Source organism: Lepus europaeus, chromosome 8 (genome assembly GCF_033115175.1).
Source record: "Lepus europaeus isolate LE1 chromosome 8, mLepTim1.pri, whole genome shotgun sequence".
In the NCBI taxonomy this organism is placed as follows: domain Eukaryota; kingdom Metazoa; phylum Chordata; class Mammalia; order Lagomorpha; family Leporidae; genus Lepus; species Lepus europaeus.
In genome coordinates this window covers 114,507,719-114,651,897 of record NC_084834.1, presented here as the reverse complement: position 1 = coordinate 114,651,897, position 144,179 = coordinate 114,507,719, and positions in this window count along the sequence as shown.

Here is a 144,179-nt window from a genome sequence, read left to right as displayed (position 1 = left end):
CTCACAATTCTACTAATTCCTAGAGTAGTTATTATAGATATATTTTATTTCAACAACTATACATTTCTGACAGAAACTTAGGAATTGTTCCATTGTAGAAAAGAAAACCATCTTTAAATCAAATCAAATATGCATGGATCTTTGAAATGTCTGACCTTACTTAAACAAATGTTACCTTAACTGAACAATTGATTGCAAGGAGGACCAATTATGATAAAAATCACTAAGTCCAAAACAGAAGTCTTGTTTTTAGAAACGAACATGAGATGATTCCTTTGAATTTCAATGATATGCATGCCATTAGCAAAATGAAATGTCTCTACCACATAGGAGATTCAGAAATGTATATGTGAGAATTGATTAGGTGGTAATGAGGTTTTTGCTCTTTAACTTCATTATTATTATTCATTGGGTAAAAGAATCTTATATCACAGAGCATGCTCTTTTTCAAATCCCGTGAACCATTTTAAATAAATAGATGCTTTTGTTTTTACGGAGAAATGTAATAAATTTTTCTTGATTCAAATAGCTGCTTTATTTTGGCTAAGGTTCATTCAAGACCTAAATTAATCACTTTCCTGGATATCTTACCTTTTAACCTACGAGTGAATAAAGTATTTCTTTCTAATAAGGAAGTTATTTTTTAATATAAATTATTTATTTATGGTTTATCTTTTCTATTATGAAAACAGGGGCAAAAATTCTGATTTTCCCTGTAATATCATTTGCTGTATGTAAACTTGAACATGATCACACAAACACAAATTTAAAAGAATATTTAAATGAAGATTAAAATTTCATTTAGGTCTACCTAAACATTTGTGATTAATCACATATGCAGAATTGAGAAGGCAAATCCTCACATAAATCATTATTCACATTCTACACACAATTTAAGTAGTAATTAAATGGTTAAGCATTTTTTCTCCTGCAGTCCTAGTTTTAACAAACATTTATACAAATATGATAAACTGAATACACATTTTAATCTTTTGAAATATATTTTTGAAAGTAATTCCTTGCTCATAATAAATTACTTTATCATGATAAACCTTTTATTGTTAAAATGTTTAAATGTATTTGGTAAGTATTTATCTATGTATCTATCCATCTATATCTGAGATCCCATCTGTTGGTTCTCTCCCCAAATGCCCATGGTGGCCAAGCCTGGCCAGGCAGAAGTGGCAGGGTCTGGGAACTCAATCCACGTCTCATATGGGTGACAGGAATGCACCTGTTGAGCTGTCACCTGCCTTCTATGGTATGTGCTAACAGGAAGCTTGGACCGGAAGTGAGAGTTGGGAATCAAACCTGAGTACTCGAGTGTTAGACACAGGTATACCATGAAGACAGAGAAGGTGATTTTTAGCGGACTTGCACAGGAAATGTCTTGATATCCCTGTTTTTGGTTGATGTGAATGTTTTCTGAATATACTTTGCATTTATTGTCAAGATCAGCTGTAACAAAGTACCATAGACTGTGTGGCTTCAACAAGAGAAATTTATTGACTCACGGCTCTGGAGGCTGGATGTCAGCCACCACAGTGCTGGCAGGGATGGTTTCTTCCGAAGTCTCTCTCCCTGGACTGCAGATGGCTGTGTGCTCCCTGGGTCTTCACATGGTTTTCCTCTGTGTTTGTCTGTGACTCAGTCTCCACTTCTCATACGACACTAGTCGTATTGGATCCAGACCACCCTAATGACCTCATTTAACCTTAACTATCTCTTAAAAGCCTTATGGGCAAATACAGTCACATGCTGAGCTGCTAAGGCTTAGAATTTCAAAATATGAATTTTGGGGAGATAAAACACAGTTCATAAAGACCTCAAGCAAGAAATGAGCTTTTGCCAAAAAAAATTTTACTACATCTCTACTATCATCACAGTAGGGAAAACTATGATGATGATGATGACGACGACGATTATGCAACTAGGGAAGGAAGAACATATTTCATAATCAATGCAAAGAATAAGGAAGCTGACTTTGGAGAGTTGCAAGAATATCAAGTCATTCTTTCCCACTAAAGAAGCTGAAGCGACCATTTTTAACAGTCACACGAAGGAAACATATGAATAGCTCTGCTAACTAACACTGTAAGTACTAATATATTTATTGATCTATGTACCAGAATGTAAAAGTGTCCGCAGAAGACTAACGATAAAATGTCAGTTTGTATGTACTCTTCAATTCCAATGGGAGGTGCTAGACAGTAATGATAGACAGGAAAGTGAAGAGGTCAAAACTCAAGTTTGCAATCTCTTAGCTCAATATTCACCTCACCCTGAACGACTGAGTTTGAGACTTGGATCTCTTGAGAGAGAGGCTTGCGTTTATTTAGAAATGGATGGGAGGTTTTGCACTTTGTATTACTTCTAGTCAATTATGAGGTCTTGACTTATAGTATCTGCCATACAGGAGTCTAGTGACTGGCACCAATGTGTACCTATGTGTGCATTTCATTCACTATCAACTCACAAAAATGGTTAGAGGCACAAGGCCAGCTGAAAGCAACTGCTTTCCCGCTCCCTGTTCAACAGGACAGGCTGGGTGTTTCTTGTGACAAATCTCTGGGCCATATGCAAAAGCGAGAGCCGACCTTGAGTTAGGCAATTGCAAACAACCTGGGACGAGCGATAACCTTTTTCTCATGGGAAATGATACCCCCAAACCTTTGTGGAAAAATTCAGATTAAATCACAATAGGGAGAATGGTTTTAGCAGTACCAGCTAAGCACTATCATATTTTATGATAGAAACTGAAAATGGATCCAAAAATTTTCTAAATACCACACACACACCCTTAGCTGTATGCATGTTATTTTATACACAGGCATATTATTTTATTTTAAAAATATATTTTTCTTTTAAGATTATAATTAATTCAGTTTACACAATTCCTTTTGCCATTCTCATTTTTAAAGCCTTGATATAGGTGGAATTTCTCTATTAGAATGAAAATTTTGTATCTTAAGTGAACAAATCCAAATATACAATATGTATTAACAGAACAATGTCTCAATGAGATTTAATTCCACCCAGTGTCAGCATAGAAGTCAAATACATCCCATGGTTATGATTGTGTATTTAAGCTGGAAGCTTAATTATGAGTGATAGATGAGATTTTTTTCCCTGAAGCAAGTGTGTTTGTAAAAATATTGAAAGTGCTAAGGGAGGTAGAGAGTTATCTAAATTTTCATCTCTTTCGGAGGAGTAAGATAAATGTGCACTAAGGCCTAACTGATCTGGGTTGAACACACAAATAATTCACCATTGATAAAATTGATTGAGGACAGGGCTGGCGCCGTGGCTCAATAGGCTAATACTCCACCTTGCGGCGCCGGCACACCGGGTTCTAGTCCCGGTCGGGGCACCGATCCTGTCCCGGTTGCCCCTCTTCCAGGCCAGCTCTCTGCTGTGGCCCGGGAAGGCAGTGGAGGATGGCCCAGGTGCTTGGGCCCTGCACCCCATGGGAGACCAAGATAAACATGTGGCCTGCCGCCGTGGCCATTGGGGGGTAAACCAACGGAAAAAGGAAGACCTTTCTCTCTGTCTCTCTCTCTCGCACTGTCCACTCTGCCTGTCAAAAAAAAAAAAAAAAATTGCTTGAGGATTAGGACCAGTAGGAGTACATGAAATACTCTGGTAAGTGACATCTCTAGGCAATGAATAGTTCCTTTGATATTTGCTATTTTATAAACGACATAAAAACTACAAGTAAAGAAAGCAGGAACTAATAAACAGAGACAGTTGTAAGCATTTATAAGCTGCTTTAGAAAGTAGCGCTGGAGGTTCAAGGAGCTGAACTACATCTTGAGTACTACATATATGACAGAACTTTCTGCACCAGAGTTTCCATAGTTTTTAAAAAAGGAAGCATACTGGGAAAGTTTACTTCGGAGAACATTAAAAAGTGTCCTCTTTTCCATACCGTCAGATATTTTTCAGAAACAAAAACAACAACCAAAGCAATTAAGCACATTTACCACATCTCAACATTCCTTACACTTTCTGCATTGGGCGAGGGAAAATGATGAACAGGTAGATGCTCTACTGAGGCTGGGAATACATTGGAAGGCAGTAAGCAAAGATGAAAGCAGACCAACAGAGAGCAATGTTCCGGAAACACCGCATGCCACTGTCACATCTCCTACTTTATTGGAAAATTTGGGTGCTCTGATAAGCTCTGATAAAACTTCTCACATTATTTTGTGATGGCGGCAGCGGAGCAGCAGTCGTGTGATCGCGTGTTGACAGATTTCAGCAGCGCACAAAATAGCATCAACACGCGACGCCACTCGGCCTGTGGCACCACACTGCAATGTGGCAGACAACATGAATCATTCACAATTTCAGTTCCCTTTATTCTGACAAGTTTTCCTAATATACGCCATCAAAAGTAGTTGAAAACTTGTTAGTCTTCCTGCCCTGGTTTTAATGGAGCGGGTACATACCGTCAGCTGCCGCCTTTCCCTTTATTGAAAACCTGACAGAGCATTAAAAATGCGTCTGCCTTAAATGTTTGAGGCTGGCTATAAAACGTCAAGATGTGTGGTAATAAATGCAACAGTGATGATGTGCTGAGAGAAGAGGTATGCATAAAACTGTCAAAGGGCAGGGAAAAAAAAAAGGCTGTGCTGAATTGAAGTTAGAAAAATAATTCAGTTTAAAAGGCAAGAAACGGGAGGGAAAGGAGACTGGATTTAGGCATCCGGAAATGTGCCTTCTGTCCCTGCCTAGGAACTGGTGTCTGGGTGATGGTGGCGGCTTTGCACGGTCTCCCCAGACTTCGCTTTAGACGTTTAGTAAACGAGGAGGATGATTGAATTATCTCCAAAGTTCCCTCCCAAGCTGAAGTCTGATGATTCATTAGTGATTCACAATTGCTACAAAGAAAGCAAGAATGCACCTTCTTGCTTAATTGTCTTTAGGTGTGAATAAAATGACTTTCCTTTTCATCTTGTGGAAATTTTAATTGAAATACAAATGGCCATAGCTCTTTTATATCCATTTCTTTGCAGTTTATTTTTCTAACTGTGGGCTTGATCATTATTTGTCAAGATCAATTTCTACAAATAAAGCCTTTAGTACCACCCAAATCACCAGCCGACATTTATCATGTACTCGCTTGGCCAAGTAATCAATGAGTATGGAGTGCAGAGCAATTTCTTTGCTTAGACCTTAGCAATTTCTTTCCTTAGTAATATTTATGGAGCTTCTATGATCAGTGAAGAGCTGGTTTAGTTGTTTATAATATAAATGTAAACAAGACAAAGAAAAAATTTATTTTAAAGATCCTACTCTATAGTGGGGAATGATAAAAAAATAGGTAAGCAAATTAGTAAATAGATAATAGAATGAGACGGCTGTTTCACCTGGTGGGAAGTTTTCTGATGGAAGAAAAAAGAGCTAGACGTGGGACATGAAATTATTTTCATTTACTATAGTGCTATTGACTACTTGTGATCAACAGCTCTAGGCCTGGATAAACAGATAGCTGTCACTATATGGATCACAGAGAGCACTTAATCCCATGCTTGTGATCTCTGGGTTGCTTTTCCCGTACTAAACTATTTCCCACTTGTATCTAAAGTAGAAATATAAGATTTTCAGTTAAGCAAAAGAGGAATTATCTGGGGGAGGGGGTAAGTATAACCTATTCCTATGAAAGTCCTTAAAATTGGACTGGCCCTCCCCAGGGCAAAAACTCCTTGTGATTTTTTTCTTTTCTTTTTTGTTATTTTATTATAGTAAAATTCACATTGCATAATGGACACCCATGTTATGTATCACCCATATTCAACAGTTACCAAAAGCGCAAATTTGCATTGATGTTGAACTATTACTACTGATTTGAGGTTTTATGTTAACGTAATTCTTACTTTTTCTTTTTTTAACTAGAAACCTTTTATTTAAGGTTTATGAACTTCATGCATTTCGTATGTACAAATTCAGGAACAAGTAATTCTTCTCACCCTACACTCCCTTCCACCTGCACTCCCACTCTTCTTCTTCCTCCATCTCCTATTCCCATTCTTATGTTTTACGAAGATCTGTTTTCACTTGACTTTATACTCAGATTAACCCTCTACTAATTAAAGAGTTCAACATATAATATGAAGAAAAACTGTTCCTCAATAGTAGAGACTAGGGCTGTTCAAAATCATTGTATCTCAAAGAGTCAATTTTACTTCTGTAGATTACCTTTTAGGTGCTCTATTACCACAGAAAAGGGAGAACATATGGTATTTGCCTTTTTGGGACTGGCTTATTTCACTAAGTATAATGGTTTCCAGTTGCATCCATTTTGTTGCAAATGACAGGATCATGATGATCATGATGAAGTAAGCAGTTTTGTTAGAGAAACTTACTTCACAGGAGCTGTGGTCAGCTTCTAGGATCTGAGACTATAACAATATCCAGCAGGGAGCTGAAACCATCAGTCATATAGCTTCAAGGAAGTGAATTCTGGCGACAACTTAGTAGAGCTTGAGGGTAGACACTCTCCCAGGCAGCCTCCAGATCAAAACCTAGGAGGTTTGGGACCCTGAATGTAGTCCTGTGACTGGCAATCCACATTGGTTCTGAGATAATGCATGTGTATTGTTTTAAGCGGCCAAATTTGTACAGTACTTTACCTGTGAGGGATGCATCCCAAAGCTACCAGTAGATGTCTACAACTGTGGATAGCACCAATCCCTATAAAAAACTTAGACATTAAGAGTAGTAAGATAACAATAGTAATAGCTATTGACAAACCAGTTATAAAGTTATAACAGTTATAAACAGTATCAAAGTTAGGTGAAGGTAGTCTCTCTCTCTCTCTATCTCTTTCTCTCTCTCCCTAACTCTCTCTCTCTCTCTCTCTCTCATTATTTCTCTCAAAATATCTTATTGTGCCATATTTGGACACAAGCACTGAAATCCATCACAGTCAATCTGATAACCAAGGTCTTTACTAAGTAGCCAGTGGTGAATGGGGTATTTGGCATAGATATACTTGACAAAGGGATGATTCACATCCTGGGTGGTATGGAGTGAGAAGGCACTATTCAGAATGGCAATGGGAAACCTTAACCTTGATTTTGGAACTTTCCATTTAATAAATGTGGTGCCTGGTTGACTTGAGTCATAGAAACCTTAACTAGCAAAAGTAGAGGTAAGGGGTGCCTTCTGTAGACATTTGTTAAGCAGCAGGAGAAAGCAAATATAATCTAAAAATATTAATCAACTAATTTTGTGAATCATTTTCTATGTGCAGTGTCCTATGTTGAAGGTCATATGACACTCAGACATTTAAATCTTCTAGATTTTTTGCCCTCAAGAAAATTATGGCTGCAAAAACAGGATTGTGCTAACATCTTGGTGTCCTCTGGCTTGTTCTAGAATATTCTATTAACCTTTATTAGGCATTCTCAATTAATTGAAATAAGAAAGCCAGGGAGCAATCTTTATTTTCTAAATTCTGACAGTGATTGAGCTAAGAAAAATACTGTCAAATAAGAGGGTATTGGTTTGTATGTGAGTTGTCTTCTAGATCATATGAAAACCTAGTATCCCAAATGGACATTTTTATGATAGCTTCAAATTTGATTGTATTTAGAACTTAAATCTGGAAATAAATATCTCTTAAAATCTCTTTAATAATTAATAAGATTTTTAAAAATTTATTAGAGAGAAAGGGAGAAAGAGACATGTCTTTAATCTGCTGGTTCACTCCCCATATGGCTGCAACAGTGGGAGCTGAGCTGATCTGAAGTCAGGAGCCAGGACCTTTTTCTGAGTCTCCCACATGAGTGCAGGGGTCCAAACACTTGGGCCATCTTCCACTAATATTCTAGGCACACTAGCAGGGATCTTGATGGGAAGTGTAGCAACCAGGACCCAAACCACCACCCATATGGGATGCCAGCATCAGAGGCGGAGGCTTAACCTGCTATACTACAAAACCAGCACCAAATCTCCTTTAACTTAAAAATAGCTCATTATTTATTGTGGTGAGAAAGAAGCCCTGTGGCCAGTGTTTGGCACAGAAGGTTAAGCAGCCACCCCTGACACTCGCATCCTGTGTGGGCACTGGCTGGAATCCCAGCTGCCCCACTTCTGTTCCACATCCTGCTAGTGAGCATTGGAAAGCAGCAGAAGACAGCCTATGTACTTGGGCTTCTACCTCGATATGGGAGACTCAGATGGAATTCCTGGCTCCTGGCTTCTGCCTGGCCCAGCCCAGACAGTTGTGGCCATGTAGGAAGTGAACCAGTGGTTGGAAGATCTCTCTATCTCTCCCTCTCTCTCTGTAATCCTGCCTTTCAAATAAATAAAACTTAGAAAAAGCTTTATTATCTCCTGAATTTGAATAGCATTCATCCAAAATTGAGAGAATAAAAAGAGACAGTGTAAATTCAAGACTAATGTATATAAAGTTATATTAGTAGGAATGTTCTTTGGAGTTAATCAAGAAAGTGTTGAGGAAAAACGATTTCCAAATTCAATTGAAAAGCATAGACTATTTAATAAGTGCTTTCTTATCATGATCTACATTTGTGCTTCTTCACTGCTACAAGATTTTTAATATTGACTTTCATTCAAATTTGTCTACATGCTGTAAAAATCAATTAAGCCCTATAGGTCATTCTTGTGCTGTGGAACATATCAATTTAAATTCCAGAGGAAACCTTGAGGTTCTATATTGGAAGGATTTTAGGTCTTGTGTTTTGAAGAAAGAATTGCAGATGACATTTCCTTATATTTTATTAACCTCAAAATATATGATCCTTGTAGGAGAAACATGCTTTTGGCCTTTTCTTAAATTCATGCGCTACCTAGACAATATTGAAATTAGTATGAATGAATGTTTACAAATTAACCAAGTTAATGTTAAATATAGCAAGGAAGAAAATTATCAATGTTTTATTATTATTATTATTATGGTAGATTATCAGCAAGAGGTGAAAATTCTGAAGTGTGATGTGGAACTATAGAATCATAGAGCACTAAGTGCAATGTCTCAGAATAACTGAGCTGAGAGGGAATATGGAGCGAATAATGAATTTAAATCTTTCTCTCCTTTAAATCTTTAATTTTTCTTTCAACTCTTATCTTGTGTATTCTTTAAAAACAGACAAAAAGGAAACAATCACACAGTTTTCAGAGAATATCTCACTTTAGTGAAAAATATGCTTTAATCTTAACCTCACCGAGAAAACTCTCTCTTCCTCCAACTTCTTTGCTTGATTTGCATCAAAATTTCACAACAAATAAGAAACATGAGAAATACTTTACTCTAGAAAACAACGGTAGCTTTGAAGTCACACATAACTTTCTTTTGTGTATCTAGCCAATGTTAAAGCAAAAAAGTCATCTTACCAATTGTTAAGTTTAAAGTGTTAGTCCAACGAAGGCGCAGATGTGATCGGTCAAGGCAGAAAAGATATTTATTTTTAGAAAGGACAGCATGGTAAAGTAGGACATTAACATACCCTGACAGTGGGCAGGGAGTTTGAAGCAAGGCTTCATCTGCCTGGGCAGTGGACAGGAGTCCTTTTAAAATATTGCTAGAGGGAGGGGGTGGATTGGGATCAAGTATGTGGGCAGTCAGACATGCCAAAAAACATTTTCAATAACTATTGATCATGATAAAGAGGAGCAACAAGTGCCAAAAAGCAGCAAGCATTGTCCATAATCACTGACCATACTAAGCAAGAACAGAATGGGAAAGCTACCCACTTACAGTATCTCACTCTGGGGGTGTGGAATGCCCTGGCAGCATTTGTGTAAATGTGGTTGCTGAGGTAGTGCGCCTCACCAAGCCGGTGGCCTGGCAGACTCTGACATAGTAATACAGTATTACGAGAGGAAACTTTTGGTGTTATGCAAAAGGGGTCTTATGGAGAAGGAAAGCCAGGGAAGGGCAAAGATGGTCCCAATGGCTGCTTCCTGTTGAGAGGGGCATAGCTGGGCACGTGGTTTCCCTCTCCTCCAGTTCTGGGACTGAGGTTGTTGGGTCAGTGGCTGGTACTGGACATCCCTCAGTAACAGGATATTGATGACATGGGTTTGAGTGAGGTTCTGGACCGCTAAGTGAACAAAGCACTTCAGTAACTGAAGGAGGCATGGCCCTAGAGAAAGGAGAAGAAAAATAGTTGAGAGGCGAGTGAGAAGGGGAACAAGCCAAGGAGGCCAGGAAGAATTTTAAAAACAGCTTTCCCAAGGATCAGACCTCCGTCAAGTTTTGGATGTCCTCTCTGTCACCTTGTGTGCAGCGCCATGGACAAAGTCAAGTTGGTTCACATAAAAACAGCATTGTTCCTGCAGGAATAAACACCAATATGACCCACTGTTTCTTTTTCCACCGTCTGTCACTCTTTCTACAAGGACCTGTAGGGCTGCATTTCTTCCATGAATGGGATTTGTTTAAGAAGTGTGTAGTTTGCACAGTAACATTCTCAGAGAATTTTTTTTATTATTTACTTAATTAACTTATTTACTGTCGCCTTTTAAAATCGAAAAGCAGAGACGTAGCCAGAGACATAGATCTGTGTGCCGGTTCACTTCTCAGATGCCTGTACCAGGCCAGGGCTGGGCCACACTGAAGCCAGGAGCCCAGAATTCCACCTGGGTCTCCCACACTGGTGGTAGGGACTCATATAATTGAGGCGTCACTGCTGCCTCCCAGTAGTTGGATCATAAGTGGGGAGCTGGGACTCAAGCTAGGTTGTGAGAGTCTTAAGTGGTGACCTAACCGCTGAACCAAATGCCCACATTTTGGAAGGATTTTTGACTTAACAACACCAAGGGTTGCAGTCTATGTTGTAAAAAGAGTGATGGTTTGCCGGTGGGAAGGTGGTTATGGGGGAAGAACCGCTATAATCCAAAAGTTGTACTTTCCAAATTTATATTTATTCAATAAAAGTTTCTATTAAAAAAAAACACATACCCTTGAAGGATTTCATCCCCAAGCTGTTCTCCTGTACTAGCAGTGTCTAGTCCCTGCTAAGGTATCACACAATATGATAAAAGGTAAACACGGAGAACTGATGTAAGCATCCTTTCCCTTTCAGTTAATCTTCATTTTGAAGATCTCTTTCTTTTTCTGAATATGCAAGGAACGTGATCTTTCAGGTGCTACTTGCATTTCATCATCTTAAGAAATTTTTATACTTTATACCTTTATCTTTATTATGTGAAAGCTTCTCCATGGGTCCCTGAAGTGTTTTGGTAGTAAATCAATAAAGCACTTTATTTGAATCAAGAATTGTATTACAGTGTTGTCAAAAATGAATTGTTATTGCAAGTAGGGGCTCAGAGAAAATAATTAAGATGTGGAAATCTCTTAAGAAAATTTTGCAAACCAATTGTAGATGTAATCTCTTTATGCAAATGATGGACTTATACTCTATAGCACAAGTCATCCAATTAGATTACTAGGCACTTGACAAATGTGACTATTATACTCATGAAAGCGTAGTGTTTCCTTTCTCTGAAGTTGTTTTGTGATGACATGTTAGATTTGTTTAATAAACTTTGGTATGGATTATTTAAACAAGAAATATAGAAGAATGAATGATTCATCAGAGACAATTAAATCACAGGAGAGTGGTTCATTAGAGAGCACATCTCCAAAGCTTTGTGTTCTGTGAGGTCAAAACTAGTTACAGTGGTCAAGAAAAACTGCTTTGCCTTGGGTTGCATCTCCTTTCTTGTAATCACTGATTGACAAATTTATTTACTATAACTTATCTCTTCTTTTCTTTGCCTCATGCAAACTTTTATTTTTCTTTTCCTAAAGACTTATTGTATTTATTTGACAGAGTTACAGAGAGAGGGAGGGAGAGAGAGAGATAGTGAGCGAGAGAGAGAGATCTTTCATCCAATGGTTCATTCCCCAATGTCTGCAACGGCGGGAGTTGAGGCGAGCTGAAGTCAGGAGCCAGAAGCTTCTTCCGGGTCTCCTGCATGGGTGCAGGGGTCCAAGGAGTTGGGCCATCCTCTACTGCTTTCCCAGGCCATAGCAGGGAGCTGGATCCTAAGTAGAGCAGCCAGGACTTGAACTGACACCCACATAGGATGCTGGAGCTGCAGGCTGGGGCTTCAATCTGCTGCACCACAGTGCCAACCCCAGCAAACTTTTCTTAATTCAACCTTTCTAAATCAGAACTATGAACATTTCCATTTGATTTCATTGTTGTAATTTTACTATTTTATCAAACTGCAGGTGTTTCTAGTTTTTTTTGGGGGGGTTAGTTCCTGTGGTTTATAAAATATGACATCTTTTTTTTTATTAAACTTTTATTTAATGAATATAAATTTCCAAAGTACAGCTTATGGGTTACAATGGCTTCCCCCTCCCAAAACTTCCCTCCCACCCACAACCCTCCCCTTTCCCGCTCCCTCTCCCCTTCCAATCACATCATGATTCATTTTCAATTCTCTTTATATACAAAAGATCAGTTTAGTATATATTAGGTAACGATTTCAACAGTTTGCCCCCATATAGCAACACAAAGTGAAAAAAAAAATACTGTTGGAGTACTAGTTATAGCATTAAATAAGAGTGTACAGCACATTAAAGGCAGAGATCCTACATAATATTTTTTTAAAAGTAATTAATTTTCTATGCCATTTCCAATTTAACACCAGGTTTTTTTTTTTTTTTCATTTCCAATTATCTTTATATACAGAAGATCGATTCAGTATATAATTAGTAAAGCTCTCATCAGTTTGTACCCACGCAGAAACACAAAGTGTAAAAATACTGTTTCAGTACTAGTTATAGCATCACTGCACATTAGACAACACATTAAGGACAGATCCCACATGGGATGTAAGTACACAGTGACTCCTGTTGCTGACTTAACAATTTGACACTCCTGTTCATGGCGTCAGTAATCTCCCTAGGCTCTAGTCATGAGTTGGGTTATATGGTGGATCTCTTTTCAGATTTCTGAGGAATCTCCATACTGTCTTCCATGATGGTTGTACTAGCTTACATTCAGATTTCTAAGATCCTACTTTGATCCTCCTCCATCCTCCCCATTAGTGGCACCCTATCCTTTTAACTTGTTTCCATGAAGAAATTCATCATGAATTTCTTGACATGTGTCAAATATAGAAATTCACAAAATGGCTGTGTATTCAAACAAAGATGAGTTTTTAACTAAAAATGATTCAAAATGATCCAGACACAGAAAGACAAATACTGTGTGTCCTCTGTCATATGCAAACAGTAAAATAAGTCAATTTGAAGTAATTACTACAGGTTGGGAGAGGTAAGGGAACATAGAGGGGTAATGGGTACCAAATAACAGTTACATAGAAATATAATTTCCCAGTGTTACCATAGTGGTGTTACCACAGTTCACAAAAAACTATATTATCTGAGCAAGTAGAAGATAGGAGTTCCAAGGCTCCAATCACAAACCAAAGACAAAAAGGGAACATATTGATAACCATGATTTGGTCAGCACACATTGTATATATGCACTTAAATGTCACTGCACCCCATAAATATGCATAGTAATTATTCATAAAAAATTGTTATTGGGGTTGATGTAGTGTAATGGATAAAGCCACTATATGTGATGCTGGCATCCCAAATGGGCACTGTTTCGTGTATTGGCTGCTCTGCTTCCCATCCAGATCCTTTTGAGTGGCTTTGGAAAAGCAGTGGAAGATGGTCCAAGTATTTGGAACCCTACCACCTGTGTGGGAGACCCAGAGGTAGCTCGTGGCTCCTACTCCTGGTTTTGTTGTGGCCAACTAGGGAGTGAACCAATGGATAGAAGATATCTCTCTCCTTTTTTTTCTCTCCCTTTCTCTCTGTAACTCTTTCAAATAAATAAATAAAGTCTTTAAAATTTATTATTAATAACATCTCAAAAATGTTTTTAAAAGTAAATTAAAAAAATTTCAGGGGCTGGTGCTATGGTATATTAGGTTAAGTCTCTGTGGTGTCGGCATCCCATATGGGCAACAGTTCGTGTCTTGGGTGCTCCTCTTTCAATCTAGTTCCCTGCTTATGGCCTGGGGAAACAGTGGAAGATGGCCCAAGTGCTTGAACCTCTGCAACTATGTGGGAGACCCGGAAGAAGCTCCTGGCACCTGGCTCCTGGCTTCAGATTGGCTCAGCTCTGGCCATTGTGGCCATTTGGGGAGTGAACCAGCAGATGGAAGACCTCTCTCTCCATCTCTCCCTCTCTCTGTTTGTAACCCTACCTCTCAAATAAATGAACAAAATCTTTTTAAAAAAATTTCAAAGCTTGTTGTGTGGACAAGGGATGGTTGCCAATTAGATGAAAATAAACTGAAAATATGAGAAAGATGTGTGCAGTTAGGGGAAGATGATTTGGTTAGGACATTAGAAGAAAGCATTAAGAGTAAGTGATGCCTAATTGAAAGAATATTAAAGACAAGAGAAGTTATTGAAATGTGCTCTGGGTGACCAGTAAGTGAAGTGGATTCCCAGAAACCACTTAGAAGGAGCCTTTACTAATTATCATCAGGAAGAGAGTGTAGAACTAAGCAGAGGCTCCACCACTGAGGACTTTCTTTGTTCCAGACCCAGTGGGTACAAATGTAATAGGGCACAGCCTTTGCATTTCAATGACCGGTACATTTAAATTGTTAAAAGAAGTAAAGCTTCCTATGGTGCTTGTGAAAGGTGGTATGGCAGATTTTATTCTAGGATGGCATGGTGAAAGGTATAGGGACCATGTAAACAGGGTCATTCAGTAGGAGATGAGATTGGACTAAATGCAGACTCCAACCTTGACAAGTGTCGATTTATAATCAAGGAGCAGGATGGGGGAGTGTGGGTGGAAATTGCTAAAAGGAAACATCAAGGATACGGGTTTCCAGCTAAAACTTAGTGATAGGATGATTAATTGAGGTAGGACAGAATGGGGATACAGGGTGCTCAGACAAGGGATTTTGCAAGATTTTCTACAAACTGAACTGTGTAAAAATAGAGGGAAACCAAGTAAACAGATGACTCAGAGGAGCCTGAACACAGTTATGGTCAAAGGAGAAAGTGTAGATGGCCAATTGCAATGACAAAGTAAAGGGAGAGTTCTTCATGGTTAGGGGTCACACAGGATAAAAGCCCGTTACTGAGGATTAGAGAAGGAGAGGTAGATAGCATTATCATTTTTAGGTGAATTTACTGTTTGTGACTTTAAATGTATTTTGATGGTAAGGCAGACGTACCTCTAATTCTAAACTTGGGACCTTCTCTAAGACAGAGCAATAAACAAAATTCTCTCCAGAAAGGAACATGCTTATTTTGTATCTTTCTGACTTCAAAAATTAATTGCCTCTTAAAACATGGCATTGGATATGTCTCCTCACCAGAGTGGTAGACGGGGATGATTTAAGGGTCACTTCAAATCACAAAGACCTTTACAAATTAAGTTAATTCTCTGTTGCAATAGCCTTTCTTCATAGAAAAAGACTGTTTTACAGATGGCAGTTAAAATCGAGATGTAGTTAAAATAAATAAGTTAATGTAAAAAAATTTAGGATTATTAAATTTATATTAAGTTAGTGGTCTGATGTCTCAATGTCTTCTTCCCTGTTAATGGTGAAATTTTTTAGAGTTACTCCTTTGTTAGGGTGTGCACCTCTTGTATCATCCTCATCACCACTAATCACGTTATGATCATGAACGTATTGGGTGCTGTGGCACACACCTGTAGTTTCAGCTACTTGGGAGACTGTGGCTGAGGATCGCTTGAGTCCAGGAGTTCAGGGCTGTTATGTGCTATGCCAATCGGGTGTCTGCACTAAGTTTGGCATTGATGTGGTAACCACCAAGTTGCCTAAAGGGGGTGAACCAGCCCGGGTTGGAAATGGAGCCGGTCAAAATTCCCATGCTGATCATGAACGTTTTAAGCGTTTTTGCAACACTAGTCACTAGCATTCCATGCATCCTGAAATATGTCTGATAATCCTCTCCCTGTAGTGATTGTTTGCAAGATTTCTTATATACAGTGCCAGTCCAGGCTTTTTCTCTTCTGGTCTATGCATGAAAACACATAGGAGGAACGTAGAAATGGAACCAAATAAGACAGTAACATTTTGATATTTCCTTTAGAATTTTAGCTGGAAAAGTCAAAGATAAAATAATATTTGCTTATTTACTTCTGCTCTTTATTTTCTTTTTGAGTTTTCTTAGCTCTAATCATTTATTCTTTTTTTTTTTAAGAGAAAGTATTGTTTCTCATAGTGTCCATTTCACTTCAACAGGTTTCCTTTTTGGTGCTCGGTTAGTTGTCACCAATCAGGGAGAACATATGATATTTGTCCCTTTGGGACTCGCTTATTTCACTCAGCATGATGTTTTCAGATTCCTCCATTTTGTTGTAAATGACCGGATTTCATTGTTTTTTACTGCTGTATAGTATTCTACAGAGAACATGTGACTTGATCAGCCCTTGTCCTGACTGTTGATGTACAACTTAATACTTTATCCATTTTAGTATTTATTTTGTTCTACTTAATACTATTGGTTGAACTCTGTAATTAACACACAATTATTCTTAGGCATTTAAATTTAACTGAAAAGTGATCTCTGTTAAATATAAGAGTGGGAATAAGAGAGGGAGGAGATGTACAATTCGGGACAAGCTCAAGCTGACTTGCCCCAAATGGTAGAGTTAGAAACGTGCCAGGGGATTCCAATTCAATCCCATCAAGGTGGCATGTACCAATGCCATCTCACTAGTCCAAGTGATCAATTTCAGTTCACAATTGATCACACTGACAGGTCTAAGAGTCAAAGGGATCACACAAACAAGACTAGTGTCTGCTAATACTAACTGATAGAATCAAAAAGGGAGAAAAGGATCCAATATGGGAAGTGGGAGATACAGCAGATTCATAGAATGGCAGATGTCCTAAACATTACTCTGGCCTCAGAATCAGCCCTTAAAGCATTCGGATCCGGCTGAAAAGCCCATGAGAGTATTTCAGGCGTGGAAAGCCAAGACACTCGGGCAAAAACAAAGAAACAAACAAACAAACAACTAAATGAAAGATCTCTGCAAGTGAGATCCCAGTGGAAAGAAGAGGCCATCAAAGGAGGAGGTACCTTTCTCTGAAGGGAGGAGAGAACTTCCACTTTGACTATGATCTTGTCTAAATAAGGTCAGAGTTGTGGAACTCAAAGGGCTTCTATAGTCTTGGTAGCTCATGACAACAGCCTAGGGAGATTATTGACACCATAAACAAGAGTATCAAATTGTTAAGTCAACAACAGGAGTCACTGTGCACTTACTCCTCATGTAAGATGTCTGTCCTTAATGTGTTGTTTAATGTGAATTAATGCTATAACTAGTACTGAAACAGTATTTTACACTTTGTGTTTCTGTGTGGGTGCAGACTATTGAAATCTTTACTTAATATATATGAAATCGATCTTCTGTATATAAAGATAATTGAAAATGAATCATGATGTGAATGGAATGGGAGAGGGAGCGGGAGATGGGAGGGGTGGGTGATAAGGAAGTTACAGGGGGAAAAAGCCGTTGTAATCATAAGCTATACTTTGGAAATTTATATTTATTAAATAAAAGTTAAAAAAGAGAAAGTATCATATTTTATTAGTAATAATATAAACATTCGATACCAAAGAAATGAAGGTGATTTCAGAAGCTCAGAAATTTTAAGTACATGAAATGTGCATTTTTTTACCTTTTTATGCCATACTGGTTTAAATGCATTTCTCTATAACTACATCAATGTAGATCCTTTGGTATTACCTGAGCAGGCTATAGAAGCAGAAGCTGGTGGTGCTGCTGCAGCACTGTGGGAAGTTTTCTTCCACAGAGGCTGAGTGGAAAAGTTCTGTGAGAGAAATCAGTGGAATAAGGATGATCAGTTCAGGAAGAGATGGAAACCTTCTCTTCTCCCACTTACTACCTGTCACTTTGTTTTAAAATGGATATAGTATTAAGAATATTTAGTTTTCGTGGTTTTGAAAAATTATGATCTAGTGCTGCTCCATTTCTTCTTGCTTCTTATCTTGATGGCCATACTCGCTGCCTATGGTATCATGTTAGATGTCCTCTCAATGACTGGATAGGCTATTCCCAACTCTTCACTAGTTAATTCATTTGTTGATGCTTCATATCTGAGTGGCTTCTTTGACAGGGGGCAAAACAGGAACTAAAGTAGCTCTGGGTTAAAGGTGCTGGGTGACTGCCCCACCCTTTTGCTCTGATCTGCCAAGTGATGTGACCTTGTGTCATGCAGGCTCCTACCAGAGACTCAGGATGGACACAGTGCTGAGGCGAGCCTTCTGCATGCCCACTAAGCACGGACTGGCTACCCGTGACCCCTCTCCAAGTTCATGAATTGGAAGAATAAACATCATCAAAATGTCCATACTACCAGAAGCAATTTACAGATTCAAAATATGATCCCAATTAAAACACCAATGATATTCTTCCCAAATCTAAAAAAAAATGATGCTAAAATTCATAAGGAAACACAGGAGGCCCTGAAAAGCTAAATCTATTTTATACAACAAAAACAAAGATAGAGGCATCTTAATACAAGATTTCAAAACATACTATAGGACAGTTATAATCAAAACAGCCTGGTACTGGCACAAAAGCAAACTTGTAGACCAACAGAACAGAATAGAGACTCCAGAAATCACTCCCTGCATCTACAAACAGTGTGTCTTTGACAAAGGAGCCAAAATCAATCCCTGGAGCAACGAAAGCTCTTTAACAATTTGGTGCTGGGAAGACTGGATCTGCAGTTGCAAAAGTATGAAACTAGTCCCCAGCCTTACACCTTACACAAAAATCCACTCAAAATGGAACAAAGACCTAAATCTGCTACCCAATACCATCAAATTGCTAGAGAACATTGGAGAAACTCTGCAAGATGTTGGCATAGGCAATGCTTTTTGGAAAGACCCCAGAAAAACAGGCAATGAAAGCCAAATACAAACGGGATTACATCAATCTGAGAAGCTTCCGCACTGCAAAAGAAACACTCAGCAAAGTGAAGTCAACTGACAGAATGGAAGAAAATATTTGCAAACCATGTAACTGATAAAGCCTTAAAATCCAGAATATATAAAGAGCTCAAGAAATTCAACAACAACAAACCAAATAACGGAGGGCCAGCACTGTGGCTTAGCAAGGAAAGCTGCTGCCTGCAGTGCCAGTATTCCACATGGGCACCAGTTTGAGTGCAGGCTGCTCCATTTCTGATCCAGCTCTCTGCTATGGCCTGGGAAAACAGTAGAAGATGGCCCAAGTCCTTGGGCCTCTGCACCCAGGTGAGAGAGCTGGAAGAAGCTCCTGGCTCCTGGCTTTGGATTGACACAGCTCTGGCTGTTTTGGCCATCTGTGTAGTGAACCAGCTGATGGAAGATTTCTCTTTTTCACTCTGCCTCTGCCTCTCTGTAATTCTGCCTTTCAAATAAATAAATAAATCATAAAAAATTTTTAAAAAAGTTAGAAAATGGGCAAATGACTTGAACAGATATGTTTCAAGAGAAGAAATTAAAATGATCAATTGACACTTGAGACAATGCTCAGGATCTCTAGCCATTGGGAAATGCAAATCAAAGCCACAAGGAGGTTTTACCTCACTCCATTTAGAATGTCTCATACACAATAATCAACAAATCACAAATGCCAGAGAGGATGTGGGAAAAAGGTACCCTGGTCCACTGTTGGAGGGAATGTCAACTGGTGCAACCACTGTGCAAGACAGTATAGAGATACCTCAAAAATCTGATTAAATACCTACCATATGATTCAGCCATCCCACTCCTGTGAATTTACCCAAACCAAAAGAAATCTGCATATGAAAGAGTTATCTGTACCCTCATGTTCATTGAAACAAAATTCTCAATAGCAAAGATATGGAATCAACCCAGATGTACATCAACTGTTGACTGGATAGCGAAATTATGTTATATACACTTGTGGAGTACTACTCAGCTATAAAAAATAGTGAAATCCTGTCTTTTGCAGGATGGACGCAACTGGAAACCATTATTCTTTGTGAAATTATTTAGTCCCCCAAAGACAAATATATATTTTCCCTTATCTAAGGTAACTAATAGAGCACCTGAAATGCAATCTATTGGAGTGAAATGGACAGCCTTTGTCTCTTCCATGGAAGAACAGTGTTTTTTTGTTTTATTTTTTTTTCTTCATACTATTTGTTGAACTCTTTTTACTAGTGTAAAAAGTGTAAGGTTAACTATTGGATTGTTAAGTAAACTGAAAATAGATCTTTGTTAAAATTAAGAATGGGAATTTGAGAGAGAGAGAAGGAGGAGGGATGGAGTTGGGTGGGGGGCTAGGTGGGAAGAGGTATCACTATATTTCTAAGTCTGTATTTATGAAATAAATGAGACTTGTAAAACAAGTAAAATTTAATAAAAGTAGTTCTAGCTAGAATCTAGCAAAAGGAATGCTTTATAGGAAAGATTTATTGTATGGTTTTGTTATTCTAGCTTTTTCTTTCATTTTTTTTTTTTTGGACAAGCAGAGTGGACAGTGAGAGAGAGAGAGAGAGACAGAGAGAAAGGTCTTCCTTTGCCGTTGGTTCACCCTCCAATGGCCGCAGCGGCTGGTGTGCTGCGCTGATCCGATGGCAGGAGCCAGGTGCTTCTCCTGGTCTCCCATGGGGTGCAGGGCCCAAGCACTTGGGCCATCCTCACTGCACTCCCTGGCCACAGCAGAGAGCTGGCCTGGAAGAGGGGCAACCGGGACAGAATCCGTTGCCCCAACTGGGAATAGAACCTGGTGTGCCGGCGCCACAAGGCAGAGGATTAGCCTGTTGAGCCGTGGTGCCGGCCTCATGTTTTAAACTATAAAGTTTGAGTAGAAGGGGCTCTTTCATGTGTTCTAGCTTTAAGGATTTTGTATGTGCTTACCTGGAAGACTCAAAATGTTAAATCATTTACTTGATTTATTTGTTTTTTTAAGAAACATTCTTGAAAATTCCATTTTCCAAACAGATTAGCAGTGAAAATGTTAAACTTTTCGTGAGCCTTGTGATCATAGCACAACTTAGTTTAGGGAAATCACACAACCCTTTAAGTTCCTCTTCCTCTTCCTCCTTCTCCTCTTTCTCCTTCTTCTTATTTTGCCTCATAAATGGTTACCCAAACTGCTTGTACCCATGGACAAATAGGAACAAAATGCTTACTAACTGAACTTGAGTTGGGTACCTTCCTTCCGCATGCCTCTAAACATTGGCAATAACTCAGCCTGATCCCATAAACTTTTCTCAGAAATAATGTTAGCCCCAGGGTGAAACATTTTCTGATCTAAGAACCTCCTTTCATCTCATTTGCCTACCTTCCTTAGAGAAAAGCCCTCTTCTGTCTCCTTTGAAAGATTTCACAGATCTCACAGTTAGATTTCTCTCACTATTGCCACAGTCCCATTTCCATGCTTGTTATCGTTGTTTTTTAATAAACTCTCTCCTTATTGCTGTCTAGATTTTTTGTTTTTTGACATCTGTGGAAAGTTATTTAATGATAGCAATACATTCACTCAATGCTTTAAATATGGTAAATTAAATTAAGGCAACTAATAAATCTTTAGTAAATTATTAATAAAATAATTAATACATGAATTATAGTGCTAATTATTAACTTGTTATCCTAAAGTTTCAAATCTAGCTTTGTAATTAAAAAATCCCTAAATTAATTACAAGTTTCCATGGTTGTTGGGGGTGAGGGAGGAGTTTAGAGGAAAAGAGGAGTTAACAGGTCAAAAGTCGGTGTGGGAAACCAAAAAGTCTTCCACATTCCTGAATATGTATTAAAAGCATAACTCAGTATCCCTGGCAGCTGACCCCCAGGCACCACTGTTTCCTACCTTCCTAAGTCCTCTAAGGATAAAAAGAAATGTGAGAATTCTAGAAATCTCTTGGGTGGTGCAAAGCAATACAGTCCATGAAGCCTCATGTCTATGTAAAAACTTTCTAGACTACTAACCCCCGTGAATCCAGAGGAAACAAGGATTTCTCCTCATAAACTGTCTTTGTATGCCAAAATTTACTCCCTTTCTGTTACCCCACTCCTTTATCTGTATTTAATGTAAATTTGTTGCAAACAAATTTTGCTTCCCTTTCCCAAATTTTCTTATAAAAATGCTCTTGACTTTTAGGTCTAGCTGATATATTTTCAGCTGTTCTCCTAGGAACTGGTCCTTTTCTCAGTGGCATCTGTAATGGCTCAATAGACACTTTGATTGCAAGATACCCTGGTCTTGGGGTTTCAGTTTTAACAACCTGCTTTGTATTTAGCTACTTTTTATTGGTTAGTGGTCTTTTGAGTTTTTCTTTTCAAGTAATCAGTTTAGTTTCTCTCTCCTAACTTTCATTACTGACATAATGAGTGAGAAATAAAATATCTACTTAGTGTTCTTATCCTCAACTTCCCATAATAGTAGATTCAAGTCTTAACCTATCATAAATGAAACATAACCAGTTAATGTATCATATGCCCAATTTTTCAGTCTAGATGTCTTGGAGTCATCCCCAACACATCCCTTTTCTCTTCCCCTATATCAGTTCACCATCAGATTCTGTAAATTATACCTCCTAATATAGCCCAAATCTGTACACTTCTCCCAGTCTTGTCTCCAACCTGCCATTCTATATTACCCACAATGCTCTCAAGTAGTTCCCCATCTGGCATTGTTCCTCATTCAATTTACACCATAGGTAAACTTATTGTTTCAGAATACCAATTGGATTATACTAATTACCTAACTGAAATATTCTGATGATTTACCATTGTATTTTAGATAGAATCAAAGTTCACTCACTAGTGACTCTAGGCTACCATCAGGATCTGCCTGTTGACTACCTCTTTCCTCATATTACATTTATACTGAATTGTCCCATTTCTCTATTTTTTTCACATGCAAAATCACTTTAGAACTTTAGAGTAAATCATAGTATTATCTTTCTCGGGCATGAAAAATGCCACTGGGATTCACCAGAGTTTCACAAAATGCACATAACTCATCTAAGTGACAATAGTGGGCAGCTCAATTATATGTTGGCAAAGACAATGACACAATGTCTATTGTCTGGCTCTCAGATTGTGAAATGTTTTTGACTGTAAAATGCCATATGGTGGTAATGCACAATAACATATTAAAATAATTATGCTTTAAAACTGAACACCCAATATAATTATATGTTTGTGTTATTATTTACATTTTATGTGTTTAAGAGGAATGGGGTCCATTTGAGCCCTAGCATCCACTTAACTTTCAGGCATTTAAGAGGCAGTCAATAAAAATATGCCAAATAAACCTATATGTTTAACATTTCTGGGTACCTAATGATACGATTCAAGATAATGTTTTTTTAAAAGGAAAGGGAATGGTGGCTGTTTTTATCCCAGTATGGCTGTCTCTGCCTCTGTGGCCGACCTTGAATAACAGAGGTAATCTAAGCAGACCCTGTTGATCTGGGATTAGAGAACTGAGGAAAGAGAGTCTTTCAGTTTTAAGGGTGAGTATTTTGCCAAAATGAGAAGTATTCAGGCTTTGTGTACTCTGTCCAGTAGTGTATTTCACAGCCTCTATGCCTTTCCTTCAAGTACTAATTATACTTTTTCCTGGTACACTACTTAATGATATATGTCATATTGAAACTAATCTGAAAAGTGATAAGGCTTGGCAAGATTATCTTCACAGGCTGCTTTCAAATCTATTTGATTTTTTAAAACTGCTTTAACATGTTCCATTCCTCAATGAATGATTAGCCTAAGTGCTTTTATTATTGACTTTGTATCTGAAGTTTGACAGGGTGTCTCTAAAATACTTCCTTGAAACCGCTTCAATTTATGCGGTCATGCCTCTTCTTTGCTGATAACATTGTATAACCTAAGTCAACCTGCTAATAATTTACATATTACCACTCTCATTAATACCATTAAAAATTTGGTAAGTTCTAGGTATATCTACTAGAACATGATCTCTTCAAAAGTACAGAGATTTATGTCTTCTAAGCTGCCAAATATTGTAAGTGCTAAGAAAATATTTTTAAATGAATAAATAAATCAATATTTTTGCCAGTCATGTAGATCTACATTTATTTCAATGACCTTGACACCTTTTAAGTATGTCCATACCGTACTCCTTAATACTTCTCTAGTAGACTTGCTGCTATTTCCAGAGATTAAATCACTTTCTGAGCTTCATTCATCCAATCTCTTGAAATTTCTCTGGTGTCCCAAATTCTTAGAGCCTGTTAGTGTCAACACTACAAGCTTTCTTTACCCAACTTTGACCTTTGGAAAAGTGCTGGTCTAATTCAAAAAGTTTCTTTTATCCAGTCCATTTGAAAGCAGTATTTCCATAGAAATGGAACCTCCTTTTTTTTCTGTTTATTTACTCATCAGTAGATATTCATGACTTCTCTGTGGTCAAGTTTGTGGATTGGCTCTAGAGGTCAGTATCCATAGTGAGAGATTATACAAAGAGGCTTCAAAAAGTTCATGGGAAATGTATACTATAAAAAAATTATGCATGGATTTCAAGTTATTTCTTGCAACAAAATACACTTACTTTTTAAGTCCATTGTTCTATGAACTTTCTGAAGCCCCTTGGTATAATTAATAACTTGGACAAGATTAGAAGCCCTGTGCTCAAGGAAAAGTGGGAGTACCCTCAAAACTACTGGACAGACCACATAAATTGGCAAGTTAGTAGCAATGTGCTTTCTTTGGTCTTTAATGTACCTAATAAAAACATAAAGTGGGAAAATTACTTCTGCTATTAACTTAATATGCCAAATAATGCTCCACACTAGCATTATAAAGCTAAAGCTTCCTAATCTAATGCTCATACAGCATATCTTTGAGGTTTAAAGTCACAGTCTATAGACACTACAGGGAGGAAAAGGGCTCCCAGTGACAAATTATATGCTGCAATTATGCTCCTCTTTGAAAAGCCAAGGCATATATTTCAGAAGGAGTAGATGTAATTTTGATTCAAGACTCTGACTAGGGTAACTTTCTAGCAGAGGAACAAGAAAATGTTAGGGGCCAGCTTTCTGGCATGGTGGGTATCACAGCTGCCTGCAGTGCCAGCATCCCATATGGGTTCCAGTTCAAGTCCCAGCTGTTCCACTTCCAATCCAGCTCCCTGCTGATGTACTTGGTAAAGCCAAAGAAGACTGCCCAAATATTTGGGCCCCTGCACCCATGTGGGGACCTGGAAGAAGCTTCTGTCTCCTGGCATCTGCTTGGCCCAGCCCTGGGCATTGAGGCCATTTGGGGAATGAATGAGCACATGGGAGATCTCTCTCTCTCTCTGTTCTTCCTCTCTCTCTCTCTCTCTCCCTCTCTTTCTCTCTCTCTGTAACTCTGACTTTCAAATGAATAAGTAAAAATTTAAAAAGAAAAATAAAAGAAAAAGAACATGTTCGTGAGGTGATACTTTTTCTTTCGTAGGTGGTTGAACAGGGCTAAATGAGTGATTTGCAGAGCAAGAAGCAGTAGTAAGGAAGCTAAAAAAGCCACATGAAGAAACACAAAACTTCATGTACGATTTAGAGACTGGAGATCACTGCTGCACACATGGACATTATACATAAATATGGATCATTATGAATGTCACTTTCTATTTAAAGAGGTACAAATGGTAGACTGATTCTGCCATAGCTTCCTTCCCCTGTCTTGGAATAGGGTAGACATGGTGATATAATTAACCACCAGTTCTGTCAATAGATACCACACTCACATGCTGTGAATGCCACTCCTCTGCCAGGCTAACAGACACCATCCTGAGGGAAAACCAAGAAGAGTTCCTTTGCTTATTAGAGGATCTTTTCATTTGAAACCTCCCTTCAGATAATGGGAATTACAATGTAATATTTTTGGCATATTTTTGAGAACTTTTGTGTTTAATAAGTGCTATGGTTATGGGACTAGTTTTACATAGACCCAAGGAGAGCATTCAAAATGTTCCTGGAAAATGGAATAAAAAGATACTGGACATTTTGCATAAATTTTTTGAAGGCCCCCTCATACCTGTCCTAGCCATTGTTACAAAACTGTTTAAATACAATAATACCAATAATAATAATAATTTTATATTTTTTCTTAGCAGGCACTAAGCACTGTGTTTTTTAAAATTATTTATTTGAAAGGCAGAGTTACACAGAGAGAGGAGAGGCAGAGAGAGAGAGAGAGAGAGTGAGGTCTTCCATTTGATGGTTCACTCCTCAATTGGCCACAACAGCTGGAGCTGCACCTATCTGAAGCCAGGAGCCAGGAGCTTCTTCTGGGTCTCCCACATGGGTGCAGGGGCCCAAGGACCTGAGCCATCTTCTACTGCTTTCCCAGGCCACAGCAGACAGCTGGATGGGAAGTGGAGCAGCCGGGTCTCATCCCATATGGGATGCCGGCGCTTCAGGCCAGGGTGTTAACCCGCTGTGCCACAGTGCCAGCCCCTAAGCACTGTGGTTTTAAGTTATCATTTATAATTTAAAATATAAATAGGTTCAGTGTTCAATGAATTTAACTTTAAAGCCTAAAGGCGCTGTGCTTGTTCCAGGGAAAACCAGTTTGGAGAACAATTTCCTGGGATTTCAGAAAACTCCCCAGCTGGGAGTGCGTAGAGTAAGAAATTGAGGGTGAAAATGATGGTCTCTTTTGAGATTTTGTTAATTTTGGAATGAAATTAAATTTTGGATTTACCGGGATTTTTCATAAAGTAGAGAGGAAGTAATAACACTTTAATGTTAGATATTTAAATATTTGTGTCTTTTTGACGTATATTTCTTTCATTATTGACTGCCAAAACTCAAGTAAACTATTATCACTCCTTTCAACAAAATATGAACTTAGGATGGGGAATTTTCTTGGGAGCAATTTTAGTTTATTCTGTTCTATTTGTCTGTGGGGTAGTGTGAACTTGGAATTAATTTTGTGTAATATTTTGACTTAATCTAATATTTTCTTGAGGCAAAAGCTAAACCCACATCCAGCGGTCTCTGGATAATACTCAAACAGGCTGCACTTGGTCTAGGGCAACTGAATTATGAAGTGGGAACAGAACTAGCCTGAGAGAATAACGGTCTTCGCCCCCTGGGGGCATAGCTTTTAATTATTAAGGGTTAATTGTTAAGACCCCAGGTGCAGAGAAGACAATCTGGCAGTAATAGAGTGAAACTTATTTCCCTGAGAAATCATGTATTCCAGCCCTTAAGGAAGAACAGTATTGTGAAATCAACATCAACTTTAGCTTCCCTCCACCTCCCAGCTCTTTGCCTTGCTAATGGTCTAAACCAATTTGAGAACAGTTTTGATCCTCAGGATCACTGGCATTGAGCATGGAGACCTAGGCACTGATGTTTTAAGCATTGCAGGTTTTGGTATATCATGCTGCTGTTTCCATAAATTTTTGTAGATCTCAACTTAGTATATTATTAGTTTTCTCTCAATTTTTTTTTCTTTGCCAATTAATGTTATGTCAGTTGTGTGAATAAACTGGCATCAATGTTTTTAAATACAAAACTTTGGCTCAATTTTAATATCAAAAGATAGAACATTAAAACTCAAAATATTTAACTCTGGTGTACTTGTTGGAGCAACTTACACCTTCCACAATAGTGTGTTACTTGGAATGCTTTAAAGATTCCATCATTTATGGGATGCTTCAAGAAAATATGGTAGGATAATTTACCAAAAATGAATAAAACTTACTTAAGCTTAGAATAGAATTTAGAAATACAAACATCTAGGTTTTACCAGGGCAGTATCTAGATGCATATTTTTACTTATTTATAAGTAAAATACTTAAATATTTAGTATTAAGTATTATATTATTGATAAGAAAAACATAGAATAAATTTTAAAATACCATTTACTACAAAAGGAAAATAAGTGAACTTGGGGAATCTGGGTGATTTATACTGAAAATGATAATTCATTATAAAAAAAAATTATTCCTATTGTGCTAGTTTGGCTGTATGTTAATTTTATGCTTAGGTGTGAAAAACATTTAGTTTGCTCCAATTACTTCTCCCTTGTTAGATATTTAATTTTGCTCACCAATTAAACCCATATTATTGGGTATTAAAGTTATGCTAAATTCTTTTCACCTAACTTACTGGGAAATTGAAATGTATGTTAATGGTTTAATTGAAACTAAAAATTAGCGATTAATTACAATATATTGAAATATAGCATAAAATGTATGTATAACTGTATCTTAACTGAAGAATGTAATCTTCTTTAAATTTTGACTTTTTTGCATTTTAGAACATAAGTTATATGTCAGAATCATCAATAATAAATACTGATTGCAGTAAAAATTATTGTCATCAAATTAATTGGTTTATATAAAAATGCTAATTTTCTCCAGCATCTAATACTGTTGATGTCTTGCAATTCTCTCCATTCTTTTTTTTTAAAGATTTATTTCTATATTTGAAGAGCAGAGTTACAGAGCGAGTGAGCATGAGACAGAGGGAGAGAGCGATCTCCTATCGGCTGGTTCACTCCCCAAATGGTTACAAGGGCTGCAGCTGGGCCCTTCCAAAGCCAGGAGCCAGGGGCTTCCTCTGGGTCTCCCATGTGGGTGCAGGGGCCCAAGCATATTAAGTGGAGCAGACTGGACTTGAACTGGTGCATGATAGTACAGCAGGCAGAGGCTTAACTGGCTAATCCTCAGTGCTGACCTGTCTCCCTTACTTTGATATAGTTCTAAAATATCATCCTTGCTCTTCAACATCTTTATTATATGTCCAACTCAATTATTTTCTTCTGCCGTATCCACTTCTTCTATTTTTCTTGCTCTTAATTTCCCCCTTTTAGCTCTTGTACCTGCTGTTTCCTTCCTTCTTTCTTATCTTCCACACTTCCTTATCTACTTTTTTTCTATATCCCATCTCTGACTCTTTCTTTTCCTCCTGCTTTTGTTCTTTAAAAAAAAAATTTAGGGGTCAACATTATGGCATGACAGGTAAAACTGCTGCCTGCGATGTCAGCATAGCATATGGGTGCCGTTTCCTGTGCTATCTGCTCTACTTCCCAGCCAGCTCCTACTAATGGCCTGGAAAAAGCAGCAGAAGACAATACAAGTACTTGGGCCCCTGCTGTCCATGTGGGAGACCCGGAAGAATCTCTTATATCCTGGCTTTGACCTAGTCCAGCTCTGGTTATTGCAGCCATCTGGAGAATGAACCAGCAGATAGAAAATCAATCCCTCTCTCTTCTCTCTCTCTCTCTCTCTCTCACTGACAACTTTCAAGAGGGAGAGGGGAAAGAGATAGAGAGAATCCTTAACTGCTCGTTCATCCCCCAGATGGCCACAATGACCGGTGCTGGGCCAAGCCAAAGCCAGGAGCAATGAGCTTCATGGGGGTCAGCCATATGGGAGACAAGGGCCCAGCTACTTCTACCATGTTACACTGCTTCCCCAGGAGCATTACTAGCAGGGAGCTAGGTCAGAAATGGAGCACCCAAGATAGGAACCAGTGCCCATATGGGATGTCGGGGCTGCAGGTGGCCCCATACCAGCCCCTCTTTTTAGAAAATTTTAAAATCTTTTTCTACATTGAAATTTTTTAACCATTACTGTAGTTGTCCAACTTGAAAGTTGGAAAAAGTATGAGTTAATCATTTCCTTTTTAAAAAAGATTTATTTATTTATTTGAAAGAGTTACACAGACAGAGAAGGAGAGGCAGAGAGAGAAAGGTCTCCCATCCGCTGGTTCACTCCCCAATTGGCCACAATGGCCTGAGTTGCACCGATTTGAAGCCAGGAGCCAGGAGCTTCTTCCAGGTCTCCCACATGGGTGCAGGGGCCCAAGGACTTGGGCCATCTTCTACTGTTTTCCCAGGTCATAGCAGAGAGCTTGATCTGAAGTGGAGCAGTAGGGACTTGAACCAGAGCCCATGTGGGATACTGGCACTGCAGGCGACAGCTTTACCCACTATGCCACAACACCGGCCCCTAATCATTTCCTTTTAGTTAATCTATTCAGTGTATTTTTTATAACCATTATTTATTTTTCCTTTTAACTTATCAATTTTTAAAAGACTATTGATTTATAATGTTATGTGGAAAACATTAATTTATTTTTCCTGCAATAGTGAGGAAATTGCAGAAAATCTGAAGTGATCCTTTAAAAGCATGATCTCTGGGTTGAGTGGAATGTAAATCATTCAACTGAACTCTGAAGCTCAAAGTTGTCTAATTGCTTCCCATTGCATTTAGAGGGAAATCGAAATTTCTGCGTGTGACCTGCATAAGCTAGGGCCCGGTGATCAGTCTGGAAGCACCTCTCACAACTGTGCCTCCCTACCTCCCACCAGTTTCAAAGGCCTCCTTGCTTTCCTGAAGTCTGTTGTGAGATGCCATCAGCTGTCTTGTATTTGCTGTTCCTTCAGTTTGGTGTCTTTTTGGTTTGCTTTTCTCTTCATTTTCACCCCTGAAATATTACACAGAAAGGCTGCCATTTTTTCTGGGTGCCCTTTGCATGTGGTGGTGAGGAAAGATCAATAAGGAGACTCTCAGGAGTAGTGTGGCAGGATATTGTGGCAGCCTAATATCAATATATGCAAATACTGATAGTGAGTATAAATTGGCACAACCACTTTGAAGGCCTGATGTTGACTATCTGTGTGTTGCATGATGAGGCATTGTACTTTAGGTACTAGTGACAGATAATACAAGCTTTGTTCATAACAGCTTCCAAACTATTAACAGCCCACAATTCCTTCAACAGAAAGAATAACTAAATCTTGGTTTATTATCTAATGGCTCCTTGAAAGCAGGGGAAAAATGAAATATAATTTTATAAAACCATGTGGGTGAATCTCATAAATACAATGTCTTCATAAAAGAGGCTTGGTTAGAAGTCTCTTTGTTGTAGGATTCCAGTTCCATGAATCTCAAAAACAAGCGGAACGTTATTTATAATTTTAGGATACAAATCACACTGGAGCCCTATTGACTGCTGGGGCATGAGAAAGGCTGCTGAGATGCCACAATTGTTATATATCTTAATGTGCTTGGGAGCTACACGGTTCTATGCATGTGCAGAAATTCATTAAGTTGCGAACTTAAGATTTGTATACTTTGGGGCAGAAGTGACATTTTAAGAAGTGAATTTTAAGAAGATAATTTTGGCTTGAATCAATGTGATTTTGATTGGAGACGATACAGTTCAGGATCTGTTTTGGAGATAGGATCCACAGGATTTTACTGAAAAGGCAGTTAGTAAGATAAAGAGGGCCATTGAAAAGAATACCTTTGGTTTGAGAATGAACAATGTAATGATGCCATGGATTTTGTGTTTCTGTTTGGGTGCAAACTATTGAAATCTTTACTTAGTATATACTAAGTTGATCTTCTGTATATAAAGATAATTGAAAATGAATCTTGATGAAGAATGGGATGGGAGAGGGAGTAGGAGATGGGATGGTTGTGGGTGGGAGGGAGGTTATGGGGGAAAAGTTGCTGTAATTCAAAAGTTGTACTTTGCAGTTTGTAGTCTTTGCTACTACAATTGTAATGCAACAAATAGCTCTGTGGAATCAGTGGATTTTTTTTTTTAAGATTTATTTGAAAGGGAGAGAGAGAGAGAGCGAGCGAGCTGGAGAGATAGAAAGAGAGATCTTCCACCTGCTGGTTCACTCCCCAAATGGCTGCAATGGCCAGAGCTGGGTCGATCTGAAGCCTGGAGCCAGGGACTTTCTCAGGGTCCCCCACAGGGTGTAGGAGCCCAAGCACTTGGGCTATCTTCCTCTGCTTTTCCAGGAGCATTAGCAGGGAGCTGGATCAGAAGTGGAACAGCCAGGACTCGAACTGGTGCCCATATGGGATGCCTACTACACTACAGCACTGACCCCAAGTGTTTGCATTTTTTTTTTTTGTCAGCAAATGTTTTGGATAGATCCCTAGACATAAAATAGTAGAGTCAAAAGGTAATGCCTAAGAAATTCTCTAGATATTGCCGAATACTCTTCCACTAGGGTTGTTCCATTTTGCATTCATAAAAGCAAAATTTTAACATGCATTTCCTTACAGCCTTTCTAAGAGAGAGTAGATTGTCAATCTTTTGAAATCTTGCCTAACAGTTTAGAAATGCCATCTCAGTATCATTTTTAATTGTACTTATCTTTTTATAAACTAGGTTGTGTATACAGAAAAGATAATATATGTTCTTTGAAAACTAAGCAATGAGTTTTTTAAACTTTAAAATGTTTTATAGATTTACATAAGCATTAGTTTACCTAAAAAGCTATTTTTAATTGTTATTTCTTTTATTTATGAGAGGCAGAGAGCAAGAGAGAGAAGGGAGGAAGAGAGAGAGGGAGAGAGAATGAAGAATTTTCCTTTTATTGGTTCATTTTCCAAATGTCCCTAATGAAAGTGGGGGCTGGGAACTCATTCTAAGTCTCCTACGTGGGTGAAAGAGACCCAAGTACTCAAGCAACTACCTGCTGCATCCCAGGGTACACCTTAGTGAAATCCTGAACTCAGTAGTGGAGATAGTACTTGAACCCAGGTGCCGTGGCATGGGATTAGGGCATACCAAATAGCATGTTAACTGCTAGGTCAAATGTCTGCTTTAGAAAACTGTTTTTATTGCTTATAGTTTATTTGGAAATTAGATATGGAAAACATTAGGATACATAAAATGCTATTGAAATAACATTAATTAAGTACATTCTAATCTAGCCAATTTTGGTGTATCTGAAAAACATTTTTTTAGAATGCATTTTATCTCAAGACTGTAAGTGGAGAAATTTATAAAAAGTGGTTGTAGAGAGTCAATTAAATGTTGTCATGTCTTGGAAAAGATAGAGTTTAATATGTTTCTCACTCTTGATGTTGTAATATGGCCTGAATTCTCTTTAATTCAGCATATATAATATGTTCATTATCCAGTAAGAAGGGACTACTTTAAAATCTAGCATGTGAGAAAGCAAACACACACATACACACACAGATTCTTGCTTTCTCCAGTCAAGGATGAAAAGGTGAAGGTAAATGGAATGTTTAATATACTAAATAGACCTCAGAGTTAAGAAGGCAGGGCTAGAAGGGAGAAGATGAAAGATTAAAAGCTCTCTCTTCTAAAAGGAATAATTGCTTTCTTATTTCTTTGTATGTCTGAAAGACTTCTTGTTTTGTCATACCAACCACTTTGGAAATAACTTCTCTTCTTCCTCATTCTGTATTTGCTAAGCTGGACTAGCACTCACTCAGGAGGTCTTGACAAAGCCTGAAGTAGTCAGAGTGAGGTCAAATGGAAATCAGACCAGAATTGGCAATGTAGGAAAATTCCATTCGCTTGATAAGAAATAGTCTGGTTAATTTCAGAGCAGTAGACCTCAGAAAATGGGTCTGGGCTTGGGAAAAGGAGGTAAAGCATATGGCTTGGTCTACTTTAATTGATTAATGTATGAAACTTTTTTATTTGAAAAATGTATTCGAGAGAGAGAGAGAGAGATACAGAGTAACCATCTGCTGGGATGCTCAAATGCCTGCAATGACCAGGGCACAGGCTAGAGCCAGGAGCTGGAAACAGTCTAGGCCTCCCACATGGGAGGCAGGGATCCAAATATTTGAGCCATCACCTTGGCCCCGCTGAGGTCTGCATTCACAGAAAGCTGGAATCAGAAGCAAAGCGAGGAATTGAACCCACATACTCCAATGTGGTATGCGGGCTAGACTAAATGCTTACCCCTGCCCTATTTTATTTTATACAAATCGGCAGGACAAAAGGAATCTTTGAGAGTTACAGGGTGACGAGATACCAGGGCTTATATTGCAAGGGTTAGAGAAGGATCCAGCATACAGAAAACAGGGAATGGGAGAGTCCTTCCTGCTCCAGCAACATCCATCTTCCTCCACTGTGTGTTTAAAACCCTGATTTCTTACAGCTTTCCGTGAATGATGACCTGGTCCCTCATCACGCAATGTTGGAAGACAAGTCTTCCTTCAACATCCTCTGAGAACCAAGTTCTGATGAGCAAAATGTTTCAGATGGTCTGTCCCTTTGCCTTTGCTTCCCGCTTGCCTAAAAGCCATACTCTTGATTATACGCCGGGACCAAAGTACTACCTGGGGCAACTCTCTTGAGGACTTGAAAATGTGTCAAGTTGCTACCTTAGAGCTTGAGTTTCTCAATCGTCATTTTTCAATGGAAACAGAGTCCCTTTAAGGTGTCTGTTGCATGCTAGATTATACTCCAGCCTCTTAGAAGATAGAAAGACTAGGGCCCTATGTGGAAGAAGATAATAACCTACTCAAACAGGCACTAGTACACAGTGGTTAGATGTGTGAATTCTGGAGCTACATCCTTAAATCTGGATGACTTTGGGCAACTCATTTAAGCTTCCTTCATTATATTACTTTATAATTGTTGGTATTAACTGACCCAAGGATTGTAGTGTGCTTAGAGCATCACCTGGTGCATAGTATGTGCTGCACATTTCTTATGAGTAGAGTTATGCCAAGCAGATCTCATCTTCGATTTACTCCTGTAACAAATGTGCTTGTTCTGAATTTTCTAACATATCCAGTTCATTCCTATAGCCAGATACAGAAAATCCTCCTGACAATTACGCTCAGGGTCCAGTGACACATAAATTCCTATTTTCCTTGGTGGATAAAAAAGGATTCAGTTGGGTGAGCACTTCTAGTTATGCAATCTTTCATTAGTAATTAATAACGGAATTCCAAAATTGGTGATTTATTATCTGGAGGTCTTATTCATATGTATAATGTGGAAGGTGATCTTTGAAATCCATCATATCTGTAAAACATCATTATTAATGAATAGCCTACACACAAAATGTATGTTTTATTGCTAAGCAGCATTAGGAGAAATTAGAAGTATTTTCAAGTACAGCCAAGAACACTGTACCTACTGAAAATCTTGCAGTCTGTAACAAATAATCTCGGTCTTGGAGGACACTTCAAATCTAGAGTTTATAGTCCGCTGAGCTTAGAGGTAATCACAGAGTATTTAAGATTAAGTGCTATGTTTACAGAATTATCAATTCTCTTTAGAAAACACTCCCCAATTGAGTTTGCCATACCTGCCAATCACTTCCAGTTAGCTGGGTATCTTTTTCTAAATGGGAAGGGAAAGAGTTTCAGATCTATTGGATCTCTGTAGTACAGCTCCATATAGAGTGAGGCAAAATTTCAGATATCAACAGCAAAAGGAAAAGGAGTAGTTGTATATTAACTAACATATTAGAAAATAGGCCATCATCAAAACTACTTCTCCATATAGATGAGTATATAGTTATTACATATATTATATATGTACATGCATACATGCTTGACATGGATGGAGGGATGGATACAATGATGGAAAATGTGTGTGTGTGTATGTTTGTGCATGTGTATATGTATGTGTGTATGTATATATGTGTGTGTATACAATTCATGCTTTTCTTAGAATTCCAGAGTTACTTAAAATAATTGCAGATTTTTGATTCACAATTATTTTTAGATTATAAGTTGTCATTCTAATCCTGAGTGATAGCAGGATTTACAGAATAAATACTGAATTTATAGAATAAATATATCAAATTCTAACACTGTATAGTTTATAAAATAAGTAACTCAAACTTATTTTAAGTAGTTTCTAGTATGCTGAAATTAATTAAAACAAATAGCACTTGGTATTGATAATTGAGAAATCTTCTACAATAAAAAAAAGTCCAGAATGTCTGTTAAGGGTTGTTTTAAATCTGTTAAATGAGGTGTTTCCATTAGTGGTTGGATGGTTTAAGGATACGAACTCTTAACAGAGGCTGCCTGAGTTAAACTGCTTTTGTCATTTATTAACTTTGTGACCTTAACGTTCCGTTTCCTCATCTGTCAGGTACATCTACGAGATGGAGGACAGTGCCTGGCACAACTAATAAGACCGTGATTGTACTAAGAAACCAGTGATCCCTTCAAACCCAAGCATTCTATTAAACAGTAATTCTATCTGTCTAAAGAAAAGTGGGGAACACTTCTGTAGTCATACTGAAGAAAATGATCTCTCGGTGAAATAAACACTTCAATTCTTTTTTATCACATGCATTTATAACATAAAAGAATAGCTTACAGAAATTGGGTTAAAACTTGCAACAGTTCAAGGTGATTTGTGAATGGTGAATGTAGCAATAATAGAGGAAATTGCTCCAATTTAAAATTCCAGCCCTGCCATAAAAGATGAAGGACCCATGTAAAAGTAACTTATGTCTTATGTACTAGGGCACTTCATGGAACCTGCACATTATCTTTTAATTCCATTTTCCGTGAATGTTTTGAAGTACTTCTTGCTATTAATAAGCTTTGCATTGACTCAAACTCTGAGTCAGCAGCATGCTGAGTTTCCAAGTATTAGTTTAATCTGAATTCTTATAGAGGAGAGTGAATTGAAGAGACCTGAAAAGGACAAGTCTTAAGCCTGAGCATCAGTTCAAGTATAGATTCAGGGAAAATACTGAGAGAAGGAAGGCCTTCGCTGACTCATTGGCCTCTTTCTCTCTGCTGCTCTCTAGAGAGTTAGACAGTACACTTTATAAATTGCTGGGGAATGGAGATAAACTTGATGATTTTAATGGAACTGGCTCTTGTTTCCCTAGAGTAATTCAGTTAAAGTTGCCCTATGTGAAACATCAATGAAACAATCTCTCTGTCCTTTTAGGTTCATTCTGTACAGAGAATTAAATGGGATAAAATTACATTTCAGATCTTTTCTACATGACCAAACTTTTCTGGCCAACATTTTAACATTGGAAAGAATTGTGTAAGTAAAGATTGTTCATTTAGACAGTGTTCTCATTTCAACAATAGCTCATTTCTGGTATTTAATTACATGGTGTTCCAAATGATATCATATCACTCCTGTAGACTAGAAAAGCTTCCCCATCACTGTTTTGAGTATTTTATCTAATTAGAGAACATAATTTTTATGTTGTGAATATAATTGAATGGTTTAGGATCTAATTTCTATTTTACTATTTTGATGAGAAAGATGGGAGAATGATTGGAAAGAAATATTTGAATAAACACTTAAAGTAAGTTCAATGCTCAAATGTGTTTTTTATTAATATGAAACAGGTTTTATCTGAAAAATCATTGTATGTTTTGTAATGCTATAATCTCTAAGGGCTGTCTGAATAAAATGTAGACACTAAAAACTGACACCAGCATAGTAAAACTAGTGGTAAAATTAATATGACCAATTCTAGTAATTTATCTAAAATCACTTAGGACCCAGAAATGGACCCACAAAAATACAACCATGGGATTTCTGGTAAAGGTGTAAAAGAAATAGACAAAATAATGGACCCAGATCCACACTTCACACTTTTCCAAAAACTAAATCTAAACTTTATCAATTTTAGGAGATAATATAGGAGAAATATTTTAGAAGTAGGCCTTGGTCAAGTATTCTTAAATATGAGACCAATAACATGATCTACAGAACAATAGAATCAATAATTTGGACCTTATCAAAACTAAAAAACACACTTGCTCTGAGAAAGACCTTAATAAAGGGCAAGTGTTTTGTATAGAATTAAGATATTGCTTGGGATGCCAGCATCCTACATTGGAGTGTCTGGGTTCAAAGCCCAGCTCTGTGCCTCATTCCAGTTTCCTTCCAATGCCTCTGCCTGCGAGGCAGCAGGTGATGGCTGAAGTATTGGGTTCCTGCCACCACATGGGAGACCTGAAATGTGTTCCCAGCTACTGGCTTTGGGCTGACCCTGCCCCATTTGTGGCAGGCATTTTGTGAGTAAGCCAGTCTGCTTCTGTCTGCCTTTCAAATTAAGACAAAAATTTAAAAAGACCCTATTCAGAAGATCTTATTCACAAGCTTTAGAATGAGAGAAAATAATTGTGAAGTAAATATCTGACAAAGACTCAGAATATACAAGTGACTCTCACAACTCAAAAGTAACACACACACACACACACACACTCTGCACCACAAAACCACCAATCTAATTAGCAAATGTGCAAAGGATACAAACATTTCATTATAAAGGATATAGAGGTGTCAAATAGCACAGAAAAAAGTGTTTAACACTATTAACTACTAACAAAACAAGAATTTAAACCAAAATGAGAAATCCATATGAACTTATTGGAAGAGCTAAAATAAAATATAGTGACACTATCAAATGTGTGGAGAAACTTAATTATTACTGGTGAGACTGTGAAATCTGTAAAAGCATTTGGCAGTTTCTTAAAAAAAAAGAAGCTAAACCTACTTACCATTATGGAGGAATTGTGTCCACATAAACATGTATGTATAGTTGTTCAGGGCAACTTAATAATAAATAGCCAGAAACTGGAAACAATCAAAATATTACTCATTAAGTGAACAATGACGCAAACTAGAATAATCCATACCATTGAATATCACTTAGCAGTAAAAAAGAATTATTTATACACACAACAATATGGACAGATTTCAATATTTCATACCATTATAATGTGTGAAAAGAATCATATTATTCACTTACAGTAATCTATATGTCTGAAAAAATGATTTAGAAATATGCACATACATTGTGTCAAAGTTAATTTCTTGGTTGTAATATTATATTGTGCTTGTATGAGATATAGCTATCTGGGGAAACCGGGTGAAGACTAAATTGGTATTAGTATTTTTTGTACTCTTTGCAACTTCCTGTATGTATGGCTATTTAAAAACAAAAAGTTGAAATCATCCTCCAAATATAGCCAGTGATAAACTGCATTTTCTGTGTTCTCATTTTTGTATGCAAATATGATACATACAATTGCAGCATAAACAAATTGCTTCAAGAAACAAACAGAAAGAAAAAGCCAATATGGTAGAAATGGAAAAGCAGAAGTCATTTGGTTTCTTGGCAACATCCTTGGATTACTAAGTGAAATAAACTTGGGTTGATTCATATCTAATAAGTTGCTAAATAAGTTAGTAAATGACCCATTCATATCTAATAAGTTGCTAAATAAGTTAGTAAATGACCCGTTCCACACCTTTAGGCATAGTTATAGTACTGGTCCCTCTCTTGGGTCCCAATTTTCTGTTTTAGTGAGTTTTACACTAATGCAATGAAATATCAGAGGCAATGTACTTTATAAAGACAAAATGCTTATTTAGTTGCAAGTTTTAGAAGTTCAAAGTCAAAACTCTGGGGAGCACAGTTGTTTGGCTTCCAACGATGGCAGCAGTGACAGTGATGGGAGTACATTTTGAGGCAAACTGGTCTTGTCTGGGAGCAGAGTAGACAGAGAACATGCTAGAAAGTCTGGGTTCCTACCATTCCCCTTGAGGGCATGCCCACCATGACCTAGGCACCACCTCAGCTCTTAAAGGTCTGCAGCACCACGCATTAGCACCACCATGGGGACCAAGCTTTTTCCCATGGATGCCTGGGGGATACTCCTTATCCAAACCATACCACTTGAGTTTAATTTCTTGAGTTAAACTTCCAAACATTCTTAGGTCAGTTATAGAGTTGATCAATCAGTGCTCCTACAAATTGTCTTAAGACTGTAAATCTAAACAATTGTACTTCACAGAAAGAACTTGTAACAATGGAAAACTTTTTTTTTTCATTTTTTAAAACTTTTATTTAGTAAATATAATTTCCAAAGTACAGTTTATGGATTACAATGCCTTTTTCACCCCATAACTTCCCTCCCACCCACACCCCTCCCCTCTCCCACTCCCTCTCCCATTCCATTCACATCAAGATTCATTTTCAATTATCTTTATATACAGAAGATCGATTTCATATATATTAAGTAAAGATTTCATCAGTTTGCACCCACACAGAACACAAAGTGTAAAATACTGTTTCAGTACTAGTTATAGCATTAATTCACATTGGACAGCACATTAAGGACAGATCCCACATGAGGAGTAAGTGCACAGTGACTCCTATTGTTGACTTAACAATTTGTACTCTTGTTTATTACATCAGAAATCTCCCTAGGCTCTAGTCATGAGTTTCCAAGGCTATGGAAGCCTCTTGAGTTTGCTGACTTCAATCTTATTTAGACAGGGTCATAGTCAAAGTGGAAGTTCTCTCCTCCCTTCAGAGAAAGGTACCTCCTTCTTTGATGGCCCGTTCTTTCTACTGGGATCTCACTCACAGAGATCTTTCATTTAGGTCCTCTTTTTTTTTTTTTTTTTTTTGCCAGAGTGTCTTGGCTTTCCATGCCTAAAATACTCTCATGGGCTCTTCAGCCAGATCCGAATGCCTTCAGAGCCGATTCTGAGACCAGAGTGCTGTTTAGGGCATCTGCCATTCCATGAGTCTGCTGTGTATCCCGCTTCCCATGTTGGATCCTTCTCTCCCTGTCCTGGTAGAAAACTTAAAACTCTTATTCTAATAAATATTTCTTAATATTTACTATGTTTCAATATTCAGATATATGATATCCAGAGTCTCAAATGATGGTTTGCACTGCTTCCAAAATAATTAGACACCAAAAAAAGGAAAAGGAAAATTGGCCATAAACAGAAACTTTTGTATACATGACTGCACATAGGGCCTGGGCTTACACTGAAAAAGGCTCCAAATGATACTGATTGGCTGTCCAGCCACAGAGAACAGAGAGAACAGAGAACGGTGGCCACCTATGACAATATAATACCATTTTCCATTTGTCCCAAGAAATTCTTACCAGGAAGGTAAGAATGTAAACCAAGTAATAACTTTACTGTTTACTTCAGGAAATTGCTGTAAACCAATTTGTCTGGGCAAACAGTTTGCTCCTCTGGGTAAATGACTTGCCTGTCAGGAAAATAGAATGCTCACCGGTGCAAACATCTCACATATTATATAAGATTTTACTCATTCAAACACTTACCACAATGTCCACCAATTCTAAGGTATCTTTTTTTATTTTTTAAAATATTTACTTAATTATTAATTTACAAGGCAGAGAGACAGAATGACAGATAGAGAGCTCCCACATGCTGGTTCCTGCCCCTAAATGCCCTCAGGAGCCCAGGTAGGACTGAAGTCAAAGCTGGGAGCCAGGACCTCAGTCCAGGGCTCCTACATATGTGGCAGGGAACTACTCATCTGTGCCTCCTAGGATCTACATTATCAGGAAAATGTAATCAGGCATCAAATCCAGGCATTCTGGAATAAATGCAAGGCTAAAAGCCTGCTCCATAAGCTGTTGTTTTGGTTGAGTATCCTACCTGATCTTCCTCTCTGAGAAGCAACCTGGACTCTAGGAAGTTTGTATTCTCCCTTACAGTGGAAACTCAAAAAAATGGATTATTGCTTGATTAATTGCTTATTCTATTTTGGTGGGGATATGGATGTTGATGTATTTAATGCTGAACTATAAATGACATATTAAAGGCATTGAGGCTAATCTGTTTCTATATGTCATATGATTCTGAGAATTTTTTTTAATTTTCCATTTCTTCAATATTAAATTTTATGTTTCAAATAAATTTAAATAAAAAAACCCACAGAATATGCAGGAGAAAGCATTTGACTTAGCTGTTAAGACCCCGGCATGCCACGCCAGTGTCTGAATTTGAGTCCTCTCTGTTCTCAATTCCAGCTTCTTACTAATGCACACCGTGGGAGGCAGCAGGTGATGGCTCATGTAGTTGGGTACCTGCCACCCACATGGGGGACCATAACTGAGTTTCTGATTGCTGCCTGGTTGGTCGTGACTGTTGAGTATTTGAGGAGTGAACCAGCACATGGGAACTCTTGCCTCTCTATCTGTCTCTCTCTCTCTTGCTCTTCCCTTACAATAAATATGATAAAAATGTATGATAAACAAGCATCACAGAATTAAGTAATGGTAATAATATGAATAACAGTAGTTGAGATAGAGAAGAGATAAGGAATCTTCAGAGGTTAACAGTTGGAGGAGAAAAGGTGTGTACAACTATAAAAGCTACATGTGGGAACCCTGTTGTGAAAATGTAGTTATGTATCATACATGAGGCTATCATACAAAGCTGTACATGTGATAATGCTGTGTGGAGTTACACACACATACACATAAGTATACTGAAGGTAAATATGCGGAATGGAACCTGAATAAGCCATGTGGACTGTTCCAGTGTGGATTTATTGGTTTTGATATTGCCCTGTACCTATGCCTCATACTAACAATGAGGGAGGCTGGGTGAAGGGTTCACTGGACTTCCCTGTACATTTCTCTGCTACTTTTTGTGGATTTGTAGCTTTTTAAAAAGTTAAAAAAGCAAAATCCCTGTATATACATCTTGATGATTCAACACTTAATCATTATATTCTTTGTTTTACCCCAAAATCCTACTTAACACTGAAATTTGATGCAGTAATGAAATTCCTTGCACTATGCTTGCAAGCAACAAAATCCCTCTCCTTTGTTACTTCCTGTCAAAGTTTATCTCTCATTTTAAAGACCAAAGATGTCAGAGTCTCACTTGACAGGCTCCATAACAGTAAAGCTGGGCAATAGTTCTGATCCAGAGAGGAAAGCAGAACTTTTTCTGAGTGTGAGAAGTCTGTTGTGGGTGGGGGCATCTCATGTGACACTTGTTAAAGATAGTACTCTGAGGATAAGACAATATCTTCTTTTATTTCTTTGGATGCTGTTGTGTGAGGTGACACAAATGAGATGCAACAATAATCTTAAAACCAGGAACATGAAGCCTGCAAACAAGAAGCCAGCCTGCAAGGGAAGATGGTGTGGAAGGGCACTGGAATTTTGATGACACTGAGGCATTGAATCAACCTTGGAAATATCAATCTTTGGAGTTCTTGCCATTTGCAATAAATATTAATGTTATTATTTTATTGCCAGCAGATTATTTCATTACTTGCAGCCAGTAGTATCTGTGAGTCAACAATTATGTGCACTTTTTAATACTGTTATTGTATTAAAACATTTTATAATTAATAAAATATTCTATCAATGAAATTAACATCATAGGCCTTCATAGAGATATTAGAATGCTTTTTAAAACCAATTCAGTACAATCATTTAAAAGCAGAGAATCTTGATAATTAGCCAAATGCAAAACACTGCCTTATGTTTCCCTTATATTGTATCCTTAAAATTGAAGAACTGTTGTGACATATTTTTGAAAGTGATGGCAGGAATGGAATTCCATCTTAATAACCCCCTGTCGTTATTTATGGTGGGTCTCCTGGGAAGGTCCCTCCCTATTCACTGTCAGTATAATTGTCCATCATTCTGTATAAACTGATACTTTCATTAATTATATTGCAAATATTTGGACAAAATTTCATTAGAAAATACTTTAGCTTTACAATTTTTCCCAATAAAGTAAAATATAATTGTGTATATGGGTGTAAGTGTCACTTATTTGGGAACTATATAATCACAATGTAGTTTTGGAATCTTTTTCTTTAAAAAGAAGAAAAAATTTAACTGGATTCTATTGTTTAGGACACTTTAAGCTTAATAAGATAACATTGTCTAGGAATACCCCAGAATAATCTGACTGTTGTTTTTTTCTTAAAAATTAGCCAAAGGATTTTAAAATATAAATTTTTAAATTTTACAAATGAACATGTAAACCATGTAGAATTGTTGATTGTGTTTTTTGAGTGAAACTATAGTTGAGAGATTTGACTTCTCTGTCATATTTTTAAGGCAAAGTTGGACAACAGAGATCTCACATGAGGAAATAATGCATTCATATTTGTTCTCATGAGTGAACACATCAGAGAAACATTGTAGGGTAAATAGGTTTCCAGACAACAGAGCACTCAAATAATCTTTAAAGAGATCATTTTAAGGCAAAATCAGCCAATTGAGAGAAAAATCAAAATAAGTTGTTGCATAAAAGAGCTTATAGTAATCACAGGTAGCTAAATAGACTTAAAACTCAATATATTTCTCAAAATGTATTTATTGCAAAAAATTAGTTGTGCTAATTAATATTTTTGATATGCATTTGTGTTTTTTGCTCCTAATATTGTGATTTCTGTGATGCTTGCACCACACTTTCTGGCAACTACTTGATCATCTTGGCCTCTGAGAAAGAAAGAACAAGGGGAGCACATGATAAGAACAGACTACTGAGAATTTATTTTGAGGGGCAGACAATGTAGTACAAAGGGTTAGGCTTCCACTTGGCATGCTGGCATCCAATCCTGAGTGCCAGTTAAAGTCCCAGCTATACCATTTCTGATCCCAGGTATCTGCTAATTTTCCTGGGAAACAGTGAATGATGGCTTGAGTGTTTGAGTTCCTCCCAAGCTCATCAGAGACATGAATAGAGTTCCTGGCTACTGGTTTTGGATTAGCCCAGCCCTGTCTTTGACAACCTGTGGAGAGTGAACCAGCAGATAGAGCTTTCTCTTTCTATATGTCTTTCTCTCTTTCTTTCTATCACTCTACCTTTCAAATAAATACTCTTTTTAAAAGTTTGTGATTATGCATTTTAAAATAAAGCTTTGGTGTCAGGGGATTCCAATACAATCCCATCAAGATTGCATGTACCAATACCATCTCACTAGTCCAAGTGATCAATTTCAGTTCACAATTGATCACACTGATAGGTCTAAGAGTCAAAGGGATCACATAAACAAGACTAGTATCTGTGAATACTGATAGAATCAAAAAGGGAGAGAACAATCCAACATGGGAAGTGGGGTACACAGCAGACTCATAGAATGGCAGATGTCCTAAACAGCACTCTGGTCTCAGAATCAGCCCTTAAGTCAGTTGGATATGGCTGAAGAGCCCATGAGAGTATTTTAGGCATGGATATCCAAGATACTCTGGGAAAAAAAAAAAAAAAAAAACTAAATGAAAGATCTCTGCGAGTGAGATCCCAGTGGAAAGAACAGGCCATCAAAGAAGGAGGTACCTTTCTCTGAAGGGAGGAGAGAACTTCCACTTTGACTATGACCTTGTCTAAATAAGATTGAAGTCAGCAAACTCAAGAGGCTTCCATAGCCTTGGCAACTCATGACTAGAGCCTAGGGAGATTTCTGATGCCATAAACAAGAGTACAAATTGTTAAGTCAACAACAGGAGTCACTGTGCACTTACTCCTCATGTGGGATCTCTGTCCTTAATGTGTTGTCCAATGTGAATTAATGCTATAACTAGTACTGAAGCAGTATTTTTCACTTTATGTTCTGTGTGGGTGCAAACTGATGAAATCTTTACTTAATATATACAAAATCGATCTTCTGTATATAAAGATAATTAAAGATGAATCTTGATGTGAATGGAATGGGAGAGGGAGCGGGAGATGGGAGGGTTGTGGGTGGGAGGGAAGTTATGGGGGGGAAAGCCATTGTAATCCATAAACTGTATTTTGGAAATTATATTTACTAAATAAAAGTTTAAAAAAATAAAGCTTTGGGATGTCTGCTACAGATAATATTTTTATTTTGTATTATTTTTAAAATTTCGTCACACACACATATACTTTTTCTTGAAAACAGAGATATTACTATCATAGTGTGAAGGGTTCATGACAATGATCATAACATGGAGAAATAAGGGTGAACTGTCATTTACATGTTATGATTAGGTGAAGAAATATTTATAATTAAATACCCAATTATGTGACACCCATGATTGTTATGCTTTTTATTAACTTCCACAATTAAGAAAAACGTGAAATTTGTCTATCTGGATTTGGCTGATTCATTTCACATAATGATCTCTAAATCCATTCACTTTGTTGCAAATGTCAGGATTTCATTCTTTTTCATGGCTGAGTGATAATTCCATTGTGTATATATGCCTCATTTTCTTTATACAATAATCAGTTGATGGACATGTAGGTTGATTCTATACCTCTACTATTGTGAATTGTGCTGATATAAACATTGGAGTGCAGGTGGATGTTTCATGCACTAATTTCATTTTCTTTAGATATATTATGAGGAACTGGCTAGCTGAGTCATATGATATATGTATTTTTAGCTTCCTGAGGAATTTTCATACTATTTTCCAGAAAGGTTGTACCATTTTGCATTCCCATCAACTGTATTATGAAAATAGTATTTTTTTAAATTTTAGGATAATAGCCATTGCTTTTTGTTTTTTAATACACTTTGTAAAAAAGATTTATTTTAATACACTTTGTAAAAAAGATTTATTTATTTGCTTGAAAGTTAGAGTTACAGAGAGAGAGAGGGAGAGACACCCAGAAAGAGATCTTCCATACACTGGTTCACTCCCCAAGTGGCTGCAATGCCCAGGGCTGGGCCAGGCTGAATTCAAGAGCCAGGAGCTTCTCTGGGTCTTCCACAAGGGTGGATGGGCCCAAACAAGTAGGTCTTCTTCTGTTGATTTCCCAGGCACATTTGCAAGGAACTGGATTGGAAATGGAGCAGCTGGAAATGGAAATGGCACTAATATGGAATGCCTGGGTTGCAGCTGGTGGCTTAACCTGCTACGCCACAACACTGGCTCCTTAATAGCCATTCGAACTAGAATAAGTTGATACCTCACTGTGATTTTTCTTTGTATTTCCCTGATGGCTAGTGATTAGGAATATGTTTTCATGTGTATCTTGGTCATTTGTATTTCATCATTTGAATATTTCCTGTTTACATCCTTTGCCCATTTCTTAACTGGAATTTTTGTTTTCTTGTTGAGTTTCTTGAGCTCCTTAAATTTTCTGGATATTAATACTTAATAAGTTGCATGGTTTACAAATATTCTCTTCCATTCTGTTGATTGCCTCTTCATTGGTTGTTTCCTTTGCTTTGCAGAGGTTGGTGTAATCTAATTTGTTTAATTTTGCTTTAATTACCTGTGCTTCTGAGGTCTTGGGGTCTTTTCCAGGAAGTCTTTGCCTACATTGACATCTTACAGCATTTGCCATATGTTTTTCTCTAGTAATTTGATGATTTCAGGTCTTAAGTTTAAATCCTTGCTCTTGTGAATTGCTTTAGTATAGGATATATGCTAGATGTCTTGGTTCAAACTTCTGTATGTGGAAATCCAATTTCCCAACACTATTTATTGAAGAGACTGTCCTTTCTCCCTTAAATGATTTTAACTAAATTATCAAAGATTTGTGATTATAGATATAGGAGTTAATTTCTATTATGTTCCATTTGTCTACATTTCTATTTTTTGTGACAGTCCTAGACTGTTTTGATTATAATAGCCCTGAAGTATATCTTGAAATCTGCTATTGTGATGCCTCTCTGTTTTTATTGTTTAACATTGATTTTTGACTATTCAAGGTCTTTTGTGTTTCCATACACACTTTTGGATATTTTTTTATAGATCTGTGTAGAATGTCCTTGAAATTTTGATCAAGATTGCATTGAATCTACAAATTCTTTGGGTGGTATGGACATTTCAGTGATGTTAATTCTTCTAATCCAGAACATGAAAGATTACTCCATTTTTTTTGTTTCTTCTTCAATTTCTTTCATTACTGTTTTATAATTTTAATTGTAGAGATCTTTCACATCCTTCATTAAATTTATGCCAAGGTATTTAAATTTTTTGTAACTGTTGTGAATGAGACACATCTCATGTTATTTCTTAGTCGAGATTACATAAGAATGCTATTAATCAATCCAGATCTCCCACAAGGTATCAGAGTCACAAGTACTTGAACCATAACCTGCTACCACCTGCATAATAGCAGGAAACTGAATTTGAGAATAGAGCCAGGAGGATTCAATCCAAGAATCCCTACAAGTGGCCTAATTTGCTTCACCAAAACTCACTACGAATAAATTATTTAAATGAAAGGAAATATACCTAAAATATTTGTTCTTTTCCCCTGAAATTTGTTTGTTTGAAAGGTATGTATGTATGTATGTATGTATGATTGTGTCTATCTATATCTGTATCTATAGAGGGTGAGGCAGAGAGATAAAAAGATCTCTCATGTGCTGGTTCACTCCCCACATGGCCACAATGGCTATGACTGGAAGTCAATATGCAGGAAGTCTCTGTGGGTGCCAGGAGTCCAAGCACTTGGGCCACCTTTTGTGCTTTCCCAGGTGGATCAGCAGGGAATTGGAATAGAAGAGGGGTGGCCAAGATTTGAACCAGTGTTCTAATATGGTATGCTGGTGTCTCAAGCTGTAGCTTAATCTTCTGCACCACAATGTTAGTCCCTAAACATATTTGTTTTGTTTTCAGAATCTATTTGAAATTATTTTCTTTTGTATATTTATCTTGTATACATAGTCTTTGGAATTAGGTTTCACAATAGGATTTCAGGAGGGTTTTAACAATGTGCTTATATGGCTTCCAAAATTTGTTAAAATTTTATTTTACATCTAACAGAAATATTTTAGATGATAGAATCTAAATAATATAATCCCATAATGTGGGATGAGAATTTCACTGTCTTCTACCATCCCTTCTTTATATGTACAACTTTACCTCCTTCTGTTTTTCAGAAGTAGATGTATACCACAACTTTTGGGCTAAATAACTAATTTTTTTGTCTTTCTAATTTTTTTTAACTTTTATTTAGTAAATATAAATCTCCAAAGTACAGCTTATGGATTACAGTGGCTTCCATCCCCATAACTTCCCTCCCACCCACAACCCTCCCAACTCCTGCTCCCTCTCCCCTTCCATTCACATCAAGATTCATTTTCAATTATCTTGGTATACATAATAGTATATAAATAACTATTTTTAAAAACTGGATTTTTTTTTGCACTGGAGATATACACATCATGATTACTTTCCCTTTATTTTAATTTCACTTTTGAAATATAGTTAGTAAACTTCGTTTTTCATCCACTTAGCTTTCTGTTCACCCTACTCAGTATTTATTCCTAACTTCAGAGGTGGCCCCAGTCCTACCGGAGTCACACACTGCCATCTTGAAAAATCTCTGATGGAAATCTTTGACCTGCACTGTGTCTGTTGCTTTTTGAATTCATATTTCCTCCTCGTTACTGCTTTACTCTCTCATTTTAGTGTAGCACATTCACCATTAGCTTTCTGAAGAATATTACTAAGTTATAAGTTGGTTAGATTCTATTTGGCCTTATCTCTCTAGCCTTGAGCTATTAAATCAATCACCATTAATCCATTGACTTGCCCCATTGCTTGTCTTTTGGTACTGCTTTTTTCACTCATGGTCTCTTGGGAGTTCATGCCTGGTTTACCCATTTATTGTCAGGTAAAAAAAGTTTGGTAGACAGTGTCTGAAATGGCCCCTGAATTTCTCTGACTTGCAGTTTTCATGCCCTTATAGGACCCCCACTCCTTATTCATCTCCAGTGTGAATTGGACATAGTGACTTACTCTGAATGAAGTTTATGACACATGCAGTGGGATTTTTACCTCAGTGGTGAGGTTTAAGAAGACTGTGATTTGGGGCTTCCTGCCTCTCTTGCTCTCACTCTCATTCTTACTGAGTTGCTGGCTCTGAATGAAGTCAACTTTCACATTGTGAGCTGCCCTACCAGGGGCTACTCAGCAGGGAGTAAGGGGAGGCCCTTGGCCAATACCCCTTGAGGAACATAGGGAGAAGCTGAATTCCGCCACCCAGAAGTGGCAGCTCCTTCCCTCCTTCAAGGGAAGTCTCTGCTTTCCACTGTCACTTTGTGAGAAAACCCTCAGGCAGGGTCACCCAGCTAAGTCACAGCCAATTTCCTGGTCCTAGAAAGTGTGAGATAGTAAATATTTGCTCTTTTCAGCTGCTAAATTAGGGTTCTTTTCTTTTTTCACAGCCATGGGTAACTTATATAGAAAGATTTCAAGAAGAAATGAAGATTAAAATGCATGTTTGATTTTCTGTGTTTGAGCAGAAAATTGAAGCTTCTTTATATGAAGTCATGAACTATTTTTTAAAAATAAAGTAAAATGATGATAATTTTAAAATGATACTTTCTCCAAACCTCGTGGGCAGCATGAGAGAAGGGGCAAGACTGGAATATAGCAGTTGCTGCAGACATTCATTGAGAAATGATGGAAGCCTGAGTTAAATCAATATCGGAGGAGAAGAAAGAAAACTCGAGAACTATGCAGGAAGAATCACCGAGGCCATGTAATTACTAAATAGAGATGATGATGAAACCATAAGTAGACTTCTCCTGGCTTTAAATCTTCAAGGAATGCATGAGTCACAGTCCTGTTAATAAGAACAAAGAGTAGAGAAGAAGGAACAAATTTGAAGATGAGGATGTGTTCAGTTTTGGTCATTCAGATTGGAAATACCCTGGTCCATTGCCATGCAAATAATAGTAATGCTGATGATAGCGTGCGTCAAGTGCTGATTTATCAACATTTGTACATTTTTATCAATATTTGTATATTTCTACATGTTTTTATATGTTATTTCCTTGATAATATTATCTGGTAGTTGCTATTAATATTTTCAATTCACAATGAGTAATCTGAGGATTTAAAAGTTTAAAGAGCTTGCCTAAATGGCAACCAGTGATTTCAGAGTGATAATTTGCATATAAGAGTTATATTTCTGAAGTACAGTCTTCTTACCTTCACTCTACATTGCTTTTGCAATACTTGCCGATAAAAGGGAATATAACTGGGCATTGTCTTCAGAAATCCCGAGTTTCTTTTGCTGGTCCTAAACATTTTTGTAACCAGATAACTGTGTTTCTAATTATATGACTGGGCCTACAGCCTAGAGGATAATTAGAACATTTAAAATTTTCTGGTGAATTATTATATTTTTTGAATCAATTACATATGAGACATGTTGTTGATAGATATGGAAAAAGACAGGCCAGGTTTTTAGTGCTAAATCTAATTATTGTGGTACAAGCCTTTTGGGAATGTTTCTTGCATTCATTTAAGTTGATTATAATACTGACTGTTTAAACCCAGGAACTCGGGGAACAAGTGACCACATAGCATAAAAGTTTTTCAAATGCAGTTTAACTTGATTAAACTACTGAAAAATTGTGAACCAAATAGTGTTATGTAAATATCACTTAGTTGTGTTTATTTTATTTTGCTCCACATTTTTACAAATAATATCTGTGAATTGCTGCTAGAATTAACAAAAAGCTTATGTACTCTCAATAACATTTTGGCAGAACATGAAAATTACAAGGTCAACTAGAAAGGCAGAGAGAGACAGAATAAGAGAGCAAGAGGAAGTGAGAAAGAAATCTCAAAATTGTCTTAGGCCTACTAGAAGAATTTTACTATTGAAGCAAGTAAGTGAAATCTCATGATGATTGCTTGTGCCTAAAATATACTAAGACATTTAGCCAATCAAAGTTATACAAGCATGGAAGCAAATTGTCAAAGCTAAGGAGATTAATAAAGACTTCTACACAAGCTTTGAGTTCAATTTCTTCAATGTTTTCAGTGAAATCTTTGGGATGTTTGCATTCTGTCTTCTGTTCCTTTTACATGCACATCCTGAGCTTGCTTCTATGTTAGTACCTCATTAAGTTAGCTGAGGGCTTCTTTTTCCTCCAACTTTTGATGATGAAAACTTCAAAACAAACAGAAAAAATAGCATAATAATAGATAAATGATACTTGAGATTCCTACTTGTTAATATTTGCCATATCTGCTCATGTATGTTTCAATTCATCCTTGATTCTTACGGCTTCTTTAGGGATAAAGAGTTCTTTAGGGGTCTTTGCTAATGCCAGTGATAGTTTGGTGCAACGGCTAAAAGCAAAAGCTCTTGAGCATACCTTTGAATTCTGCACTTGATCTTAGCCAAAAGGCCGAGGAGCGATACAGCTACCTTTGAATTCTGACCCTACCACTTACTAGCTGTGTGAATTTGATTTAGCTCCACACTTCTGAAGGGCACAATTTCATGATGTGTAACGTAGGGATGAAATACTTCTCTCCAAGACAGGAGTAATGTTAGGCAAAATGAGACAGTGTATACAAAGGGCTTAAGCTAATGCCTTGTACCAAAAGTATGCTTAGAAGAGGGTGAAATTGCCTTATCATCTGTCCTCTCCCTACTGTTCCACTGCCATTCTTGTTGTTTAGTTTTTATATCATAACGAAGAAGAAAATCAAATTAAGACTGAGAATGGAATTTGAAAATCTGAAGAAGACTTCAGAGAATTGTACAATTCTGTTAACACATATTTACTTAATTCAGTTTAAAACTACTCTCAGATGAAAAATTAATACAACTAGCAGCAAGACTTGACTATATTATCCTTTGCTAACATTGAACACATCTGAGTTTTCTTTCCCACCTGCCCCAAGCTAATTTTGCATTATTTAGGAAGGCTTCCCATGCTAGGCGGGGTTTAGGAATTTGTAAATAACTCATATTGAATGAGTTTATAGCCACTGATCAGTGTTTGTCACTTAGAAACCTATCGTCATATGGCTATTTTCAAAGAGAACTGAAGAATAATCAGAATACAGTTGGTGCTCTTTGAAAACTCTTAGAGAGGCAAATACTATTTCTTTGGAAAAGGATCACCAACATCGTGTTTATAAGAAAGAACACCTATCTCAAAGTTGAGTCGGTGCTGTTGAGTCAGCACTGTTGGCTTTGCTGCACCTTAGAGTAGAGACAAGATTAACTGATCTGCTTCAGGAATCCTTGTTTATCTAGAGAAAAAGGGAGGAAATGGAACCAACATTTATAGAAACTTCCTTAAGCCTGACACCAACTTAGTGCCCTGTATGTGCATGCATGTAGTTGGGTATCTGTTAAGGCAGCTAGGTAGATACTAGCTTATGCATGTAAGAAGGCCTGAGGAAAGAAAATTTTTAAAGAAAATAAATTGATGTGCATTGGAACAAAGAAACAAGTCCTGTTTGTCTGTCTCTTAATGCCTCTTGTCTGTCTGCCTTAATGCAAGGTGTGCTTGCCTGTAACTTACCAAAAGGAAGTGACACAGCTGGCCTAACAAGGTTTTAATCACTGGACTGAAGGAGTCATTTGCTCCTTCAATAGATAAGAACCTTGAGGACCTGTCTGTCCAGAGGAGTTTGTTTAAAGCAATGCCACACCCAGAAATCCCTCACCTACCCTTTCCCAGAAGAGGGAGGAAGAGAGAAGTGGGGAACCCATACTCATGTCCATGAACATGCCGGTCTGAATGCACACTGTGCTCTCAGTCCCTCTTTAGATGCTCACATGGTCTAATAGGTGTACCAGTTTCTGTTTCTTTACCTTTCCAATAAAACATTGCTGGATTTGCCTCTCATCTACTCATTAATCAGCTTCATATTTCCTAATCAACAGACCAAGCTCCTGGAGTCAAATCAGCTACCACATATCTACTTTTATTTCATCCCCAATGTGGCCCAAGATGATATTGGTTGCCATTTTAATATATATCAGTGAGGACACTGAGAATTGGAGCTACTATACCTTTCGCTCAATGACAGAGGTAGCAGTTGATATAGCGGTGATTTAAAGTCAAGATTATTTGTTTCTGTAACTGGTACTCCTTCTAATGATGAGTGGTTTTCAAAGTGTGCTCCTTGAATTAGCACGCTCAATGTCACTTAAAGAAATGAAGATATTCAGGCCCCGACCCATTAGAATCTCTGGGGATGGAGTCTGACAATCTGCACGTTAACAGATCCTCAAGGGGATTTTCACGCACCTTAAAAAATGAGACCCCTTGCAATATATTCTCTGTCTCTTGAAATTTAGAGAATTTGAGAAGAAAATAGATGTTCAGTGTGGGCAGTTCCAATCTTTTCATTACTGTTCTGATGCCATTGTTCTGAAAGTACATAATCACAGGCTGGATCAAGAGGGGCGGTATGGAATATTGCTTGGTAACAAGTGTGAAACCACCTATGAACCGGAATAGAGAGAAGCAGTCCAGACAGGGCACCCGGCAAAGGAGCACATTTGTGGAGGTAAGGGTGACTGAAGCTCCTGGCTAGAGCATGAGATGGTTCTTTGAGAGAACATCAGCCTGAGGACCTTCTAGCTGACACTCTGGGAACTACTGATTCTAATGTTCAATAGCTAAAGATCCTTTAGAGATTGCTTCAGAAACTATTTGATACAGGGCTCTTTGATTTGCCTGATGTAAAGCCCATAGTATTTGCTTCTTGCATTTTATTAACTTTTAATAGAATTTTCTTGTGAATCAGTATAACTAACATCTTTCAATTTGAAGTGCAGATGCCAGCTTGATGGACTATCAATACTTGAAGAGAAAAATGCAGTTGGAAGCTCTATGCCAGGCTAGGCAATGGGTAAATTGTAAAAAATTTACCGGCTGGGAATCTATGTCTAAACAAGACACGTGCCTTGAGATTTTTTTTAAGTTCTCGGTGGCCCTAGAATCTTTGACAAAGCAGTAAGTTAATATTTTGTCTTTTTATTATAAAGACTAATGCCATACTATAAGTTAGAGTTAGGCATAGAATCATGATTTACCACAAATCAATTAAAAATAAATGTGGTAAGCAGATGTGATGTTATAACTAGAGGAAACAGAAGCAAAAATTAGATGACTGTACTTAAACAAATGAACAGATGCATGGAAGAAAACAGAACTAGCAAAACAAACAAACATTTGGAATAAGAATTTTGAAATTGAAAAAATGAAGTAAAAAAGAAATATACTTCTAAATTGAAATATTTGGTGTGGTGAAGTGTTGTCCATTCATATTTGGCAAATATCATTTTTAGACATTTGTGCTCAGTGTAATGACCCTTAGGTTCCCAGCTCTGAGATTCTCCCAGAGTTAGATCTTATTCATGCCTGCATGTGGATGGAGCATTGCTGCCCATCCAAGGTTTCTGGTTGTTTAGACTTCAAGATGTCTTGTGAATGAAGCCCAGCCTGGAATGTGGCCACTGTGGTCACGTCTGTGGTTCCCACAATCCCACAGTCTTTGGATGCCAGAATAAATTTGGCAGTAGCAAATGGGTTCCTGCCAGTCCCAGGTTTGAGCCACGTTTGGACCCATTTTCTGAATAGTTAGTTGATTCAAAACTTCCTTTTTATTTCTACTGTACTATATAAGGAAATACAGAAGTAAATTTAAAATTATAAATATACATATTAAAAAGAAAATATGTTGGCAGTTCTGTTTAGGTTTTTCACAAGTAGGACTATAGAATTAAATGTTTAAGCTCATCTTAAACCTGTTTAAGGGTAATTAAAAAACATTGTGAACTATAGAATTAAATGTAACTGTTTCAGTGCAAAAAACTTTTGGAATCCATGCATATGGGTTCCTTAAAAGTCCATGGAAGGTGGCTGGCACTGTGGCATAGCAGATAAAGCCGTAGCCTGAGGTGCCAGCATCCTATATGGGTGCCAGTGTGAGTCCAGGCTGCTTCGCTTCTGATCCGGCTCTCTGCTATGGTCTGGGAAAGCAGTAGAAGATGGCCCAAGTCCATGGGCCCCTGCACTGGTGTGGGAGACCAAGAAGACACACCTGGCTCCTGGCTTCTGACTGGTGCAGCTCTGGCCATATGCGGACATCTGGGGAGTGAACCAGTGGATGGAAGACTTCTCTCTCTATCTGCCTCTGCCTCTGCCTCTCTGTAAATCTGCCTTTCAAATAAATAACTAAATTAAAAAAAAAATTTCATAGAGGGGCAGGAGAAGGTGATATTGTGGCCAAGTGGATTAAGCAGTAACTTGTGAAGTTGGCGTCCTGTATTGGACTGCCGGTTCAAGTCATGCCTACTTTACTTCCAGTCTAGCTTCCTTTTATCATCTAGCAGCAGATGATGGCCTATGTCCTTAAGTCCTTGCTGCCTAAATGAGAGACCCTGATGGAGCTCTGGGCTCCTGTTTTCAGCCTGGCTCAGCCCCAGCTGTTGCGTGCATATGGGGAGTAATCCAGCAAATGGAAAAGTCTCTGTTGTTATACTTTTCAAATAAATAAGTAGATAAATAAATCTTGAAGAAAAATAAAAAGTTCATGAAAAATGAATATTATTAAAAACCATGCATGGGTTTTCTTTCTTTGTTTTTAAATATTTATTTACTCAAGAGGAAAGAGAGATAGAGATCTTCAATTCATTAGGTCACCACACAAAGGGCTGCAATGTTGGGATCTGGGAACCCAGTCCAGGTGTCCCGTGTGGGTGGCATGGACCTAATCACTTGATCCATCACCTCTTGTCTCCCTCCCAGGGTATATGTCAGCATAAAGCTGGGAACAGGGTAATTACTGAGTCTCAGGTACTGCAATATAGGGTACAGGTGTTCCAATCAATGAGTTAATTGCTAGGCCAAAGATTTACCAGCTCTCCAGGGATTTAAGAAATTTTGAACAATTATATCATTTTTCATGAATTTTATGAAGTGCCTTAGTGCACTAATGCTTGAGAATGACTTGGATAGAGATACTCTTTAAAGAATATATTTATTTATTTAAAAGTTAGAGTTAAGACAAAGAGAGAGAGAGAGAGAGAGAGAGAGAGAGAGAGAGAGAGAGAGAGATCTTCTATCTGCTGATTCATTCCCCAAATGGCCAAAATGGCTGGGATGAACCTCGCAGAAGCGAGGATCCACAAGCTTCATTCCGTTTCCCCACATGAGTGAAAGGGGCCCAGGAACTTGGGCAAACTTCTGCTACTTTTCCAGGACATTAACGGGGAACTGGATTGGAAGTGGAGCAGCTGGGAAACATATTGGCAGGCATGTGAGATGCTGGCCTCACTGCCACAATACCAGCCCTAAGTTACTCTTTTTTTTTTTTTTTTAACTTTTATGTAATGAATATAAATTTCCAAAGTACAGCTTATGGATTATAGCGGCTTTTTACCCCTTAACCTCCCTCCTATCCGCAACCATCCCATCTCCCATTCTCTCTCCCATCCCATTCACATCAAGATTCATTTTAAATTCTCTTTATATACAGAAGATCAATTTAGTATATACTAAGTAAAGATTTCATCAGTTTGCACCCACACAGAAATACAAAGTATAGAGTACTGTTTGAGTACTAGTTATAGCATTAAATCACAATGTACAGCACATTAAGGACAGAGATCCTACATGAAGAGTAAGTGCGCAGTGACTCCTGTTGTTGATTTAACAATTGACACTCTTGTTTATGGCATCAGTAATCACCCTAGGCTCTTATCATGGGTTGCCAAGGCTATGGAAACCTTTTGAGATGGCACGTTCTTTCTGCTGGGATCTCACTCGCAGAGATCTTTCATTTAGGTTTTTTTTTTTTTTTTTTTTTTTTTTTTTTTTTTGCCAGAGTGTCTTGGCTTTCCATGCCTGAAATACTCTCATGGGCTTTTTAGCCAGATCTGAATGCCTTAAGGGCTGATTCTGAGGCCAGAGTGCTGTTTAGGACATCTGCCATTCTGAGTCTGCTGTGTATCCTGCTTCCCACGTTGGATTGTTCTCTCCTTTTTAATTCTATCAGTTAGTATTAGCAGACACTAGTCTTATGTGATCCCTTTGACTCTTAGACCTATCATTTTGATCAATTGTGAACTGAAATTGACCACTTGGACTAGTGAGATGGCATTGGTACATGCCACCTTGATGGGATTAAATTGGAATTCCCTGGTGCGTTTCTAACTCTACCGTTTGGGGTAAGTCCGAGTGTGCATGTGCCGAACTGTACATCTCCTCCCTCTCTTATTCCCACTCCTATATTTCACAGGGATCACTTTTCAATTAAATTTAAATGACTAAGAATAGTTGTGTGTTAATTACAGAGTTCAACCAATAGTATTAAGTAGAACAAAAAAAAAGTACTAAAAGGAATAAAGTAGTAAATTGTACATCAACAGTCAGGAGAAGGGCTGATCAAGTCATTGTTTCTCATAGTGTCCATTTCACTTCAATAGGTTTCCTTTTAAGTGCTCAGTTAGTTGTCACCGATCAGGGAGAACGTATGATATTTGTCCCTTTGGGACTGGCTTATTTCACTCAGCATGATGTTTTCTAGATTCCTCCATTTTGTTGCCAATGACTGGATTTCATTTTTTTACTGCTATATAGTATTCTGTAGAGTATATATCCCATAATTTCTTTATCCAGTCTTTTGTTGATGGGCATTTAGGTTGATTCCACGTCTTAGCTATTGTGAACAGAGCTGCAATAAACATTAAGGTGTAGACAGCTCTTTTATTTGACAATTTAATTTCCTTTGTGTAAATTCCAAGGAGTGGGGTGTTTGGGTAGTATGGTAGGGTTATACTCAGGTTTCTGAGGAATCTCCAGACTGACTTCCATAGTTGCTTTACCAGTTTGCATTCCCACCAACTGTGGGTTAGTGTCCCTTTTTTTCTCGCTGTGGTGGCTTTTCTCATTATACTATGACTCTAGATTAAGTGGACTGTCTGCTTTTGGTGAATCTCTAGAGGCTTGTGATGGGTGTGGTCAGAGAGCTCTGTTTAGTTCTTCAGGGTTAAGGGTGTGCCAGATGTGACACACCCAGGTTTGGCATGGTCAATCTTCTCTCTCTCTTTTTTCATTCAGAAGGGAAGTAATCCTGCACAGCTGAGCTCTTCTCCTCAATGGCAATCAGTGCCTGAGCACTAGCCCCAGAGGGTATAATATTCACCTGCTCTGTCCCAAGGACCACACAAAGGATCTGTGCAGTCCTCAGTGTAAGCTCAGATTCCCCTGCAATGTCTTTCACTGGGTAGCCAAAGCTGCTCGAATTTGTGGTGTCTCCCAGAGAGACTACTCATGTCTCAGCCACACTGTGAGTTCTCCCACACACCCTCAATTTTTTTTTTCACAGTCCCGGCTCATAAGCTCCACACAGTCACTATCTCTTAGTCTCCTGTTATTACTCCCAACCAGAGTCAGGTTTTTCTGCTTGGTTGAGGGTGGGCACAGCCCCAATCAGGGACAGCTGTTATGTATGTCCAAAATTGCGCCTGCTCTATTGTCTAGCTCTCCTTTGTAAGTTGAGTGGAGAGAGAGAATCGTGTCCGTACCAGTTCCTTTCATTTATTTATTTTTTCCTCTAGTTAGGCTGGTGTACTTTCCCCATGGGGCTTCAAGTCTTGTTCCCTCTAGGCTCTTCCTGACGCTTTTCTGACAGTATCTCAGGCTACTGAGGTTTCGCCTCACCTCCCTTTCCAGTGCTGGTGCATAGACTTGGCAGCTGGGGTCCCAAGCCGTGAGCACCCGTGCCCTCCAGGTAGGTCCACCGTGTCCCTCTAATTCCAGAAGAGTTTCCTCTGCAGTATTTTTCCTAACTCTTTCCTGAGACTACAGTATCTCCACTTTTATTGAAGTATCTTTTCCTGGACTATCAGTGAGCTCCCTCCCTATTCCACCATCTTGGAGCCCTCCCTAAGATACTCTTTTAAAATGTGTACTCTTATGTCATAGCATCTCTGCTATATTGAAATCTCACATCTGTATTTTTGTCCTCTAGCAAGATGACATTTTTTGTTGAGAAATGCTGTACTGTACTACATGTGAATATTATAGAGTGGTATAATATAGCAGAGGAATTCCTGGGTTTGTTGTAAAAAGATCCAATTTTCTGACCTGGCTGAATCATTGGCTCTGCTACATTGGAAAAGGTGTTTAATATTTCTTCTACTCAGCTTCCTGGTTGTAAAGTGGTATGATTACTTTTAGCTTACATGGTATATGTGTTACTAATGAGAGGATGGCCCAAGTACTTGGGCCCTGCACCCCATGGGAGACCAGGAGAAGCACCTGGCTCCTGCCATCGGATCAGCACGATGCGCCGGCCGTAGCGCGCCTACTGCGGCAGCCATTGGAGGGTGAACCAACGGCAAAAAGGGAGACCTTTCTCTCTGTCTCCCTCTACTGTCCACTCTGCCTGTCAAAAAAATAAATAAATTTTAAAAAAAAAGAAACATTATTAATATATTCACATAATTGTTTTGAGCACCTACTGTGTGTCTGCTGTGGTACTAGAGACTAGAAATGCTGCCATGAATAAAATATAGTCCTTTTTCTTAAGAAATTATACGGTGTTCCAATATTGAGTAATTACTAATGGGGGAGAGCTGAGAACATAACCCATTTTAGTGCATGCAATAATGAGAATGAATCACAGGCAATCTCCCGGAGGGATGTTCTGTTGACAGCATGACACAATTAACGTGAGAAGGAAAATTCTACAATGGAAGTGCATGGTGCCTGGACCATGCTGTGCAGAGGGTATAACAGGTGCAAGTACCTGGAGGCAAGAAAGAAAAACTGAGAACTAATGGCACTTTATGTAAATTGATGTCCTAACTGAGGGAAATGTGGCATCTTTAGATTGATGGATTTATAAACCACAAGAAAGTAAGTTATGGCTTATGCAGCACAACCTGTGGAGTCAGTGGTGAGCATAATTAGTTTCACATTTAGTAAGAATAATTGGATGCATTACTTAAGATGAGTAGGAATTCCACTTGGGTGGTGGTTATGATAATTAGGGCAAGAGATTATGATGGCCTAAGACAAGACAATGGTGATAGAGTTGGCAGGAAGCAGAGAGACCTGAGGCATTAGGGATATAGTGGGATTTGGAAACCAATAGACTGACTGGAAAAACATTGTTAATATTAATTCCCCAGACTTCGTTATCTTGGGGTTATAAGTTGTTTTTAAAAATACCTATATTATTACCAATTGAGTATTCCCAGGTCAAACTGAAAGTTTATCTTCTTCAATGTGTCCCTTACCCCTTAGGGGTTTGCCAGGAGCATGTCCCGAAATCCCTCAGCTCTCCCACTCTATGATGACCTCCTGCAGCTGCCTGGCCTTACAGGTGATCCAGACACCTTAGGCTCACAGCTTCTCTGCTGAGTTGGCTGTGGCGACCCCCATTCTGGCCCCACAGAAAACCCCTCGCTCCACCACTAGAACCTCCGCTGTTGCAGCAGATACATGCAGTAGCATCTGTTTTGTGCATGGTAATTTCTACAAAGCACAGCTTTTAAGAATATGTTACAGAAGTTTCAGGGAACCAAACAACCAGATTTGAGAGAAAAAAAAACAATAGATAAATCGATTTTCAATTACGTGTGCACTCCATCTCATTCTAGAAGGATTTGTCTGTTCAGTTTTCCACTGTCTTTCATGGGGTGATACATATCTGAACACAAACAGTGAAATTCTCCAGGTCTCTACAATCTGGAAATCTCCCTTCAGCACCAGACAGAAAAGGAAACGTACTGTTTGCTCCAAATGAAGGCTCACACCCCGAGTCTTTCTGGAGACTGAATGAGAGTGAACACCTTCTCTCAGGACAAACTCCGTCTCCATTCACAATTTATGATCGGGTGCTCTGGCCTCAGCCAAACAGCATATCCTCATAGCTTCCTAAGCTTGTCTGTATTCCTCAGCATCTAGGTTATTTGATTTCTAGCAGTACCATGGAGAGAGCATCTACAGTCTTATCCCACGGGCTGATAGGACATAGTCTAGTTTATTTTTCCTCTCATTTCATCAAGGATTTCATAATCTTGAGGTGAAAACTCACTAGGGGAACCTTGTTGCTTACTTAAAAGTGCTATTGTTAACTGTGAAACAAAATATAACTACAAATGGTAGTAAAATCAAAATGATTTGGTTCAGTTCAGTGAATGCTAAAGGGAAAGGTTGCTCCTCACCTACAGTATGATAATATCTTATATTTGTATTGCTGGATTTTATAAGGTATCAAAAATTACAATATCTAAAACATAATCTGTTTATGATAGCTTGTCTCACTAAGTCACCAAAATCCAGAGCAGACACGATTTATACTGGAAGTTATCTGATAATAAATTTTCAGTAAAGTGAAGTGAGAAGGAAATTAGGCTTTATAATACCTTTATCAGACTCATTCTATGTCTTGGTTCTTCCTTTAGAGACTGAACATCACTCTCTTCAGGAAGTTAAGAGGATTTTTTATCTTGTGCATCAATTCATTCAAAATTAATGCCAAGAGTGTTTATTGAATGTCCACTTGCATGTAGTGTGACTCTAAATTCTATTACATAATCACATGAAAGCCACTTCTAGCTTCTAGAAACTGGTATTTAAGCTAAATAATGCTAATACTGATGGATAAAATCACTTATTTAAGAGAGTCAGAAGAAATAATAATACATTATTTGTCAGCTAAGGATAGTCAACATTTGGAAATAACTCATAGGAAATTTCAGAATGGGTAATAAAATATTTTATTAAAATTATGCAGACATTAATTTTAATGTTAATATTTTGAGAGTTCTTGCTGTCTATTCAGATACGAATTCTGAATATCAGCTGGAATAAACCAGGAGACATGTAAGGTTTTCAGCATTTATTCAGTGAGAAAAATACACAGGAGAGTGAGGGCTTTATCAGGGGAGAAAGAAGTCCAGAAGCGTAAGCTGGTTCCAGAGCAGGCAGAGGGCAGGCCAGGAGCCACGTGGAGCAAGGTGTGCAATCAGGAGCAGGCACAGGTAGCTTTGCGTGGGCAGGAAAGTAGAGGCAGAGCAGTGGCCCAAAGGCCGCATTCCTGAAGGTGCAGATCAACAAGGCGAGGGGCCCACCATGCTCCAAGCCTTTTATTTACTTCCAAAAGGGAGTGATTATGCGGTCTGATTGGCAGATAGGCGTACAGGCAAGGTTGAATAGGGGTATGAGATCACACAGGGGCGTGGTGGAGGGCGTGGTCTTCCAGCTCACGAGTCTAATTAATTTAATCTTATCAGCCTGCCTGTATCATTATAATTAAAAGCAAAATTAAAATATTTTGCTTTAGGTTCCAAAGTGAAAATTCCTCCATAGAGTCAGAGCCTTGGGGATTTGGAAGCGCTTCTCTTCTCTGTAGCATCAAACAGTCCCACAACTCCCCACCCTGGGGCCCATGTCCTACCCTTTCTTTTTAGGGTCCTTTCTTTTCTCATCCTTTATAATACTCAGCCCACTTAGAGTGTCCTCTGTTGCCTTGGGAGCCTCACTTCCTCCTTTGGGGCTCTTTGCCCCTTTCTCAGTCACGAGGGTCTCTTCATTCCTTTGGGGATTGGACATGGCCAGTAGAGGGAAGCTTGGCAATGGCTCTCACCATGCTATGGATTCACAGCTCAGTACACCAGGGATGATCCAAGTTTTCTCATGCTCAGAAAATCCCTACTCTGATGTTGCCTTGGTGATGTAACACAATGGTCTGTTGTGGTTGGCCCCAAAGTAGATGACAGAGAGGTAAGACAAAGACTGTTCTACATTTTCTGCCCTGCAGTCATTACCTCACCCTTTCCTGATAATAGGCAAAAAAAGAACTTATTTGAAAACTGGGTGCCATGCAGTCTGAGTTTTTATTTCCCTTGCCCACCCAGCTAGAAGGCATTAGGCTTTATAAAGTGACCATTTCCTCGTAGGAACCTGTTTACAGTTGCCCACCTTTTAATATTGTCTCCTCTGAGATACACCGTTTTCACTCAAAGCCTCTGGCCTTCTTCCTTCAGTATGTCCTAGCAGCCAAAGCTTACTCATTGAATGTTGAGACACCAACAGTCACATATCCACACACGCTTGAGAGTACCTGAACCTCACAAAGGGGTTCCTAGTTCCCTCACCTTCTACCACCCCGATATCTACCTTATATTTTATGTTGCACATGCTATAGTTATGGCAAAGTTGTGAGGTGGCATAGATGACCTTCTTTGTCAATTTGTAGAACAGGTAGAAAGCTGTCCTGGTGTACTGCCTGAGCATTCCTGCTTTGGGCTTCAGGCTACAATATCTACTGGCAAGAATTCTTTTTTTTTTTTTAACTTTTATTTAATGAATATAAATTTCCAGTGTACAGCTTATGCATTACAATGGCTTCCCCCTCCCATAACTTCCCTCCCACCCGCAACCCTCCCCTCTCCCGCTCCCTCTCCCCTTCCATTTGCATCAAGATTCATTTTCAATTCTCTTTATATACAGAAGATCAATTTAGTATAAAGATTTCAACAGTTTGCACCCACACAGAAACACAAAGTGAAACATACTGTTGGAGTACTAGTTATAGCATTAAATCAAAATGTACAGCACATTAAGGACAGAGATCCCACATGAGGGGCAAGTGCACAGTGGCTCCTGTTGTTGACCCAACAAATTGACACTCTAGTTTATGGCGCCAGTAACCACCCTAGGCTGTCGTCATGAGTTGCCAAGGCTATGGAAGCCTTCCAAGTTTGCCGACTCTGATCATATTTAGACAAGATCATAAAAGACAGAGTGAGGATAGTAACCAAGGATCCTAAGAGTGGCATTTACCAGGTTTGAACAATTATACAGCATTAAGTGGGGAAGAGGACCATCAGTACACACAGGTTGGGAGTAGAGCCATTGGTGGTAGAGTAGAGGTTATGATTACAAAGGAATGAGGCCCAAGTGCACTAGACAGGGCCTAGAACAAAGGACAGAGTCATTATTAGAGGAGCTAAGAAAGGTGCTGTCTAAGCTACAAGTAATTTTTCTGATTGAGAGGCAAACAGAACCTGATAGAAGGGGCTTGATAATAATCTGGTGGGCTTTAGGCCTTGTAAATTCAGAGGCCCAGGCCTATCTATCTCTTCCCATGGGGTATATCCTAAGGGAGGTGTGAACCTCCTAGGGGAAGGCACTCTGTTGACTTTCATTACTTGGCTGGCCTGCGAGGAGAGCTGGCCAGGTAAAGGCAGGGGGCATCTCTAACAAGAAATTTTACAGTTCTGCCTGCAATGTTGCTGACCCTTCTTGACCATACCCTCAGCTGCAGTGGTCACTTTGGAAGTTGGGCTGAGTGAAGGGCTTTTCAGCTTAGAGCCAATAAGATCTGTGGCTCTGACCTGGGCATCCTTCAACTCCAGGGCAGGTCCATTTCCAGTGATCCAACTCTTGGCAGAGCTGCCAGGGCTCTTCACAAGCTGACTTCTGCTGAAGCCCAGGCTTACCACATTGAAAGCCACTGCAGTGGACTGGCCTGTTGGGTCTCCTTGAGGGCAGATCACTGTACAGATCAGCCATTAATAGGCCTGCCACCCATTGCTTCTGATGCCGAGCTTTCTTTTCCTCCTGGTTTGTGTTAAAGCAGACCAGAGGATGCAAGTCAATGGAGTGCCCAAGTCCCATCTCTAATCTTCGGTGGCCTGAACTACAAGTCTATAGTCACAGGCATGTTCTGTAGTAGTTTTTCTAAGGTAGCCAATGCCCATGAGGAAAATTATATTCTTACTTTAAAACTTTCTTTCCCTTTTGTCTGAAAGGGAGGTTTTTTCTACTTACTTTATACTTCGCTGATGGCGAAGTGAATTACCACACCTAACCTGGGAGTGTCATCTTTGACACACCCTCAACCCTGAGGAACCAAACACAGCTCTCAATCCACACTCATCTCAAGCCTCTAAGGCTCCATTGAAAGCAGACAGTCCACTTAATATAGAGCCATAGTGTAACAAGAAAAAACACCACAGTGAAGAAACCAAATATCTCCAACATGCCAAACAACAAACGCAAAAACCAAGCTAACAAGAATAAGGAAGACACTATGACGCCCCCAAATGAAAAAGACACCCCAATTCAAGATTATGAAGATGATGAGATCGAAGAAATGCAAGAAGCAGATCTCAAAAAATTGATAAGAACATTAAGAAGTTCTCAAAAACAAATTCTTGAACTACAGAAATCCTTCATGGACAAGATAGAAAATCTCTCTCGTGAAAATGAAATATTAAGGAGGAATCAAAATGAAATGAAACAACTAGTGGAACAAGAAACTGAGATAGTGACGAGAAATCATAATGAAATGAAGAATTCAATAGATCAAATGACAAACACATTAGAGAGCCTTAAAAACAGAATGGGCGAAGCAGAAGAGAGAATATCAGACTTAGAAGACAGAGAACAGGAAAGGAAACAGGCAAACCAAAGAAAAGAAGAAGAAATTAGAAATCTAAAAAATACTGTCGGGAATCTACAGGATACTATTAAAAAACCCAACGAGTTCCTGAAGGCATGGAGAGGGAGAAAGGAGTAGAAGGCATTTTCAGTGAGATACTAGCAGAAAATTTCCCAGGTTTGGAGAAGGACAGAGGCGTCTTAGTACAGGAAGCTTATAGAACCCCTAATAAACATGACCAAAAGAGATCCTCACCACGACATGTTGTAATCAAACTCACCACATTGAAACATAAAGAAAAGATCCTAAAATGTGCAAGAGAGAAACGTCAGACTACTGGCAAGAATTCTAACTGCACTGATATCATTATGGATACTTGTGCAGTTGTCAGCTCAAACTCTGTTGTGAGACCCAATGTCTTTCTTATAGCTTATGTTCCTACATCTGTACATCATAGATCTTTTTTTAGCTTTGCACACATAACCCAAAACAGATGTATTTGTTGGCATACCTTCTGTACATTTTTTGGTTAAAATCATCTCATTCTCTGTTTTAGTCAAAACTCTTAATGCTGTAAATGACAAAATCCCAATCAAAATTAAATTTAGAGAGTCCAATAACTAAAATATCCAGTGTTAGGACTGGCTTCAAGATTCAAACAATGTCATTAGAACTCGTTTTGTCTTCTTTCATTTCTTGGCTTGCTTTCACTGCGTTGGTTCCAAGTGGTAACAAGATGATTGCATGGTCCCCAGTTCTTGTATAATCTTAGGCCTCACAGGAAAGGGAAAGAGGATCTTTCTGAGAAATTAAAGCAAGATCTCTCGCTGGCTCACAAGCTGATTTTTCTTTTTGTGTCTATTTCTTAACCATCATCATGTCCAGATGAATGTATTATTCTACATTTCTAGATCTATATCATTTAGAATTGGAAATGTATCCAAATCTAGCAGAAATAAAATGGATAGAGAAAAAAATTTGGACGTTGTTATAAAAAAAATACTGGGTAGCAAAAATATCATCTGTTTGGTATGGTCATCCTAAGCTTGGTATGTTACAGTATCCAGGAAACAAATGGATTGAAAAAGCAAAAAGGATGGATCCAAATATAAAGAGACTGCACCATAAGAAAGATTTATTTTAACGAGTATTTGAAAAGGAGATGCCTTGACATAATATATATTCTAGATGTTATAATTTTGAGAAAGAAAACATGTAGTAAGAAGTTATTGGATATAGAATTCACAATATAATAAATTATCACATTTAAGTATATCGTGCATAATAAAAATTTCCTTTTTTTTTTGACAGGCAGAGTTAGACAGTGAGAGAGAGACAGAGAGAAAGGTCTTCCTTTTTCCATTTGTTCACCCCCCAAATGGCTGTCATGGCTGGCGTGCTGCGCTGATCCAAAGCCAGGAGCCAGGATCCTCCTCTTGGTCTCCCATGCAGGTGCAGGGCCCAAGCACTTGGGACATCCTCCACTGCACTCCTGGGCCACAACAGAGAGCTGGACTGGAAGAGGAGAAACCAGGACAGAATCCGGCACCCCAACAGAGACTAGAACCCAGGGTACTGGCACCACAGGTGGAGGATTAACCTAGTGAGCCGCAGCGCCGGCCAATAAAAAGATTTCTAACATCAGTAAGAAAATGTTGAATATGATACAGAAATTACAATTATTTCAATAATTACCTACCTTTAAATTGTCCAGAGTTTTATGATGTGTTGACATAGGTAGCATTTTAAGATACTATTGTCTTTTAAATACAGTGTATGTATTCATTAAAAACATACCATTTGCTACATTGCTACAAACAATAGCTGAAAAGAGCATGTTTTCTATATTTCATTTTATTTGAAACAGTTATTGCAATAGTTCCTGGGGAGGCAAGTAAAATATCAATAATAAAACATATTTTATCTACTAATAAAATCTGGATTATGTGAATCAATTTTGACAAACAAAATTCTCTCAAAGTTTAGCAATTCTGACAGACAAAAGAGAGCATTTCCCCTCCACAATATATTTTTACTATATTCTAGTAGGCAGACAATGGTTTCAGTCATTGTTCATCCTTGTAACCATGAATATACAAACTGGAAAGAAAGTTATTCCACAAGGATATCAGGGAAATTCTGGATTTTAATTGTCTTTCTTCATGGGAAGACACCAAATCTTCATAATTAAGGAATGAAAATTTGAATTATGAAAGGTGCTGTGGGCTTGTATATTATGGAATGAACTGTGTCCTGCTCTAATTTATATTTTAAAGTCCCAATGAGCTACACTTAAGAATGTCACTGTATTTGTAGATAAAGTCTATAAAGTGATTAGGTTAAAATGAAATTTTTAGGGTGTGGCCTAATCCTAGATGGTTGTTGCTCCTCCAAGAAGACAAAATGTGGATACCTGGACAGACTCCAGTTATACATACAAAGAGAAGACCATGTGAAGATGCAAGAAGATAGTCGTCTACTAGCCAAGGAGAGGCCTCATGAGAACAAAACCTCTTGACTTTTGGTCTTTTGCAGTCTCCATAGTGAGAAAATATATTTCTGGTTGTTTAAACTGTGCAGGCTGTGTTATGTTGTTATAGAAGTCTGAGGAAAATAAATCAAGGTTTAAGAATACTAGAATTCCTATTATGATAACAAATATTGTCCAGGTCTAGTAGCTTATCACCATTCATTGAACAAGTGTTGTGACGGACCTTTTAACAAATGAAAAAGTTCTGTGTGATGAAATGGTAGATCAAGTTTCTAGTAGAGTGTGGAAAACCTTGTTGGAGTTTGAATTTAATTCAAGCTAAAAAAATACCTAAGGTGGGCAGGCATTTGGCATAGCAGTTAAGACACTTGCATCCCACCTAAGAGTACCTGGGTTCAATATCTTTCTCTGGCACCTGACTTCAGCTTCCTGGTAGTGAAGATCCTGGAGGCAGTGGAGTTGGGTTCCTGCCAACAACATGGGAGATCTTCATAGACTTCCTGGTTCTCAGCTTTCTCCCTGCTTTCCCCCTCAACTGCTGCTGCGGTCAACTGGAGAGTAAACCAGTGAACAAAAGATTCATATTCTCTCTCTCTCTCTCTCTCCCCACCCTTCCCCGCCTCCATCTATCTGTCTATTGCTTTGCCTTACAAATAAAAACTTTAGAAATGCTTTTAAAAGTAATTTACTGAAGGGACTGACAAATTGTGCATGAGTTTTTGAGAAGGTGGCTCTGTTAGTTGTGATGGATTGGACAGCGTCAGGGGTGGAAGCAGTCTATTATAAAGTGATGCTTCTCTGTACAAGAAGTACTTGGAATGGAAAGAAGTGGGTAAAGTAATTAATATGCAAGCGCTGCACCACCAATGTGGATGGAAGATGTGACTTGTAAGGGATAACCGGAGTCCAGGACAATGATCAGGTTCTACTCTGAGGAACTTACAGATAGAAATATTTTAGTGATCCCAACAAACCTGGAATAGGAACAAGTGTCACAGTAAGTTGAAGATTATTAGCATTTAATTGTTGGTACAGTTGTCAACTGTTTGAAAGTGAAAAGCCAGAAAGAATAAAAAATATGTTTAAAGTAACATTAATGAGGAAATTATTGAAATAATTAGCAAGTGGTGTACCATGTTAAATGATGGAGTGCTGTGGGGATGGCCAAATAAGTTGTGGCCTTGAAAGATGATCATCAGATGGAGCAACACAAAAGTCACAAGTGACAGATGCAAAATATTTTTGTTGGAGAGAAATCTAGATTGTCAAGAATTCAGGGTGATCGAAGGAGCAACAAATGGAGGCATCAAGACAGAAATTAGCATGGTTAATTAAAAGTCTTCTCTCTTTAATCTGCCTCTACTCATCTCTTTACTATTTTCTCCCTCTCCATCTGTGGAAAAGAAGAGGTCAGTAGTGTGACTGTATAGAGCCCAGGTGGATGAGTGACATTTCATTAGTGTGTCCTTTGCTTTCTTGTTTTAAGATTTGTTTAATGCATTTGAAAGGTAGAGTTACAGAGGGGGGGAGGGGTTGGGGGGAGAGTTAGAAAGAGAGAAATCCTCCATCTGCTGGCTTAATCAGAGCTTTGCCATGCTGAAGCCAGGAACCAGGAGCTTCCTCTGGATCTCCCACATTAGTGCAGGGGCCCGAGGACTTGGGCCATCTTATACTGATTTCTCAGGTGCATTATTAGCAGGGAGCTGGATTGGAAGTGGAACAACTAGAATTTGAACTGGCATGCATATGGGATGTCACAGGCAATAGCTTAACCCATTATACCAAAAATACTGGCCTCTTTTGCATTCCTATACATGATTATAGATATTATTCAGTCTTTGTCTACTTTTTTCAATGTCTGAGTCTCCCTCTGATCTTTTTTGTTTGTTTGCTGCTGATTTCTCTGTTGTTTTTGCGTTTTTATGCTTCTTTGCTTTTGAGGTGATTTTTCATTCTATGTTGGATATTTTCAATGTTATAAGCTTTAGGGAGTTTTGCTTCTCTTGTCTTCTTTTAAGGGCACTAGACACAGTGGTTGTAGATATTTAAATTACTAGGGGGATCCTTTGATACCATCAGATTTGGCTTTTTCTCTTCATAGATAACAATTGATTTTTGTCCTTAGTTCTGGGGTGTGCCCACTAGTGTAGGAAGCATTTGTTATTCCTGATGTGTGATAATTCCAGGGTCTCCCTGAAAGGTCCAGGGTCCCAGGGAATTAGTTCTTTATACTGCGGCATGGTGAGAACCTCAGTGTTTCCTCGTACTGCATGACCTTTGTTATCTCATATCAGCTCTTGATCAATCAGCAGTGCTATTCCTTGTTGCTCACAAAATCTTATTCTACTGATAAACTCTTGCCAAATGACATGTAGGAACTCCACAGACAGATTTTGAAGTCCACTTATCTGTTATATTGTTGCTATTGAGATAACTACCTACCAGGATTTAACAGCTTAAAATTACACCTGTTCATTAGCTCAAAGTTCTGAAGCTCACAAGATGAGACACTCAGTGGCTAGGTCTCCTCAGCCTCTTGGAAGGTGAAAATCAAAATTCAGAAACGGCTGCACTCCCTTCGGAAAGCTCTGGGAAGGGTATCTGCAAGCTCAGTTGAGTTATTTAATGATTCCTGTTTCTTGTGACTGTGAGGCCTTGTTCCTGTCCTTGCTATCAACCCAGGGCCTCTCTCAGAACTTGGAGATGGCCTGCGTTCCAGGTCTTGTGGCCACAGTGGGTGTCACAGCCTGGCATGAAGAAACATAAAATAAAATATAATAAAATAAATATGAATTGTATTCACTCTACTACAAACCCAAGTTTCCTTATAACCTCTGGTGTGTGGTCATGCTGGTAGTGGTATAAATCTTAGTACAGTTCACAGTCACTCAGGTATTTAGCTCCTAATTACTTTGCTAACCTTCTCATCAGTGACTTTCCCTCTGTCTTGCTCCATAAAAGGCCAGCTGATCTTACTATTCCATGAACAAACTAAACATGCTTCCACATAAGAACTTGCCATTTGGTACTGACTCTGTTGTGAAATTCTTCCCCTGAATTTCATGATTTTCTCCTTTGGATTATGAAGGTAGCTGTTCACCTGCTACTTGAGGAGTACCATGGCCATCCTATCTATAGTAGTAGTTCATTCACTCTGCCTTATTTTTCTCTCAGCACTCAAGCTTTGGACAGTATATTCTATAGTACATCAGTTAGCTTGTTGTATTCCTCTCTCACAATCATGTAAGACTGAGGAGGGCAGGGACCTTGCCTGCCTTTCTTGGTGTTTCATCCCCAGAAACTTCAACACTAACTTGTTGATGTTAGGTAGTTAACAAATAAGTACATGAACGCCTACTTTTCTATTATGGAGGCTTTATCATACCAATTCTGTGACCATTAGAGGCTCAGATCATTTACTTTCTGATAAACTGAGATGATTTTCTATGTCAAAGAACAAGTGATCAAGCCTGATTTTTAAATATAGAAACTTTCAACAAAGAATTTGCAGATGTTAAAATATGGAGACTCTTTTTGGAAAGAGTGCACATAAACTGTTATATTTTATTTAACATAAGAGATAGATGATTAGTATCATAAGTTTGCAACAATGATGGTACCAAGATTTTTAAGACCTGTGTCATGAGATTTCTAAAGAGTTTCCCAGCAAATATTCATTAATGGGGAATTACTGTTCATCAAAACATCATTTCAATTTTTCTTTATTAACAAACTTTAAAATTATTATTACTATAAAACACAGATATGTCCATCTATTTTGTTCTTTGCATAACAAAATGCCAACTTCCATGATTCATTATAAGATATATGACAGATTGGATCACCATAGATCAAATTATCTCTTAAAAAGAGTTTTCTATTTATAAGTTTGGGTCTAAAGTGGTAAGGTAAGACAAATAAAAAGCTTTATTATTTTCTCATTTTCTTAGACCTTGTTGCACTTTTTATTTTGCCAGATGAAACACTTGACAGAATTTATTGCACTTGCTAATTAGATTAGTAATTACCAATTAAGTTAAATTTCAAAGTACGAATGAAATTTTAGATCTTAATTTGTTACACTATTCCTAATTAGAATAGCAGTTTTTACTTAATGTATTATGTGTAAATTATGACAATTCAGCCCAATATTTAAAGCCTGCATATATTTAACTAATTAAAAAAATAACGATTACTTATATTTAAATTTAACACATTAATTAGCGAGAAGTCATGTGACATCAAGTTTGTGTGAAATATATGGAAAATTATTGGAATAAACTAGAGTTAATTCATTTCAAATTTATCCAATTCCATCTGGATTAAATTATGAGTTGCAAATTTTTTAAACATGCTTTTGAAGACAAAATAAGTTCTGTGATAAAAATAAAAATAAGCAGACTATAAAATATAGCATATTAAAAGTATCAAACTGTATATTTTGAGATTAAATCTTTTATCTGGCAGCATCAGATTGTCTTATCTTTTGGTGGCATAGAACCAGTGGTATGTTGGCTTTATCAGACACAGATAAACAAAATTTCAACTTTTACCAAATATTTATTTATTTGAAAGTCAGAATTACAGAGAAAGAGGGAGAGAGAGATCTTCCATCTGCTGGGCCACTCCCCATGTGTTGGGGCTGGATGAGGCCTAAGCCAGGAGCGAGGAGCTTCACTGGTACTTGGGCTATTATCTGCTGCTTTCCCCAGGCCATTAACAGGGAGCTGGATTGCAAATAGAGCAGCAGGGATATGAACCAACAACCATATGGAATGCTGGCATCTGAAATTTCAATTTCTAAAATTCTGGTTGAGTTTCTACATCTGTACCTAAAAATTGCTCAATAATCTGCTTTTGTGGCTGATTTTTAAAAAACTATTTTGTGAACAATCCCACTATCGGATGTTTTCTATCAGAGATAGATAAAGTTTCCATAACATACATATGTTGAAAAAACAATATTCTGCAAAATGAATATAAGTTCCTTAATTTCCTGATTTGTTTGAAGAGTGTACAGTTCTTTTAAAAGTTTATTTCTTTTTTAATTTTAATTTTTCATTAAACAGAGTCTTTGTAATTTATCCCCTTCCTTCCTCCCTCCCTCCCTGATTTCCTTCCCATCCTTGTTCCTTCTCCCTTTCTTTTCTTAATTTCTAGATAACATATTTTAAAGTGCATTTTAGTAAAAAGGCTTAATACTTCATCAAGTAAATTTAACCATTAAAAAGCAAATGGATCCTAGTTTAGTGGGAATATAGGCAATAATGATAAACAATGATTGAATGGAAAAATGACCATTTCAGCCATATACGGTAAGTTTTAGACTAATTACAGATCAGTAAAACTATGGTAGTATATTGGGAATGGTGCTGTGGTGCAGCAGGTTAAGCTGCTGTATGCAGCTCCAGCATCCTCTATTGGCAACAGTTTGAGTCCCTGGCTGCTCCACTTCCAATCCAGTTCCCTGCTAATGTGCCTGGGAAAGCAGCAGAGGATAAATGGCCCAAGTGCTTGGGTTTCTGCACCCATATGGGAGACCTGGAAGAAGCTCCTGGCTGCCGGTTTTGGCCTGACCCAGCCCTGGTCACTGTGGCCATTTGGGGAGTGAACTAGCAGATGGAAGATCTCTCTCTCTCTCTCTCTCTTCCTGTCTTTCAGTAATTCTGACTTATAAATAGATAAATAAATTAAATCTTTTTTTTAAATCACCTAAAGTAGTATAACAATCTTTTCTTTTTATTAATTAATTTTTTTTATTTATTTGACAGGTAGAGTTATAGACAGTGAGAGAGTGAGAGAGAACAGTCCTCCCTCTGCTTGGTTCACTCCCCAAATGGCCACCATGGCCAGAGCTTCTCCGATCTGAAGCCAAGAGCCAGATGCCTCCTCCCAGTCTCCCACGTGGGTGCAGCAGCCCAAGAACCTGGGCCATCCTCCACTGCTCTCCCGGGCCACAGCAGAGAGCTGGGCTGAAAGAGGAGCAACCGGGACCAGAACTGGCGCCCACCTGGGATGCTGACACCACAGGCGGAGGATCAACCAAGTGAGGCATAGCACCGCCCCCAGTATAGCATTCTTAATCATTGGTTTGACAGAAGTTTAAATTTTAGCTCTGACATATAAGGGAGATCATGCAGTATTTGTTTTTTCTGGGTCTGGCCTATTTCATTCCACTTGATGTCCTCTTGACAGAAGCTTAAAACAAAGTTTTACAGAACTGCATTTGGCAGTAATACTGATATACACAGGCATTTCTACTTTCTTTCTTTCTTGTTTGTTTTTTAAATTTTAGCTCCGACATATAAGGGATATCATGCAGTATTTGTTTTTCTGGGTCTGGCCTATTTCACTCCACTTGATGTCCTCCAGTTGTGTTCTTTGTGTCCTTTATCTGGAAATAGTAGAATTTCATTCTTTTTATATGCAGAATGATATTGTGTATGTATACCTTTTTCCATGTCCTTTTTCCATTCATCTGATGATGGACGCCTTAGCTGATTCCAAATTTTTGCTCTTGTGAACAGTGCTGCTATAAACATGGTGGTGCAGGTATTTCTTTGATACATTGTCTTCAAGTCTTTTGGATATTTACCCAGTAGCAGGACTGCTGGATCATATGGCAAGTCTATTTCTAGTTTGTTAAGAAATCTCCACACTATTTTCCTTAGTGGCTGTTCTAATTTATATTATGAGCAACAATTTTAAGGGTTCCCTATTGTCTACATCTTTTCCCGCTCTATTGGATATTTTTTTTTACTTATTCATCATTTACTTTGTTGTGTAAACACTTCTCAGTTTGATATGGTCCCATTCACTTAGTTTTACTTTTGTAGCTATGCTTTGGAGGTTCTATCCAAGAAGACATCCCTTATATCAGTGTCAATAGAGTGTTTCCCCTATGCTTACTTCTAGCAACTTTATAGTTTCAGGTCTTAAATTTAGGTCCTTAACCCATATTGAGTTTATTTTGTATATAGTGAGAGATACAGATCTAATTTCATTCTTCTACATGTGTAATCCACTTTTGCCAGCACCATTTGTTGAAGAGATTATCCTTACTCCACTGTACAGTCTGAGCACTTTTATCAAAAATCAGCTATAGATATGTGAATTAATTTCTGGACTATCTATATTATGTTCCATTGAACTACGTATCAGTTTTTATGCCAGTACCAAACTGTTTTAATTACTATAGCTTTGTAGTATGCTTTGAAATCAGGTATTGTGATACCTCCAGCTTGTTTTTTCTTCCTCAGGATTGCATTGGTTATTCAGGGTCTTTTGTGATGCTCTATGAATTTTAGGATTTTTTTTCTAACTCCATAATGAATGCCATTGGTATTTTGATAGAGATTGTATTGAATCTGTATATTGCTTTAGCTAGTGTAGACATTTTAATGGTGTTGTTTATTCCAGTCCATTAGCAATGAACATCTTTCTATTTTTTGGGTCCTTGATGATTTATTTCAGCACTGTTTGATAATTTTCATTGTAGAGATCTTTCACTTTCTTGGTTAAATCTATTCCTAAATATTTGATTGTTTTTGTGGCTACTGTGCATGGGATTTCTTTCTTGATTCCTTCTTCATCATTAATATACACAAACAGCTACTGTTTGTGTGTTTATTTTGTAACCTGAAATTTACTGCATTGGTTTATCAATTCTAACAGTTTTTGTGGAGTGTTAGGTTTTTTCCACGTGCAACATCATGTCATCTGCAAACATGGATAATTTGACTTCTTTTTTTTCCAATTTTGATGCCATTTATTTCTTTCTCCTCCCTAATTGCTTTTAGTAAAATTTCCAATACTGTATTGAGTAAGAGTGGTGAAATTGGACATCCTTGTCTTGTTCCAGATCTGAGGGGTAATTCTTTCAGTTTTTCCCCATTCAGTATGATATTGGCTGTTGGTTTGTCATATATAGCCTTTATAATTTTGTGGACTATTCTTTCTAAATCTAATTTGCAGTGGGTTTTTATCAATAAGGGGTTTTGAGTCTTACCAAATGCTTTCTCTGCATCTATTGAGATGACCTTCTGGGTTTTGTTCTTCATTCTATTGATATCATTTATGATATTTATTGATTTGCAAGTGTTGAACCATCCTTGCATTTCTGAGACAAATTCCACGTGATCATGACGTATGATCTTTTTAATGTGGTTTTGGATTCAGTTAGAATTTTGTCAGGACTCTTTGCATCTATGTTCATCAAGGATATAGGTGTGTATTATTTTCATGTGGTGTCTTTGGATTTTGTATCAAAGAAACTCTGGCCTCACAAAAAGAGTTTGGCAGAAATCCATTCTATTCAATATTTTGGAAAAGTTTGAAGAGTATTGGAGATACCTCCTCTTTGAATGTTTTGTAGATTTAATTCAGTAGCAAAGTCATCAAGTCCCAGACTTTTCTCTGATGGAAGAGTTTTGATTACTGCTTCTATCTCACTGCTTGTTATGAGTTCATTTAGATTGTCTATTATTTATTTAATCTTCATTTTATATGAATTTAGGGGTTTTCCATTTCTTCAAGGTTTTCCAATTCATTAGCATATAGTTCTTCATAGTAGTTTCTTATGATCCTTTGTATTTCAGTGGTGTCACTTCTGATGTCTCCTTTTTCATCACTAATTTTATTTGAGATCTCTTTTTTGCTTTGTTAGTCTAGCTAGTGGTTCATCTATTTTGTTTATCTTTTCCAAAAACCAACTTTTTGTCTCGTTGATTTTTTTTTTTTTTAGTTTCAATTTCACTGATTTCTACTCAACACCTGCTGATTTTGGCTTTATTTGCTTTTTTTTTTTTTTTTGACAGGCAGAGTGGACAGTCAGAGAGAGAGACAGACAGAAAGGTCTTCCTTTTGCCGTTGGTTCATCCTCCAATGGCCGCTGCGGTTGGCGTGATGCGGCCGGCGCACCGCGCTGATCAGATGGCAGGAGCCAGGTGCTTATCCTGGTCTCCCATGGGGTGCAGGGCCCAAGCACTTGGGCCATCCTCCACTGCACTCCCTGGCCACAGCAGAGAGCTGGCCTGGAAGAGGGGCAACCGGGACAGGACTGGTGCCCCGACCGGGACTAGAACCCGGTGTGCCGGAGCCGCAAGGCGGAGGATTAGCCTAGTGAGCTGCGGCGCCGGCCGCTTTATTTGCTTTTGTTTCTCTAAGTCGTCAAGATGCATCATTAGATCTTTAATTTGAGACACTTCTCTATAATATAAGCACTTAGTGCTATAAACTTCCCCTTAATACTGCTTTTGCTGCATACCCCACAGGTTTTGATATGCTGTGTTTTAATTTTCATTTATTTCAAGAAAGTTTTTCATTTCCTTTTTAATTTCTTCAATGACTCATTGATAATTTTGTAGCATGTGTTTAATTTCCAAGTATTTATGAGTGTTGTATTGTGCTTGTTGTCTATTTCTAGTTTTATTCTTTTACAGTCTGAGAAGATACATGGCATGATTTCAATCTTTTCAAATTGCTCTGACTTGATTGTGGCCTAATATGTGGTCTATCCTAGAAAATTTTCCGTGTGCTGAAGAGAAGTATGTGTATTCTATAGCTGTTGACTGAAATGTCCTGTAAATGCCTGTTAGGTCCATTTTTTTCAATAGTATATTTCAACTCCAAGCTATCTTTATGGATTTTTGTCTAGATGATTTGTCCATTAATGAGAGTGGGGTGTTGAAGTCACCCACTTTTATTGTACTGGAGTCTATTTCTCCCTTTAGGTCTAATAGTATTTTCTGTGTATATCTGGGTGGTCTTCTGTTGGATCATATGTATTTATGATTGCTATGTCTTCTTGTTGAATCAAACCTTTTATGAAAATATAATGACCTTCTTTATCTCTTTTTACAGTTTTCAATTTAAAGACTGTTTTATCTTATATTGGAATAGCTATACCTGCTGGATTTTGGTTTCCATTTGCCTGTTATGTCTTTTTCCAACCCCTTACTTTCAGTCTGTGTGTTTCTTTGTTTGAGAAGTGAGTTCCTTGTAGGCAGCATATAGTGATATCATGATTTTTATTTAAAATTTTATTAATTTGAGCGGTAGAGTTACAGAGAGAGGGAGAAAGCAAAAGACAGAGAGAAAAGTCTTTCATCTCCTGGTTCACTCCCCAAATGACTGCAATTCCCAGAGCTGAGCTGATCTGAAGTCAGAAGCCAGGAGCTTCTTCTGGGTCTCCCACCTAGGTGCAGGAGCCCAAGCACCTGGGCCATCTTCTACAGCTTTCCCAGGGCATAACAAAGAGCTAGATCAGAAGAGGAGCAGCCAGGACATGAACCAGCACCCATATGGGATGCTGACGCTTCAGGCGGTGGCTTTACCCACAATGCCACAGTGCTGGCCCATTCAGCTTTTCAGTTTTAAGGATAGGTTGAAGTGCTATAGAATCCGTAGAACAATCCCTAGAACTCATTGATAATTGTTCTTGGCACTGAGGGAAACAAGGGTGGATGTCCTCTGTTCCTGCTGGCAAACCTGAGTGATACTGGGCCTTGTGGCACCAGTCACTGTGGCTCTAGCACTGTATGATATGGATGGACCCTTCCTCAGGTGCTGCAAGGAGTGTCCATCTGGTTTTGTGGCTTATGATACCGAGAATCATAGTCCTAAGAGTAGGGAAGTTGATCTGGACCCTGTTACTGTACTACAGGGTGAGTAAAATGTGATAGGAGATTTTACTTGGAAGGCATGAGTTCAGAGTGTTCTTCCCTATGTCCACCAAGTGGAATCTAGTGACACCGAGAAATTTAGAATGAATGATACAGTCCTGGTGTTGCAGGGTATAGTGCGATCATTACTCAGATCTCCCAGGGTGGGAGTGGATTTTTTTATGGGCAGATTTTGGCTTTAAGAAGCTAAGGTGAATACCCCTTGCTCATGCAGAGTTTGTCAGCATAGCTCTGGTGTGACTTTTTGCTGCTGAGAACTGTGTTCTACATGAGTGGGGGATGGGAAGGAGGCAGGCAGCTTCCCTGCTCCAAGCCTGGCAGTTGCTCAGAGCTCAGTCAGCTCTCCAGGCTGAAGTAAAGTCAGTGGGTGATTCTGGAATTCTCGCTCAGCTACAACTGTGAGCATCGAGGTTCATGGCCATTTTGTTCCTGACTTGATGTAAGATGGGGGCTCAGAGCTGGTGGCTGCCTGCAGCAGTGTCTCTGTCTTCTTTTCTTTTGTCCCATGGCGTCTTCATGGTTCATTTGTTTTTGTTTTGTTTTTCACTTCATCGAAAATTTCTATCAGTCAGACCCCTGAAAACATACTTCCCTTTATTTTTTTCATATCCCAGAACAGCTTATGTTAGTGTGGCTATTCCCTATGCAGCCATGTTAGATTTCCTAAAGTTTGTTTATTTTATTTTATTTGAAAGGCAGAGAGAGAAAGGGGAGGGGGAGAGAAAGGTATCCCATCCTTTGATTCACTCCCCAAATGCCTACAACTGGGTCTGGGCCAGGTTAGAGCCAGAAACTACATCCAAGTGTCTCGTGGGCAGGGTTGAAAGTACTTGGGCCATCACCTGCTGCCTCCCAAAGAGAGCATTAGTAAGAAGCTCTATGGAAGCAGAGGTAGGATTGGATCCCAGGCACTCCCTTATTCCAAGCAGTGGCTTAGCCCACAGTGTACAATGCCTGCCACAGATCATTCCTGTGTGAATTTTATTTGATTAGAGAAATATTAAACCCACATGAATTATAATTCTTGAAATGTCATTTCTAAGTAATTGGAATCATTATCTATGATTAAGACAGTTCTCTTATTTTTACATTAAAGTGTTCATCTGAGGTTGAAAAAAGTTTTGAAATTGGACAAGACCCCCTAAAATTTACACTGAAATGTGGCCCCTTAAAGTTCCCTAGAAATGCTATCCCGGGTGCCACATGTGCTACCGGAATTTGGGGTTCCATACAATTTCACCACGGGCTGACTACTAAATCCCCAATATTAATAAGCCCGAGAGGGTTCTTGCCTAATATTTAGAGAAGAATTCTAAATACCGGCACAGAAAAACGAGGCAGCATGGTACATTTTAAGCTTTTATTTAGTGAGAAAGATGCATAAAAGAGTGAGAGCTTTATTTAAGAGAGAGAAGTGAATAGGGGTTCACACCAAGCACCAGTAACCAGCCACGTGGATGAGCATTTAGACCAGGAAGCCTGGAGCACATGGCCCGAAGCCCGTGCGTCCTGGAGGCATGGGGCTACAGCCAGCCCCCTCTTGGCAAGAGTTCAGGGAAGAAAAGTGGGCCGGGCCATGTGTCTCCGCTTTTAACCCACTTCCAAAAGGGAGTGGTTAATTAACCTGATTGGCTGGTGGGCACCCAGGTGTGGCCAGGTAGGGTAATGAGGCCACACAGGAGCACGGTGAAGGCATCAGGTAGGGGCATGAGGTCACACAGGGGCGTGCTGAAGGCGTGGTCTTCCAGTTCACAAATTTAATCAATTTTAGCCTGTATGGCTGCCTACTTCAGTTTGACATCATTAACACTTTACTACAGTAAGTACATTAACTAACATTAATATCTTTTAGTCTGACTATATTCATAATATTTAAAGATTATTTTGGTCAAGCACAAGGGTTTATATCATTTACCATATTTATCTTGTCCTTGGCTAAACTGGCATATCAGCAGAAAGAAATATAATCTTAGCCAAATATAAACTTGTATAAATCCTGAAGATTTACTGCCTCATAAAATGATCATCACATATCTCACTCTAACTCTTTGATCTTAGTTATAATTCTGGTATAGTAAAAGCTAATGTAAAGTTAAAAATTAGCAAATATTTGTATTTTTCAGATACTGATAATTAATAAGGTGTGTAACCTTATTTAGATAACTGTGTTATGTAAATCTCAAATTAGTTACATGTATCTCATATACTATAATTGAGTGATTGGTGTTAGTAAATCTGTCTTTTTGAAAGAAAATCTCATTTTGAAATTCATCTAAAAATATGAAATACAAAATGTTGTGTTTGCAATCTACTGTCTTTCGTTATTACACTGTACCCTGGGAAAGAAACAAGGTGGCCCTAATTCCCTTATAAACATGTTAAACAGAACTCGTGGCAAACTCTCGCTGTGAGAGAGTCTTTATGGGATATTTTAGCTGGTTTTATCATACTCTCAACAATAGTTCATGATAAAGAAATAAGAAGCTGGGTATTGATGGGGCTGGAAAATGCTCTATAACAGTCTCAACATAAGGTGGGAATGTTGCAGATGTTTCATGGCTCAGACAACTCTCTTCCATATGAGTTGCACAGTGGCATGATTTATCCCCAATTTCTTCTTGTTGGCTTGTGCCTTATAATTACTTATGGATTCAAAAGTGTTAGTAAATCTATATGAGATATTATGGGATTATATCTCTGATTTATGTGAGTGAGCTTTGACATTATCCCAGTATGCATCTACATGGCAGACGAGGGATTTTAGAAAACTCTGATGGTTGGTTGAAAAATGTAAGTCACAGTCACTTAAGCTGGCCATTATTTAAGCATTGTTAAAAAGATAAGACTGTGATGTTGGGTGCAAATGTTCCTAAAACCTTACCACTATTTAAGAATCCAATAGATAATGCAATCTAAACATCCTTTGTTTGCGATACCTAAACATAAATCAATTCAAATTTACTTCAGTTTGGCAAGATGAAGGGCTATGTGGAAGCCATTAGCTTATCCTGAACAGAGGGCATAGGAATTGGAAAGAGAAACTCAAATTGAGATCCTTATTTTCACTCATTTATTTAATTCAATGAAAACATATCCCCCACCTTAATCTCTTTGATATCACTGTGATTTTCCCTTCTTTTTTCTCTCTCCTTTAGCCACATGACTGCTTTATCTTTTTTAAAGATTATTTAAATCTATTATTTTTTTAAAAAATTTATTAATATAGGGAGAACAAATTTCAGAAGTTTAATTCTAGGACAATAATCATACTTCCCTCCTTCCCTCTTTCCCTCTCTCAATCCCCTTCTCTCCTTCTTTTCTTTCTTTCATTTTTGCAAAAAAATGTAATTTTGGTCTATTCTTTTTTTTTTTTTTTAACCGGCAGAGTGGATAGTGAGAGAGAGAGACAGAGAGAAAGGTCTTCCTTTTTGCCGTTGGTTCACCCTCCAATGGCCGCTGCGGCCGGCGCATTGTGCTGATCCGAAGCCAGGAGCCAGGTGCTTCTCCTGGTCTCCCATGCGGGTGCAGGGCCCAAGGCTTGGGCCATCCTCCACTGCCTTCCAGGGCCTTAGCAGAGAGCTGGCCTGGAAGAGGGGCAACTGGGATAGAATCCAGCGCCCCAACAGGGACTAGAACCCGGTGTGCCGGCGCCGCAAGGCGGAGGATTAGCCTGTTAAGCCACGGCGCCGGCCAATTTTGGTCTATTCTATAATCACAGGCTTAATGCACCACTAACCATAATATTCAACAAATAAAAAGTAGGAAGACCATTTATGTGAAAGGTGAAGTTACAGAGAGAAAGAGAGAAAGAAAGATCTTCCATCCCCAGTTTGCTCCCCAGATGCCACAATGGCCAGGGCTGGGCCTGGTTGAAGCCAGGACCCTTGAACTCCATCTAGATCTTCCACCTTGATGGCAGAGGCTGCTTGGGCCATGTTTCTTTGCTTTTCTCAGGCCATTAGCAGGGCGCTGGATCAGAAGTGGAACATCTGGGACAAAAATCAGTGCTTATATGGGATGCCAGTCTTGCGGGCAGCAGCTTTACCTACTACAACACAATGTTGGCCCTGACTACTTACCCTTAATCATGTTCATCTCCCACATAGTTCTCGCTACAAATCACCAGTATCACTTTTTTGCCTGTATCTTTCTGGTTATGCTTATGCCTATTCAAGTAAAAGTGCATTACGTACACCAACTTTAACATTTCTCTACTTTTAAGCCCAAATGTGCCATTCCATTAAGTAAATTGCTTCTTTACTTTCACACTTGTCCTTTATTGATATTACTGATAACATACTTTTTTTTTAACTTTATTCATTTGAAAGGCAGAATTACAGAGAGGCAGAGGCAGAGGCAGAGAGAGAGGTCCTCCACCCTCTGGTTCACTCTCCAAATGTCCACAAGGGCCAGAGCTGCACAGATCTGAAACCATGAGCCAGGGACTTCTTCCAGGTTTCCCTCACAGATGGAGGAGCCCAAGGACTTGGGCAATCCTCCACTGCCTTCCCAGGCCACAGCAGAGAGCTGGATCGGAAGTGGAGCCGTCGGAACTGGAACCGGTGGCCATATGATATTCCTGTACTGCGGATGGCAGCTTCACCTGGTACAGAACAGAGCTGGCCCCACATACTTGTTTTTAAGCATAAATCTTTTTTTTTTATTTTTAACTTTTATTTAATGAATATAAATTTCCAGTGTACAGCTTATGGATTACAATGGCTTCCCCCTCCCATAACTTCCCTCCCGCCCGCAACCCTCCCCTCTCCCGCTCCCTCTGCCCTTCCATTTGCATCAAGATTCATTTTCAATTCTCTTTATATACAGAAGATCAATTTAGTATAAAGATTTCAACAGTTTGCACCCACATAGAAACACAAAGTGAAACATACTGTTTGAGTACTAGTTATAGCATTAAATCAAAATGTACAGCACATTAAGGACAGAGATCCCACATGAGGGGCAAGTGCACAGTGGCTCCTGTTGTTGACCCAACAAATTGACACTCTAGTTTATGGCGCCAGTAACCATCCTAGGCTGTCGTCATGAGTTGCCAAGGCTATGGAAGCCTTCCAAGTTTGCCGACTCTGATCATATTTAGACAAGGTCATAAAAGACAGAGTGCGGATAGTAACCAAGGATCCTAAGAGTGGCATTTACCAGGTTTGCACAATTATACAGCATTAAGTGGGGAAGAGGACCATCAGTACACACAGGTTGGGAGTAGAGCCATTGGTGGTAGAGTAGAGGTTATGATTACAAAGGAATGAGGCCCAAGTGCACTAGACAGGGCCTAGAACAAAGGACAGAGTCATTATTAGAGGAGCTAAGAAAGGTGCTGTCTAAGCTACAAGTAATTTTTCTGATTGAGAGGCAAATAGAACCTGATAGAAGGGGCTTGATAATAATCTGGTGGGCTTTAGGCCTTGTAAATTCAGAGGCCCAGACCTATCTATCTCTTCACATGGGGTATATCCTAAGGGAGGTGTGAACCTCCTAGGGGAAGGCATAAATCTTTAAGCATAAATCTTTACAGGAATAAGTTGAGGAAATTGATGAGGACCTAATATTTTACTTTAAAGATCTCAATGAGAAAGTATTTCTTTTACCCCTCAGTGGAATTAGGTTGTTTTTAAATTTCTGCATTTATAATTGGTTTGTAATGGACATATTTGTAGGTATTATTTCACATATTTGCATCACTGTCTTTATCTCTAGGATAATTTGCTAAAATTTAAAACTACTTTAAATCAATTTAATACTATATATATCTTTTAATGATATTAGTTAATAGAATACTATCTTAAGAGTTATAAGAAAACTTGTAAGACTTTGGCAAATGACAGGAGATAATACATAGAAACCAAAAACAATTTACAAAAAGTAAACTTTAAAGAAAACTAACTTTGTTGTATGCTGTTTTGATACAGGAAACAGCTCACATGAAGCACTATATAGCAAGCAAATCTAAGAATAAATAATTGAAATGTAAATGACACATAAAGGAATAATATTCCTAAACAGAGAATACTGCAAAGTCATATGAAAAGATCAATCAGCTCCCAAATTGCTAAAATATTTCAATAATCAGTTTAAATTAGAGGGAAATTTAATAGCCAAAAAAAGGTGACATAAATAGAAATCACTTTTTAATAGTTTCATTATCAATGAGATAAGCTTTATTTTACTTTACTCATTATTTTCAAAATATAAAATAGAGCTGCAATCTCCAATTTGGTGACAAAATGAGGAAATGTGTCTCATATACATTTTATTGAAAACAGTATTATCTATAGCTTTTAAGGAGTATAAATTGACTATCAACATTAAAAATATAATCCTACCAGCTCCTATTTGCCAGAAATCCTACTTTTTGGAATCTATCATATGGACGTAAGTCAAAACATATATGAATACAGATTAGAGACAGTGAGAGAGAGAAAGAGAGAGAAACAGAGAGGCTCATATCATGTGTGTCTATATATATATATATGTATATTAAACATGGATCTATATCTAGCAAGAGATCAATATATAAATATGGATCACAGAATTAGTTACTGAAAAGATAGTATTAATTTTAATGTGCATCAATCTTTTAAATACAGAAACCATTAGTTTTATAAATAATACATGATATGAAATTATAATAAAAAAGGTAGTTCTGTATGATATACGGATTTATAAGTTAAAACCAATCCATAACAAAGCAAGCAAGTTAGCAATCAAAAACAACATTAGAATAATTTGAAATGCACAAGTGCATTTTGGTAAGCACAACTACACATTTTAAATGTTTCTCTGTGTGTGTGGGAGGGGTATGCGTTAGTGATTTATAAGGAAACAGATCAGATTAATAATAGTGGTTGGGGCCTTCAGGGATGGAAACTCTAGAACATCTGCTTAATTTCTTTATTGTTTCAATCTTTATGGAGAACAAATATCTACCACTCTTAATAATTAAGGAGAATTTAATGTATAAAATGTGGAAATGCAAGAAGAAATGGAGAGAAAAATAAGGATTTTAAATAAGAAATTTTTAAAAGAATCATGACTGTCATAAATGAATTATTTTGAATTCCTGATTTTAAAGTTTTGATATTCATTAAAAAATCACCTGGAAATTAGTAGGAAGAAATTAATATATAAGAATAAAATAATTCCATAATAAGTTGGTCATTCTCATTGAACTATTAGAGTGAAAATTTGTGTCTATGTTGCTAATGTCAAATACATTAGAAAAATTTTTCTTTTAATAAATGCTATAATGCATTCGTACTTACATTAAAAATTCAAATTGAACTCAAAATTTACAGATAATTAAGGGGTTATCAATGTGTTGCCTGCCAAGTTCAATTCAGGCAAATTAGGTGTTAACTGAACACTTGATTATATTATCACTTCAAACTATGTTCTCTCCCAATTAGGATGGCTTAAAATGAGTCTTGTAATTTGTTAACATTTAAAACATTTATCGCTAGTTCATTAGTATAAAACATTTTTAAAGGTATAGGTGTTTTGCACAGTGGTTAAGAACTCTGTTGTGACCCAACTTTTCTATTGGAGGCCTTGATTCAAGTCCCACCTGACTGACAAGCAGGGCTTCCATCACTGCCGCCTTCTCCCTGCCCTTCCTCTGGGGCTGCTCAGATCCTAAATGGATGGTGGAGAGAGAAAGAGGAAACACAGAACAACACAGATGAATGCAATACGCATGTACTCTTCACATCCAGTCTGAATGACAGACGAAAGTGAAACTGATGAGCTGTGTTCCCATGCATGCTTCCCCAGTGTACCACATATCAATGTTCTTAAAGTTGTGATGTTGACAGAAGAGTTATTAAAAATATAAAGCAGAGGAAGTGTGTAAAACTCAGAGGCTGTCAGGGCTGTGTTCTTCCCAAATATGCAGCCACATGGGCCCGGATGAAACCTGTCTGTAGCTCAGACACTTTTATAAAGAGATCCATGCTCTCATATTCACCCACCTGCTCCCTCTCACACCTTGCAAAGGAATCCCTGGTACCCCATAGAATTCAGTTTAAATCAAACATGAAAAATCATTGTCTTATTTCAATGCACTCATTTTGTGGATGTTGAAATCTGTACTCAACTAGGTAAAATAATTTCCTGGACGTTATGTGTCTCAGTCCCCCCGGCAGCTATAATAAATGACTGTGGACTCTGTTGCTCAACGTCAGCAATTTATTTCTCCTAGTTCTGTAGGCTGAGAGGCCCAAGATCTAGCACTGGTATTGACAAAGTGGCCCTGCGTGCCTGCTTCCTAGATCTTTGAGGGCTGTGTTCTGGCTGTGTTCTTACATGCCAGAGGCTGGAGAACCTCTCTGGGGTCTCTTTTATAAGAACGGTAACGCCTAATCATCTAACCACCTCTCAAAGGCCTCACCTCCACATACTATCATTCCGGGCATTAAGTGTAAATATATGAGTTTGGGGGAACTCAAATAGTCTCTCTATAGCATTATGCTTGGTACGTGCCAGAGACTGGCCTTGAGCCCACATCTTCTGCATCTTCGGTCCTCTTTCCCAAGATCAAGTTACATCTTAGGAGCATATTCCTGTTCTTTGTTCACCCTCATTTAACTTCAACAATGGACATATTTAAGGTAGACAGATGTGAAGCTTCAAGAAACCTGCACAACATTTTCCACATTATGATTAAAATAATAGTTATTGTCTAAGGCTTCTAGAATGCTGCTAATATCTATTTCTTGACCTGAATTGATACAGTTTGTGAAATTATCAGAGTATAATACTTATGATTTTTGCTATTATTCAGGTCTGTTTTGTACTTCCATTAGAAATCTAAGGAAGAGTGACTATTTGTTAATATGCAAATTTCTATGGTATAGACTTATGGGAAAACCACAAAACTGCCATTCGTCTGCTCTGAAGTACATTACCTATCTGTCCTATATCTTAAATGTGCAGCTCTAAAAGGAGGACTAGTGTTAGTTTCAAGTGAATGAAATAAATCACATTAAGGACCTAGTACGGTGTCTGACATACTATATGATCAACATTGTATAATTCTCCCTAACAAATGAACTGTAATTAGAAAAAAAAAAGCATAGAAAGAAGACAAGGAAAATTTCATTGTGGTCTAATTTTTAGGCCTAACAAAAATAGTATTCTTTTTTTTGTAATTGGGAGAAATCTGAAATTGCAAAACTTTGCATAGAGTATCTCTCTTTATTAACTGTTCCTTAATTCATGTCCTCTATATGTTATTACATTAATGACTAATGACCGACTTCTGTCTTATTCATTAAACTGCTCAAATATTGGCTGAAAAAAATACATATCATGTTGGCATCTTTGTGACAGGCTGGTAGGCTAGAGACTGAGAGTAGGATGCTGTGGTTCAAGTCAAGACTGGGGACCTCATCTCTTATACAATAAACCTTCAACTGATTGGATGAGGCTCACTCTGCTTATGCAGGGACATCTGCTTTTCTCAGTGTCTACTGATTTAAATATTAATCACATCATGACCCAACATCTGGGCACCATGGTCTGCTCATGTTGACACATTAAGCATCACACTGAGTTTCAAATATCAGAACCTAGAGAGCTAAAGATCTATTGAGCAGAAAACCTAGTGGTGGAAACTGAATAGGGAAGGGAAGGAATACAAAGGTGAACCAAGTGGATTACAACAGGATAAGTAGAGCAACAGACACTTACAAACTCTCAAGGAGGCTGAGAGGAGCAAGGGAATAATGTTGCCCAAATAGCATAAAGGGTGATCTGAGTCTCAGGATGCCGTCTTCTCATCCAGAAATTTGGCTCAGAAGAGCAATAGCTGCAGTGAGAGGGAAATTTACAGGGATGTGTAAAGCTCCACCTGGGGGCTCCTGTGGCATTTGTCCTAGGCTCAGCTCCAAAGTATTTGCAAACTTAAGCTGAGATTCTACTTTAGAGTGAAACCCAATATACATTGGGATCTTTCTAAGTTTAAGGCATTGTCTTTAAAAATCCTTTTCCCCTAGATAGATTTTATTTTATAAGCATGATAGAGACTATTTGTTCGATTAAATGTGCAGAGTCCTTGGAAGCCTGATTTTAACTGCTTGAGACACTGTGCTATCCAGTTTTACCATCTGAAATTTTCATGAAAGAATATTTGCTCCAGCAAATCACAATTTTTTTGTTGTTGTTGCAGGGTTTGGGCAGCTAAATTCACTCTGAGCGCAGTGGGCTTCCTTCTGCACACTGCATTAGAGAGACAGTTCTACACCCTGAGGGCTTTTGGAGTTTTTTGTTCAGCAACGAATTCAATCACATTCCTGAAAGTGAATCTGTTTCTTTCAAGACTTAGTTTAAATGACCATTGACAAATCAAGCTAGACACTAATTAGCTCTGCTATTGAAATTAATGTATTGTATATGTATTAATGTGACTATCATAGGAGACATGCTGTCACTCTAGATTCCAGAAGGGAATGTAACAAACAGTCAACCTTTGGGCACAGGCGGACGTTTCTAGGCTCCTCTACCGTCCTGAACTATTCCCCTCCTTGTTGGTGGTGGTTTGGCCACATTGGCCTCCAGCTTGATCTCAAGACATTTCCCCCACTCTTGGACCCTGGGAAACAGGTATTTGCTTAGTTCTTTCAGGACTTGCATATCCTCATCCTTTGAGTCTTTTATTATCTTGTCAGATGCTGTCTGTGGCTATCCCCTCTACTGCAGGTCTTTTACCACTCACTGCTTACGGGTAGCCCACTGCTATCTCTCAGAGCACACGCTCTGTTTATATCAGGGCCCACCTTATGATCATCTTATTTTGCTTATTCTTTTTTTTTTAAACTCAGAGAGGGTCTATTTTCTCCAATAAGATGCTAGTTTTATTAGAATAGGGAATATGTCTGCTTCCCCGCACCCAGCTGACTAGATAGCACAAAATGCATGTTTGTTGATTGAATAGTAGAACTTTATACCTGGCAAACAAAATGTTATTAAAAATGGGGTTCATAGAATAAGTCTCATATGTAATATAATTTTAATTTCTGCTTTAAGTGATGTTAATGATAAACATCAGGCTCCAAGGTTGAGATAAATACTTGTACAAAAATTTTAAAATGAAAATGGTCCAGATAGGGCCCCTTGCTCATATAAATGATTTTTAAAAATAAGAACATTAGAAGGGCAGTAAGATTTAGTGAGATTGTTTCTTGGAGAATAGTGCAGATCTCCTTGCCTCCCACTTCTTTCATATCAAATATAGACAAGAGGCTTAGATAAGACAGTCTGCACCTGGAAGATGCATAAAGTGGAGCTTCCTGGAAAGCTAAAGTCTCCCTGGCAGAAGATGATAACACGAGTTTTGGGAATGACTTGCGTTCTCAGAAGTTTCCTTTGCTGTAGATGAACGTGTATGTCCAGGGGCTTAGAGATGAGTCACAAACAACTACTGAGGATAGAGAAAAGATACCTGCTCCTAGATCAAAGAGCTGAAAGGAAGTCATTCTCTAATCAGGACTTCAGAAATCCCACAAGAAATGATGTCAGCTTCAGACATCCCCCCAGCCCACAGAGCATAAATCCAGTCATCCAAGTGAGATGACGAGGATGAGAGAGGCATTGCCATCTCTGTTTCCATGCTTTGCCCTCTTTTGCCACCCATCCCTCTTCCAAACATCTTCCCTTCCATATCTCCTTCAACCCTAATGGCATTCCTTAACACTGGTTGGGAACAGGTAGAGGAGAAAAGGAGAGAGCAGGGAGAGAAGAATAGAGAGATGGTGATCTCACATGCTTCTCCAAAGGCAGGTAGTTCCTATTAAAAAAAATCTCACTCCAGGAGCTGTTAGGAAGTTCTCATTTTGAATGGAGCTTAAAGCCTTTGAGTGATGGTTGACTTGGCTTGCATATTGATTTCATCTCATGAATCAGGTATCACAACATAACAACTGTAGGCAGTCCTGTAGTTCCAACTATTCTCGTGGAATTTATGACTGGAATTTGTCTCCCTTTCATTCCATTCTCCATGCAGCAGCTATGTTGTTAGAAGCTTAAATTAGATTATGACAATCCCCTGCCTGAAAACCTCCCATTGCCTTTTAATGCATATATAATAAAATTTAATCCTCTGGCCATATTGTAGGATCTACATGCTTTGGCTGTGGCCCAGTTCACCCACTACATTTTCTACTACTCACCTCCCCGTTCTTCAACCATTTTGCCACACTGTTATTAGAACATGGCAGGCACATTCTTACTCAAGAGTGCAGTTCCTCCAGCCTGAAGTGTTCCGGGCCCAGACTCCCACTACTCTCTCCTTAGACACTCAAGTCTTAGCACAGATCTTCCCTCCACTGTGAGACCTTGTCTAACTCCATAATTTAGACTCTTTATCCTGCTCCCAGTGTTTGATGCTGTTATTCTCTATTTCATCAACTAGTTTTATTTTCTTTATGACTTGTTTATTTATTCATTTATTTTTAGTTTTTACTTTTAACAGAGCTACTATACCTCCCAGATACAATTCTAATAATTTAATTTAATGATTTTTCCATCCTTCCTTCCTTCCTTCCTTCCTTCCCTCCTCTCTCTCTTTCTTTCTTTCTCTCTCTATCTCTCTTTTTCTTTCCCTCTTTCTCTTTCTTTTTTCTTTCTTCCTTTCTCCGTTCTCTTTATTTTTTAGTTTTTGAGAAAATTTTTTACATTTTTATATTTTATTTATATAAAGGGAATAAATTTCACATATTTTATATATCAATTTTAACAGCATAATAATACTTCCCACCCTATCATCCCCCAACCTCCCTCCTTCTTTCTTTTCTTTTTCTTTTTTTAATTTTTATGAAAAATTTTCCATCTGTTTTTTAAATCATAAGCTTAACCTTTTTATTAAATAAAGAATTTTACAAGAAGTAAGTAGAAAAAGCACTATTCCTCATGGCATAGACAAGGGCAATAAATAATAATCAAATTTTAAAATGTCAATTTTGCTGGAACACATTATTTTTTGGTACTCTGTATATTAGTTCCCAAAAATAAGGGAAAACATGATATTCGTCTTTTGGGGACTGGTTTGTTTCACTAAACATAATGGTCTTCAGTCACATCGATTTCGTTGTGAAAATCAGGACTTCATTCTTTTTATTGCTGAGTATTATTCTCCATGAATATATTCTGCAGTTTCTCTATACAGTCAACAAATGATGAATAGCTGGTTTGATTACATAGTTTAACTTTCTCAACTATGATGTCTTCTATTTCTTTCCTTAATGTTTTGTAATTTTCATTATAGAGACCTTTAAAATCCTTGGTTAAATTTATCCCAAGGTATTTAAACTGTTTTATGGCTGTTGTGAATGTGATTGACCATAGAAGTTATTTCTCAACCATGGAATTGTTTGTTTATAAAAAGCTATTGATATTTGTGTGTTGATTATATATCCTCCAACTTTGCCAAACTCTTTATGAGTTACCCATAATATCCTAGTGAATTCTTTTGGTTCCCCTATGTGTAGAATCTATCATCAGCAAACGGGGACAAATTGACTTCCTCTTTCCCATTTGTGTCCTTTTGATTTCTTTTTCTTGTCTAATGACTGTGGCTAAAACCTCCAGAACTATATTGAACAGTTTTGGTGAGAGTGGGCATCCTTGACTGATTCCAGATCTTTGTAGAAATGTTTCTAGCTTTGTTGCTTTCAATATGATGCTGCCTGTGTGCTTGTCATAGAAGGCCTTAACTGTGTTGAGGTGTGCTCCCTTTATACACAGTTTTCTTAAGACGTTTATCATGAAAAGATATTGTATTTTATCAAATATTTTCTCTTCTATTGAGAATATCATAAAATATAGCTTTTATTATTCAATTTGAGATAATACACTTTTAATTTACATTGCCACAAAGGGCTTAATTCTCCACCAAATAATGAGTTCAGCAGATAAAAAATGAAGAAAATCCTAGTTTACCAGGAATATGCACAAGGACTTTAAGTAATAGTTAAATGGAGAGATGACAATTTCACCCATATACAATACATTTTAAAGTAATCCTATATCATTAAAACTATATATAGTAGTACAAAATTCTTAGACATTGGTTTGATGATACAAAGCTTGACTAAACTATATTTGTGGTAATATTGATACACAGACACATTTATTTTTGTTTGGTGATTTTTTTTCTTTTTTAAATTTTGGCTTTCACATATGTGGGAAAATATATAGCATTTGTCTTTCTATGTCTAACTTATTTCACTCATTTGTTTATTTGCTTTTTGGTTTTGTTCTGTGTTCTACATCAGATTACAATTGTATGGGACTAATAAATTGGTTTTGTTTAACAGTGAATCATCTGGAACATAGGATATAGTCAATAAATTTTGTTGAATGAAGACTTGAAACTAAATAATTTCTTTAGACAGTGAATTATTTTATAGCTTAATGTATTTGGTTTTAAAATGATTTGATTTTGATCTTAAAGAAAAAAACTATATTTGAAATTCATTAATTTTTATGTCATGGTTAAAGTTCATAGCATTTAAATTTTAATTTAACGAATAATTCCATTTTTAGTGGTGGACTAGCTCTATGAGTCATTTATAGGATATACCAAAGATCTTGCTAAAATAGGAAAATAAACATCACTGTATTTACACAGTGTCAAACATTTAAGTCTTTTTCGAACAAAACAGATTTTCCTTGTAGCTAAAGTGGTTGGCCATTGAGATACTGCAGTTCATGAAATATTTTGAGTACCTAAGGGTTATCACATATCATAGGCATCAGTAAGTAACTTTTCTGGATCCAATGAAAGATGACAACTTAAAAATGCATGGATATTAACCTGTTGCTTTGATGCCTCTGAGCCCTTCAGAATTTCACTAGGCATCATTGGGAATACTGTGGAATCACAGGTGCTGGTCTGTGTAGGGCCTTAGATCCTCTGAATCCATAAGGTCACTCTTCCTACTCTTCACCTTCCAATAACTAAACTGGTACCATGGGACCTGGAGTGTAGGGAAGAGCGATGGGGAGGGGAGAGCTGTTGGAGAAGTGGAGAACAGTTTTCTGTCTTCACCTTGAAGGTACTTTGTTATCTTCACAAAACACTCTCTGAATGGAGGGAAGTGCTTCTTCGTAGTAGAGTCATGTTTCCTCTGGATATCTTGACAGAGATTTTTTTATTTATTTTTGTCAAACACCACCCATTCTGCAACATTTCAGAGCCATCGTAGTTTAACTGCAAGGATGAGATGTGAGTGCCTCTCACAAGCATACAGGTGAATGCTAGCAGAGTTCTTTGACTTGCTGTTTTCAGTAAAATAAATAATGCTGCAATCATCAATTATTATATGTTTATAAATATCTTCTGAAAATATTTAAATAATGTGGCAAAGACCCTCATAAAATGTGACCTCTTGCTCTTCATTGAATACTTCATCATTTTTATAATACAAGCAAGACTTGATCTCATTTCTTCATATATATACAGATGGCTAAAGGAAAACATCAATTTCCAAGGTGTTTTAATATAAGGTCCAAGATAATATGTTTCATTCCTATAAGTTGTTGTATTTGCATTTAGCATATCTCTGTATTACATTCCAGTTAAGTTTTCAGTGTATTCCCTTCTAATGTAATGTATTCCAATGTGTTCCATTGTCTCAGCAAGTCAATTAAAAGACATTCCATATACAACAGGCTGTGAAGTCCTATAGAAGTATATGTAGGTACAACCACCAAAAGGAGGATCAGAATTAGAGAAAATCTTGGCCAGAAGCAAGATGGAGAAGGAACATGTTAATAAGCATGTTAATTGCTTATCTAACATGTATTATAGCTCTACTAAAATTGTGGGAAAAAGATTTGGGTGTAGAAAGAGAGACAACTTTGTCATAAGCCTCTTCCTCTGGGCCAGACTTCACTGCACATTTGGGGGTGTTTGAAGACACAGGCCCTCAGTGTCACCTTGACACCATGAAGCGATGTGATGCAGTCAGAGCATGTCACAGTGCTCTCAGGCATCTATTCCAGTCTATGTAGTGTGAAGCAACAGACATCCCTCTGTCTCCTGAAGTGGGAGGAGGTAATTGCTGTGTCTGAGTGGGTAGGTAACGGGTGTGGGGATCATTTGCTGTTGAGGACTACAGAAAAAAGAGTTGATTATTTTAAAATGAAAACTACAGCCAGAACTCAAGTTGTCTGTCAGAGCAAGTACTAAGATATTGGAAGAGGGAGGAGCGTTGGGGCTAAAGCTGGAGAACATTTTTCCTGATCCATTTAAGATCCATCCAGATTGTTAACCAGACTCAGACTTCAGCATTTGATGCGGTGTCATGTCCAGGGGACAAAAAGCACTCAGAATATCCCCAAGGATGGTAAAATTCTCATTAATTTCAATGTTATGCATGTGCTTCCAGTTTATGAAGTTGCCTAAGCTCCTATGCTTCATATATCATATGGATGCCTCTCAGTGAGATTGTGGTGAAGGAAAGGAAACCTCGAAGATGAAACATTATGAAAAATATTGCTGAATTATGAAGAGAGCCTCTATACATTTTGGTTCACACTGTTTATAAGGCTGCAATGTTTTTAAAAGTATCTATCTATCTATCTATCTATCTATCGTCTACTCTACACAGAGTATCCTCCATTAGTTCTGCACAGATCCCAGTGTGGCAGATTTATATTGGTGAAAAAGAAAATGCAGAAATGTTGTCTTCATTATCTGAATGCTTCTGTGGCAAATTTAAGCTGATTCACAGGAGTATTAGGGTAGAAGCCCCCAATGTGGCAGATTTATTTTGGTTAAAAAGAAAATGCAGAAATATTGTCTTCGTTATCTGAATGTCTCTCTGACAAATGTAAACAGATTCACAGGAGTATTAAATTAGTAATCTTCTTTAATGCCAAAAAAAAATTCTATTGGTATTTTAAAAAAATTTCTTGAAACAAACTTTAAAGTTGCTGTATAATGATACTTCAAATTAGCATTTTAATCTCACTTCTGGTCTGAATTGTAAGGGGCTTAATAGCCATGACTTCAATTTAATAAAAACTGAATGAACTGAAAAAATTTACAATTCTTAAATTCATAATGTGAGCTCACAGAGCAAATTGTTGCTCCCCAAATGGAGAGATAGTCAAATATATATAAAGAGAGAAACCACAAAACTCAGATTAAAGAAATAAGAGAAAACTAAAAAAGTGAGCAGACATTCCATATTCATGGACAGGAAGGCTAAATGTATCAAGATATTAGTTCCTTGCAACTTGATTGATGGGCTAAATGCAAATTCAATTAAAATCTTGGCAAGGAATTTTGTGAATTTCAAGACAATGATGCTGGCGGAGAAGAAAAATACTCAGTACAGCCAACACAGCATTGAAGGAGAACGAAGTTGGCAGACTGTCATTGCTCAAATTCAGGATTTCAGAGCTACAGTAGTCAAGACTGTGTGATATTTACAAAAGGAGAGAAAAGTAGATCCATGGAATAGAATAGAGAAATGGAAATAGGCCTGTTCAAATACAGTCAACTGCTATTTAACAAAAAAGAAACAGCAAATAGTATTGGAACAACTGGACATCCACATGACAAAAAGCCTGGACACAGATATTAGGTTATTCACAAAGTTGACTCAGAATAGATCAGAGTCCTAAATATTAAAGGCAAAACAATAAAATCCTTTAAGATAACATAGTAGAAAATATATATGTATGTTGATTACTTTTTAGATAGAATACCAAAGGCATACTTTATAGTAGAGAGAATTGCTAAGGCAGACTTTATTAAAATTAAAATTGTCTGTTTTCAAAAGGACATTGTTCAGAGAATGAAAAATATAACCCAGACTGGAAGAAAATATTTTTAAGAACATATCTGATAAAGGACCTTTATAAAAAATGCACAAAGAACACCTAAAACTGAATAACTGTAAAACAACTCAATTGGAAAATGAACCCAAGTCCTTAACAGATAACTTACCAAGTAAGAAAGAGAAATAGCAAATAAGCATACAAAAATAGCTCACATAATTTGTCACGAAGAAAATATAAAGTAAAACAACCATGAAATACCTCTACACACCTATTAAAATAGCCCAAGTCCAGAGCACTAACATCAAGTGTGGTCAAGGATATAGACCTACAGACATTTCCATTCATTGCTAGTGAGAATACAAAATGATGAGGCCACTTTAGATGATAGTTTGATAGTTTCTTACAAAATCTAATGTGCTCTTTCCATATTCTCCAGCCATTATGATCCAGGAAACCTTCCTAAAGAAGTTGAAAATATATAGTCGCACAAAAACCTGCACATGGATGTGAATAGCAGCTTTGTTCACAACTTGTCAACATTTGGAAGCAATCAAGGTGTCCTTCAGTTGGTGAATAGATCAGTAAACTGTGGTAACCCAGACAGGGTGTTCAGTGCTGAAGACAAATGAGCTATCAAGTCATGGAAAGACATGGAAGATGCAGAAATGTATGCTTTTAAGTGGACGAAGCCAATTTGAAAATGATATGTAATGTATGTAACTTTGTGACATTCTGGAAAAGGCAAAACTATAGAGAAAATGAGAGCATCAGTTGTTGCCAGTGACTGGGGAGGGTTGACTAGGCAGAATACAGAGAATTTTGATGATGGTTAGATGTCATTATACATTTTTAGTCAAACCTATAGAACAATAGTGAAACAATAGTGAGCCCTATTGTAAAGTATGGCTCTGGGTGATAATGTAGGCTCATCAATCATTATAGATGCACCTAGTGACAGGTGTTCATAATGAGGGAGATTCTGCTTGTGAGGGAACAGGGGTTATAATGGAAAATCTGTGTATCTTGCAATCAGTTTTTCTGTGAACCTAAAACTATTCAAAAAAGTCTATTAAAAATAAAATTGATTTGAGTGAAATTTATTTTAAGAAGTGAAAAGTTAGAAAGGCAGTAAAGTTGAACATAATCTACTTACAGTAATCTCATCCTTATCTGCGAGGGGCATATCTCAATATTCCCAATGGATGCCTGAAACCTCAGATACTACCAAGCATATACATATACATGTGTGTATACAGTGTTTTCCCATACATGCTTATTGATGATAAAGTTTAGTTTATAAATTTGTCAAGCAAGAGATTAATAGCTCTAAATAATAATAAAATAGAATGGTTGTGACTATATGGTATAAGTTAGGTAAATGCAATCTCTGTGAGTGTGTATGTGTGTGTGTTTATCTTTCTCAAATTACCTTATTGTTACTGCACTCACCTTTTTCCCACAATGATGCGAAATGATATAACCCCTATGTAAATGTAACAAGATAAAGTGAAGTAAAGACACAGGCATTGTTATGTAGCATCAGTTACCAAATACGGGTTACCTGAACATAGGCATGGTGATAGCATGATATTTGATTGATCACTGAGATCACTGATATACCTACAAAGTAACTGACAGGTGGGTAGGATGCATGAGGGTACTTCAAAACGTTTATGGAAAATTGAGTTTTTAAAAAGAATTATTTATTTACTTGAGAGGCAAAATTACAGACAGAGAGAGGGAGAGACACAGAAAGAGGTCTTCCATTCACTGGTTCACTCCCCAAATGGCTGCAACAACTGGAGCTGGGCCAATCTGAAGCCAGGAGCCAGGAGCCACGAGCTTTGGCCAGAACCGAGTGGCCCAAAGCCAGGATCCAGGAGCTTCTTCTGGGTTTCCCACATGGATGCAGGGGTTCAGGCACTTGGGCCATCTTTCACTGCTTTTTCAGGCCACCAGCAGGGAGGTAGATCACAAGTGGAGCAGCTGGGACTTGAACCAGTGCCCACATGGGATGCCACAGTGCTGGCCCTTAAAATTGAATATAAAAATAGGTTTTATTGATGCATTTATTATTGAAATCACTTGCACAAAGAGGCTTCAAAAAGTTTGTGGAAAATGAATTTTATGAAAAATTATGCATGGATTTCAAAATGTTTTTCCACCAAAATAAACATATCCTTTAATGCTCTGGAGTTTTCTATTCAATGTTTGGCTCACAACTGACCATGATTAACTGGAACCATGGAAACAAAATGATGGATGGGGGTGGGGGTGGTGGGCTCCTGAACAAAACTCTTGACTATCCCTTCTATTTGTTGGTTAAATTTTTAACATTAGTTTGTCTCTAATATTTGTTGCAAAACAGGGAGTTAACTTGCTCTGTAAATTTATGATTTTTATGATTATAAAAGAACTTACTCATCAGTCCACTTGCCCAATAATCAAGAAATAGTCTTTGCTTATTAAAAGATGCTTCCAGAGACTGTACTCTTTCAGGATGTTTGAAGGTAGCTGAGTAAGCTTAAGAGGTTGTTGGCAAATTCAGCCATTTAATAGCTCAGCATTTTGATTTTTCTGCCCGGTTCTTGCCCTGGCAATTCTTTCATGCATAGCATGCTGCAGTATTTGTGATTCTTCTCTGAGCACTGGAGAAAGACCTTGCAGTCATGTTCATTTGAACATCTCCTACTCCTTCCAAGCTGGATCATTCTTGTGGAATTATGTACTTAATTCACTATGGAAACTTGGAGGCTGGTATGCATATTTGAAATCCACAGACAAATGCATTAATACATTTATTCAATCGTTCAATTTCTTTCTTGATCAAGTCATTTGCTCTAGATGACTATAGAGGAACTTTGAATTTTGTCCGTAAGCATTTGATGCAGGTACTGAAATGTAAATAAGCAAAAGAGCATTTTCCACAGTACAGGAGCAGTGGAAGCTAACAGGAGGATGAGTCCATGCATACGGAAGAGCTATCTGCATCTCATTTTGGCTGTAGCACAGCTAAGCTTATAATAGGTATGAGAGGAGGAGGCAAAGGAAAAGTAAATTCTTAAAGGATTATGTTTTTTCACAGTAACTGATTAATGATGGCTTCATTAAAATTATTCCACATATGGATATATGAAATTTAAAATTTATATTTCTTCTATGTTACGATTTGACACAAGGCAATCTATTCTAAGCAAAGGTGCTTAATTTATTTTAAGTACCTTAAGGTTATTAATTTACATTGTCATCTCTTATTATCAAATATAGGTTAGTTTTTTAAAAAATATCTGAGAATAAGGAACAATGAAAAACAAGAACAGAGGGAAGAAAGAACAAGGATGAGAGAATGGAGGAATTGATACTTATATGTTTGTTACAGTAAATGCTTGATAATTGTTATGAACAGTATCATCAGTATTAACTGAACACAATCTAGAAATGATAGGATTTTCAATTTTGTGGATAAATTAGATTTACTGATAAGTCAAACATTTATTTCTCACCCACTGTGTGCCAAACCTGTAAAATACATTGGAAATAAAAGGAGAAATAGACATTGACAGGAATTACAGTAGAATAGGGAAGAGAGACCCATAGTAATGCTTCCTGGGAATCAGGTGACGTTCTTAGATTTTATGTAAATCAACTCACTCGTTTTCACACAGATGAGACAGATATGCATCTATGAGATAGATACTGAATTTAACTTTCACAGGTGAGGGAATTATAACACTGAATACTGAGATTAATTTATCCAAAATAATACAGTTAGTCTATTATCCAGGACAGGTGAGACCACACTGCTGTATCAAAGAAATAACCAAAACTGTCGGAACTCAAGAGAATAATGTTTTATCAGGTTTACAACTTTGGTCACATTCTAGTCCTGTATGATTGGGGAAATGCTCCTTCACTCAAGAGTTACTTCCACCTTTCAACTGCAACACTAAGGCCCACGCAGCATTGGAAGAGCTAACTCTCAACGACGTTGTGATCTTGGAATGAATGGCAACTGGCCCTGCAAGGGGCAAACATGTCTTCCTTGTTATCTATCATCTGTGTCGGTCCTGGGATTCCTACTTAGAATGAAGAAACCTGGGAAATGCAGTTGTTCTGGATGCTCATAAGAGGAAACAGACTGGTAAATGCCTGACCAGTCTCTGCCATAGTTAGTGAGTGACATAGTCAGGATTTGAACTTATATAGCCTACAGGGCCCACACACTTAACCACCAAGGGCCTCTCATAAAGAAGTATTTAAATTAAATGTTGTAAATAAATCTTAACGAAGAAAAGAATATCAGGGAGGAATTGAAGGGCACTTTGTAGCCAATAAGGCCTCATCAGATTCACATCACACAATCAAGTTTGGCATTTGTCTTTTTGAATGAACACGATGACATGTCAACACAGCAGTATATTTTAATACAGTATTTCTTAGCAAAGAAAACTATATTCTTGATGTTTAACTGTCTGGTTGTGTAGTTTTATTATTCTTCTAAAATTCTTAACTTAATAAAGGGGGATAAACTTCACGGTTTTCCTTTTGATACAACTTAAAACAAACATAAAATCTATACAAGCATATCTGCAAAACCAATAAAATCCAAATTAACATTAATTTAACCTGACAGATGAGATTACCTTGCTGAAGCTAAATTATAATTCCCCTGGTGACTGACTCTGACTGCTGCATCATGGTGCCTTTGATTTTAGTGTGACTCAATGGCTGATCGCCCTTGGCGGATTCAAATTTTCTACCACTTTTTCCTGTTGGGATAAGTAGGAAACATTTGTTCATGGAGCACTGGCTAGGATCATTTAGCCGTCACTTGGCTTTCATACAAAACACTGAATTTACATTTTAAGTTGGGCCATGACCTCTAAAGTCGAATTGCCTACAGGCAACCCAACTGGAAATATAAATGCAACAGTGGGCTCCAATATGTAAGAAAGCTCACAAATGGGATAGACGTCTTTTTAGGGCAACACTTGCAGGTTTCTAACACTTTGGGACTCATACGGATGACCGTATGACCGTATTATTCAGGAATGCGGTTCTCTGAAGCCACACAATAGCTTCACTTGCTGTATTGAGGAGATATTAGGGAACCCACAGTCTCCACAGGAGAGCAGGACCAGTGTCCCATTGCTTGATCCTTAGAGTCTGTATATAATCTCTGCATATCTGGATTCAATTCTTCATTTCTATGTCTTGGTGCTTTATTGCAAATGCTTTGTCGTCTTTGCTATTTGGCATAATGTATTTTCTTAAATACATGGAAAAACGTGAAAAATGAGTTTGTTCAGTAAGCACTGTTAAATTCTTCTTTTTTTTTTTTGGACAGGCAGAGTTAGACAGTGAGAGAGAGAGAGAGACAGAGAAAAAGTTCTTTTTTTCCATTGGTCCACCCCTCAAATGGCCACTATGGCTGGTGCGCTGCTCTGATCCGAAGCCAGGAGCCAGCTGCTTCCTCCTGGTCTCCCGTGGGGTGCAGGGCCCAAGGACTTGGGCCATCCTCCACTGCCTTCCTGGGCCACAGCAGAGGAGCTGGACTGGAAGAGGAGCAACAGAGACAGAATCCGGTGCCCCGACCGGGACTAGAACCCTGGGTGCTGGCGCCACAGGCAGAGAATTAGCCTAGTGAGCCAGGGCACTGGGCCCCTAACTTCTTAATTTAAGAGCCATGTTAAATCTTGAAATTTTGGTTGACACCTGGAGGAATAGAAATCTCTACCCTAATAAAAGTCCAAGTCTTTTACTTTAAAAGATTTGTATTTTCTGAGAGCAAATGATGCATTTTTCAGTGAAATCTAACCCAAATGAAAATTTTTAAATAATCAGTTTTATCAGTTTTATCTTTTCCTATCTCATTTTCTTTTCTACATATCTATTTTTTATTGAGATTTCTCTCCCTCGTCCTTTGTTTTCTACTCCTGTCCCAACTCCCTCTTTCTTCTTTAAATGGGGCCAATGGAGTTAATATTATTTGTGAGATATTATGGTAAATTCTGAGAATTCACAGACACAGAAAAAGTGGTCTTGAATTTCAAAGGGATTTCTGCTAGTAGGGCAGTAGTTGGGCAGATAATTGATAAAGTTCTGAGGTGATGGGCTATGTGCTGTAAACACCTAAGAGAATATAATTGAATTAGATGGGTTAAAAAAAGGTCTGGGGACATCTTGAGATTACGAAGGTTACAGGAGGGTTCAGAGTGACATCCAAGGCGGCATTTTAGATTGAATCCTGAAGTCATGTAGGCTACTAAGGTGGTAGAGGCCTAAGGGAGAACGCATCACAGCATGCAGTACTCATGCATAAATGGGATTATCTTTTAAATGGATAGCCTGTTAGTTCTGCTGAGCCTTTTATGGATAATATTACATTCTCATGTCCGTTAAAAACATCTGAAGTGTCAAGTGAATAAAAAAGTATCTATACTCTCTCCCCCAATATTCTAATTAGATCTGCAACAGGACTGGATTATCAGTATTTTTTCAATTAAAAATTGTATTTATTTACTTATTTGTCTATTTATGAGAGAGAGAGAGAGAGAGAGAGAGAGAGAGAGAATGAATAAGACTCCCATCTGCTAGTTCACTCCCCACATACATGCAACAGCAGGAGCTGGGCTGAGGTTGAACCAGGAAACAGGAACACAATCCAGGTCTGACATGTGGGTGACAGGAACTGAATCACTTGTCACCACCAGGGTCCGCATCAGCAGGAAGCTGAAGTCAGGATCCAGAGCTGAGGCTGGGAATCAAACCCACGAACTCTGATGTGGAATGTGCCTACCTTCACTGCCAAGCAAAATGCCCACCTGTAAGAATCAGCATTTTAAATAAACACTATGACTGTTTTTGAAACAGGTGGTTCTGGATTTGTAGCTTCATAAACCCTGGACATTTGGCTTGAAAAGATAACGATGAGTCTGCTGGTAGTCTGCATGTGGGCGAATAATGTGATTCAATGGTTCTTCTTAAGAGAGTGGGAGGAATATTAGGATCTGTGGAGGGTGGGGTCTGTGAGAACACATTTCTAGAGGCATAATCAGAAGAGAGCAACCTCTGAGAGTAAGAGAAGTAGGCGCTTCCTGGGATGATTTGGGTGGTGAAGAATTCTGAACACCACAGTAGCGTACTGGATGAAGAATGCCTAGGAACAACAATTTGTAATGGTGGACTTGAAATTTTTCTTTTGTCTTAATAAAGAATCTCCTTTGCTATACCAACACTTTAGTGGAGTCCATTGCATAAACATATTTTATTTCATTGATACACATTTTTTTAAAAATTAAGACAGTTCTGTGGTAGAATTAAGTATACCTGCATCAAAGTGCCAAAAATTTTAGCTATTTTTGTGGACTGGTTGTTAAACATAGCCATTATTTAACATTAACTTATGTAAGTTATAAGAAATAAATCACATTAAACAAATTTTGAAAACTTTGCTCCCAATTATTTTACTACATTCTACTATTATTTTTGCTTTTGATGTTATCAGTAGCTCTCTATCTGAACATTCATACATTGGGGTACTTCTGCACATCTTTTCCCAGTTCTGCATTTCGTAACCTTTCGTTACTATCTTGACATGGTCATAGTGGGAGAATTTGAGTCATAAAAATTGTCAAGCACTATAGAGAAAGATTTGCTTTTCTTCTTGCCTTAATTTTGAGAGCTGGCTATTAAAAAGTTAGCAACATATCACTGTCCTAGTGGACTGTTTTCTCTCTTTCCGCTTTCTTTCCTCCATCTATCCCTCCTTCCTGTTCCTCCTGCCATCTTTCTTCCCTCCATTCCTTCCTTGCTCCCTCCATCCTCTCGTCCCTTCCTTCATGCTCACTCAGCATTCCTTATACTTTTCTATGGCTGAGGCTTCTGAGAAACACTTGCTGGTATGAACATCTGGTCTACTCTTGATGCCATGATTTAGTGAAACAGAATTTAAGGTGAGACAATTGGTACATTAGTACTTTCTATCCTCAGCCACCGCTGATTTGAGGAGATACACTTTAGTTAATTGAGTCAGGCTAATCACAGATGAAATTTTTGTTTCACATTCCAGGATCTTTGTTTGAAAGACCTAGGAAGCGGTGAATTATTTCTTCTTTGGAGGTGAATTTCCAGGGCAATAGCTTGAGGATTGCCAATACTAATTTAGGGAACAAAGAGAGATAGATGACTTGAAGACCAAGGCAATGGTGAAAAAGGAACAAGACGTGAGAGAGTTTTGTGGTCCTGAAAGTGTCCTTTAAGCCCTAGATTAAGCTGCCTCCACACTATTCATCCCCTTGAGGCTGCAAACTGCTTGTTTTCATAGGTATCTTTGTAGGGCTTTTCTGCATTAGTTAGATAGAACCTGCTATATGAAACATTATGCTCTCTACACCTTGGGTACAATAGTATACAACAGAGATCATTCCTGTGTGGCGATTTTTCTCCACAAGCTGGCAGAATGAGACTCAAAGTAGAGCCTGTGCATTTAGGAAGGATGCACAGGGGGAAATTGGAACCTGGGCTCCTGCAATGGGCACCTGGTGATGATCATGCTGTTCTGTATGATGAATTCACTACCTGTGAGTACTTGATCATTCAAAAGTAATTACTTTTTATCCTACCTTTGTGCAGTGATAAAAATCTGTAATTTCTTGCTTTTATGTATTTTCTCTGCATAAGTAGTTAAAATATGAAGGGTCTTCAAAAAATTCATAGAAAATGCATGTTGTCAATATAGTAAGAATAGATATCAAAATATTTTCATTAAAATGATGGTGCCTTTTATATATTTTGGTGAATTTTTTCAAGTGCCTTCGAAAATTTGTTGAGGCCAACTGGTATATATACTTTTTGTTTTGTTTTTATCATCACATCACCTGATGGATTACTTTGAGATACTGAGTGTTCAGTAAATGCTGTTGACTCAGGAACAGTATCTTATTGCATTGTGGGGAGAGATATTTCAATTTTAATATTTTCCAATTTTTCCATTATTTATTATATGACTCACTTGAAAATTATATATTACCTTAAAGTGCTTCAGTGAAAAAAAAATGGATAATAAATGGGGCAAATTAGATCAATAAGCTCTATAATAACTTATAAAGAAGGAGATTAGGGGAAATGATGGAAGACATATTTTCTGTTAAGAAGTTAATGCATTAAGTGGGACTTTAAAATGGTTTAATTCTAGGGTGATCATACATTCTAGTTTGCCTCTCATGCTGGGAAAATAAATTAATAGCTCTCCAATTCTCAACAATGTCCCAGTTTGAATAATAAATGACATTGACCATCAGTTATTCACATATTTCCCGAACCTGGAGGGCACATTGCATTACCTGAAGACAGTAGACTTTAAAATTGTGAAATATTTAAAATATGTAAAAATAGAAAATAAAATAATAGAAGTCTACCTACATATAATACAAATTTGACAGTTATTAACATTTGACATGTTTTCTTTAAAACTTCATTTCAAACAATCACAGAATTACTGAATTCCTTATTCTAATATCATCATCATCACACCCTCCCCAGAAGTAACCACTAAAATGTTGGCGAATTCTCTACTTTTGGATGCATTTATTTTTATTTTCTGTGTGTTATAGTTAAACTGTAGTAATTAGGTCAGAGTTTAACACTATTTATGTAAAAATTACTAAAACTAAAAGAACAGTATGTGTTTTATGGTAACGTTTAAAAAATATGGATTTATGAGCATATGTCAAGTGCACTAACAGAATGTTTTGAGATTGGAACCAAGAATATATAAAGTTGCTTAAAAAATTTGTGGTTACAGAAAATTAAGAGATAAACTTATTTTAGTGAAAAAAGAAATGAAGTCCATATCTGGTTTGACAGACTGATAAGTTAGTGTTGAATATGGGCTATTAACATCTCAGTATGAAACTTCATAAGCCAAGCAGGTCAATTTTTCAGTTATATTTAAGAATACAGCTTAGTATGTTATCTTTTATAATATTTCTATATTAGTTTCACATCAGCTATTGGAAATGAGGGAACTATGGGATTTGCATCTGTTATTTCAAATCCCAAATGAAAGTAGAAAAATTAAATTGAGTGGGCATTGACATAAGGCAACACATTAAAATTTAAATTTAGGATTTACCTATTCAAATAAAAGATAATGCTGATATACAATTAAGTTTCAGGAAGGGGCAAAAGTATTTTAGAAAATGTTAAGGGGTTTAGGCGTTAAGAGTAGAGAACATGCGTTTAACATTCTGAACAATGTAGGAAAAACATGGAAGGCAACAATAAGCTTTTGGAGTAGAAAAGATTAAAATGGAATATAATGATATAAACCTAAGTAAATTGCTGATTTCTGGTATATATTGAAAAGTTTCTAATTTCAAGTAGTTTACTAAAATTATTGAAATGTTAGCATATTATGTATTTAACATCCTCAATCATGAAATGTTTGGTCTCTTTCTAACCAAAACCAACTGCCCTAGTGTGCTCTAATTACATGAATGTTTACACAATTGTCCTGGAGCCCTAAAGTAAATTTTGTATTCATTTCACTCAATGGTAACTAATAATAGAGAACAACTTAGGAAATAAACTTGGAGACTCTGCTGGAATATGTCAAGTGACAGATCTTAAATATTTACATATGTATTTACATGAAATATCATTGGCAGATCCTCACCACCTTTCTTCATCAATCAAATACCAGCTGGAGTTAACTGGAAAGACAGAGATACATTCCCCAAATTTCATCCAAAGATTTAACAATGTCACACTCTGTTTCTAAAAGTTACAGTGAATTTGACACTTCATCTTTTTACTTAGACTTTCAGTGCCTCAAGATAATAGAAAGGGAATAATGGACTGGATAGGATAATTTGAGAAGAAACTGTGTTTGCAGCCTCACTATCAAATAAATCACCCGTTGAGGGAGCAAACAATAGAGAAGATATTGGCTACAGGGATTGGATAAAGATAAGCATTATAATGAGACAACCAAGGCTAGGGTAGATAATAGCTTGTCCATAAGGGGTAATGTTACCAATTAATGCTAATAGAAACATATAGAATTTTACAATTCTGCTGCTAGCTCTGCCACGGATTTTGTTAAGTTGGTGTGCCTATCATTTATTAAACATCTAGAATGAAAAAAGTGCGGGGAAATTGAATCAAAGCTTCTTTATTGAAGGTAAGGGAGATTTTACTAAGAATCATGTTTTCCAAAGACCTGTTTGAAGAAAAATAAGGTAATGTGTCCCTTTATTATGCAGATGCTTCTCAGTGGTAGACTAGGAAAGTGTTGATTTTGTTACTCTGACAGGTGAATATTGCAAGTGAGTGGATCTGGAGGAAGCCATCGCCACTCTGTGGTAAATGCAATGTAGAGGAAACACAGGGTGTTCAGAGAACTCATCCCCTAAGGGTCAAGAAATGCTTGCCCATGAGAAATAACTAATGATGAACTGTTAGGCGGGTGTTAAGCTAAAACAGTGGGTGTGGGGAGTCAAAGTTCCTGATAAAATTAGGATAAATTAGGAAAGATATTCTTAAATAACATAAAGACGCTTGCTGTGGAATTCTAAGAAGGGCAGGGGAAAAGAGTGATGATAACCATAGCTAACAAATTTGGCAGTGGTAATGAACTTTGTTCTAAGAACTGTAAGGGGGTTTTGAGGGCCAGCACAGTATTTGGGTGTTAGAGCAACTGCCAGAGTCATTGTGCAGCTAGGCATGGTTGGAGTGGGAGAGAGCTTTTGGCAGATGTAATGAGTCTAAAGGTAGTGCCTGTAGGAGAAGTAGAAAATATTTGACAGACTTCAGAGACTGTACTGCTAGAACCTAGTGATTAATTAGATAAATTCGATGGTGAGGTAGTAAGAAGAATTAAGGGTAACATTTGGATTTAGTATTCTGCTGGTAAGTGGGAAAAGAGTATTGTTTGAATGAGGTTGGAGCTGTTGGAGCAGAGTTTAAGAGAAAAGATAAATTCTGAGTATAATGCACATTTGCTACAGGATTTTCATGGTTATGTGCAAGGATCTGCTGTTAATCAAAGTTTCTTGGGCTCAGTAATTTTTTTCTTTATGTTAACTAATTGATTTTTATTTATTTAATAGGTGGAGAGACAGAGAGTGAGCGACAGAAATATTCAAGCAGCAATTTCCCATCTTCTGGTTTTTTGATATGATACAGTATGAAAGAGAAACCAATAGGCATCTGGTTTCAGATATTTGGCCAGTCCAATGTATTTCTAAATATAAATGTTTTCATTTTTTTAAAAAGTTATGACTACCAAAGTTTTCATAAATTTTCCCGTATATATCCATAATGATATGAAGCAAGTACTGGGATTTTTGTTTTATATCCTTAGCACTTTTGCTAAAATTTTATAAAGTATATGAATTTTTTCAAAGATTTATTTATTTATTTGAAAGTCAGAGTTACACAGAGAGAGAAGAGGCAGAGAGAGAGAGAGAGAGAGAGAGAGAGAGAGAGAGAGAGATCTTCCATCCAATGGTTCTACCCCCAATTGGCTACAATGGCTGGAGCTGCATCAGTCTGAAGCCAGGAGCCAGGAGCTTCTTCTGGGTCTCCCAAATGGGTGCAGGGGCCCAAGAACTTAGGCCATCTTCAACTGCTTTCCCAGACCATAGCAAAGAGCTGGATCAAAAGAGGAGCATCCAGGACTAGAACTGGCGCCCATATGGGATGCCGGTGCTTCAGGCCAGGGCATTAACCCGGTGCACCACAGCACTGGCCCCAAGTATATGAATTTTTCAATGACATAAATTACTTGCAATGTAATAATAATCATCACCCAATAATCTTTTTTGTTCTACTATTTTTTTGGGGGGGATGTGAGGAGCAATAATCTGTTAGGAAATCTATGGAGCTTAAGTTTTATAATGAAGTCTTAGTTCCTAGAAGATGTTATGTTTAAGGTGACACCTACTTCCATATATAAAAAAAAAGACAAAAAGCAAACTTCTCCAAATAGCTTTAAAATTAGAATTCACAGTTTGATTTTACATTTCTACCTTATCTTTTGAAATGTTCTGTGTGATTGACAAGTAGTTGCATCACAGACTGAATCAAAGGACTTATTATTTCTGTTATCTAGGAATTAGACCTGAAGTTTTTGTTTCTTATAAGTACATAATAGATAGATGAAGACACTTGTATTTTCAAATTAGTTGGCATAGCAATAAGTACTAGAATTAGCCTTTAGAATAGAGTATATTTTTATTTCTTTCAATATATTAAAATTAAGAAAAACTCTGTAATTCTCCTGACAGTAAGCACCAATGGAGTAGGCAAAGATAATACACATACACTGACACCAAACAAAATTACTACGCTTTGTTTAGCAGTTATGGGCCCTCATTTTGGCTAATCAAAGCAAATTCTGAACTGTAAAAATTGCAATGGCTTGTTTTTTCTTATATATCATTTGATTCTTGTTGAGCAGGTTTTCTTCAGGTTGGGCTACACCTAAGATGCAGATGAAGCACCTGTGGTTGCTGCAATCAGGAGGAATTCCACCAGTGAGGAATTGCCTTGGTCAGGAAGGAACACTCATTATTCCGTGTGTGGTTCAATGACAAAATCAGCTTTAATAGCTGCAATCTAACTACAGAAAAGACCAGGGAAAGCAGAAGGATATAGGAGACACTCCCTGAGCATTAATTGTTTATGCCACACTGTAACTGGAGGATTAGTTGAAGAACCAACACTCTTCAAAGCCTGGCAACAGGACCCTCAAAGGAACAGGAATCATAAGGAAAGGAACACAGTTCTTGGAGAGTATATACATTTCTGCTTTTTGTCTTCTGTCTCTTCCTTATTTGGATTGCTCAGTCCAGGTGGTGGGTTACTCTATTTTTCACTGCATTTTTCTTTTAAAAAAATTATAATGAAAGTGGGTCTTTTCACAACTTACTTATTTATTTTAAAATTCTATTTAATGTATACAAATTTCATGTATTTCATTTATACAGATTCAGGAATGTGATACTTTCTACTCTACCCTTGCTCCTGCCCAGACTCCCACCCTTTTTCCTCCTCCCTCTCCTATTTCCATTCTTATTTTTTACAAATATCTATTTTCAGTAAACTTTATACAGATAAGATTAACCCTACACTAAGTAAAGAGTTCAACAACTAGTATGAAGAGAAAAAAAAAAAAAACCACTATACCTCTACAGTAGAGACAAGGACTGTTAAAAATTATTGCATCACAAAGTGTCAATTTCACTCCTATAGATTACTTCTTAGGTATTCTATTAGTTACCATAGATAAGGAAGAACATATGGTATTTGTCTTTGGGGGACTGGTTTATTTCACTAAGTATAATGCTTTTCAGTTGTATCCATTTTGTTGCAAAAGAGAAGATTTCATTTATCTCATGGCTGAATACTATTCCATAGTATATATATATATATATACCGTAATTTCTTTATCCAGTTTTCAGCTGAGTTGAATATAATGTGCCATGATAAAGAGCTTTTCTGATTATGTCTATTCAGAGTTCTTTGCACTTCCTGTGCTTATTTGTCCATATCTCTGTTCAAACTAGGACAATTTCTAAGTTTTCTAAGTCATTCTTCTTTTCTACTCCTTCAGAAATACCTAAGACATGTATATTTTGTCAATAAATCAAAGGAAATGAAGAATTAATAGAACAAATAAAAAATGCAGTGGGAAGTCTTAACAAAAGAATCAGTGAAGCAGAGAAAGAATATCCAACTTAGAAGACAAAGCACAGGAAATTATATGGGCAGACCAAAAACAATAAGAAGAAATTAGGAAACTATAAGATACCATTGGTAATCTATGGGATACTATCAATTGACCAAACATACTTTAAGAACTAGGAGTTCCTGAAGACCAAAATCAATAAATGAGAAATGAAAAAGGAAATGTAACAACAGACAACATAGAAATAAAAGAACCATCAGAAATTATTACAAAGAGCTATATGTCAACAAATTGGGATACCTAGAAAATGGGTAGATTCCTGGACACATACAACCTACTGAAATTGAGCCATGAAGACATAGAAAACCTAATCAAATAACCAAGACAGAAATAGAATCATTAATAAAGACCCTCCTAACAAAGAGCTGCCCAGGACTGGACTGCTTCACTGCTGAATTCTACCAGACACGTAAAGAAAAATGAACTCCATTTTTTCTCAAATTATGCAAAACAATTGAAAAGGAAAGAATCCTCCCAAACCCCTTTTATGAAGCTTGCATCACTTTAATTCCTAAATAAAAAAAAATAGACACAACCAAGAAAGAGAGGTATAGACCAATAACCCTGATGAAAATAGACACAAAAATCCTTAACAAATATTTGCCAATCAAATCCAACAACACATGAGAAAAATTATTCACCCAGATCATGTGGGATTAATCCCTGATATGAGGGATGGTTCAACATTCACAAGTCAATCAATGTGATGCATCACATTAACAAACTGAGGAACAAAAACCATATGATTATCTCAATAGATGCAGAGAAAACATTTGATAAAATGCAATACCCTTTCAAGATATAAACTCTAAACATACTGGTACAGAAGGAACAATTCTCAGCACAATCAAGGGAATTTATGGCATACCCCCTCCCAGGGTCCTATTGAGTGGGGAAATGTTGGAAGCATTCCCACTGAAATCCGGTACCAGACAAGGATGCCCCCTCTCAGCATTGCTATTCAATATAGTCCTGGATGTTTCATCCATAGCCATTAGGCAAGAAAAATAAATCAAAGGGATACAAATTGGGAAGGAATAAGTCAAATTATCCTTTTTTGCAGTGTTATTCTATATAAATATAGGGGATCCAAAAGACTCCACTAAGAGACTATTGGAACTCACAAAAAGAGTTTGGTAAAGTAGAAGGGTATAAAATCAACACACAAAAATCAACAGCCTTTGTATACACAGGCAATTCCAAGGCTGACAATGAACTTCTAAGATCAATTCCATTCACAATAGTTACAAAAAAAAAATCAAGTACCTTGAAATAAATTTAACCAAGGATGTCAAATATCTTCATGATGAGAATTACAAAACATTAAGGAAAGAAATGGAAGATACAAAAAAATGGAAAAATCTTCCATGTTCGTGTATTGGGAGAATCAAAGTCATCAACATGTCTATTCTTTTGAAAGCAATTTACAGATTCAATGTGATACCAATCACAATACCAAACATATTCTCCTCAGATACAGAAAAAAAAGATGCGGAAATTCATATAGAAACACAGGAGTCCTGGAATGGCTAAAGCAACAAAAACAAAGCTAGGGCATCACAATACCAGATATCACAACACACCACAAAGTAATTATAATCAAAACAGCCTATTACTGGTACAAATACATATGGCTGGACCAATGGAAAGAAAATGACAGAAATCAATCAAAACATCTATAATCAATTCATATTTGACCAAGGAATTAAAACCAGTCCCTGGAGCAAGGATAGACTCTATTCAACAAATGGTGCTCGGAAAACTGGATTTTCACATGCAGATGTATGAATCAAGACCTTACCTTACACCTTACACAAAAATTCACTAAAAATGGATTAAAGGCATAGATCAAATTATTAGAGAACATTGGGGAAACCCTGCAAAAAACTGACACAGAAAAAGAGTTCTTGGAAAAGACACCAGAGGCACAGGCAATCAAAACCAAAAGTCAGCATGCAATTAGATCAAATTGAGATGCTCTGTACAGCAAAAGAAATACTCAGGAAAGCAAAGAGGCAACTGACAGAATGGGAGAAATTATTAGCAAACTATGCAACTGATAAAGGATTAATAATAACCAGAATATATAAAGAGATCAAGAAAATCCACAACAACGAACGACCCAGTGAAGAACTGGGAAAATGACTTAAACAGACTTTTTTTTTTTTTTTAAAGAGAAAATACAAATGGGCAACAGACACATGAAAAAATGTTCAGGATCATAACCATCAGGAAATGCAAATCAAAACTACAGTAGATTTCACCTTATCACAATTAGAATGGCTTTCATACAGAAATCAACAAACACTGGTGAGGATGTGGGAAAAAGGTACACTAATTCATTTTTGGTAGGAATGTACACTGGAAAAGATACTTTGGAAGACAGTATGGAGATACCTCAGAATCTGAATACAGACCCACCATATGACCCAGCCACCCCACTCCTTCAAGCTGAATATTTTTTGAAAATGCAATTAAAGGATAAATTTATCTTGGCATAAAACATTTGAAGTACATAGTTTTTTCATAATATACTTTGTCCATGAACTTGTTTTTCAAAGATTTATTTATTTATTCAAAAATAAGAGTAACAAAGGGACGGGGAGACACAGAGAGCAAGAGATATTCCATCTGCTGATACACTCCCTATGTGGCCCCAATGATCATGGCTGAGCCAGGCTGAAGTCAAGAACCAGGAGCTTCATCTGGGTCTCCCATGTTGGTAGCAGGGGCCCAAGAGTGTGGGCTGTATTGCATTGCTTTTCTAAGGCCATTAGGAGGGAGCTGGATTAGAAGTGGGGCAGCTGGGAAAGGAATCTGTGCCCATTTCTGATGCCAATGATGTAGAAAGCAGCTTTACGAATATGCCACAAGGCTGGTTCCTGTCCCTGAACTTTGTGCAGACCCCTCACAAAGCTCCTGTTTGTCGTGTATCCTGATAGCATCAAGAGGCCACATCAAGTGACTGACGTATACCATCCAGAAGAGTGTACATAAGTTTTATGATGTTCCCAAGATGATGAAATTGCCTAATGATGACTTTCGCAGAATGTGTGCTGTCACTAAGTGATGCGCGACTATGTTTGGTATAGGCTGAAACACCACGCAGCAGCACCTGCAGGAGGGAAGTCAGAATCAGATTCACAAAACTGTGTGTGAGTGATACCCATACTTCCCATGTAGGGCAAGCTCATTTTTTCTTTTACCAGGTATTATGCTAGGCAAAAGGTATGCATGATCATAATTCTTGAGGTGTTTTCTTTTTAAATGAGGAGTCTAAGATTCAGAAAGTGAAGTGACTTACTCAAGTCCAAATTTAGAAGGAGATCCCTCACTTGTCAACCTGGCCAAAGAAATCCTTGGGGAAAAGGGACTATTAGCTCATGCTAAAAGTTTCATTTTTGTAGGGTAAGGAAGGCAGTGTGGGAAATGATGAGGAAAGTATATGCTCAACCAATCGGTGCTACTGAAATGAAAGACCTGAAATGACCTGAAAGGACCCTAAGACCACTCATCCCTGTTTTTTTTTTTTTTAAGATTTATTTATTTATTTGAAAGTCAGAGTTACACACAGAGAGAAGGAGAGGCAGAGAGAGTGAGAGGTCTTCCATCCTCTAGTTCACTCCCCAATTGGCCGCAATGACCTGAGCTGCGCCGATCTGAAGCCAGGAGCCGGGAGCCAGGAACCAGGAGCCAGGAACTTCTTCTGGGTCTCCCATGCAAGTGCATGGGAGGACTTGGGCCATCTTCCACTGCTTTCTCAGCCTAGCAAAGAGCTAGATTGGAAGTGGAGCAGCCAGGTCTCGAACCAACGCCCATATGGGATGCCAGCATTGCAGGCATTTACCCATAAAGTCACAGTGCTGGCCCTGACCACTCATCCTTAAATACAATCTCTTTTGCCACACAAAGCCTCCCATCTTCGCTTGGCTCTGTGTTCTGCTTTTGTTGTTGTTGTTGTTGTTTTGCTTGGTCTTATTCTCACTCTTCCAAACTTGCCTTACATTCTAGTTTTATCCAGTGACTGCCCCACAGTGTAAATATTTTGGGTCCGGCCTCCAGCTGGAATCAAATAACACAGAGTTTGTTCAGGGCAAATTCAGATCTGCTGCTGCTTGGCTCAAGGCTTGGGGCCTAGCAGTGTAGCAGGAGTGAGGAGAACGTAACAACCAACGAGAAAAAAAATAGGAATAGTCCTGAGTAATAACTTTACATTTTGTCCCTCTGGCCTTAGCAGTCAGGATGGGCTCTCATCTATCTTAATCCTCTTTGACAGCACAAAATGTGCTTCTCTAGGCCACAGACTCCTTATATTGTCAAAAGATAATTTCATGCCTGAGGTTAGTATAGTGAACCACAGCAAAATTACTATGTCACTAGCTTCATATGTTTTATTTTTTAAAAAAGAATGTAATTGTGATTTTTAATGCCACCTAAATAAGCTTCCGGGGTTTAAGCTTGCCTTTGGAAGCTTCGCTTGTTCCTGGCAAGACCTGCAGATATGGTAGCAGTGGTTGTCTGAAGGTGAAGGGTGGAGAAGTAGCACGCTGCAGGCCACAGCCAGATGTTGGCAATGCCTGGGAGACATGCATTGCGAGGCTCATAATTCAGCCCAATGTCAATTTTTAAAAAGTAAGATCTCAGTCGTCTGAGTATTTGTCAGGAGATTATGGTAAAACAAAAAGTAAAGTGAGCAATACTGGAATACTGGAATATTATTATATCTTTAAGGAGTACATGCCTGCAGCACTCTTCTGTTATCCCGGGATTCGTTTGTTCTACAACAAAGGATTCAAAGGACCACTGTTTGCGTTAACTTCTGCCAACAGCTGACATTTGTGAAACAATAAGCCTAATCATTCTGATTGCTTAATTTTAGGCCCAGGGAGATGTTAAATATTATTATAATAATCTTCCTTCCCTCTCTTCTTTGGCACAAGTCTTTGCTTATATGATACCACAAGAGTTGTATTGGCAATGGCTAAAAAAAGGTGATGAGATTAAACTGTATCAAGCTGTGGCTAGCCTTACAGCTTTACCACTGATTCTGCTTCGTGTGCACAAAGTAGAACAGTCTCAAGCAAGCCATAAACAAATGTTCCTAGTTTCAGGGCTGGGACTGTTTTAATAAAAGTTCTAAGGATAATGTTCATACTAACGGTCACTTGTTCGTCTTGGTAGCCCAAGCTATGGAGCCAAAGTGGTCAAATTAATTAGTTAGGAAATGGCTCAGACTCAGAAATCTTATGTGATGGGAAAACTAAAACACCCAGCTAAGGGTGGGATTTCTCTGCCTCCTCCAATCCCTGGTGTCCCCTAGCATCAGTAATAAGAAAAAAAAACAACTGAGAAATGTCCACCTTCATTTTACAGCTGATATCAAGGGCTGAATATACCTGGTATGGCCAGATAGAATTCTAGAAAGTACTTTGCTTAGATTTAACACATCTGTTTTTAAATGGATGGTAACTAAAGGATAAAAAAAAATGTAGGGTAGTAGACATTTGGCCTATGTCCCACAAGGGGGTATCTGAGTTTTATACCTGCCTCTGACTTTGGACTCCAGCTTGTTGCTAATGAGACCTTGAGAAGCATCAATGATGGCTCAAAGGATTGGATTCTTGCTACTGACAAAGGAGACCTGGACTGTGTCCTTGGCTCCCAGCTTCAGCACCCATCCTGGCTTGGGGTAGTTGTGGGCATTTGAGGAATGAAGCAGTGAGATCTCAATCTCTCTCTCTATCATCTGTCTATCTCTGTCTCTCAAATAAATGGAAATAAAAGTAAAAATAAACTTACAGCCTGGGTTTGTGGCTTGGCTCTGTTTTTGATTCCAGCTTCCAACTAATGTGCATCCTGGAAGGCAGCAGGTGATGGCTGGTAGCCTTGGATCCCTGCCACCTACATGGGAAACCTTGATTGAGCTCCCTAGATCCAGCCTGGTCCATCTCCATCTGTGGCAGGCACTTATTTGAGTACTGAGACAGAGGAAGACTCTGTGTTTGTGTGTCTGCCTTTTAAAGAAGAAAAAAAAATATAGAAGTCTACTCTCATTATCCTGTTTTTGTATGTAGCAATCTCTGGGCTATAGCATTTACTGTCATTGACAGAAAAGAGAAATGGAAGTGAAAAAAATATGGAGTATATCCAATATTGCTGTACTAGTGTAATTTGTGCTTAATTGTAATGTATATAAATGTAATTAAGTTATATGTGTGTTGGTTTAATTGAACTAAGGATGTGTTAATTTGCTTCAGTAAAGAGGTTAAATTTGTTACATCAACTGCAAGACTGTTGGGTTCTTCCCACAGGCCAAAGCAGCAATTTGGGGTGGGGGTACAGTACTCATGTTCTCCTAGCATATTTCAAGTCTTTGCTGGTGACCTATGTCTCTGTAGTGATTCCAGACACTAGATTTTGCTTTTGCTTCATTACCTGGCACAGAAGTACAGTTTCAGAAGTGTTCACATGCCTTTTCCTTGCAAATAACTTTAGTTTGTGGATTACGGAGTGAATGGGACAGTAGTGCCAGCTGAAAACATCTCAGACCAAACTCTACTTGTCACAGACCTCACAAATCCCTACTTCCACTGCTGGATCCCCAGACTCTCCTGTGTGGTCTTTATTAGTTTAAACACTGTGGTAGACCAAGTAATGTTGCCCCCAGCAGTGACTCTGTCCTCCTGTTTTCTATACCTGTGAATATGTTAGGGACTTAAAGTTGCAGGTGGAGTGCAGATTGCTAATCAACTGATCCTGACAAAGGAAAGTGATCCTGTGTTAACACTAGTTGGACTTACTGTCATCACAAAGGCCTTGTGAGTGGAAAAGGAAGGCAGAAGGTTGGTCTGTGTGGTGTGAGGAAGGGAGGATTCCAACAGTGTGTGCTGCCTTTAAAGATGTACGCCAGGAACCAAGAAATGTGAGCCACTTGTTAGAAGTTCTCATTCAACAACACACAGTTTCTTAGTTGCAAACATTTCTTTTATGAAAGAAAGCTTAGAAGTCTTGGGATGCCGTTGCTTTTTTCCTTCCCAAGAGTACAAATTTTCCTCTTCATTCAAGGAATCCAGGAAGTAGGAGGTGAGATACAGGCTCTAGTCTAGTCCTTTATTTTGATCGCTTAAGTCAGATCTTGCTCATTAGAACTAAACTTTTTGTGCTTCTTATCTGGGAAGATCTCAGGAGTCACCATTCTTGCTTGCATGTCACACAATTCTAATTATGACTCTGTTCTTCCTGTTTTATTTGCAGCACCCACCTTGCTTCAGCAGAAAAGTGTGCTCTATGATGTCATTCCTGTATCCAATGATCCTCATGGGAGCCACATCAGTGGCCACATCTTCCACATGCAGCTGTAGCCCGGACTGGATGGCACCATGCTGCCTTTAAAGAATGTCATAATACTCTCCCAATGTGCCTCTCAGTGGCTTTCTGAGCAACGTCTTAGGCTGCTTCTGCAGAAACAGGATTAAGAGCAGTTTGTGAGTATTGTTTGTGATATATCCACTCCAACAATTTTGTATCACTCTATCTTTGGACTATGCAAAGAATTTTGGGCACCTCAGTTTACTTTACACAGGATCTTCCTAAAAGTTTTAACCAAGAAAGAGATAGAATCCTACTTCCTGAGTTTGCATATTGAATTTAGTCTATTGAGAGGAAGTTTGCCTCTCCACTTTGCGTTTCTTAGTCTTTGTCACAAAATCTATTCAATTTGACAAAGTTTTATTTAAATCTTTAATTCTGTGTGCTGACAGATTAGTGAAATCAACTATTTCTTGTCTGCCATTGGTTATGTCTCATCCAGTGTTAATTGGATCTTAATTCTCTTCTTTTTTTTTTTTTTTTTTTCAGGCAGAGTGGTTCACCCTCCAATGGCTGCCACGGCCAGCGCGCTGCAGCTGGCGTACCACGCTGATCCGAAGGCAGGAGCCAGGTGCTTCTCCTGGTCTCCCATGGGGTGCAGGGCCCAAGCACTTGGGCCATCCTCCACTGCATTACTGGGCCATAGCAGAGAGCTGGCCTGGAAGAGGGGCAAGCGGGACAGAATCCGGCGCCCCAACCGGGACTAGAACCCGGTGTGCCGGCGCCGCAAGGCGGAGGATTAGCCTAGTGAGCCACGGCGCCGGCCGGATCTTAATTCTCTTCTAACTCTACCGGGGCAGTAAAATAATCTAAAGTTCCTAATTGCTTATCTGTTGTTATTACCTACTTTTTTTTCAAATTCACTTCTTGGTAAGCGTTTTCACTGGTTTTGCTAGCTTTCTAGGTAGAGATTTATCAGAAAGCATATTACCCAAAAGAGTTTCAGTGGCTATCAGAGAACCAAGTTGTCATAATACACAACCAAGAACTATGTGGACATGAGATAACATCCAAATATCACACAATTATTCCTGTCAAAATCCTTGTGCTATGACTTTCAGTCAATGAGAAGAGAGCAAATGAAATGTCAGAAGATCCAGAGAAATATTTCCCCACAGTGTTCAAAAAAAGAACCATCCAGGAGCATTCCCCATTCTGCCTTCTAATTCCCGCATATGTACATTTGCTTTGTAGAACAAAGGACAACCATGGACACACACCTGAAAATATCATAAGAAATGAAATATTTTAAAATTTGTTTATTTCTGAGAAATAACCCATATTATTTTACTTAGAAGTTATTGCAGCAACATAACCTATTCTATCTTGAATAATAGTGATTCTTACAAGTATATGTGTTTAAACACACACAAGTAGACACAAAAATTTTCTACAGTGCATGCATTTCTTTGTATCCTGTTTTTTTTGTGTGTGTGTGTGTGTATTTTTCTAGTAAGAAATATATTTACTATTCAAAAGTTGCTTAATGAGCACCTGCTATGTCTTGGCAATTGTCTACATGTCAATGTTACACCAATAAACAAACAAACTAAAATGCCCTCTCTCAATGAAGTTTATTTACATGGAATATCATTTATGTTCTTGTATAAATATTTATCATCTTCTTTATAAAAAAATCAGCCTAATCATTTTAAGTACACAGTTCTGTAGTGTACGATATATATGTATTACTATAAACAGATCTCTGGAACTTCTTCACCTTCAGAATTGAAACTCAAAACCCATTAATTGATGACTTCATATTTCCCACTCCCCCAGCACCTAGCAAACATCATTCTACTTCTTGTCTCTATGAATTTTACCACGTTAGAAACATCATATCAGTGGAATCACACAGTATTGGCCTTTATGACTGGTTTATTCATGAATATCATTAACTTTCTAAGTCCAGTGTATAGTAAGACAGAGTACAGAGCTGAGAGTTTTGGGTTGGTTAAACTGCAGTGCTGTTTATGTTTATTTTTCAACTTTCTCCATGCAAAGAGAAAGTGAAAGTAAAAAAGTTTTTAAAAAGTAAGGTCAATGGGGAAGCAAAAGATGACTGGCTAATTAAGATTAGATCCTCTAAAAGCAAAATCTAAGAAGGAAGTTATTGTATCTGGAATTCATTCTGAAAATTCCCTTAAAAGAAATGTGTGAGATTATGATCAAAGCAGGAAAGGGCAGAGGAAGAAAGTAGGCTAAGGTGTGTGTGTTTCAAGGAATGATAACTTCTATAGGGACTGCTGAGATGTTTTGAGGTGTGATCTCACCAGGATTTTCGCCCTCACCTCATCTAGTCATCAGCTAGACAAGACCCAGACAGGGTCATTCTTAGCAAAGAGGATTTATATCTTCACTGAAAGATAAGAAGAGATGTGAACTCAATAAGAATACATGAAACTAAGGAGAGGGTACTTATTTACTTCGCAGCAATGCTTAAATAATGTGGCATGAAATGAGTGACAAACTGGAAGGGAATCTAAAATGTAAATTATAATGATTTTGTGTAAATAACTTTAACAATGACTAGAATTAAAGATTATTGCTTCTATGGGAACACAACTAGGAGAAAGAGATAATACAGTGGGTAGCAAAAGAATATTTGAGATTATCTCATCCATTCAACATAATCCTGGCATTTGTTGTTATATCACAAACTTGATAATATGTGCTGAGAAACAGTTATAATCACAGAGGAGATAGCACTGGCTGAAAGCCATTAAAATGAAATAGAGTTAGCCCTACATTTGTATTTTAGATACATTGGTCAGTTTTACCCTTTAAAATGACTAAGGCTGCTTCTTTTTTTAAAAAAGATTTTATTTATTTATTTGATAGGCAGAGTTATAGATAGAGAAGCAAACAGAGAGAGAGAGAGAGAGAGAGCTTCCATCTGCTGGCTAACTCCCCAAATAGCTGCAATGACTGGAGCTGGGCCGATCCGAAGCCACGAGATAGGTGCTTCTTCTGAGTCTCCCACACAGGTACAGGGGTACAAGCAGTTGGGCCATCTTCTACTTCTTTCCCATGCCATAGCAGAGAGCTGGATCTGAAGAGGAGCTGCTGGGACATGAACTGGCGCCCATATGGGACACCAGCAACACAGTGCTCTTCCCGAGGCTGCTTCTTTACGACAGGAGCTTATAACAATTATAAGATCAGGACAGAAAAAAGACAAGAAACAGACAAATAAACAACAGCTATAACCTGAGGATACAAGAGAGCAGCAAATCGGAGATTCCGGATGTGGGTTGGTTAATGAAGAAGAGTTGGCACAGAGGAAGTTTGCCTTTTCCATCTCTTATCCTAATGGAAAGCCTCATTCAATACCATGTGGGTAGTTAAATCTCTGACAGAAAATAATCAGTCTTTCTGGGCTAATATTACAAAATACAAGACTGTGGGGTAAACATAGGCTTTGGAACCAGAGAAGATACCGCCCCCCCCCCCAAAAAAAAAGAACAAAAAATAAATAAAAAGAGGAGGACTAGGACTATAGTATCTGTGTTTGGATTCTATCAAAATTGTGTCTGAATCCCTTACTATATGTGATCTGGGCAGACCCAAAGCAACCCAGCTCATAAAAGAAGCAAACTGAATTGCGAGGTGCTTATTACTTTGTCGTTGGAGTCCAATTAGTTGCCCTCTAAAATAATAGAAATTCAAAATTCTTTAGAGCAATATAGCAAAATTCAAAGTCTCAGTGAAAGATTACTTGTAAAAGCTGTGGAAATGGAATGAAAAGTTATTTTGTTGCAAAAAATGATGTGAAATCCATGCATAGTTGTTTTCATAATATGCACCTCATGAACTTTGGGAAGACTCCTTCATATGACAAAATTTCAATGTCCAGATTTCACTAGAAAACCATTCACACGAAGCACAAGGAACACATGGCCCAGTCTCCAAGAATAAAAAGACAATTAAGATGACCCAACCCTGTGATGAGTCGGATGTTAGAATTAGTGGATGAGAATTCTAAGGGAACCATTGAATTTGATCGGTCAAGTAGCAGAAAGCATGCTGGGGATTAATTTTAAAAGCAACAACTTTTAGAAGAATTGCAGGGATCAAAAAAATAATTCCTAAAACTGAAAATACAAGATAGAGGTTTCAAAATTCAGTAGGCAAGCATACAAGATGAATAGAAATGACAAAGAGATCAACACCAATTATCCAATCTTAAGAGAGAAAAATATTTTACAAAATGAAAAGAGCCTTGAGAGTTATGGGACATCAAATGCTGTAGAAAAGTGAAGACATGAGGGACGACCATTTCCTCAGTTTATGGAGAGACATACTGTTACAGACTCAATACTCTCAGCGAGCCTCAACAAGACAAATATGACAACAACCATAATAGACACAGCCTAGTCAAACAATCAGAAACAAAAGATAGAAGGTAGCCTTGAAAGCAGCCAGTGGGAAAGACATTGCACAAGAGAAACAGCAATTCACATTTCAAATAAGTGTGAACTTCTCTTCAGGAACAAGTGGCATATGGCATGAAATGTCATCTTTAAAGAGAAGACGAACTTGCCAACTGAGACTTTTATATCCAATGAAAACATCAAAAACGAAGACAAAATCAAGGCTAGTAATTGCAAGCATGAAAGTCCTGGGTGGTTATGTTAATATGAGATGTGTATCAAGATAGTTTCTTTATCTGAGAGGCAGAAACACACACACCTACATGCACACACACACACACAGAGAGAGAGAGAGAGAGAGAGAGAGATTTATTGATTCCATAACTTGGTTCTCTCCCAAATGCCCACAATGGCTAGGACCAGGCTGCTCAAAGCTACAAGTCAGAAACTCAGTCCACATCTGCCACTTTGGGTAGCAAGAACCCAACCACATGAGGCATCATGGCTGTCTCCAAGAATTGCACTGCATTGGCAGGAAACTGGAATCAGAAGCCAGAGTTAGATATTGAACCCAGGTTCTTTGGTGTGAGACATAGGAATCTCAAAGATACTCAAAACATTTGGAACTGAAGTTATGCAATTCTATATGATTTATGGATCAAAAAGGAATCAATAGGATTTATAAAATTTTTCAAACCTCATGAAAATACAACATATGAAAATCTGTCCTCCTGCTTATTTCTTTCAGAAAAAAGCAATACTGGTTTATGTTGTAACTGGCACTTTTGGTCCCATATCCTGAGGTTGATAAGTGATGACAAAGAGCCCTGCTACTCATTGGGCATTACTGTATTCCAGGGGCTCATAGAGTTTACCATTGTACCTGTCAGCAAAGACAGAGAAAGGCATATTTATCTCATTTCTAAAGAGGGTGAAGCTTAGATTAAATAACTTCTACCAAGCCATACAGATGGTATATGATGAAGGCAAAATCTGAATGATAATTTTTCATGTACTCCAAACCACTATTCTCCAAAAAGCTCATGCATAGGCATACTTAGCATAATGCATACGTGTTTACTCAAAATTATTGTGTTGATAAAAAGTCAAATGTTTAAGTAATCACATAGATTTTTGAAGTAAGGGTGATTCTGATAACTCCCTGTGCTAGAGATTAGAACATAGACTGTACTTCCCAAAGAGGTGATTTTAATTCAGTCAATATTACTCAATGAGTAAAAACTTTTGAAGAATTAAGAAAAAGTGATGAAGATAGATTTTTGGGTAGAGGAAATTGGGTTATCTAACACTTATATAGTTAAACCAGAGAGTATGTATGCAAGTTTTAAAATATTGTAAGCTTTATAGAAACCACTTTAAAAATAATTTACTTTTTGTTAAATTACATTCTTTAATTTCAAAAAGCTTGTTTTGTCATCTCATTAATTTTCAGCAAATAAAATTCAGGATATTTGGCCCATATTAACAGGAAAAAAGCTTCATTCATGCTGTTTCAGTGTTTCTGGTTACTGTTAAGAATGTCTACTTGATTGTAATTATACATTAGAGAACAGAGAGTTGATTTCATTTTGTTTGCATTTAATTCCCTTATAATTGATAAGACGATGAGAATGAAAGTCAAAGCAAAATTTGATTCTAAACATGTGCAATTGGTCTGGCCAACTTTCAATAGATGGCAGAGACTTCACTCCAGAAAACTGAGCTGTCAGCTGTCCTTGTAGAAGTTTTGTAAGGCTTTGAGATGACAGCCTTCCTGTGGAGTCTGTGTGCCTGCTACACACAATATGCTGATGAGCTTAGGATGGCAAAATTTAATATGCTTTCTCCCTCTCTGTTTTTTGGCTTTCTTATGTTTACTCTTGGAAACAATAACATATTGTGAATCCCTATATAAAAATGCCTGATCCTGATCCAACGAAGAACTGTTACAGAGAATTACATACATTCCAGAATATGCCATAGACACATCCTTCTTCAGTATTAGAAATGCCCTTAGGGAAAAGATGAGGAACACTACCTCTTTGTGAAAGTTACACTGTTTTAAAAAAGGTGGATTTTTTTAGTCCATCATAAGGGCAAGTGTATGTCTCAGTGACACTGCAAACAAATGAACAATGCTTCTTCTAGGGCTGCTGAATTTGAAATCAGAAAAGACATGATGGGTAGCAGTCATCGTGTAGTTAAATAACTCTCACCAGATACTGGGTAGTACGGTGTCCTTTAGGCAATCAATCACTGTTACAGCATATTTTTAATTTCTCGATATATTTGTAGGGACTGATTGCTATTGTTCCATTAGGTAACACCATTGCATTACTTTAAGGCTGATGTCATTAGCCGCAGGCACATGCAAAATATAAAAACTAAATGTTTCAAGAAAGGTGACCTTCCATTTTAGAACACAGATAAATAGCAAATGAGCTTTATAACCTCCAACACTGATGTTTTGAGGTAATTTAATAACAAGACCCTTAACTAAACTACTGCAGTGTGAGTCTATATATCACACTCATAGACATTCACAGCCTGGAAGGGCAATTGGTTACAGTGACTTTTTCAAGCCTACCGTATGAAATTCAATTAATCTAGCAGTGATTGAAAGATAGTTGGTTTTATTAGACATTTTCTAGGCATTTGCCGTCATTAATAATACTTGTATATTCATAGTTGTAGCCTGGAGAGACAAGTGTTTGTTTCCAAGACAATGGTTCAGATGTTATATTTAGTTTTCATGAAGGTTGATCAAAGTCAACACTGTGTGTGTGTGTGTGTGTGTGTGTGTGTGAGAGAGAGAGAGAGAGAGAGAGAGAGAGATGATTTTATTGCTAAGATCTTTTTGACTTTGGGGAAAAATATGCCACTAATTACCCTGATGAATTTTCCCATTAGCTTGTTACCTACAAGAAGGCAGAAACTAGATATGTTGGTGATTTTATTACATGTGATATTTTGCAAAACATTATATTCTTATGGACATTAATTTTGACTCCAAAGGAGACGCAGTTGATATTGAAACTGCTACAGAAGAAAGAAAAGCGAAGCACAGAACAAGACTCCTCAATTATTCTCTGTAGCAACTAACTCTCCAGTGACAGTTATAAAGGGGTGTGTCTTAGTCTTCAAGAACTCTCACTTCAGCGTCAGCTAAATACAAGCATGAGTCCTGACTGCTCTCTGCTTCTTTGCTGAGATTTGCTGATACGAGGCAAGGTAGTTACATTCTGAAAAGAGTATTTTTCTCACTGATAAATGGTTAAAACAAAAATATTGAATGCGCTGGCTTGTGTTGATTATTATTATCATTGTGTATTGCTTCATTATGTCTGATCAACTTCATCACTGAAAATGTCTTTTTCTCTTAAGTGCTTTGAAGAGTGTCCAGCCCACTTCTTTAATATGTGACATAACACAAAGAATAATAGGAAATACACCTGCCACTGTTTGTTGACCATCTGTTTTTTAGCCATTCCTACTTTGTTTTTGCACACAGAATTCTGACTTTAGTCCACTTTGCAGGAATCAATATGTTCTCTGCAGGATATGACTAGTGGCTGATGCAGTCTGTTGCATTAATCCCTTACTTTTTACTTGGTTTAAGGTTGATTATGGGATTCTGCCCTGGCTCAAAAGAGGCATGAATAATACTGCTGACAGATTTGGAAGGAAAAGCTTGCTTTCTAACCTGAAAAGAGAAGGGCATAGCGAGCCCTCCACTCTCTCCCTGGCCTTTGCCTGTGAGCGGTAGATGGGAGGAAAAGGCTGTGGCAGCCTCAGGTAACTAAGAGGGAAGTCAAGAGAATCATAAATGGCTGAAGGCCTCATGTGGTTAAACTGCTGGATTAACTTCTGAACTTCTTGTTGTTCAAGATCTATTGATATAACCATATGTTTAAGCCAGTGATCGCAGGAATGCTGTTGTTTGAAGCCAAAAACATTTTAAGGCTGCTCTATTTCATTTATTCATTGATTCAACATATTTATTAAGCTAGAAAAGTGAAACAACTATTTATTAAGTCTGGGGTGGAGGGTACTAAACAGATTAGACAGGATAGTGACTGAGTGTCAGTAACCGATACTGAAGTGTTATGGACTTGGAAACATGAAATCTGGAATTTAGCACAATTATTTATTTTGATCTTATTTGAAAGGCAGAAGAAATAGAGAGAAAACCTCTCTCTGCTGGTTCACTCCCCAGATGTCTATAACAGTAAGAGCTGGGTCAGGCCAGATGCAGGAGTTCAATCTGGGTCTCCCATGTGGGTGGCAGGATCCCAACTGCTTAAACAATCATCTACTGCCTGCCCAGGTGCATATTAACAGGAAGCTGGAATCTGAAGCAGAGAAACCTGACTCAGTTTGGACATTTTCACATGGTTGTGGGTGTCTCAAATGGAATATGATGTGTGCATCAGACTCCCAACAGAAATTTATTTGGAATGTTGCCAACAGCAAGGTTTACGGCCTTTAAGACATTACTTACTTTCTGAGAATTTCTGAAAAGTGAGGACATGGTGATTCCTATGTCTAGTATTGCTTCAAAGATTGGTAATTAATGTTACCATTATTGAAGCACTATCTCTAGTCTTAATAAATGATACTAGAATGAATTAGACAACGGTATTTTCTCATTGGTACTATCAATGATGTATTTTTCCCAACAGTTTAGTTTTTTGAAAAGAAATATAACAATATTTCTTTTGGAAGCCATCACTTAAAAACCAGTTAGTAGATGGCCGGCGCCATGGCTCAACAGGCTAATCCTCTGCCTTGCGATGCCGGCACACAGGGTTCTAGTCCCGGTCGGGGCGCCAGATTCTGTCCCTGTTGCCCCTCTTCCAGGCCAGCTCTCTGCTATGGCCCGGGAGTGCAGTGGAGGATGGCCCAAGTGGTTGGGCCCTGCACCCCATGGGAGACTAGGAGAAGCACCTGGCTCCTGGCTTTGGATCAGCGTGGTGCGCTGGCTGCAGTGCGCTGGCCGCGGTGGCCATTGGAGGATGAACCAATGGCAAAGGAAGACCTTTCTCTCTGTCTCTCTCTTTCTCACTGTCCACTCTGCCTGTCAAAAACAACAACAACAACAACAACAACAACAAAAATAACAGTTAGTAGAAATTTAAATAAAGTTGAAATGTTCATGAGCCTCAGACAGTTGGGGAGATGCCATCCATGTGTCATTTATATTCTGTGGCTTTTCTCCTCTGTGTTATTTGGAATTACATGTCTTTTTGTTTTAAAGATTTAGGCCAAAATGTAATTTATGTCTATTCCTTTTCTTCTCTGAAAAGAGTAATTTAGATTAATCAAATAAAATTTCCTCATTTTAAATGGGCCTAGATGAAGTATAATTAATGTCCATAAGGAATTTTAGTGGCATAAAATTAAATATATATTATAAGGACTATGAGATCATCAATGTATATTTGTGTGACTTTCATTAATCTTCACCTTTATTTTACTGGAATATACCCAAAAATGATATACAGGAAAATTATACAGAGCAAAATAATTGGGACCTTCTTGAATACAACCTAAAAATAAAATATTTTCTCAAATCACACACTTACTAACAGTGGGAATCATAGTTAATATATTTATTGGGCTGGTATGTGCAAGACACTATTCTAAGCCTTTTGTGTGGGTTTCAGAAGCAGAAGAGGTCTATTAGCTGGTTTAAAGGTGCACAGTTGGTATATGGCAGACTTGGGGTTGATTTGGGGTTTGAGGAGGCACTGTGCTGTGGACCCCTGGGCACTTCATTCTCATGTACATTACTTGGAGAAAGTGAGAGCTATGTTAGACAATTGCGAAGTGCTAATGGCTCAGATCTTAACTACTTGGAATTTCACATGAATAAAAATACAAGTAGGCTTTGAGTAAACATCGGTAGCTGCTTGCAGAAGAGAGCTTTTCCTAGAGACCTGAATACAGGTTCTGATTTGGGGGAGGCAAGGCATGAAGGTGTGTGGTGCTGAGGCAGGGCTCAGAGTAGGAGTAAATCAATCAGTACAGGAGAAAGCTGTAGTATAGATGAGTTAATGAAGCATATGGGTGAAAATAATTTTAGGAAAGAAATTACATTTGTTGTTGATACTTTTTTCTTTGTTGTCTCTATGTGCGAATCCCTGGAAACTACGAACAGGTTTTTCTGACATGGCAAAAGGCCTTTACAAATTTAATTAAGATTGTGGGTTTCAAAATAGGCAGGCTGTCCTGGATTATCCGAGTAGGGAGCCAATCCAACCACATAAACACATAGGAGAAGAAAAGCTCCCCAGGCTGGAATCAAAGGCAGGAGGCAGGAGCAAAGGAAGTGGGAAGAAAAGAGGTATGCCAAACGGACATAAGCCTGAGAGGGCTCCAGCAGGCTGTTGCGGCTCTGAGATACCAGGCGACTAGAGTGGCTTCTGGGAGCTAAGGGTGGTGCCTAGCAGATAATGAGCAAAGCGGAGGAATGAGCAATAGCAGGGAACCAAGAACTGCCAACAACATGTGTGAGCTTGGAGCGGATTCCTCCCAGCAGCCACCAGTACAGAGTGTGGTCCTTGTTCTTAGTCCAGTGAAATCCATGTCAGCTTGTGACCTACTGATACAGTGAGATAATAATTGTGTGCTGTTTTTCAACCACCAAAACAGTGGCAATCTATTACAGCAGAAATAGAAAACCAACACAGGTGTGTGTTGAATATTACATGTGGCGGACGAGGGACACAGGGCAAATGCTGGGATGGTTTCTTGTCATTTTTTTCTTCACTTCTTGCTTTGAACTCTGCTAATAGTGGAAGTATAAATAAATATTGCAAGCACCCTTTTCTCATGAAACTCAGGAATATGCTGTTAAAGAGTATACATTCTTACTTTTAAAGTCTAGATTTTTACCAAAAATGTCACCATTCCTTACAGTATTTTTAAAATGGTAAATTAAATAAAAATGCAAGGAGCTTTCTTTAACTGGGAAATTTTGTTCTTTTCAATATCGACAGGATATAGTAGAACAAAGATTTTGTTACTCTGGGAATTTGATCAGATTAGATACTTACGGATATATATGTGGAGGAAAGAGAGAATACAGTTTTTCTTTTGCTGGTATGTTGGAATCGAAAAGGAAACAGTTAAGACTGCTTTGCATTTATTAGTCTTGAGAAAGATATAGGTAGGTAATGTTGGCTGAGGTTTCTAAATGAAGAGATTTAAGCTTCTGGCCTAAGACATAACAGAATGTGTTTTCTTCTTGATTTATCCTTGTGCTACTTTTCATTTCCAGGCTTGACCATAGTCTACTGCCCTCATGTGGATCTGTTTGAGAGGATTTAAAACAACTGCCTAATGAAAACTTCGTTACCTCCATGGCTTCTCTTTTCACTGTTAGTCTATTTAGCTATGTGTTTTGAGTGTACACTGCTTAATTTTGGAATATTTACCTTTCAACACTAAACATATATCAAATTTATCTGAGAAGTATATTATATCCTTAATCCATTTACATCAGAAATTTAGGACAATAATCAGCAGATCTAAGCTTGAAATAGAAGTGATATTTTCTCTCAATGACTGATTTTAAATTAGATACCTTTGGGGGGCAGCTGTTGTTTGCTTTTGTACTCCGATAATTAAAATTAAGTTGAATAGAAATGTCTTTCTCTTTTAACTTGGGAGAACTGCATGGTCTGTGATCAAGCTTCTGAAATAGCATTAAGAGGAACCCAGAATATAAAATACTATAGGCTTAACCATCAATGAAAATATAATACTAAGAAATTTTAGGTTGAGCTGATTTCTAATGATTTAGATATGTTTATCTAATTTATTTTGAAAATAATTATATTTTAATTCATATGCCCTCTTTTACATTGATTTCAGAATGTAGACCCTTGACCACTGAAGTGTATAAGGGAAAAATGTTTAAATGAACAATTGTACAATTCATAATTCTGTTTGTTTGATTGTCCAAACTGTTTAGAATTCCCTCCCTTAACTGGAGCTTTTACTTCCTTGTCACGATTCTGTCTCAGAATAACAGAAATCAATCATTTTCTCCACACATACACTAGCTATGATTTACAACTTCAGATTTTATAAAGTATTATCTAATTGCTTTCTTAAAAACCTGATATTAAATGAGAGGCATTGCCTTTCTAGAAACTTAAGTGTGATTCATTTCCATTCTAAAAACTTTGGGGAAATTTTTATGAAGGCAGTAAAACCCACTTATGTCTAAACCATCAAAAAATTATATTTTTAGGATATTTATTTTTAAGTTTTTTATTATAGGGGGAATCATGTTGGCTGAGTAGTGAGAAGCTGTGCTGATCTTAGCCACAGAGGGAAAGCAGAAAGCAAAGGCAGGACCACGCTCGCAGAGGACTGATGGAGCGTTTTCAGTGGGTCAGTGATGGGACAGAGCAGAGACTCCACGTGGCAGTGAGGAGAGAGGACGGACGCACCATGCTGTTGTCTACTGCTGCCCTTGCCTGGTTATCGACCCAGGTGGCAGCTATCTAGAGTACACCATCTTGCCTTGGGAAAAGACAGGAAGATGCCGCAGCTCCTGCCATCAGAAGCCCTAACTGCGGGAGAATTCCACAGTCACCACTAACTTCAATTCTAACCAAGGGGACTGACTGGGATTGAGCAACTACTTTGTTCCAAAACCAAGCCTCATTTCCTCCCTCCACAGCCCCTAAAGTGCCAAACTCAATTTTCTAAAGCCAAAACATTTTCCAGGGTAGAAAGAAAACTCTCCATACCCTGCAGCTATAGGAGTTCTAGGCATAAGCCCCAAAGTATCATCATTCACTTTGCATGATCTAAGGTGGTTTGTCTTGGTTTTGTGGGGCTAGCACCAGAAGCAGTGCATAAAATAATCAAAGAGTAGCAGATCTGAGGAAATTTCATCTGTATTTCCATGTATCCATTGCTATTAACACTAGGTACAAGTCTCAGAATCAGCATTGCATGCCACGTAGGAAATAGGGGCAGTTCAATTTGTATCTTGCAAAGCTGGGGTCATTGACATTGATAGTACAATCTCTGGAATAACTCATAGTCACTTGAGTATTGGAGGATGTACATTGCTCTACTTCAGGTGTTTACCACCATCCGCAGTATGACTGGCTCTTATAATGGGGAGACCTAGAAAATGAACCACTGCATGCTGTAACACCAGGACTAGGACACACAGTACTAAGTCCCTCAGAAGCTCTGAGATCTATGTGGTGGGACCTTGGGAAAAATCTGCCTGTATTCGACATCTCCAAACCTGCAGTTGCCAGTACAAAATCTCCTGTATATGCTGTAGTCACACTGTAGGATGGCTGAAGTTTCCCCTTTGAAGCTCCTAGTTCTGGAGCTAGGGCTGTTGGTGCTGTAAGCATCAGCACCAACCACACTCTCTCAGCATGCCCTGGGGAGGCCCCACCCAAATCACAAACCTAGATTCACAGGTACTGGTGCCACAAGCCCCACCATTACCCAGTATTAGCAGTGGGACAAAGGGTTAGTCCCTTGGGGTCCCTCCATACCAAGAACAAGACTCCAGCTATCACAAAGGCTAGTGTGACTGACAGTCAACTCTCTGGGGACAAAAGATACATTTCTAGGAAGACCACATATGCTTAAAGGTTGCATTTGTAACCCAACAAACTGCTGCACACTGCACCATGTGTCATTACAAATATGGATGACACTGATTACAGCAAAATCAATCATTCAGGAGTTATGATTCTGGGATCACCTAGAGCCAAATGCAAAGCAATAAGCCAAGTAATACCATGAATTCCATCTAAACAATATACACTTTTACACCAAAAGGTACTCTGCAAAGAAGAATGGACTATTACACTGGATATAGAGTCAACCTAGGGACTCCCTGTTTCATGAAGAAAGCAAGGGCAATATGGTTCCTCAAAAGGAATACCGATGTTCTCCAGCAATAGATCCTGATCTGAAGGAAATCTATGAAATTCCATACATAGTAATCAAGTTAGTGATCATAAGGGCACTAAAGATGATGCAAGAGAATGCAGACAGCTTAGAGAAATGAGGAACACGATAGGCGACAAGAATGAGAAATTCACTAAGGGCATAGAAATTATTAAACATAACTGAACAGAAATTTTGGAAGTGAAAACTTCAAACAATGAAATAAAACTTAGGGTTATAAGTGCAGAATAGACCAGGTGGAGGGATGAATTTGTGATCTCAATGACAAGATTTTTTATAACTCAGTAAGACAAAAATAAAGAGAAGGGGATTAAAAAGAATGAAGAAAATCTGTGTGAAATACAGATACCACTAAGTGATCACCTATTCATATTAAAGGGAGTCCTGGAGGTGAAGAGAAAGAAAAAGGCAGTGAGAAATAACTAAGTGAAATAGTATTTGAAAACTTGCCAAGACTTGAAAGAGATGTGGATATCAAGATAGAAGAAACTCAAAGGACCACAAGAAGACTCAACCAAAAAGCAAATTATCCAAGGCGTATTGTAGTCAAATTGTCAAAAGTTAAGGACATGGCAAGAATTATAAAGACAGTAAGAATGAAATGTCAAGTTATGTACAAAGGAAAATCATTTAGACTAACAGCAGATTTTGCCAGAGAAACCCTACTGGCTAGAAGAAAGTGAGATGTTATTCACGATCTTAAAAGAAAAAAAAAAAAAACCTATAACAAGAATATTAAATTCAGTGAAGTTGTCTTTTAAAAGTCAAGGAGAAATAAAATATTTCCCAGATAAGCAAAAACTGAGAGAATTCATCACCACCAGACAAGCTTTACGAGAAATTCTGAACTGGGACCTGCATTCGAAGCAAATATCAAGAAAACAATGAATGCGCCAAATTCACTAACAGAACAGACACAATAGGTTCTAGTCCACAAAGTGATAGGTGTCCATTATTATCTATCTATACTAATTTTGAATGTAAATGGGTTAAATTCCCAGCAAAAAGATTTAAGTTGGCTAAATGAATAGAAAACTAATGAATCTTTACATGAATGGAAGGGGAAAGGGAGCGGGAAAGGGGAGGGTTGCGGGCGGGAGGGAAGTTATGGGAGGGGGGAAGCCATTGTAACCCATAAGCTATACTTTGGAAATTTATATTCATTAAATAAAAGTTTAATAAAAAAAGAAAAAAAAAAAGAAAACTAAGACCACACTATGCTTACAAGAAACTCACTTCACAAGTAAAGATACATGTGGAATGAAAGGGAAGGGTTGGAAAAAGATACACCAGTCAAATGGAAATGAAAATCAAATGGAAGTAGTTATGTTCATATCAGATAAAACAGACTTTAAAACTAAAAGTATAAAAAGAGACAAAGAAGGGCATTATATATAATTGAATCAGCACAAGATATAGCAGTTATAAATATACATTTACCCAACATAAGACCACCCAGATAAATACAACAAACACTCTTATACCTAAAGGGAGAGACAGCTTCAAATCCAATAATACTGGGGGACTGCAACACCCCACTGTCATCAATGGCCAGACATTCAGACAGAAAATCAGCAAAGATACATCAGAGTTGAACCTCACCACTGAGTGAATGGACCTAACAGACATTTACAGAATATTCACATAAGGAGTGCAGAATAGATTATTCTCATTAGCACATGAACACTTCTAGGATATTCTATGCACTAGGACACAAATCGATTCTCAGTAAATCTAAAAAGGTTGAAATCATATCATGTATATTCTCAGGGCACAAAGAAATACAACTAGAGAGCAACAATAGAAGAACAAAGAAGAACAATAGAACATTTACTAACAAATGTTTACATTAAACAACATGCTTCTGAGTTACCAGTGGATCATTGAAGAAAATTATCTTCAGAGAAAAATAAGCAGCTAGATGTTACTATTAACATCTCTATGTTTGTTAAATGACTCTATGGGTTTTATTGTTGTTCTGATAATTAACTCATTTTTATACGTTAGTGATGTCTTATATGATGGAGCTTCTCCCAGTCTTTCCATTTCTTCAGCTTTCTGATAGAATAATTAACTGTGACAGTGGATGTAATATTCTGTCCAGACACTACCAGCTATTGCTTTCATGCAAGAACCACAGTGCTGGATCCCCACAGCTCATCCTTTCAACTTGGTTTTGTCACAGAATAAGCAAGTTTACTTGGTATGCTACCTAATTTCAGCTTTGTTCTCTGTTTTTTAGAGGAATGCACCATATTATGCCCATTAATTATCAACGATCTCTACCCTATTCATGCATTTAGACATATTACTACCACCATGGTCTGAATCCAGAGAGCTAAAATTTCTGTATCAAATTCTTAAAGTTTACAGCTACTGGATTGGTATGAGTGACAAATTCATTCAGCTGAGTTAAATTTCCTGGGAAAAAGGTGTTAGGAAAGGGCAAATGTTTTAACATATTTTTTCTTTTTTCCATTTTTAATTTTTGAGAAAACATATTTTAAAATACATTACAGTAAAGGCTTAATGCTCCACTAAATGAAATACACCAACAATTAAAAAGGAAAATTAGCAGAGTCCATCAGAAATATAGGCATGAGCTATAAACAATAATCAAATAATAAGACATTAATTTCATTTCTTTGCAGTAAATTTTCAAATAATCATAGATCATTAAAACTATAGTAGTATATCATTCTCAACAATTTGTTTGAAAAAAGCTTAAAATAATGTTTGACAAAACCACGTTTGCAGAAATACTGTTACATCATCTTTTTTTTTTCATTTTTATCTTCTCAATTTTAGCTTCCACATGTAAGGAAGAACTTGTAGTATTTATCTCTGTGTCCAGGTTGTGTCACTCCCTATGATAGCCTCTAGTTGCAGCCATTTTGATACAAATGATAAAATTTCAATATTTTTTATAGTGGAATAATGTTCCTGTGTGTGTGTGTGTGTTTGTGTGTGTGTATCTCACATTTTCTTTATCCCTTCATCTAATGGTAGACACCTTGGTTGAATCCATATTGTAGCTCTTGTGAACAGTGCTGCTATAAACATGGTGGTGCAGGTATCTCTTTGATACACTGTGTTCATATCTTTGAGTATATACCAGTAGTGAGATTGCTGGATTGTGTGGCAAGACTATTTCAAGATTTTAAAGAACTCTATTTTGGGGGCTGGTGCTGTGGCGTAGTAGGCTAAGCTTCTGCCTACAGTACTGGCATCCCACAGGGTGACCGTTTGAGTCCTGGCTGCTCCTCTTATCCAGCTCTCTGCTATGGCCTAGGAGAGCAGTGGAAGATTGCTCAAGTGCTTGGGACCCTGCACCCATGTGGGAGACTCAGAAGAAGCTCCTAGCTCCAGGTTTTGGATTGGCCATGCTCTGACTGTTGTGGCCATCTGGGGAGTGAACTAGCAGATGCAAGACCTCTCTGTGTCTCCCTCTCCCATTTGTTAGCCATTTGCATTTCTTCTTTTGAAAGTTGTGTCTTGAGGTTCTTTGCCCATTTCTTAAGTGGGTTGGTTTTCTTATTGTTGAGTTTTCAAGTTGCTTTTATATTCTCTTTATAAGTGTTTTTTCAGATAAGTAGTTTGCATACATTTTGTCCCATTCTGTCATTGTCTCTTCACTCTACTTGTATACAAAGAAAATGCTATAGCTGAAATTGATCTAGGATCAATCCCATTCACAAGAGCTTCAAAAGTAATTAAATACTTTGGAATAGATTTAACCAAGGATCTCAAAGATTTCAATGATGACAATTACAAAACATTAAAGAAAGAAACAGAAGAAGACACATAAAAAATAAATGGAAAACTCTTCCATATTCATGGACCGGAAGAATCAACATCATCAAAATGTCCACACTACCAAAAGAAATTTACAGATTCAATGTGATACCAATCAGAATACCATACACATTCTCAGATATATAAACAATGATGCTGAAATTCATTTGGAAGCAAGGAGACATCAAATATCTAAGGCATTCTTATACATCCAAAACAAAGTCAGATGCATGACAATACCAGATTTCAAGATATACTACAGGGCAGTTATAATCAAAATAGTCTGGTACTGGGACAAAAACAGATGGATAGATCAATGGAACAGAATAGAAACTCCAGAAAACTCATCTACAACCAACTTATCTTTGATAAAGGAGCTAAAATCAACCCTTGGAGTAAGGACTAGCTCTTCAATAAACGGTGCTAGGAAAACTGGATCTCTGCATGCAGAAGTATGAAGCAATACCCCCACCTTACACCTTACACAAAATCCACTCAAAATGGGTCAAAGACCTGAAACTATGACCTGATACCTTCAAATTACTAGAGAACATTGGGGAAACCCACCAGACATTGGCATAGCTAAAGAGATCCTAAAAAAGACCCAGAAGCATAGGCAGTCACAACCCAAACTGAAAAATGGGATGACTGCAAATTGAGAAGCTTCTGCACTGCAAAAGAAAAACTCAGCAAAGAAACAACAGAAAGAATGGGAGAAATTATTTGCAAACTATGCAACTGAGATGGGATTAAAAACCAGAATATATAAAGAGCTCAAGAAACTCAACAACAGCAAAACGAATAATCCAGTTAAGAAATAAACAAAGGATTTGAACAGGCATTTTTCAAAAGAGGAAACCAAAATGTACAACAGACACAATAAAAAAATGCTCAGCATCACTAGCCATCAGGAGAATGCAAATCAAAACCACAATGAGGTTCATCTCACCCAAGTTAAAATGGCTATCATCCAAAAACCAACAAATAATGCTGGCAAGGATGTGGGGAAAACGTTACCCTAATCCACTGTTGTTGCAAATATAACTGGTATAGCCATTGTGGAAGACAGTACCTCAGAAATCTGAATATAGACCTACCCAATAACATAGCCATCCCATTCCAGAGAATTTACCCAAAACAAATGAAATCAGCATATGAAAGAGTTATTTGTACTCCTGTGTTTACTGCAGCTCAATTCACAATACCTGATACAATAAGATACAATAAGATGTGGAATCAATCCAAATGCCCATCAACTGAAGATTGGATTAAGAAATTATGGTATATGTATACCATGGAATACTACACAATGGTAAAAAAATGAAATCCTGTTCTCAACAAAATGGATGCAACTGCAAAAACATTATACTTAGTGAAATAACCAGTCCCAAGAAAACAAATACCATATGTTCCCCCTGACCTGTGGTAACTAATAGAGTACCTAAAAGCTAATCTATAGCAGTGAAATTGAGATTTTGAGATGTGATGACTTTGAACGGCCCCATCTTGACTACTGAGGAACAGATACTTTTCATACTATTTATTGAACTCTTGTACGTAATGTAGGGTTAATCTTATGGGTATAAAGTTAACTGAAAATAGATTTGTGTAAAACATAAGAATGGGAATAAGAGAAGGAGGAGGAAGAGGGTTGAGAGTGTGGGTGGAAGGGAGGCTAGGGTGGGAAGGGTCAGTATGTTCCTAAATTTATATTTATGAAATGCAGAAAGTTTGTATGCCTTAACTAAAAGTTTTCTGATGATTGATGAATTGAAAAAAGATTTATTATGTTCATATAATAAAGTAACATTTTGAAAGAAAATTAATATGGTTTTGATGTCTTTCTTATAATAAGATCTTTCTTAGTCGTTTCAAGACATTAATTTACCTGTGAAAGTATATGGATTCTTAGAGAAGATATGAAGAGAAAGAAATAATGAGAATGAATCTTTGAAAATATGAATAAGATGATTCAGAATGTTTGTAAAGCCAGTCTTTATGAGGAAAAAAGTATTTTTCAAAGTTTATTTTCTGCCACATTTTTCTTATAATGGGAAAGATCACAAAGCTTTGTAAGATAATTAGAGATAATACTCCTTCTCCAATGAAGACTTAAGTAGTGAACATTGGAAAGAAATTAGCACTGGTCCAGAGTTTTTTGCTGGAGGTGGAGGAGGATGTGAGAGGGGGAAGGAGGAGGGCAGAAACATAGAGACCAGGGTTTTGGGCTAATTGTGAACCCTTGCTTCTCTGATATCAATCCAAACCAAAGCTTAATACCTCAAAACAGATTGTGGGAAGAGTTTATTTTAAAATATGAAAAGAAGCTGAAGAAAGCATTGAAGGTCAAAGGAACTTAATTAAAATGGGGTGGCAAAGCTGTGTGCTCAGAGTGAAGCAGACTCACAGTACCCTGTGTAACAAATTAAGTGCCGGGACGCCAATAGGTGTAGCCCACAGTGAGATTGGCTCAGATTCAGAATTCATCTGTTGCTGGGTCAGGAGGTTGGACCAAGAATATGCTAAAGGTACAAGAGTGATTTTAGACAGAGTCACATGGAAGCCATATTAGTAGGATGTGCTGTTGAGAAAGACTGAGCAAGCACAAGATCAAGAGCAATGTCATCTTCTGATACCTACTTAAATGCTCACAAGAAGAGCAAGCAGACTGTAGGCGTTGTGGAGCACATGGTGGCCAGAAACTGCATTTTGCATTCAATGACCTCTTTTCCCACTCAACACTATGCCCACATTCACCTGGACATCACCATGGGGAGGAGCAGGGATCTGGGGACAAACAGAAATAAGAAAAGATAATTATCTCAATGACCGATTCATCCCATTTTTTTAGTTGGTTTGACTAAGAGCTAATTCATTCTTAAGTCGTGAGCATATTTTCCCTGCTAATTAGGGGATTGGGACTTTGAAGAATGATTACAGTTATTAAATATTTATACTATTTCTGATCATCTAAATTTTATGTATATTAAAGACAAAGAGACAGAGAAAGAGGCAGAGAGAGTTGGCAGGCTCTCATCCTCTGATTCACTCTCCAAATTTCTGCAATAGCTGAGGCTGGCCTCTGGAACTAGAAACCCAATCTATGTTTCCCATGTAGGTATCAGGAACTCAATTTCTTAAGCTACCACCTGCTCCCTCTCAGGATTCACATTAGCAGGACATTGAAATTGGGATCGAGGCTGGGATATAAGCCTGCACAATCTGTTACAGGACATAGGCATTCTAAACAGCATCTTAACCCTGGGACAAAGACCCAAATCAACTCCCCCCAGTTTTATTATTAGTAAGTCTATTACATATTTATAACTAAATATATATATATATACACAAATATTTACATAGCTATTGAAATAGGCTTGCTAAATAACTGGTTATGTAAATATAAACATACAACACTTAGACACACTAAGCATTTACAGTGTAACTCCTGTTATTTTAATTTTGTAGCATAGTTATTTTCTTCTTTCAAAAAGTAAGTTCAAAATTATGCATTTAAAATTTAAGTTTGGGATGAACATTTGGTGTGGCAGTTAAGATGCCACTTGGAACACATGTATCCCCTATCAGAGTGATGGGTTAGAGTCCTAACTCTGCTCCTAATTCTAATTTCTTGTTGATACCAAACCTAGGAGACAGTAGATGATCGCTCAAATTCTCGGGTTCCTATCTCCCAGCTAGGAGATACAGATGGAGTTCTGGGCTCCTATCTTTGGCTTGACCCAATCCTTGCTGTTGCATGCATTTGATGAGTGAACCAGGAGGTGGAAAATCTTTGTCTCCTTTTCACCCTCTGTCTTTCAAATAAATAAAACTAAGATTGTTAACAGTTAACATTGCTAACATGTTAACATTAAAAAGGAATTTTCATCACAATATTTGCTTTCATAGCATAGTAGAAAGATACAGTAATCAAAACAGCATGGTATTGGCCTAAAAATTGACACAAAGACTGACACAAAGATCAAGGGAACAGAATAGACAGCCCAGAAATTAATCTACCTTTATACACTCCATTGATTTATGACAAGTTACCAAGAACATACACTGGAGAAAGGATAGTCCCTTCAGTAAATGATGCTGTTGAAACAGGATTTACAGATGTAGAAGAATAAAATTAGATTACTGCTTTATGCCATGTGAAGAATCAATTCCAGATGAACACAAGGCCTGAATGTAAGCACCTAAGTATGAAATTGCTATAAGAAAACATAGGAGAACTACTTCAAGACATTGGTTTAGGCAATGATTTTTTTTTGGAGGGGATGACTAAAGGGGGTAAGAATCTAAATGCTCAGGAAACAGAATCAACATTAGACAAATAGGATTGTATCAAACTAGCTCCTTTCTGTCTAGCAAAGGAAACCATCAGTAGAGTGTAGAATCCTCCAACAGAATGGGAAAGGATATTTGCAAGGTACTTATCTGATAAATAATGAATATGCAGAACATATCAGAAATCCAAAAATACTATACAACAAAGAAAGCAAACAGGCCAGACAAGAAATGGGCAAAGCATCTGCATAAATAGTTCTCAAGAGGAGAAATACAAATTTCCAACAAATATACAAAAAAGTGCTCAATAACTCTGGCCATCAGGGAAATGCAAATCAAACCTAAAATACACTATCAATTTATCTTCATTAGAGTGGCTATTATCAAAAAGAAAGTCACAAACACTATCAAGCATGTGGAGAAAGGGAAAATCATGCACTGTTCATGGAAATCTCAGTCGTCGAACAACTATGGAAAACAGTATGGAGGCACCAGTACTGTGGCATAGAGGGTAAAGCCAAGGCCTACAGCACCAGCATCCCATGTGGGTGCCAGTTTGAGTCCCGGCTACTCCACTTCCAATCCAGCTCCCTGCTAATGCACCTGGGAAAGTAGTGGAAGATGGTCCAAGTGCTTGGGTCCCTGCCCCAGTGTGGGAGACCCAGTTGAAGCTACTAGTTCCTGGCTTTAGCTTGGTCCAGCCCTGGCTGTTGTAGCCATTTGGGGAGTAACCCCGTGGATGGAGGATGTCTCTCTCTCTCCTTCTATGTAACTATGACTTTCAAATAAATAAATAAATCTTAAAAAAACAGGATGGAGATTTCTTAAAAACCTAGAGATAGAACTGCTTATGACCCATCAATCCCATTACCAGATGTATATCCAAAAGATGTGAAATGATTTTATCAAAGAAATATCTGCTCCACCATGTTTATTGCAACACTGTTTACAGTAGCCAAGAAATGCAACCAACCAAGATGTTCATCATCAGAACAATGGATAAAAAATATCATATATATACACTTGGATAATATTCAATCATGAAAACAAATGAAAACCTGTCGTTTTGCAGCAAAAAGGATGAAACTGTAGGACATCCCTTTAAGTAAAACAAGCCAGACACAGAAAGATAAATACTGCATTCTTTCATTTTGTAAAATGGATTCTAAAAACAAACTTTAATCTGAACACAGAATAGTAGTTATTAGATGCTGGGAGGAGTACAGAGAATATAAGAAGTTTGGGAAATGGTCATCAAATTAGAATTTGACTGAGATAATATGTGTGTAGTATTCCACAGCATAGTGGGGGAAACTAAATAACAATGACCTAGTAGATACTGTATGAGCAAACCAAAGAAAGAAGCTCCAAGCCTGCAATCATAAAGTAATGCCAAAGAAGTGGAAACGTTGATTATCCCGATTCGCTCAGCACAAATTCTATTCATATATTCTATTCATATATGTACAATTATTATTAATAAAAAATGAAGGGTGTGCATTGTAGATCAGCAGGTTAAGCCATGTTCCAGGATGTCCACATCCCACATAAGAGTGTCTGGGATAAGTTCCACTTCTACTTCCTGAGTTCCTATTAATGTGCCTGAGAAGCAGCAGATGATGGCCCAAATAGCTGCACTCACCAATCTAGGTAAGAGTTCTGTGCAGAGCTCCTAGCTTCTGGCTTCTGCCAGGTCCACCTTTAGCACTTGCAGGCATTTGAGAAGTGATAGATCTCTCTCTCTCTTTCCCTCTCTGTCTCTCTCTTTGTTTCTCCCTCTCTCTCTCTGCCCTCCACCCTCCATCACTTAAATAAATTTTGTTTCTAAAATTTCTTATTCTATTTGCTGAATTCTTTACTTAGTGGAAGGCAAAGCATATGACTATAAGATGAAATGAAAGTATCTTATTAAAAATTAAAAGAATAAGAAAGGAAGGAGGGTGGGAGTGTGTGCATGAGAGAGGGTAGGGTGAGAAGTATCACTATGCTCCTAAATCTGTACATACGAAATACATCAAATTTATTCACCTGATATAAATAAAAAAATTAAAACAACTGAAGGATATCAATCATCATGTGCTCATTAGGGATTTTGGTAACTGATTTTTGTTTTTGGTTGGTAGAAATGAAGGTATAAATCTTTTTTTTTTAATAATTAAAACCTGCATGATGCTTCTATAATTTCCAAGTAAAAAATAAACACAAAGGTAATTTGAGGAAAAAAATTGTTTAAAAAAAATCCAGGGGCTGGCTCTGTGGCACAGTGGGTTAACACCCTGGCCTGAAGCACTGGCATCTCATATGGATGCCGGTTCTAGTCTCAGCTGCTCCACTTCTGATCCAGCTCTCTGCTATGGCCTGGGAAAGCAGTGGAAGATGGCCCAAGTCCTTGGGCCCCTGCACCCACATTGGGGACCTGGAGGAAGCTCCTGGCTCCTGGCTTCGGATAGGAGCAGCTCTGGCCCTTGGGACCAATTGGGGAGTGAACCATTGGATGGAAGACCTCCTTCTCTCTCTCACTCTCTGCCTCTCCTCTCTTTGTATAACTCTGACTTTCAAATAAATAAATAAATCTTTAAAAAATTCCAGAAAGTTCCTCAAATTAAGACAACAAAAATTAGGTTTGTGTTGTGAAATACAACATAATTATAAAATCTACACTTTGGAATGAATTCACACTTTAGAAGCCAGGTGTATATTTCTACTCAAATATAATCCTCTCTTGACTCCAAGAAATATTCACTAACATCAGTATTTGTGAATTTTTAGCTTTTTAAAATAATCCTCCTATTATTTACACCTTGCTAACTATTTTATGTTCTCTAAACAATGTGGTATTCTTTTTTTTGTTGTTTCCTGCATAATGAACTATTCCACATATAATACTTTTATTCAACTTTTAAACACCAAAATATTTTAATCTCTTATATTACACTAAGATATAGTTAGCCATTTTTATAGGCACATGTTATAGCGTCCTATGAGTCCATT